A 144,179-nucleotide genomic window follows, 5' to 3' on the forward strand; every position below is an offset into this window, starting at 1 on the left:
ATTGCACCCGCGTGGAAAACTCGCCCGTGTGAAAGAGGCCTTACAAATACTGATGCAAAATACTGATGTTTGAAAGCGTTCCTAGAGCGATTTCACCTTCACTTCTCAGGAACCCCAGGCCTTCTTGTCTTTTTCCCCTTTTCTTTATGAAAGCCTTATATGCACTATACTACATCATGGATTCATTCCTCTCCTCTACTTAACATCAGTTAGACCCATTTAACAGGTTCTCACTATTGTACTGATGTAATTTCAAAGGATATGATGATTTTGATTATGAACATCATATTTGTACCCCATGGCTACTTCAGTGTTGGGCCTACCTGTACTGTACTGAATTGTGCTCTATATTCACTCTATTATTGCTGCCACCAAATACTTACTAGAAGTGCACAAATAGTCCCACAACATGGACAGTGACAAAACAGAGGGGGATCATTGACAAAAATTCCCACAAAAATATGTATTTTAATCAGGGGCCATTTTTATGCATCTTAAAGGGAAACTCTCAAAAATGAGCCCTGCTGAAGCCTAAGAATTTTTTTATTTCAGGCCATGAGAGTACCCATGGCCCCAAAAATTAGGCATTCACCTGACAGAAAATAGCTTTTGATTATGTGGCTGGAGGTACATTGTGCGGTCACTGGCTAAAAATTTTACTGTAGGCCAGTACAGGCCCCACAAATTAGGCATTCACCTGACAGAAAAGAACTTGTGATTATGTGGCTAGAGGTACATTAGGCGGTGACTGGGTAAAATTTTTACTGTAGGCTACTGGAGTGCAGACCCCAAAAATTTGGCATCCACCTGACAGAAAAGAACTTGTGATGATGTGGCTGTAGGTACATTAGGTGGTCACTGGATACAAATTTTACTGTAGGCCAGTATAGGCCCCAAAAATTAGGCATTCACCTGACAGAAAAGAACTTGTGATTATGTGGCTGGAGGTACTTTAGGCCGTCACTAGATACAAATTTTACTGTAGGCCAGTACAGGCCCCATAAATTAGGCATTCACCTGACAGAACAGGCCTTTTATGCCGCTGTATATTGTATATACATACTGTAAGACAAGGACCATTCTTTGTTCTGGGTGGTGGTGGATATGTGTGGGCTGGCATGAGGAAATTCAATTACACGTGGTCGTCACAGGTGTTGAGTTCCTCCGAGATCCATGCATCATTCATTTTTAGAAATGTGAGGTAGTGCACACTGTCGTGAGCTAGGCGAGTGCGCTTATCAGTCACGATCCCCCTGCTGCACGAAACTTTCGGACAGGATACTCGACGAGGGGCAAGCCAAGAGTTCCATGGCAAATTGTGCCAGCTCTGGCCACAGGTCAAGACTGCACACCCAGTAGTCCAGGGGTTCCTCGCTTCTCAGAGCGTCTACATCGGCCGTTAACCCGATGTAGTCGGACACCTGTTGGTCTAGGCGTTCCCTGAGGGTGGATCCGAAGGGCGGCTGTCGATGGGTTGGCTGCATGAATGATCTCATATCCGAAGTGATCAACACATCTTCAAACTGCCCTCTTCTTGCAGGCGCGATAGGATTGGTACCTGCACCTGTTTTGCTGTGGGTGGAAATTCCTCTGCCAGCGCCCGCAACAGCAGAATGCAGCATTTTCAGAGTGCTTCCGTGGGGTTTCGTCCCATACTTCCGTTCCACAAAGAGATAGAACATGTCCTATCTTTTTGCAGAATGGCCGGATTGCGGACCCATTAAAGTAAATGGGTGTTCATGCATTGCGGCCCGCAGCACGGCCACGGGGCACACACGTTCGTGTGCAAGAGGCCTTACTCATAACCTAGTCAGGTGTTCATCACCAGGAGTATAAACAGGCCCCACCCTCTGATTAGGAGGGTGGGTGAGGGGATCACAGCCCCTCCTACGGACGGGCAGCTCACCGAATACACCTGTAATACAAAATCACCATATATTGTCAGAAATTGCCTTAAAGGATAACTGTCACACTTAGACCCTAATTTCAATTTTCAGATATGTAGTTACTAATAACATGATATTCCAGAATCAGTTACTATTAGACTGACTTACCCCATATTTAATAAGATTCAGCCCTTAGCAACCAGTCTGCATAAAACTGCAATTTCACTATTCAGTTAAGATGGCCGCCACTGCCCTCCCCCTGAAGCTAATCCCGCCTGCCCTCACTAGCCAGTAACAGTAGCCCCCCAAAAGTGTCAGTAACCAGAGCCCTTCCCCCTAAAGGGTTAATCTCCTGCTGCACAAAGGGGTCCTCTTACCACATGTTGCTTTCATTTATACACTGAGCAGATGGCAGATCTCCCTTCCCTGGTCTGCGCTGCTTCAACTCTGCATTGGCCCAGTCTGCTGAGTGAGGGAGCGTCTGCCAAGCGCAGGGACAGGGAGAAGTGCACACAGCCCAGGCACTGTTATCAGCTGCTGGGGAGGACCTGGCTCTAATAATTTACTTACAGTCCCTGGCTGTCAGGAATGTGACCTTGCACTGCGTGCTTCGGACCTGCATAGCAACCTGATTTTAAGCACAGGTAAAAATAGGCAGTACAGGGAACAAAACTGTGGAATTAAGGGGTAATTGAATACACAGTGAAAAGTTGAAATAGGGCCACCAAGGAGATATTAATCACCACAATCCAATACTCCAAAAAAAAAAAAAAAAGATGACAGTTATACTTTAAATTATATAAACACCTTCTCTTGTCTAGGATCCATTAATATTACATATATCCACATAAACAAAAACTCTTTGACAAGAGACAGATTGGTAAAACCAAAGGAAGAGGGGGAAGAAGAAAACCTGTACCTTTAATTATAGATTTAATTGCAAATTCCTCATGAAATCAGACACAAAACACATAATGTGAATGAACCAAAAATAACTACACGAGAACACAGAGATTCGGGTTCCTATCTTGTAATAGAGAAACCATCTGTCCTCTAATCCCAGTGACTAAAAATGGCTTGTACCATAGATGACAATCCAGTCCAATACTTTGTGTGTTTCAAAAACTATAATCTGGAATATCATATGTCAACAGTAGTACATTCACAACTATTTACAGAGAAAAACACCCTTAGTGGTAGTAGTACATAAACTCTTTCCTCAGATTGAGTCCCATCGGGTATTCAATCTGAAAATCCAGAAGGCTTCCGGCAATAGAATTTTATTTATTCTATATTACCTCCCCTAGGGGAAGGAGTGACCTGCTCAATAGCATATGCACAAAAACTATCCACATTCCTATTGTGTTGTTTAATAAAGTGATTGGCCACACTTGAGGCAATTTCTGTCAATATATGGTGATTTTGTATTACAGGTGTATTCAGTGAGCTGCCCGTCCATAGGAGGGGCTGTGATCCCCTCACCCACCCTTCTAATCAGAGGGTGGGGCCTTTTTATACTCCTGGGGGTGGACACCTCACTTGATTATGAGTAAGAACTGATGAAAGTTCGAAACATGTTAACCTGCTACGGTAGTGGGTGGATGTAATTGTCATTTGAAACTGAAATAGAGCAACCTTTTGGATTACCAGATGCTGGAACTCCTTTCTTGTTTCACAGAATGCAGCATCTCTGCAGCAAGGCCTGGAAATGCTGCATTCTGCCAGCCCTTTGTGATGCTGGTAACATGTCCGCCATTTTGTGTTTGTATCGGGGGTCTAAGTACGTTGCCACCCAGTACTGGTCCTTGCCCTTTTTGCTTTTTATAGGGGGGTCCCTCTTCAAACACTGGAGCATGAAGGCCCCCATTTGCCCTAAATTGGAAGCGGTGGAGCGCCCTGGGTCCTGCTCATCGCCTAGGAGAATGTCGTCCTCGGTCTCCTCCCCCCAGCCACGGACAACACCAGGGATCCCCGAAAAGTTTAAAGTCCCCCTCAAAGCCTTCTCTTCATGCTCCTCCTCCTCCCCCCAGTCACAATCCTCCTCTGACTCCTCTTCAGACTCCTGCTGACTTGTCTCAGATGTAGTAGCCCCCCTGGGAATTCATTCAGCATTGCGACTTCCTCATCTTCCTGCTCCTCCACGGCTTGATCAATGACACAATGCAACGCACGTTCCAGAAAGAAGGCGTAAGGTATGATGTCACTGATGGCGCCCTGGCTGTGATGGTTTGGTGATCTCATCAAATGGCCGCAGAAGTCTGCATGCGTCGCACATGAGCAGCCACTGGCACGGTGAAAAGAAACCAAGCTCCCCAGAACCTGTCCTGCTGCCGAGTTCATACAGGTAGTCGTTAACGGCACATTGCTGCTGGAGCAGCCTATCAAGCATATAAGGTGGAGTTCCAGCGCGTCGTGCAGTCACGAATCATATGTCTAGCGGGCAAGTGGTGTCGCCGCTGAACGTCAGCAAGGCTGTGTAAGATCTTCTAAAATGGCCAGAGATTTTTCTGGCCTGCCGCAAGACGTCCTGGACCCCGGGGTATTTAGCAACGAATCGTTGCACAACTAAGTTCGGGACGTGTGTCATTTTTCCCTGTTTCAGCACTGTCACCACCAGACATCTGAGAAGCTCTGACAGACCTTCTACAGAACCTCCTGCTTGAGGTTCCTTTTGTTTTCCTTTCGTTTTCTCATCTCGTTAGCCTCTCTCAGCTGTCATGTAGTTGCACAGATTGCATCCCTTTAAATCCCTTCCCATACTGCATCACTTTGCGGTTTATACAACTTCCTGGAGTGTGTGCATGCTGGATGCTACTACTGAGTCTTCTACAGATAAGTTTGTTCATTCATTTGTGTTTTCCTGTTTGCTGGATCCTAGGTGACCCTGACTCCCTCCGTATTAAGTGTAGGGAGCCGGTGGTCGTGTCCCCTCACTATTATAGGGTGTTCAGGTGTCATACAGTCGAGGAACGAGGATATGCAATCATCTACCATAGAGATTTTTGCATAGGCTGAGCAGTAAGGGAGAGAGCCAGGTCTGTTACAGGGCTTACCCTCTGGTTCCTTAGTTTTGGATCCAGTCAGCCGGATCTTCATTTTGTGTCTTCTAGTTTCTGTACACCTTCCGTGACAAGCACGCTCAGCAGATTGGCACAGTTGTCGCACACCACTTTACCGACTGTCAAATTGAGCAGGGTTAGCCACTGATCGGATAGTGACTGCAGAGCTGAAAGCAGTGCAGGACCGGTGTGGTTCTTAGCTTCCAGGCACAACAGCCGCAGCACAGCATGGCAATGTCTCACCTGGGACGTCGAATAGGTTCTGGGGATCTTGGGGGACGCAGTGGAAGAAGCGGTAGCAGTGGAAAAGGAGGAGTCAGCTGAGGAGGAGACAGAGGATGGAGTAAGAAAAGAAAAGGCAGGTCTGCATGCAATCCTTGGAAGTAACACCAAATCCACATGGGAGCCACGGGTTACAATGCTTGACGGCCGTCAGAAGGTTCACCCAGTGGGTAGTAAAAGTTATGTACCTTCCCTGCCCGTGTTTGCTAGACCACGTGTCTGTGGTCAGCTGTATCTTGGCACCGACACTGTGTGCCAGAGATTTATTCATTTGCCGCTGAATGTGGCCATATAGCTCTGGGATGCCCTTCTGGGAGAAATATTTCCTTCCAGGGACCTTCCATTGCAGTGTACCAGTGGCCACAAATTTTCTAAAGGCCTCCGAATCCATTAGTTTATATGGCAGTAGTTGGCGGGCTAGCAGTTCCGACAAGCCAGCGGTCAGCCATTGGGCAAGAGGGTTTTCCGGCGTCATTAACTTTTTACACTCAAACATTTGGGCCATGGAAGCCTGCCGACAGATGAATTCAAAGACGGCACAGTGGAAGGTGGAGTGGAGGACAAATGGGAGGGGAGAGGAGAAGAAGAGGCAGGATGTGGAGCATCGGGAGTGTGGCTTTGTGGGTTCTGACGGTGTTGCTCCCACTGGGCTTGGTGATGGGAGGCCAGGTGCCTTCTTAAGGCGGTCGCTTACCGCAACTTATGCGTTGACAGCACAGGCTGCAGATGGCAACACTATTGTCAGCAGCTGACACGTTAAAAAAAGCCCACACTGCTGAGCCATGTGTCTTGGGAGCGCCAGAAGTGACCGTGCATGGTGCATGGCTCACTCCAGATTCATTTGCAGTCTGCTTTTTGCCTCCTGTGCCCTGCGAGCTCTGCCTGCTTCTCCTCCTTCTCCTCCTCTCTGCTGCTCCGTCTCTCCCTCTGAACACCCCTCCTATTCCTCTCTTGTGGGCACCCACTTGACGTCCATCGACACATCATCATCGTCACCTTCACCACCACTGACATTTGAGATCTTGGAGTAGGCAGCAATAGCCGGGACCGCCATCCTTGGCCTGATCTGGGTACTGTGGTCAGACCGCTGGGTGGCAGCCATTGCTACCTCCTCTTCCTCATCCGATGTCAAGAATGGCTGCGCATCAGTAAGGTCTGGGAATGGATGGGAAAATAATTCCTCTGACTCGAGTGGAGGGGCTATGGTGGTGGTGGTGTCTTTGGGGGTGCACACAGCAGTGAGTGAGGTGGGTGCAGATGCAGAGGATGAGGAGGGTGTAGAAGCGGAAGGGTGAGTGAGCCACTCAACCAACTCTGGTGCACCTTTTGAAGTAATTGCACACACCTTCTCCAACTTCCCACTTAGGCTCCGGCCTGGTGCACCTGCTCGACCCCTACCACGCCTGCGGAACGGCCTGCCTCTTCCTCTGCCTGTCATTTTCAAAATGACCCTGTGCCTAAGTCCCTAGAGAAGAGCAGTATTTGTGGAAGCAGGCATATAACAGCCCTCAATCAGTATTTTGTTTTATGCAGGTATATCAAACCCCCTAATCAGTATTTTGTGGAAGCAAGTATATTGCAGACCTCAATCAATATTTGGTGGAAACAGGTATATCGAACCCCTTAATCTGTATTTTGTGGAAGCAGGTATATCGCAGGCCTCAATCAATATTTGGTGGAAACAGGTATATCAAACCACTTAATCAGTATTTTGTGGAAGCAGGTATATCAAACCCCTTAATCAGTATTTTGTTGAAGCAGGTATATCGCAGCCCTCAATCAGTATTTTGTGGAAGCAGGTATATCAAACCCCTTAATCAGTATTTTGTGGAAGCGGGTATATCGCAGCCCTCAATCAGTATTTTGTGTAAGCAGGTATATCAAACCCCTTAATCAGTATTTTGTGGAAGCAGGTATATTGCAGGCCTCAATCAATATTTGGTGGAAACAGGTATATTGATCCCCTTAATCAGTATTTTGTGAAAACAGGTGTATCGCATCCCTCAATCAATATCTGGTGGAAGCAGGTATATCGAAACCCTTAATCAGTATAGTGTGTAAGCAGGTATATCACACCCCTTAATTATTTTTTTTGCCACAACAGTTATATCACACCACCCTGTTTATTTGGGGCAACAGGTATATCGCAGCCCTCAATCAGTATTTTGTGGAAGAAGGTATGTTAGAAAGTATATTATATAAGCTATCGATAGCTCACCTATATCAGTCCTTAAAAGGACTTTTGTGGCCCTATTAGCTAGCATTTGGTGTCCCTAACAGCCTGTCCCTGCTCCATAAAGCAACCTCTCCCTACACTGGCAAAACACAGAATGTAAAATGGCTGCCAGATCGGGTTCTTTGATAGGGTGGGGATGTGTCCATGTGCTGAAACGTCTCAATTGGCTGTCCTGTCCCATCTGATGATTGTGTCATGGGTCAAAGTTCGGCGCAATGCAAAAGAATATGTCACCGGCGGACATCCCCATATGTTCGCATGTTCGGCAAATCGCGAACACGTAAAGTTCGACCGCCGGGCGAACCGCAAGGCCATCTCTAATAGTTACTGGTGTCGCAATGCAACATACTGTGATGTGATGGTCGAAAAAAAAAAAAAATCCAAGTTGAATTTTTGGGCAGTAGCAGTATGTCGCATTGCAACACCATTGACTATCATTACAAAAAATGTCGTACGATATTACCGCGACACATGTCGCCATGTAGTTGTTGCCTTTTTTGTAATGTAGCCGGACCCTAAGTGTCACTCTATGGACTTGTATTTCAAATATATATTATAATTGATAGTGTGTGATTACTATCATTTATTTACTTCCAATTTTACCAAAGTGTAAAACTAAATTATACTATATGGTTATAAACTGCTTTCAATTACATTTAAAACTAGAAATAATCTACACATACTATATCTATCTATCTATCTATCTGTAACTGAGTACCATTATTCCCTGCTGTACAGAGGCGGTCATGTGATCCGCACATGCGCACTCAGCTCTCAGCTGCCATCAGCACAGGAATAACAAAGGCAGGAGCAGCTGTGCCCGTGACAGCCAGAGACCACCATCATCTGAGAGAGTCAGCTATGTATTTGCAGGAACCATAGCCCTGTGAGAGAGACCACCATCACCTGAAAAACACGAGACAAACAAAGCTGCTCCTAAAGAGGCGTCCATCCATCAGCCGAGAGACATCCAAAGACATTCTTTGACAGCTGCCACCTGAGACAGGATTTCTGAGACGGCCATCAGCTGATAGCGACAGCTTGAGACATCCAAATATAGCCGCCTCTTAAGACAATTCATTTTACTAAGGCAATCATCTCTAATCTATAGCACCTGCCTGCCCTTCCCAAGCTCTGTCCCTGTCTCCCACACACCGTGACAGCAGCATCTTAAGTCCCTCAGTGATTCCCCCACCCTCAAACCTCCTATCCCCCACCCTCATTCCTCCTGTTCCCCTTTCATATCTGCTCATTCCCAGTCACCCTCCTCCCCCATTTGTGTTTGTGATTGGACCTGCTCCTTTTGTCTGACGACCCGTTTTATATTTGTCTGCAACCAGTCATCACAACAACCTGCATTTACATATAATCAAGAAGGAATATCTATCTATCTATCTATCTATCTGTCTATCTATCTGTCTATCTATCTGTCTATCTCTTCATCTCAGTCTGTTAAGCTATCTAAGAATCTCTCATATTGATATTTTCCTTAAAATCATCATATACATGCACATATTACAGTAGTGATTCAGGATCACAAAGACCTCCTTTGGGTCAAACATCATACACATACCTTCAGGCCATAATTTCTGTCTCATTGTGACAGTCTGCATTGCACACGGCCAGAAGATGTGAGTATACAAAAGATCCTGTATTCCTGACTTTTGTGTTTGAGTGTTGTATGTATACCTGCCTTTCTAATTGAGGATATCAGTTTTATATACATATTGCAAAAGGTTTACATGGGCAGATATCTAAATATAATTATGTAATAATGTGATACCATTTCTTGTAAGACCTATAACAATGTATAGGGTACATGAATTCATCCATTGTTTTCTATTGGATGGGCGTCCCTTACCTGTGAGCTTATTGTACTCTCAGTTCCAGTCATTGACAGGTATTATATAGTGTGTTATCCCTTTTTGATTCATTGATATGCCAGTGTCTTGTACTTGGGAACTACATATCTGCCTATGCTAAGTACATACCTACAGTGAGCCCCTACCTACATTTTACATAGTCAATATAAATCAGACAAGCGCCATGTGGTAGACCATTATGCCTATTGCCCTTTCTTAAGGTTGCTTACTCTTTTGTTGCCTTTTTTTACTCCCTTTTTCTTGAGGCCTAGTTTTCTGGCTGATTTCTCTTTTACCTACTTGTTTAGAAGTTTCATCAAATGTATAAGCTCTTTCTCGACAGGAAGCAGTAAACTTCATGCTGTGCCATCCCAGCATGCCAGTGCATGTGATGACAGCTCTGCTGCTACCGGGGGCATCGGACCCCCAACCCTGAGGCAGTGGCTAGGTGATATACCTCCTCATCAACACAAATGGTAAGAATAATAACAGGTTTTTATGTCATTTTGGATGAGATGATCTTTTATGTTTGTATCTCTTCAAGATAATACATAAAAAAAAAAAAGAAAAATTCTGTGTAATGTAATTATGGACTTGTTTGCAGAGGTGAAAAGAGGCTCCTGAGACCCCAGACAATGCTAAATCTGTTACGGGGTCCTCAGTCTATCAAGCGCAATTTATAGCATTAGGTTTTTCTGACTGAAAAAGTAGGAATTATGATCACAAGCTCCGCACCCCTTACATTTACAGATCCTGGTGATTAAAGGGGTTGTCCGGGTTCAGAGCTGAACCCGGACATACCCTTATTTTCACCCCGTTAGCATCCCTGAGCCTAGCATCGGAGCAGCTCATGCTCCAATGCGCTCCCGTACCCTGCGCTAAATCGCGCAGGGCACGGGCTCTTTTGTTTTCAATAACTTCCGCCCAGCAGTTTGTTCGGTGACGTCACCGGCTCTGAGGGGCGGGCTTTAGCTCTGCCCTAGCCGTTTTACTGGCTAAATCCCGCCCATCAGTGCTGGTGATGTCACCGGGGTTCCTGTCAGCCCCATAGAGAGCCCCGATACGTCACCGGAACTCCTAAAAATGTATTTGCCCTGTGCAATTTAGCGCAGGGCAAAGGAGAGCATCGGAGCATGAACTGCTCCGATGCTCATGTCAGGGGGGCTGCCGGGGTGAAAATGGAGGGATGTCTGGGTTCAGCTCTGAACCCGGACAACCTCTTTAAGTTAGGTAAAATGACGTTCAAGCCCTTGGTCCTGGTAAAGCTCCAGGCTCTCTGGACCAGTGATGGCCAGTTCGCCGTGTTCGCCCACGAACACATGCGAGCTGCCATCTTAACTCACAAGTCTGGCGATGCACATGTAAGTCCTTACCTGTGCCTGTGTGCGCGAGCCGGTCTGAAATGAAATGCGGTCACCGGGAGCAGGCAGTTCTGAGAACAGCCTCCGGGGGCCTTCATCGGGCTGTTCTCGGAACTGCCTGCACCCGGAGACCGCATTTCATTTCAGACCGGCTCGCGCACAGGCACAGGTAAGGACTTTCATGTGCATCGCTGGACTTATGAGTTAAGATGGCAGCTTGCATGTGTTCGCGGGCGAACACGGCGAACTGGCCATCACTGCTCTGGACCTTCTACTCTTAATCTCTTTACCATCCTTGTAAATCTCTTATACTCAATAAACTCTCCACTTAAAACTTTGCTGCCTGTGAGACAAGAGATTTTTGTCTATATAAATGCTGATTTCCTTATCATTATAGTCTTGAAGGGGTTTTCCAGGAGCACAATATTGATGGCCTGTCCTCAGGATCTCATGATATCTGATCGGTGGGGGTCCTACTCCTGGCACCTCTGCCGATCAGCTGCTTGAAGAAGCCACGGCAGTCCAGTGAGCGCAGCGGCCTCTTCCTTGGCCAAAAAACAATCTGCAAAAAAAGAAATAAAGAGCGGGGGAGAATTTAAAATATTAAAAATAACTGTATAGTCCCAAGTTAGAAAAAAATATCTATACTTTTTAAATATATCTATACATGTTAAAAAGGTAGCATATTCAAAAAGCCCCCCCCCACTACACTCACATGTACAAGGGTTCTCAATGGTATATAGCTATTCCCAAGCACTATATGCCAAATAAATGCCAAGTAAAGGATAGACTAAATATGGAACCAAAATCCTGCAACACTTCCTGCTGACCCTTAAGCCCCTTTCACACGAGCGAGAATTCCGTGTTGGTGCAATGCGTGATGCGAACGCATTGCGCCCGCACGGAATCCGGACCCATTAATTTAAATGGGTCTGTGTACATGAGTAGCGGTTTTTACGCATCACTTTTGCGTTGCATGAAAATCGCAGCATGTTCTATATTCTGCGATTTTCACACAACGTTGGCCTCATAGAAGTGAATGGGGCTGCAAGAAAATTGCATTGCATCCTCACTTGCTTGCATATGCGATGCGATTTTCACAGATGGTTGCTAAGAGATGTTTGTAAACATTCAGTTTTTTATCACACTCGTGCAAAACGCAGTAAATCGCATTGCACCTGCACGATAAAAACGGAACAACTGAATGCGATCGCAAACTAAACTGAATGGCTTTGTTTGCGAAATAGCGCAGTTTTCACTGAACGCATCTGCAACGCATCCGGACACACTCGTCTGCAAGGGGCCTTAAGGTATTTCCTGTAAAATACCAACCAAGGTGGGAGTCATGCCCCAACACACATTTTGCTGTGGAAAAATCTGCATTGGAGCAGATTTTCCCTCCCTTGTCAGTATAGAAAATCTCCTAGGCCAGTGACGTCATGTTCATCCATCACATGGCCTATGTGCAGATCAGTAAAATTCAAGTGAATGGGTCTGAGCTGCAATATCAAGCACAGCCACAATTTACAGCGCTGTGGTTAGTATGCTGTGAGGAGGCCACAGTGCTCGAACTGTCACATCACAGTAGGGGCGTGTCCCATTTTGCATTGTGACACCATTGACTCATCATTACAAAAAATGTTGCACAACTTTTTGGCAACAAGAACTTGTGTGACACATGTTGCTGTGTAGCTGGACCGTAACAGAGGTATTAACTTCAAAACAATGTGGCCTTTGTCCATTGTGAGTGGATGAGTTGTCAGCCGCATTGTGTCCACCTGTCACGGGCGTTCCCGTGGCAGGTACCAGGTACCAGGAGGTCGGAGAGACTGGCAACTCGTGGGTTAAATTGACAAGTTCCCCTTTGGATCTTATTGTGTCTGTGTTTTGATGAATGCCATACCCCTTGCTTCAGGTGTTGCTTTTTGGTAATTTACTTTTCCCATAAGTAGCCGCTTCTCACTCTTGGAGGTGCGGTTTATAGATTTTCTTTCTGCCTTCTAACTAGCTGGTCAGTTGTACTCTGTGGTGCTTCTGGAGTTGCCAGTTTTCTACTTTCAGATAAGTCTTGTATTTTCTTATTGTTTTTTGTTTGTTATATTCCCTGTTGTTTGCAGCTGGGCCTGAGACAGAGACTTCCATTCGTCCATCTGGGGAGAAATGGGTTGTCTCTGGTCCTAACCCTTATTCCAGGGCCTTATAGGGATATAAGGGCCTAGGTATCCAGCATATGATTATTCCTACCTTCAATGTCTATTCATATTGATAGGTAGTAAGGACTGGATTAGGGTTGTTTAGGAGGTGACCTGTTCCTTCCCTAGTTTGTGCATGCATTACTTTTTTGCAGTGCGGATCGCGGACCCTATTCAAGTGAATAAGTCCGCGATCTGCATGTGGCTGCTCCCTGGTCATGCCCGTGCATTGCGGACCGCAATTTGCAGTCCGCAGCACAGGCACTGAGTGCTTATGCTCATGGGTATGAGCCCTAAGAGGAAGTTATAGGGCAGCACTGAGCATGTGCATCCATCTTAGCAAGCTAGACAGCGAAATAAAATAAAAAACAGCAGGTGGTGCTATACAGGGACATTTTATTGAATAACTCACTGGCTATACAAAATTTTTAATTACATGTAGTTTCAAAAGTGTTCAGATCCAGGTGCTGGTTTGAAAACTGTAGAATATTTTTTGTGCGATAACCCCTTTAATCATCCAGTTTAATCAAACACATGGCTTTATTTTGATATATTCCAACTTTGGGGGGGTTTTATGACATGTTTGGTGAATCTGAAGTAAGAGAGAATGTAACCTAAAACTTCAGTGTTTAGTCAGTGATTTCCATCAGTGATTTGTGAGCCAAAACCAGGTGCAACTCTAAACACAGAACAGGAGCAGATCTTTCCCTTCTACCTCATGTCTGTGGAGGCTCCACTTCTGGTTTTGGCTCACAAATCACTGATGGAAATCACTGACCAAACACTGAAGTGTGAACGAGGCCTTAAAGCGACCCTTCAGACCTCCAATTACTTAGATAAATGTTGGCTGAACCCACCAAATTCAGTGGGACTGGCTGACTTTCTCGAAGGACTGGGCAGTTGGATTTTCTTTTGTGTCCTTATTTTATGTGTCTGGCAACCATTTCCTCCCCTCTCCATATTCAGGACACATGCATCCTTGGCCGAGAATGCAAATGTATGGGGAGCTTTTTGTCAGACAGCTAGCTAGTATATATGGCCAGTCTAAAAGGCTCAGTTGTCTCAGTACATATGTCGATTAACTGCTCATTTTATCACTAGTTTTTTTATTTATAATATGTGCTTTATACTATTCTGCCCAGCTTTCCATACACTTGCTATAGAATTGTGCCTATACAAACAGTGTGATGCGGCAGAAGATGTGTCTCACTACTTGGTAGTGCAATCGTCCATGATTATTTATTCTCAGGATGACTGGTTTTGTTGTCGCTCTTTTCTGTTCTTCCTCACCCTTACTACAACGAGGGTTATCATTATTCTTACTTTTATGCTAAGGATAACCTGCTTTTTCAATATATTCACTAAATACTAGATGCTAGACCCTCAATATCTTGATACATCTGTATCTTCATCTTTACCTGCACCTGTTTATTGCTTGAAAAAAACTATAAGAATGTATAGTGCAACAAAAAACTAAGATCTCACACTACAGCACTTGCTGTCTCTAGAAATGACAAACTTGTCTATTTGAGTATTGTACTACAGTGCGCTTGTTAAAGGGGTCGTCCCACAAAAAATATTTTACAGTTTTCAAACCAGCACCTTGATCTAAATACTTTTGTAATTGAAAGTAATTAAAAAAATTTGCATAGCCACTGAGTTATTCAATACAATGTATCTGTATAGCGCCACCTGCTCTTTGTGCTTTTCCTTATTTCTATGTCCGGCTCAATGAGATGGCCGCACATGCTCAGTTTCATCCTTTAACTGCCTCCTGAGCTGTGATAGGTAGAGCATGGACACGCCCCCTGAGCTGCAGCAGAAAAGACACTCACCTTGAGCTTTCAGCTTGATATGAATCTAGCAGAGCAATGAATGGGGAGATTTCATGTGAGGCAGTTGCATACATAGAGAAGTAAGGGCCCCATAACAAGGATCAAACCAGGCCCCCACACAGGACAGAAGGGTTTCTGCCTAAACCCCTTTCAATGACCTGTGGGCCATTTTTTCCAATGCATCATTTGCTAAAAGTTGTTCCTTTAGAGGGTGGAGTCCTGACCACGTTTTCAATCCCAGTAGAAGAGGGGATAATCCTAACTGGGCCCCCTCCTGCTCTGGGCCCCATAGCAGTCGCATGGTCTGCCACTATGGTAGTTACGCCCCTGATGTGAGGTACAGGGCTGATTGTAGCTTTGTTTTAAAGTTATTGTCATGTACTATATGATCTCTGACTTTCATCTTTTACGTTAGTCATAAGCCCCTTTAAATTCTGAAATGAAGTAGTGCATATACTGTAGATGGTGAGTACTATATCTGTCTCCCAAACTTCCTGTAGTCACAGATCACTCTGCCCTTTTGTAGCTAAGCTAAAAAGCAGACAAGCAGCAAGGGGATGTAGACTCCTCTACTTAAGAAGGCCACATCTAAAGCTGGCCATACACATTAGATAGAAGTTGGTTGATGGTTGAACAGCAGTTGAGCAAACAATCACCTGGTGAATGTTCATTTCACAGACACGACCATACATGTTTTAGTCCATATTGGCCATTACAGTTGTATAAAACTGCCCATACGTGTTCAATGAAATCGAGCGATGGGCAAAAGATCTTTCTGTGAATCTTCTTCAAAAGACAGCTCTTTTGTTGAATGAATGATATGTTTATGAGCGAAAGGTCTTTCTTCTGATTATTGGACAAAAATATAAAACGTGGCTGATTTCCTTTCAGATGATGATGTTCTCTTATCGGTTGGCTAAAATTATCATTCATTGTTCAAGGGAATCTGTCACCAGTTTTATGGTATCCTAACCAGGGGCGTTGCTAGGGCCTCAAAACATCCGGGGCCCAAGCCCCAGTGAATATGATCCAGTTCTCTAAGTCCTCCCCCAGACACCGCATTTTGCTGTACTTGCTGTACAGCAGCACATACCTATCAAATCCAGGGCCTCCAGGTAACATCTCCTCCAATGTAGATATTCTCTGTCATCTTCTCCATTCGGTCCGTACAACTCCTCTCAGCCACCTCGTCTCTGCAGAATGTAACACACACATCTTAGATTTTTCACATTTCTATCATCATCCCCTAACCTGGAGTTCCAACAGTGTAATCCTGCTGCTCGTTGTGCCCCCCAATACCCCCAGATACTATCCTGAAGAAAAATTAGTGCCCCCATAGTAATACTGCCCCCTACAGTGCCCCAACTGTGATAATGCTCCCCAAGAGTGCCCCCATTAGTAGAAGAGCCCTCCAGTATTAATACCCTCACAGAGCCCCCAGTATAAATAAGGCCCACTATTGTTCCCCCAGTGGTAATAAAGCTCTCTACAAACCCCTCAGTAGTAATAAGGCCCCTCCATAGTACTCTATAAGTCCCTCCTATAGAGCCCTCAGTAGTAATAAGAACGCCTATAATGTCCCCTGGATTTACAGTGCCCCCTGTTGTTATATTCCCGCCTCCACCATACAGTCCCATGTAAATAACATCACAACATCTCTCCTGCCCCCTCCAAAATACAGTCATATGTAAATAACATCACTCCCCTCCTTTCACCCCTCCAACATACAGTCCCATGTAAAAAACACAGTTTCCCTCCCTCCGCCATACAGTCCCATGTAAATAACATCACACCATTTCTCCAGCCCCCTCCAATATACAGTTCCATGTAAATAACATCCTTCTCTATCTACAGCCCCCTCCAAAATACAGTCCCATGTAAATAACATCACCTCCTCCCCAGCCGCCTTCAACATACAGTCCCAAGTAAATAATATCACCCCCTCCTCAGATGTCTCCAACATGCATTCCCATGTAAACATCACCCCCTCAACATTCAGTCCAATGTAAATAACATCATCCCCCCCACCAGCCACCTTCAACATACAGTCCCACGTTAATAACATCGTCCCCTGAACATTCAGTCCCATGTAAATAACATCACTCCCTCCCTTAGACCCCTGTAACATTCAGTCCTATGTAAATAACATCACTCCCTCCCACAGCCGCCATCAACATACAGTCCCAGGTAAATAAGATCACTGCCTCCCCCAGCCCCCTTCGACATACAGTCCCATGTAAATAACATCACTCCCTCCTACAGCAGCCCCCAACATACAGTCCCATGTAAATAATATCCCCCTGCCCCAGCCCCCTCTAACATACAGTCCCATGTAAATAACATAATCCCCTACCACAGCCGCCTTCAACATACAGTCCCATGTAAATAACATCACCCTGCCCCATCCCCCTCCAACATACAGTCCTATGTAAAAACCATCACTCCCTCCTACAGCCACTATCAACATACAGTCCCATGTAAATAACATGACCCCCTCCCCAGCCACCTCCAACACACAGTTCCATGTAAATAACATCCCTCCCTTCAGCCCTAACATACAGTCCCAGTAAAATAACCACAACTTCCAGCATTGCTCTGCCTTCGATTTTCTCTCCTGATGTAGCAGACATCACCTCAGCTTCTTCCCCCTCTTCATTGCCGCCCTCTCCTGCACTGGTCATATGATGGTGACATCATAGCAGGTCCTTCTCCACCACTAACTGTTTTACTGGTCACATGACCAGTGATGTCACCACAGGTCCTTCAGCTCTTCCACCGCATTAGATTCAATTGTATTGCCATCCTGTGGATGGCAATACAGTTGTATCTAGCAGGCAGGACATTCGGGGCCTGGGACAAAACATCTGGGACCCAGGCCCCGAATGTTTTAACCTAGCAACGTACCCTGGTCCTAACCAAGGGCAAAATAAAGTGACAGATACCCTTAGCAAAATGCTGGGTCAATTTCTTTGACCCAGCCATTTTGCTAAAATCTTGTATTGAATAGCTCCAGTGCATAATTGTATGCTGAATATTCATGAGCTCCTGTCTCTCTCGCCCACCTGCTGCTGATTCAGCTGGATAAAAACTGTCAATCAGAGGCAGGCGGGTGGAGAGAGCTGTGAGCTCATGAATATCAGGACTCATTGGCATGTGCTAGAGAGGTTAGAACCTAGCAGCAGAAAACTGCTGACAGATTCCCTTTAAATTTCAACTGATGAACATTAATTTTGGTTGAAATTGTCAATTAGACTGTGTATGTCCCGCTTCTCTAGTCATACTTGAAGTCAAGGGGGCAGCGGCCTCCTTGCTTCAAGTCAAGATAACCATGCGACTAACAGTCGGCAGTTTGGCTGGTTTTGCCAAAATCTCTGCATAAGCGCTGTCAGTCATAGCGAAGGGGGCGTGGTTTTCTTGACTTGAAGCAAGGAGGCCGCTGCCCCCTTGACTTCAAGCATGACTAAAGAGGCGCACCGGCAGGGTATAAAATAACGTTTTCTGAGCTTTAGCCACATCGGCCTTCAGGAAGAAAGTTATCGCCGAAAACACGCTGCTGGCGGCTTGCGATGGTTTTTGGAGGTGACAGGTTCCCTTAAGGCTACTTTCACACTAGCGTTCAGAGCGGATCCGTTCTGAACGGATCCGCTCATATAATGCAGACGGTGGCTCCGTTCAGAACGGATCCGTCTGCATTATATTGTATAAAATTTTCTAAGTGTGAAAGTAGCCTGAGCGGATCCGTCCAGACTTTTACATTGAAAGTCAATGGTGGATGGATCCGTTTGAAGATTGAGCCATAGTGTGTCATCTTCAAACGGATCCGTCCCCATTGACTTACATTGTAAGTCTGGACGGATCCGCACGCCTCCGCACGGCCAGGCGGACACCCGAACGCTGCAAGCAGCGTTCAGGTGTCCGCCTGCTGAGCGGAGCGGAGGCTGAACGCCGCCAGACTGATGCATTCTGAGCGGATCCGCGTCCACTCAGAATGCATTAGGGCTGGACGGAAGCGTTCGGGTCCGCTTGTGAGCCCCTTCAAACGGAGCTCACAAGCGGACAGCCGAACGCTAGTGTGAAAGTAGCCTTAAAGGGGTTGTCCAGGTTCAGAGCTAAACCTGGACATACCTCCATTTTCACCTAGGCAGCCCCTCTGACATGAGCATCGGAGCAGTTCATGCTCCGATGCTCTCCTTTGCCCTGCGCTAAATTGCACAGGGCAAAGGCATTTTTCTGAGTTCCGGTGACGTACCGGGGCTCTCTATGGGGCTGACAGGAAGCCCGGTGACGTCACCGGCACTGATGGGCGGGATTTGGCTCTGCCCTAGCCAGTAAAACGGCTAGGGCAGAGCTAAAGCCCGCCCCTCAGAGCCGGTGACGTCACCGAACACACCGCTGGGCGGAAGTTACCGCCCGGCAGTGTGTTATTGAAAACACAAGAGCCTGTGCCCTGCACGATCTAGCGCAGGGCACGGGAGCGCATCGGAGCATGAGACGCTCCGATGCTAGGCTCAGGGGGGCTGCCGGGGTGAAAATAAGGGTATGTCCGGGTTCAGCTCTGAACCCGGACAACCCCTTTAAAAGGATTGTCCAGTGTATAAAAAAACATTTTTATATACCCTATTAGTAAACTGTAAGTTATTGGGGCGAGGGTCCGTTGTTGGGGTTCCCTGTTTTTGTGCAGCAGGAATTGCATAGTACCTTGTTAGCCAGAAAAAAACTATGTGATGCTGAATACTTTCAGTCTTTCATTTGTTATCTTGCCTGACAGAGAACAGGCACAATGTTTAGAGGATATTACAAAATGACATGTACATGGGAAGATGAGATGTCCACTTATAACAAAACCACTGTTCATTGATCTGTCGTATCTTAATTATGTATCTCCCCATACCTTGTAACATCATCAAAATTTTGCTCTTGTTGTCTCAGTCTTACCGCAGATTTCAGTTGATCACGGGGTGTCCCAGCAAGGGTACACTTCATGATTAGTGTACTATCAAAAAAATCTTCTAACAAGTAGCGATCATCCAAATCAGACAACCGTTTTAAAGGCCCCTGTATATATTAGCATATTCTCAGTCGAACCGGCCAGGGATAGCAGGATCGCCCAACATGCTAATGTACAAGGGGAGCTCCTAACTGTCCCAACAAATGATGCCAGGGGAGAGAGAAAGATTGGGTGCAGAAATATTCAGTTTTATTCTCCCTGGAGATAAGCTGCCATTAGAGGTGTCTAGCAGCAGCTTTCTTCTCTGTCTCCACTGACAAAACCTATACGCTTGGCTGAGCTGAGATAGCGGTTTGGCCGACAGCTATGGAATGTGTATGGCCAACACTGTCACCTCGATTTTATAGATATGCAAATTAACCTTAGATGAGTCCAGTCTCCTCCATGCTTGAGACATGAGCCCAGCCAATCCCACTGTGAAGGAGCCCAGCAACGCCCCACATACTCCGGATTTCCTCCTTGCTCCCCGACATCACAAAGCTAGAGCGTCATAATCTCACGGTGCGCGAGCTAGCGCATGCACAGTGTTGACATAGTGTTCCTTCCCTGTGCAGGCATCAGCCTCAAAGAACGAACAGCGCACGCGCTAGCTCACGCATCGCGAAATTACAGCGCTCTAGATTTGTGACGTCAGGGAGCAAGGAGGAGATTCGGAGTATGCGAGGCGGTCCTGGGCTCCTTCACAGTGGGTGTGGCTGGGCTCCGGAAACGCTAGTAGCCTCATTTACATACATATAAAATCGTTTTTTTAACACAATAAAAGCACACAAAGCTATGGGGAATGGATATTGCAGATGTGCTAGCGGCGATCTGACAGCCCATGTCCTCAGCTCTATACACAAAATCCAGGTGACAGGTTACCTTTAATGGGTTGCTAGATCGCCGCTAGCACATCCTTAATACCCAGTCCCTATAGCTTTGTGTGCTTTTATTGTGTAAAAAAAACCGATTTTATACATATGCAAATTAACCTGAGCTGAGTCAAAGCTTGAAAATATGACTCTTCTCTGGTCACACAAGTAAGATATGACTCTTTTATGTTAATTTGCATATGTAGCAAATCGGTTTTTTTTACACAATAAAAGCACACAGAGCTATGGGGACTGGGTATTGCGGATGTGCTAGTGGCCATCTAGCAACCCATGTCCTCAGCTCTATACACAAAATCCTGATGACAGGTTCCCTTTAAGTCATGTATGGCTTTAAAATGTTTCTTTGCTCTTGCAAGGCAGGGCTTTGTGGTAAAACATAGCACTATCTGTATTTATATGTTATTTTCTCTTCAGCAGGCATGTAGGTGCCTGTTGTAGTTGTATTTGAATATTTCCAAAAAGCATTACTGTTATTATGACTAGATCTGAGAGGTGACTATGGATAGTACTGCACTTTTGTGTGACCAAAGTTCTTTTCTCCACAGGACATCAAGGGGCACAACTGGGCTGAGGAAGAATCTGATGGGGAAAATGAATGTGGGGAGTTCCTCTACGGAGTTCAGGTAACCGACCAAGCATCACAGTTTGTACACAGATAAAGAAAATGGTGTTTATATAGTTTGAGCAGTAAGATTAGTGTTATTGAAGACGGCGCATTACCACAAAATGCAATGTAATCTGCTTGCAGCATTTTATAGAGCAGAATGAGCTGAGCAGATTGATATATAGTTTTATAGGAAAAGATTCAGTAAAACTTGTAATTTATATCTCTCCTTTTTCTGATCCACCCACCCACACGATGTACAGCTATCTCTGTATACGTACTTACACCAAGAATGCTATCAATTACTGATAAAACCTCCCTGTGTACAGCTATCAGTGATTGACAGCTATCCCTGTATACACACTTACACAGAGAATGGTATAAATCACTGATAACACCTCCCCTGTGTACAACTATCAGTGACTGACAGCTATCCCTGTATACACACTTACACAGAGAATGCTGTCAATCACTGATAACACCTCCCCTGTGTACAGCTCTCAGTGGCTGACAGCTATCTCTGTATACATAGTTACACATAGAATGCTATCTGTGATGGATACCACACCTCATTCCCGCTTGACGTCACCTACGTTGAGCTCACGAGGTGCGGTATGGTCCCCGGTTACCAAGGTGTGACGTTACGCCCTCCAGAGGAGCAGGTAAGATCAGCTCAGTACAGTTTACACAGACACCTCCTGTGCACGCGGGCACAGAGAAGCAACAAGCTGAGAGAGCCTTTTCACTGCCCCCGTGAAACAGCGCCTTCTAAGCCCGGGTAATCTGCCACCAGCTTCTCGTTTGATATAAGCCCGGTCCGCTAACGGGATTATATAGGGTGAGAAACCAACCCGCGGTAGCTTGTAACTAGGCCAAAACACGGACGTGGGGATTCGTGATCGAGATACAAGACAGCACAAGATAAAATTATATATTTAATCGCCTTAAGGGCACACTAAATGACACAATATACACAGGGTATATATACAGCGGTCTGAGGTTACAGATACAGGTGATATAGGTACAACAGGGTTAAAGGGAACCTGTCACAGGGATTTTGGGTATAGAGCTGAGGACATGGGTTGCTAGATGGCCGCTAGCACATCCGCAATCCCCAGTCCCCATAGCTCTTAGTGCTTTTATTGTGTAAAAAAAACCAATTTGATACATATGCAAATTAACCTGAGATGAGTCAGAGCTTGAAAATATGACTCTTCTCTGGTCACACAAGTAAGATATGACTCTTTTATGTTAATTTGCATATGTATCAAATCGTTTTCTTTTACACAATAAAAGCACACAGAGCTATGGGGACTGGGTATTGCGGATGTGCTAGCGGCTATCTAGCAACCCATGTCCTCAGCTCTATACACAAAATCCCAGTGACAGGTTCCCTTTAAACAGAGCAAAAGTCAGTTACTGGGTAGATGAAAGTTCCTTGGGGTTATGATGGTGGAATAGTCCTTGGCTGCAGTCACGTGGGGGTGGTGATGTCCGCGGTTTCCAGGTCTCTCCAAACACATTTGCACTATGTGACCACCTTTCAGAAAAAGACCCGCCCGCTCACTGGCACAAGCCTTTTAACCTGTAGCCAGTTCCTTCCCTCCCGGCCTTTGGGAGAGGTCCACCCTCCTCTCTGCTGGGCTGGCAGCTACTGACCCACAAAACCCTTTAGGGTTCATAGCTCCAGGTCACAGGAAGATGGTCCCAGGACCAATGGATCCGCCTGGGTTCTGGCTACAGGTAGAGTCCAAACATGGTACCGTTATTTGGTTTCTGTGGGGAGATATGTATACCTCCTTTCCCTGGCATCCTAGCATCAAGCCAGGACCACGTGGATGTTTGGCTTTGCCCCAGGATCACAAAAAGATAACCGAATTATGCCTGGGATGGACAGACGATTCATAATTTCTTATGAAATGTCGGTGCCAACATGTCTGTGGGAAAGTGATAGCTCTTGCCCAGGGCTGAGACCTCTTGCTGGGCGTTTTCCTGCTACATCTTCCTGGTGCCTGTCAGCTGGAAGAGGTATGACTCTATCCCCCTGGGGCCACCTTGAAGTCTGGACCCCGGGGGGGTTTCTCCCTTGCCATCTGACAGCAGATTGCTGGGGGTGAGAACATATTTTGCATGTACATTGACTGTGTACATGCAAAAGGTGAATTAAATGAAAATCAGGGCTACCAGTAAATGATAATCCATATTCCTCACACTATCATTTACTGATAACAACTCCTCTTTGTACACCTATCAGTGACTGACAGCTATCTATATACGCACACTTATACACAGAATGCTATTAATCACTGATAACACCTCACCCATGTACAGCTATCAGTGATTGACAGCTATCTCTGTATACACACTTACACAGAGAAAGATACCAATCACTGATAACACCTTTTCTGTGTACAGCTATCAGTGACTGACACCTATCTCTATATACAAACTTACACAGAGAATGCAATCAATCACTGATAACACCTCCCCAATGTACAACTATCATTAACTAACAGCTATCTCTGTATACACACTTAGAGAATGCAATCAATCACTGATAGCACGTCCCCTGTGTACAGCTATTAGTAACTGACAGCTATGTCTGTATACACACTTACACAGAGAATGCTATCAATCACTGATAACACCTCCCCATGTACAGCTATCAGTGACTGACAGCTATTGCTGTATACACACTTACACCAAGAATACTATCAATTACTGATAACACCTTCCTTGTGTACAGTTTGACCGATGTGATAAATCAGGGTCTGTGATTCTCAATGAAAATGTATAGAGAAATGGCCAGCTTACGATGGTGTAGCATTCATGTTGCACAGCACGGATGTCTGTACGCTTGACGTGAAAAATTTGTAAAGGAAACAGGAAGTGTACAGCGTGCATAAAAGTCTGCCTTTATGAAATGGTTAAAACATTCTCCTGAGATGAACGCAGCATCGTACCAACATGTTTCCACCAACATGGTCTTACTCATGGCTCATGTTGGCCTCATGCTGCGTTCATCTCAGGAGAATGTTTTAACCATGATTTCATAAAGGCAGACTTTTATGCACACTGGATACTTCCCTTCTACAATATTTCTCAGTCTCTATGTCAGTTTTAACTGCTACTACTAGAATTGTTACCTAGTTTTATCAGAAGGGTCTACTCTTGTTTTTACAAGTTCATACAGGATGACATTCATATGAGAACAGTTATCTCGCACAGACTGAATTATTCGCCAACTTTATTTCAGTACGGAGAGGGTGATATGCTGCTTGTGGCTCAGCCAAATATGCATGTGTTGTGAATAGGATAGGGAAGAAAGCTGCAGCGGCGTGCCCAACCCTTCTCTCCCCTGACAACTGCCATAGGAGAGAGTAGTGAGGTCCCCATACACATTAGATGGTATTCCAATCCAGCCAAAATTATACATCTGATGTATTTGGCCAGTTTAAGTTTTCATCCATATCACTGATAATGGCAGGTTTGGTCGATATTTATCTAATAAGTGTAGCCAGCTTTATAGAGGTGAATTAAGATCCCTAAAGGCTCCATTGACTCGAAAGGGCACAATATATTTCTGATGGAGAATAGCAAAGCTGTGAAAATGTTTCGTTACAATTGCAGAATAATGTGATGAGATTGGTTATTTTTATACTAGCTCTCATGTTAAACAATTGAACATAATGCATATTCTTTGCGTGCAACAGCCCAAGATCTTCAATATAAGGCCTCTTGCACACGACCATATGGCTTTTTCAGTATTTTGCGGTCTGCAAAAAACGGATCAGCAAAAAATACGGATGACGTCTGTGTGCATTCTGTTTTTTAGGGAACAGCTGGCCCCTGATAGAACAGTACTATCCTTGTCCGTTATACAGACAATAATAGGACATGTTCTATCTTAAAATGGAACAGAAAAACGGAAATCCGGAAACGGAAGGCAAATGGAGTACCTTCCGTTTTATTTGTGGAACCATTGAATTGAATGGTTTCGTATACGGAACGCAAAAAACGGAACGGAAATTGAAAAAAAAAAACTTTCATGTGCATGAGGCCTAAGGGTCCATTCACACATCCGTGTGTGTTTTGCGGATCCGTGGATCCGCAAAACACGGAGACCGGCAATGTGCATTCCGCATTTTGCGGACCGCACATCGCCAGCACTTAATAGAAAATGCCTATTCTTGTCTGCAATTGCGAACAAGAATAGGACATGTTCAATTTTTTTCGGGATCGGAATTGCGGACCCGGAAGTGCGGGACCGCATTTCCGGATCTGGACTAGACAACGTGAGGCCCCATAGAAATGAATGGGTCCGCAATTCCGTTCCGTAAAATGTGGAACGGAATTGCGGACGTGTGAATGGAGCCTAAGGCCTCATGCACATGACCGTTGTTGTGTCCCGTGTCCGTTGTTCCGTTTTCCGTGATTTTCTGCAGACTTCAGCATTGACTTTTAATGGGTCCGTGGAAAACTCGGCTAATGCACCGTTTGTCATCCGCGTCCGTGATCCGTGTTTCCAGTCCATGAAAAAAATATGACCTGTCCTATTTTTTTCACGGACAATGGTTCGCGGACCCATTCAAGTCAATGGGTTCGTGAAAAAACACGGATGCACACAAGATTGTCCGCGTCCGTTTTTTTCCAATCATTTGCATGGCAAACTAAACTTAGATTTTTTTTACTTTCCTTCATGTTTGGAGATCCTCCAAAAATAAAGGAAGACACACGGAAACAAAAACGGACACAGATCACGGAACCCCTCTTTGCGGACCGCAAAAAAATACTGTCATGTGCATGAGGCCTAAGTCTGCGCTACAATAATTATCACACATCTGTACCGTGACCCATTTTAAATGGAATCTCTCACCAGGTGTATGCTGCCCTATATGAAGACAGCATAGAGGAGCAACAGACTCCCTGACTTGCTTTTATGCTGCCCTATATGAAGACAGCATAGAGGAGCAACAGACTCCCTGACTTGCTTTTATCATGCTGTAGTGTTTTTTTTTTTTCAATCACTGTTAAGCAGCCACGGCAGGACACCAGTGCTGTGGTCCTACTATTTCAGCTCATTTATCATGTAGAGAAAGTTAATACAAGGCACTTACTAATTTATTGTTATTCTCCATATCGCTTCCTTTGCTGGCTTGGTTCATTTTTCCATCAGATTATACACTGCTTGTTTCCATGGTCACGACCACCCTGCAGTCCATCAGTGGTGGTCGTGCTTGCACACTATAGGAAAAAAGCGCTGGCCTGTCTGGTGACTGGGACTGTGGGACTGCACATAGGCTGGTGCTTTTTTCTATAGTCTGAAAGCACAGCCACCGCTGGTGGACTGCAGGGTGGTCGTAACTATGGAAACGAGCAGTGTATAATGTGATGGAAAAATGAATCCAGCCAGAAAAGAAAGCAATATGGATAATACCAAAACATTAGTAAGTACCTTGAATTAACTTCCTCTACATGATAAATGCCATTTGCTGAAGTGACACAACAACTTTAACCTCAGCTCTCGTGCCCCTTTGCAGCTGATAAAGCCTCTTTCACACTGCGGTGTGCGCACCGTTGCCGTATTGCGGACCACATTTGCGGATCCGCAATACACGGGTGCCGTTCCGTGGGCATTCCGCATCACGGATGCGGACCCATTCACTTGAATGGGTCCGCAAATCTGGAGATGCGGAATGGTGCGGAACGGAACCACAGATTGGAACCCTACGGGAGCACTACGGAGTGCTTCCGTGGGGTTTCGTCCCGTACTACGGCAACGAGCCACACACACCAGTGTGAAAGAGGCCTAAGGCCCCTTTCACACGAGCGAGTATTCCGCGCGGGTGCGATGCGTGAGTTGAACGCATTGCACCCGCACTGAATCCTGACCCATTCATTTCTATGGGGCTGTTCACATGAGCGGTGATTTTCACGCATCACTTATGCGTTGCGTGAAAATCGCAGCATGCTCCTCTTTGTGCGTTGCGGTGCGATAATCCACGCAACGCAGGCCCCATAGAAGTGAATGGGGTTGCGTGAAAATCGCAAGCATCCGCAAGCAAGTGCAGATGTGGTTCGATTTTCACGCATGGGTTCTAGGTGACAGTCTATTCACTGTATTATTTTCCCTTATTTGCCCTATCTGAGACCCTGAATCAAATGCAGGGTCACTTTTTTTTTTCAGGTTTAATAAAATCACTGTTAGGCCTCTTTCACACGGGCGTCATGTTTTTTGCCCGGATAAGAGGCGGGTGCGTTGCGGGAAAATGCACGATTTTTCAGCTCGAGTGCAAAACATTGTCATGCGTTTTGCACTCGCGTGAGAAAAATCGCGCATGTTTGGTACCCAAACCCGAACTTCTTCACAGAAGTTCGGGCTTGGGATTGATGTTCTGAAGATTGTATTATTTTCCCTTATAACATGGTTATAAGGGAAAATAATAGCATTCTGACTACAGAATGCATAGTATAATAGTGCTGGAAGGGTTAAAAAAATAAAAAAGTTAACTCACCTTATCCTCTTGTTCGTGTAGTTCCCGGTCTGTTCTTTGCTAGCTGTGGGCTTGGGCTAAAGGACCTGTGGTGATGTCAGATCACATGCTCCATCACCATGGTGATGGACCATGTGATTGGAGCATGTGATCTGACGTCTCCACAGGTCATTCAGCCCAAGCCCACAGCTAGCAAAGAACAGACCGGGAACTACGCGAACAAGAGGATAAGGTGAGTTAACTTTTTTATTTTTTTAACCCTTCCAGCACTATTATACTATGCATTCTGTAGTCAGAATGCTATTATTTTCCCTTATAACCATGTTATAAGGGAAAATAATACAATCTTCAGAACATCAATCCCAAGCCCGAACTTCTGTGAAGAAGTTCGGGTTTGGGTACCAAACATGCGCGATTTTTCTCACGCGAGTGCAAAACGCATGACAATGTTTTGCACTCGCGCTGAAAAATCGTGCATTTTCCCGCAACGCACCCGCCTCTTATCCGGGCAAAAAACATGACGCCCGTGTGAAAGAGGCCTAACAGTGATTTTATTAAACCTGAAAAAAAAAAGTGACCCTGCATTTGATTCAGGGTCTCAGATAGGGCAGCAAAAGTCTGGTGACAGATTACCTTTACAGCATATATGTCATCAGAATATGTTGTCCTGTGTAAGAATAACATAGTATGAGGACAGGCCAGCTCTCCTATTAGCCAGAATATCAAGAAATGAATATGTTAATACGCCAGGCACAGTTATGAGTTATGAGTTATATCCTCACGGGGGGGGGGCTCTCCCCGCTCCTGGCACCACTGATGGATATCTGTTGTGTATCTGCACATACACCAGACTCATAACTATGTATCCGATGTATTCTTTGATCGTTATTATTAGTTAAGCTATTTTTGTTTGTGCCATTTTGGCTAATAGGAGGACAAACCTTTCCCCATAATATGCTGCCCTTAAACAGGACTGTATAGTCTGATGACAGATCTGCTTTAAAAAATCCTGGTCAAATCCCAATATTATCTAAAGAAGAACCTATATATCATGCTGTCATAACCTTACAATCAGTTTGTGTCCCAACGTTATATTGTTATAATTTAACAAGTTAACGTTATAATGAAAGTGTCGTCAAATAAAACCTCATGGTCTCTACAAACTCTTCAGAAGATGCATGTCGGCCATAAAACATCCAATTTAATTGGTCCATCCTTTCTTGCATATGCTCTAGTTAAAAAGGTGTTTTCCAGGACTCTTCAGGATAGGTCATCAATATCTGATCTGTCTGACTTCCAGCCCCCCGCCGATCAGCTATATGAAGAGGCCGCAATGCTCCAGTAAGTGCTGCAACCTTTTCCTAGGCCAGTGACAAGACATGGCCTAGGACGGTGCTACTCAGTCCTATTCAAGTGAAAGGGGCTGAGCTGCAATATCAAGCACAGCCATTATTCAAAGGACAGCGCTATGCTTGGTTACCTACTAGGAGGCTGCAGTGATCACTAGAGTGCCCTGGCCTCTTCAAACTGTTGATCTGCGGGGGCGCCAGGTGTTAGACCCCCCACTGATCAGATATTGATGACCCATCCTGAACACCCATCAATATCAAACACCCGGAAAATCTTTTTATAAGCTTCTCAAAGGTATTATGCCCAGTAACACACTTTGCACTTTGATACAGGTTTTGTATGCAGTTATTTTAAACCAAAATGGGTCCTAAAAAAAGCTTTCACCTTCACAGTCTGCCATTTGGCTAGAAAAAAAAAAGCATCAAACCTGTGGTATAGCGTACTGTGGGATTGCCTCAATGCAAATATAATTTGGTCTGAGATGTACGCCCTTATTTGTGCTCTTATATGGGTTTCACTTCTCATGGACCTATTAGCAGCTCTTCTGAGTAGACCGTTCTGAACATTTCCAAATATAACAGGAAATTAGGATAAACCGGTATGTTTTCTTGCTGCTGACATAACAATTACTTGCTCATGGTGTACCCCATGTTGCTTATGGCACCTACTGATTCCTCATGGTAAATGATTGATTGTCTCTGCATTCTTAAAGACACCATGGGCAAATTTGACAAAATATGGGGGCCCTGGAAATCTTACTTTAAAGGGCACCTGTAAGCATATTTGTACTGGCTGACCTGTTGCATTTGGCAGCTGAAGACATCTGTGTTGGTCCCATTTTAATGTATGTACATGAGCCTATGGAAGCAACAAGGGGCGTTGTTATTACATCTAGAGGCTCTGCTTTCTCTGCTGCCCCATCTGCAGTTTGACTGCCAGGACCAGGCAGCGTAAACATCATCACCAGTGTTGGCCAGTTCGCCCAAGAACACATGCGGGCTGCCATCTTAACTCAGAAGTCCAGCGATGCACAGGTAAACGCTTACCTGTGCCTGCGCCGCGAGCCGGTCTGAAACAAATGCGGGCACCGGGAGCAAGCAGTTCTGAGAACAGCCGCCAGGGGCCTTCATCGGGCTGATCTCGGAACTGCCTGCTCCCGGTGACCGCATTTGTTTCAGATCGGCTCGCGGCGAACTGGGCAAACTTGCCATCACTGATCATCACACCTAGCGCTATCAATCAAAGTGGAGAGGGAGCGACAGTTGCTGAGAGAGCAGAGCCTCTAGGAGTAACATCAACTTCCCCATTGCTCCTAGAGGCTAATTTGCATATATTCAAACTTCATTCTTCTCAGCAATTTGGGCACATATGAATATGGGACCAACACAGATGCCTTCAGCTGCCAAGTGCACAGGTAACAGGTCAGCCAGTTTCATAGATACAAGTCTGCTGACAGATGCTCTTTAATGTTCACTGAGAATTGGTGGCAGAAGGGGGTACCCAGAGAGATGTGGTTCAACTTCAGTTATTTATATTTTACCCCCTCTTACCTATTTTCTTAATCCCCATTTCCTCACATATTTCCTTTGTGTGGGACGTGTACCCCTGTTTGCTATATGTCAGTTCTCATTAGTGTCCTGATCTAAGTACTGGCTTCATTTGGAACAATCTTACTACAGGTTTATGTCCATTAATAGGACACTATAAGCAGTCGATTTATATTGTTGTTTATTCTGTAAACTAGGTCCTTTTTTGTATTTTGCACTATAAAAATTATAAAAATCAGAACAGACCTGTAAAATCTAAACTGGGCTTTAAATCAGCCGAACACATGGGGCTACAGACAGAAGCACTCTCTCCCGACTCAGATCAGAGGTGTGTACATGTTCATTTCATTAGGGAGTGGGGGATCTCTCTTCTGTCTCCCAACAACTGATGTTGGTGGACTGTCAATATTCCCCCATACCCTTAGGCCTCTTGCACACAAAGTTTTTTTTCCCCGTTTACGTTCTGGTTTTTTTGCGTTCCGTATACGGAACCATTCATTTCAATGGATCCGCAAAAAAAATGGAAGGTACTCCGTATGCCTTCCGTTTCCGTATTTCCATTTTTCCATTCCGTTCAAAGATAGAACATGTCCTATTATTGTCCGCATTACGGACAAGGATAGTACTGTTCTATCAGGGGCCAGCTGTTCCGTTCCGCAAAAAAACTGAATGCACACGGACGTTATCCGTATTTTTTGCGGACCGCAAAATACTGAAAAAGCCATACGGTCATGTGCAAGAGGCCTTAGTCAGCTGATCCCATCAAAATCTGCAGGTTTGGACAGCATTTATCTAGTTTGTATGGCTAGCTTTAGTCCACACTTTCAAACCATTTATGTCTTATCACAGCTACATAAGCCCAGCAGTCCATAGGGACAGACCCCTTTAATTTAGACCATCTAACAGTTCCTATAAGAACCATAAAGTGTAATAGATGCTACTTTCGTTTGTAAGGTACCATTGGTGCAGCCAGGCGGCTTCTCTTGGCTAATTCACATACAGGGCAGGCTTTTCAGTGGCACACAACTGGGATGTCAGGAGGGCATGCACAGGAGCACCCTTTAGGAAATCTAAGGGACTGAATTTCCCCCTAAAATAGTAATGATCGTGTTTTTTGATTAATGTACCATAGAACAGTGTGTGCTCCATTGTTCTTACTATTTCAAATTTCTTTCCTTATTGACAGGGCACGTGCTGTGTTGATCTGTACAGACACCCACAGCTTGATGCAGACATAGAGGCTGTTAAAGAAATATATAGTGAAAGTGCTGTATCTGTAAGGTAAGCATATCTTTTCCAATGTGTTCTAGTAGTCAGAGTTTAACACCAAGTAACATTTAATAGAGGAAATACAAACAAACTATTAGGGCTCATTTAGACAACTGTATTTGTGTCCGCATCCATTCTGCAATTTTGTGGAACGTATGTGGACCCATGAATTTCAATGGGACCGCAAAAGATGTGGACAGCACATAAACTTCCATTCTGTAGCCCTGCAAAAAAGATAGATCATGTCCTTTTCTTGTCTGCAATTGCGGACAAGAATAGGCATTTCTATCATAAGGCTGGTCGCAAAATGTGCAAAGCACATGGCTGGTATCCGTGTTTTGCAGGTACCAGGAGATCGGAGAGACTGGAAACTCGTGGGTTAAATTGACACGTTCCCTGTGGATCTTATTGTGTCTGTGTTTTGGTGAATGCCACACCCCTTGCTTCAGGTGTTGCTTGTTGGTAATTTACCTTTCCTATAAGTAGCCGCTTCTCACTCTTGGAGGTGCGGTTTATAGATTTTCTTCCTCTCTTCTAACTACCGGATGAAGTAGAGTTAGCACTCCTGTTTTCTGAGATTTCTGAGTTGTGTTATCTAATCTAAGCAAGCACCTTCAATTGCTTTTCAATGGCTTTTGTCTCAAGATAACACGATGAGTTAAGAAATTTGAGTTAAGAGCTGGAGTGCTAACCCTGCTACATCTGTAGCTGGTGGGTTGTACTCTGTGGTGTTTTTGGAGATGCCAGTTTTCTACTTTCAGCTAAGTTTTGTCTTTTTTTTATTGTATTGTGTTTGTTATATTTCCTGTTGTTTGTATCTGGGCCTGAGACAGAGACTTCCATTCGTCCATCTGGGGAGGAATGCGTTGTCTCTGGTCCTAACCTAATTCCAGGGCCTTATAGGGATATAAGGGCCTAGGTATCCAGCTTATGAATATTCCTACCTTTAAGGTCTATTCATATTGATAGGTAGTTAGGGCCCGGATTAGGGTCGTTTAAGAGGTGACCTGTTCCTTCCCTAGTTTCCAGGCCCAGTTACTGTTCCCCTTCCCTCCTGTGTTCAGTGTGGAGTTTTCCCCCCACACTGATCGTGACATTATAAACCGCCGAATAACCGTCATTTTGTTGTCTGTATCAGTTCAACCATGGATGTTATCGCTGCACTAACTGGACATCTACAGGGGTAGAGACCAATGTTGGCTGATCCTAATAGTGGTTACCTGACCTGTCCTGAACCTAAAGTTGCTCTCCTGGATAGATTCTCGGGGGGGAGTGATAATTTTATTCGGTTCAGGGAAGCGTGCAAATGGTACTTTAAGCTGCATCCACACTCATCAGGGGAAGAGAACCAGAGAGTGGGTGTGAATATTTTGTTGCTTAAAGGGGACGCCCAGTCTTGGGCTTTTTCTCTGCCGACCGGATCACGTTCTCTCCAATTAGTAGATGCATTTTTCGGAGCTTTAGGTCTCATCTATGATGACCCGGACCGAACCTCCCTGGCCGAGTATAAATTACGCGGCCTGCGTCAGGGAGAGCGTTCGGCGGAGATCTATTGTTCCGAATTTAGGAGGTGGGCTACAGATACTGAGTGGAACGATCCAGCTCTCCGTAGACCGTTTTGTCAGGGATTATTTGAGAGGCTAAAGGACGCTTTGGCCTTTCATGAGAATCCTGAGTCTTTGAAAGCCACTATGTCTTTGGTTGTATGTATTTATAGAAGTCTGAGAGAGAGATCTAAAGGCCCGCTCTCTCAGGACGTTCTATTACATTACGTACCGTATTCCTTTGATTCTTTGGGTGAAGAGACTCCTGAGCTTATACCTGGGGATGAACCCATGCAATTAGGGGGAGAGACTCCTGGATCTGCTTGCAAAAGTAGAACTCGCAAGCAGGGAGTATGTTTTTTTTTTTCTGCGGTCAAAGGGGGCATTTTGTGAATATATGTCCAAGCATTCAGCGGCAAAAAGAGAAACAAAAAGGGGCGTCTAAATCCCATCTGACTATCGGAGGTGTGAGTGGGGAGTCAGAAAATGTGCATTTGTCCTTTGCTGGTAGTACCCGATTTCTCCTGACTGCCAAGGTGGTGCTAGAGTCAAAAACGGTGGGAATTGAAGTACTTATCGACAGCGGGGACTGGGTGAATCTGATTGATGTTCAGTTTGTCCGCATGCACGGGTTATCACCAAGTACATAAAAAAAAAAGACATTCCTGTATTTGCTATTGATTCTGCCCCTCTTACTCAGAGGTGCTTGTCGCAAGTTTTGCATGATATCATATTAAGAGTGGGTGACTTTCATTAGGAAGTTATCTTGTGTTTTGTCTGGGAAGGTCTCCCTGCACCTATGCTTCTGGGTTTACCGTGGCTTACCAAGCATAATCCAACTATCAATTGGCAAGCTAGGCAGATTCTGGATTGGGAGGACTATTGCATTGATAATTGTCCCAATACATCCTTTTCTGTGGTTACTACTAAGGCTGTACCCTCTTTTATATCCGAGTTTGCCAATGTGTTTTCTGAGAGTGGATGTCAGGATTTACCTTCCCATCGGGAATATGATTGCCCTGTCAATCTTATTCCCGAAGCTAAATTGCCTAAATCTAGGTTGTATAATCTTTCTCAACCTGAAAGACAGGCCATGAGAGAATATATTGCCGTGAGTTTGAAGAAATGGCACATAAGACCTTCCAAGTCTCCAGTGGCTGCAGGGTTCTGTTTTGTAAAAATGTCTAGATTTTCGTGAACTCAATCATATTACTATCCGTGATCCTTACCCTTTTCCTTTGATTTCCGATTTGTTTAACCAGATTATTGGTGCCAAGGTGTTCTCCAAGTTGGACTTAAGGGGGGCATATAATCTGGTTAGGATCAAGGAAAGGGATTAATGGAAAACGGCTTTTAATATTCCTGAGGGGCACTTTGAGAACCTGGTCATGCCTTTCGGGTTGACCGGTTGACCAATGCCCCGGTGGTCTTCCAACATTTTGTGAATGACGTCTTTCATCACCTGGTGGGGAGGTTTGTGATCGTGTATTTGGATGACATTCTTATTTATTCTCCTGACATGGAAACACATCAGAATCATGTGAGACAGGTGTTACAGATCCTAAGGGATAGGATAATAAATTGTTTGCAAAATTAGAGAAGTGTGTTTTTGCGGTACACGAGGTGCAGTTCTTGGGCTACCTGCTGTCATCTTCGGGTTTTCGAATGGATCCTGAGAAAGTCCGTGCTGTATTGGACTCTGGGATCAACCCAAAAATCTGAAGGCTCTTATGCGGTTTTTAGGATTCACCAACTTTTACAGAAAATTTATTAAGAATTATTTGACAATAGTAAACCCATAACTGACATGACTAAGAAAGGGAAGGATGTCTCTGTATGGTCTGATTTGGCGTTGCAAGCCTTTTCTGCGATTAAGGAATGCTTCTCATCTGCTCCCATATTGGTGCAGCCAGATGTGTCACAACCGTTTATTGTGGAAGTGGATGCATCCGAGGTGGGGGTAGGAGCAGTTTTGTCACAGGGCCCATCACCTGGTAAATGGCGACCATGTGCTTTTTTCTCGAAAAAACTATCCCCCGCTGAGAAAAATTATGATGTGGGCAACAGAGAGTTGCTGCCCATTAAATTGGCTTTTGAGGAATGGCGTCATTGGTTGAAAGGGGGGATTCACTGATCACAAAAATCTGGCTTATCTGGAGTCGGCGAAACGACTGAACCCAAGACAAGCCAGATGGGCCCTGTTTTTCACCAGATTCAATTTCACTGTCACCTATCGTCCTGGGATTAAGAATGTCAAGGCGGACGCCTTGTCACGTAGTATCCCTGGAGGTGGTGATTTTGAAAACCCGAGTCCCATACGGTCTAAAGGGGTGGTGATATCCGCTCTGCACCCTGACCTTGAGATGAAGGTGTTAGAGGCTCAGGGACACACACCAGACTCGTGTCCCTCTGGTAAACTATTTGTGCCACCGGAATTGCGTCACAAGGTGTTGGAGGAACATCATTGTACGGTTCTTACAGGACATCCTGTGAGTAGGTCCACTGCCAACCTCATATCTCGTAGATTCTGGTGGCGTAAGTGTGTGAAGGACTATGTATCAGCCTGTACTACCTGTGCACGTGCCAAGGTGACACATACTCGACCGTCTGGATCTTTACTTCCGTTACCCATTCCGTCAAGACCATGGACTCATGTATCCATGGACTTTATCACGGATCTACCTAATTCTTCAGAAAAGAGTTATTCTGGAGGTAGTTGATCGCTTTAGTAAAATGGTATATTTTATTGCATTACCATGCCTACCTTATGCTGAAACCCTTGCACATTGTGAAACTCCATGGCATTTGCTCTGACGTGATCTCGGATCACGGCACTCAGTTTGTTTCCAGGTTCTGGAAGGCGTTCTGTACTCGTCTGGGAATTCAACTATCCTTTTCTTCGACTTTTCATTCTCAGTCGAATCGACAACTCGGAGCACACTAATCAGAGTCTGGAGACTTGAAATGTTTTGTATCTGAGAACCAGGAGGAGTGGTCTTTCTTTTTGTCTTTGGCAGAGTTTGCCATAAACAATCGTAGTCAGGAGTCCACTGGTGAGTCGCCGTTTTTTGGGGCGTATGGGTTTCACCCGCAGTTCGGCACATTTTCCGGTTTTAATACTTCTGGTATCCCTGAGGAAGAACATTTTTCGTCATCATTGTCATCGATATGGCAAAAAATTCAAAATAACTTTAAAAATATGGGCAACAAATATAAACGTGTGGCTGACAGGAAACGTATTAATGGTCCGGACCTAAGTGTGGGTGATTCTGTGTGGCTGTTCACAAGAAACATTAAGTTGAAGGTACCTTCCTGGAAGTTGGGTCCAAGGTTTATTGGCCCATATAAGATCACGGCCATTATTAATCCTGTAGCTTTTCGTCTTGAGCTTCCTCAGGCACTGAAAATTCATAATGTGTTCCATAGGTCTTTGTTGAAAAAATATGTGGAACCTTTACAGCCATCTTCCTTGCCACCCACTCCGATCATGGTGGATGTTAAATTGGAATTCGAGATTGCGAAAATAGTTGACTCGAGTTCTCCGTGGATCCCTTCAATATCTTGTTCACTGGAGAGGTTATGGACCAGAGGAGAGGATGTGGGTGCCGGCATCCGACGTTAATGCCAATCGTTTGGTGAATGCCTTTCATAGATCTCACCCGGATAAGGTCGGTCCCACCGTCCTGGGTGCCCAGAGGTCACCCGTAGAAGGGGGGGTACCTGTCACGGATGTTCCTGTGGCAGGTACCAGGAGATCGGCAAGACTGGCAACTCGTGGGTTTACAGTGGGATGCGAAAGTTTGGGCAACCTTGTTAATCGTCATGATTTTCCTGTATAAATCTTTGGTTGTTACGATAAAAAAATGTCAGTTAAATATATCATATAGGAGACACACACAGTGATATTTGAGAAGTGAAATTAAGTTTATTGGATTTACAGAAAGTGTGCTATAATTGTTTAAACAAAATTAGTCAGGTGCATAAATTTGGGCACTGTTGTCATTTTATTGATTCCAAAACCTTTAGAACTAATTAGTGGAACTCAAATTGGCTTGGTAAGCTCAGTGACCCCTGACCTACATACACAGGTGAATCAAATTATGAGAAAAGGTCAATTGTAAGTTTTCCTCCTCTTTTAATTTTCTCTGAAGAGTAGCAACATGGGGGTCTCAAAACAACTCTCAAATGACCTGAAGACAAATATTGTTCACCATCATGGTTTAGGGGAAGGATACAGAAAGCTGTCTCAGAGATTTCAGCTGTCTGTTTCCACAGTTAGGAACATATTGAGGAAATGGAAGACCACAGGCTCAGTTCAAGTTAAGGCTCGAAGTGGCAGACCAAGAAAAATCTCGGATAGACAGAAGCGACAAATGGTGAGAACAGTCAGAGTCAACCCACAGACCAGAACCAAAGACCTACAACATCATCTTGCTGCAGATGGAGTCATTGTGCATCGTTCAACCATTCGGCGCATTTTACACAAGGAGATGCTGTATGCGAGAGTGATGCAGAGGAAGCCTTTTCTCTGCCCACAGCGCAAAAAGTGCCGCTTGAGGTGAGCTAAAGCACATTTGGACAAGCCAGCTTCATTTTGGAATAAGGTGCTGTGGACTGATGAAACTAAAATTGAGTTATCTGGCCATAACAAGGGGCGTTATGCATAGAGGAAAAAGAACACAGCATTCCAAGAAAAACACCTGCTACCTACAATAAAATATGGTGGTGGTTCCATCATGCTGTGGGGCTATGTGGCCAGTGCAGGGACTGGGAATCTTTTCAAAGTTGAGGGACCAGCAGATTCTGGAGACCAATGTCCAGGAATCAGTGACAAAGCTGAAGCTGCGCCGTGGCTGGATCTTTCAATAAGACTACGACCCTAAACACTGCTCAAAATCCACTAAGGCATTTATGGAACAAGTACAACGTTCTGGAATGGCCACCTCAGTCCCCAGACCTGAATATAATTGAAAATCTGTGGTGTGACTTAAAGAGAGCTGTCCATGCTCGGAAGCCATCAAATCTGAATAAACTTAAGATGTTTTGTAAAGAGGAATGGTCTAGAATACCTTCAACCAGAATTCAGACTCTCATTGGAACCTACAGAAAGCATTTAGAGGCTGCAATTTCTGCAAAAGGAGGATCTACTAAATATTGATTTCATTTATTTTTTGTGGTGCCCAAATTTATGCACCTGCCTAATTTTGTTTAAACAATTATAGCACACTTTCTGTTAATCCAATAAACTTTATTTCACTTCTCAAATATCACTGTGTGTGTCTCCTATATGATATATTTAACTGACATTTTTTATCGTAACAACCAACGATTTATACAGGAAAATCATGACGATTAACAAGGTTGCCCAAACTTTCGCATCCCACTGTAATTGACAAGTTACCTGTGGATCTTATTGTGTCTGTGTTTTGTTAAATGCCACACCCCTTGCTTCAGGTGTTGCTTGTTAGTAATTTACCTTTCCCATAAGTAGCCGTTTCTCACTCGTGGAGGTGCGGTTTATAGATTTTTTTCCTGTCTTCTAAGTAGCTGGTGGGTTGTACTCTGTGGTGTTTCTGGAGTTGCCAGTTTTCTACTTTCAGCTGTCTTGTCTTTTCTTATTGTATTGTGTTTGATATATTCCCTGTTTGTATCTGGGCCTGAGACAGAGACTTCCATTCGTCCATCTGGGGAGGAATGGGTTGTCTCTGGTCCTAACCTCATTCCAGGGCCTTATAGGGATATAAGGACCTAGGTATACAGCTTATGAATATTCCTACCTTCAAGGTCTATTCATATTGATAGGTAGTTAGGGCCAGGATTAGAGTTGTTTAGGAGGTGACCTGTTCCTTACCTAGTTTCCAGGCCCAGTTACTGTTCCCCTTCCCTCCTGTGTTCAATGTGGAGTTTTCCCCCCACACTGATCGTGACATCACCCAAGCCCTTCTCATGGCTGCTGGCTGGATACCAAATAATCTGATGCTCTTAACATTAATGCTCAGAGAATTCTGTACTTATGCTCCTTGCCAACAGCCTCAGGTGCCCTCTTTAACTTAACTGTATCACCGTCCTCAGGACAGTGATACAGTTGAATACTGTGGCATGGGAAACAGTATTTTGTGCTGAACTGTGGTATTTTGTTCTTCTGAAGCAGTATTTTGTGTTGCATTGTAATATTTGGTTCTGCTGGGGTGGTATTTTGTGGTATGCGATGGTATTGCAGGCACCGTCGACTTCTGTTGCCCCCGATACCTGTGATGCCCTGTCTTCTGTCAATTTGGACTTTCCTACAACATGGGCCCACCTATAGTTTTTTTTCTAGGGCCACTTTAAGTTCCCAGTCCTCCCCAGCCTGTATGGAGACTCACTGGAGGCACTCTATGGTATGGAGACCTCTTTGCATATTCGTTTCCCATACAGGGCTGACTCTTTAAGGACATTCAGCACCGTGCCTAAATCAGTATGAGGGTAAAGGTCAGAGAGAAGGGCACAAGGCAGCAGCTGAAGAACCCAGAGGGTCATACTGAGGTTAGATGTGTTCAGCCTCCAAGGTATTGTAAAGTCATATTCTAAACATAGTGGTAAAGAACACTTGCAAGACCTCGTGGTGCTCCACCAAGTGTTAACTTGCTAATTTTAGGAGCCATGGTCCACTGTCCAAACAAGGGGGCATCTACTAGAAACCTGTGCATACAATGGTGTATACAGTAACTGCAAAACATACTTCCCACACCAATAATTCCCAATAAAATTTAAAAATCTACCCATTCAAGTGTTGTAGCACAGACAGTACAGTGGCATATGGAGACTGAATACATGTAGTGCAGAAGTAATGCTTGAAGGAGAGAAGACCTCTGAAATACAAGTGGTGTACGTGAGCCCTTCGGATACAGAGGACATTGACGGGGTTGTCTCATGAAGATGACCCCAGTTCATGTCTCCTTTCTATTAAGGACATATGCACCCTCTGCTTTAGTTCCCAATCCACAGTTTTTGTGTCCTAGAGGAATAGTTTAACAATTCAGGTACCCATTATAAAGCTCCTTGTATGTTATGAACCTCACCTTTACATTTCCAATCATGCACCAATTTCTCCTTCACAGAGAATATGGGACCATAGATGATGCTGATATTGACTTACACATAAACATTGGATTCCTGGATGTAAGTCTGCTCACTCCATTATTCCAGTTCTTTAGGTTATCTAACATTTATGCATTTATTTGTATTTAATTCTTTCTTTAATTCATCCTCTGTTTCCAATTATTTATCATCATAGCTAAAAAAGAAAGTTTCTCAGTGTAGAAAAAACTTACCTTCATTCACCTACCATCTTCTTATTCCATTTTTTTTTCCACATTCAAGCAGTCATATCAATAACCGTTCCCTCTTTATTTTTTCAGGAAGAGGTAGCCACTGCCTGGAAAGTAATCCGAACAGAGCCCATAGTCCTGCGCCTACGCTTTTCCCTCTCTCAGTACTTGGATGGCCCTGGTCAGTGATCCTTTGTCTTTGTAAAATGTTTTTACAATATTTACATTTTTAGGCTTTCCATTTTATTAAAGGGGTTATCTCATGATTAATGTAAAACATGAGAATCACACATCATATAGTACATAGAACCAGTCCTGTACCTCACATGGATCCAGAGATCTCCTCATTCATTGCTCCAGCTGCTCTAATTTATTTTAAGCTGGCAGATGACAGGGCGTGTCCTTTCTACTGCCGCTCAGGGGATGAGTCCTTTCTACTGCAGCTCAGGGGATGAGTCTTTTCTGCTGCAGCTCTCACCGTATCTCAGCAAAGGAGACAGTGGAAGGATGGCACTGAGCATGTGCATTTAATTTAGCAAGGTGGACAGAGAAATAAGAAAAAGAACAAACAGCAGGTGGCACTTTACAGACACATTTTTATTTAATAACTCAGTGGCTATACTAAGCTTTTATTTAGAGTACTTTCACACTGGCGTTTATTCTTTTCTGGCATAGAGTTCCGTCCTAGGGGCTCAATACCGGAAAAGAGTTGACTTTTCAGGATGGAGATACCGTTTTATCTCCGTCCAAAATTCCGAAACACTTGCCTTGCATTAAAAATACTGCAATACCGGAGCCGTCCTTCTGGTCTGCGCATGCGCAGACCTATAAAAATTTGGGAAAAAAATAGAAACTGATCTGTTTGTCCGTATGACAAACGGACAGATGGATCCGTTCTTGGAATGCATTTGTGAGATGGATCCGCATCCGGATCCGTCTACAAATGCTGTCAGTTTGCATTCAGATTGCCTGATCTGGCAGGCAGTTCCGGCGACTGAACTGCTTGCCGGATCACTCTGCCGTGATGCATACAATGGGGGACATGTGAGGCAACAATAAAATATCACTTCATTTGTTCAAGTCGTCTGGATATTACTGCAATACTCTAGAGGCCCTGATTCATCGTTTCTATGTTACTATGTCAACAGTAAATCATACAAAGTTACTTAATTAAGGACATGATAGATGGACATAGTCACCTAATATCCAGTTCAGAGCAACTCCAAAGCATGTTCCCTTGGAGATCTTCCCAATTCATTCTTCTGTTTTGTCACTTTTTTGTATATTGTTTCTACCTATCAGTTTGAAAGGATAAGATGATAAGATGATTCTTTTTTATTGTAAATGGAAGAGTTTTAAAATTTTCTTTTATTTAAAGGAATATATTGTTCCCAGTACATTTGAAATCACATTTTGGTATAATGAAGTCAGGGGCTATGCACATGACTATATTTTTCTTATGTATGTTAGCGTTTTTACAGTCGATATAGTAATGCCTTACGGAGCTAAATTGCAGTGTAAAGCAGGACAATGTGTCTCTACATCAGTGTATGAAGCTGACACAGAGACACTTACTGTACCTGAGTGCACGGAACAGGTCATGGCGGCATTACATTGTGTTGGTGACTGAGAGGGGGAAGATTCAGGTTCATCTGCAGAGCTGAGAGAGCAGAACTCTACATCAGAACTGGGGGCTCAGTACTGGAAATGAAGGGTTCACTTCACACCCAAAACACATATGACTGACAGTACAGTCACTTCTCACCTAAAGTCATGATTTCTGCAGAAGCCACACTCATCATCCTCTACAAGTTTCTTGTAGAGGAATTAAATACTGATTCCCGTGACACAGGGCACTAAAGTTTCTCTGCTGGGCGCTAGGCAAGCCAATCAGCAGCAGGCTCTGCAGGTGTAATTAGGAGGCGCGGACCTTTTGTCCAAGACCGGGCCCCCTTCCTCCAGGGGCCCTATAGCAGTTGCATTGTCTGCCTCCGTTGGAGGTACACCACTGACTGTACCTCTTAATTTATTTTTTTCCGTAGAATCTGTATATGGCCCCATGCACACAATCATATCCATTTTGTGGTCTGCAAATCACGGAGCCGCCAAAAATATGGTTGTGGTTGCATCCAGATTGTATTTTTTGTGGACCCGTTGACTTCAATGGGTATGTGGTCCGGAGATAGTTTGTATCAATACAAAACTTTCCCCTATCCACAGAATCTGGGACCAAAACTGATCATGAGAACTGGATCCTGTGTCCCAGTGGCGTAACTAGAGTTCTATGGGCCCCAGGCCAAACTAAGAATTGGGGCCCCTCACCCCATTAACCTGCAACCCCATTACCCCGTCCCCTCCCATCGTCACTCGCTCTGTGTGTATATCATTTGGCCCCCACCCAGACTATATATATTTCACTTGGCCCCCACCCAGACTGTATATATTTCACTTGGCTCTCAGACTGTATATATTTCATTTTGACCCCTGTATATAATTAAATGACTGGATTCCCCTGCCCCCCTCTCACTCTGTATAGATTTTATTTATTTGTGGCCCCCTCTTATATGGCTGGTGCAGGCCCCCCTTTCTAAATTCAGTTCATAGGGCCACAACCAGGTGCCCCCGCCAGGCTGCCACACTCTCTGTATAGATTTTATTTTCTTTTTGTATAGATATTTTCTTTCATAGTGTCGGGTGCCTAAAAAAAAAAAAAAAATACTTACCTCTGCTCTGCTCTGTTTTGCTCTGCTCCTTGTTCGGTCCTCCCGTCTCACTGGCAGCATCATCACGTCTTCCCGCGAGACCCATGACCTCTAGCGCCGGGTCTCGCTGACATTGATAGGCAAGGCAAAGCAAAGCGGAGACGGACTGGGATGGCTAAAAGCACTTGCGTGCCCCCGCTGCCGGGCCCGGTCGCACCCTCTGCGACCACGATCGTTACGCCCCTGCTGTGTCCCTTTATTAATGAAGTGGCAGGTTGAGCAGGCACATAGCTACTCTGTTCACTCTCTATGGAACTACTGGAGATAGCCGAGTACAATGCTCAGCTATTTCCAGAAGTCCCATAGACATTGAATCAAGCAGAAGGGAACATGGTTGAACTATCATTCCATTTCTTTGGTGAATATCATGATCATGGGGGACCCAGCAGTCCCCACCGATCAGATACTTATCCCCTATCCTGTAGGTAGGGGATAAAAATAAATAAACTGAGCTCTAAAACCAAGAAAGGCCATCACTATCTGATCAGCAAGGGTCCGACACCCTGCACCCCCTATCCTGTTTATTATGAAGATTCATAAAAAGGCTCAGACACACCACTATTTAATATACACTGACTACTTTATTAATTGCAAGGTATCAAATGTACAGTAGAACTTCTCATTAGAAGACAGGGCACTGGTCTTAAATGTGGCCCTGTTAATGATGGGCCTTCCACTCATGAAGAGTCGGGCATTCAGCACTCAGGAGAGGAAAAAACCCCAGTGGAGGAAACCTCTAGGCAAATATGGCTAAAAGGACTGCCCTTCCCCTAGGCAATAGAAGAACAACAATGGCACGTGACAAGGAAGGTAGATTTTTCCTTGAATCAATGGTGAATGTCAAGTGCATTGACGTCTGCAGAGACCAAGCCTGGAATCTGCCTTTTGATGCAGCAGGAAATTCACTTCTTTGGTGAATACATCTGACTGCGGAAAGCCCGGTGAATGACAAGTGCAGTGGTGATTGCAGAGCCCGAGCCCGGAATCTGCCTCTTAATGCAGTAGGAAACTTACATCCTTGGTGAATACATCTGTCTGCGGAAAGTCAGGTGAATGTCAAGTCCAGTGGTTATTGCAGAGACCAAGCCTGGACCTCCTATACACAATGCAGCTAAGCTGCAGTGACTGATCATAAAGCACAATGAACTTTACAAGTCAATGGTGTTATTCACACATCTTTTTTTTCCCATCTGTGTGCCCAATCAGAGAAACAGAAATATAGCTTGTGAAGTATCTAAACTAACTCCTTCCCTTTTTCTTTTCTCTCTGCTTATCATGTGCATGTTTTTTCTTCCTACACAGGCAGATATGCTGGCCAGTAAACAAGTGCCACTCAACAATATTGATTGGTGATTGTAAACTTGCATTCACAATATCATATAATATGGGGATGAACAATTGGTTATATGATCATTTAAGGGGTTCTCTGAGAATGGTTTAAAATGCATGTGTTGCCCAAAAACCGTAGGGAAAACGCATTAAAAACGCAATGATGAAAAGATAGATTCCAGTCCAGGCTTTTGAGAGGACCTATGATGATATAAAGGGCATGACGTTTTAGCAGGAATATGGCCACTGAGGAAGGGGAGTGAAGTCCCCAAAACGCGTCTGGCGTCCATATCCCTGCTTTGACAAAGGATCTGGACACGATTGGGAGAATCTAAACAAGTTTAAATTTGGAGCACTCCAATTTTTCTCATTGTGAGTATACCTCACCGAAATGCCGGAACAGAACCACGAAACCTCACGATATCTCTAAAGGGATCACGTGACACATACCAGAGAAGCGAGGATGCCGGGAAACAGCTACAACCGTGCGGTGAAGGTAGGAGAGCAGGATAACGCGATTGCCGGGCATCGATACATACCGGTAAGTGACATCCCCCCTAACACCGAGCACTACGTGATATTGCTGTTATTATTAGATCCTTGAAAGAGGCGCTCTGCTCCACAAGGAACAGACCGCAAACAGACGGACATTTGGGAACCCTGAGTGTCCGGATGGACAGTATGAAAAGAAAAAAAGATTTAAAGGCCCAAGTGTCCAAATGTTAAGATGAACTGTGCCGAGCATTGAAGTTAGAGAAGCGGTATGTGGACAACACAATAAAATCTAACTGAAAGGATCTTCAGGTGTCAGGCAACTCTGACACAGAGGACCCTACCCCATACATAGGACTTTACTACCAGTGGATTGCCTATTTTACCCATATTCATATGGGACATTTTATGTTTGAGCCCTTAATCCGGATATTGTGAAGTTTTATTAGAGTGAATTTTATAGTGTGATTTATACATTTTTTACAGTGTGATTGGCATTGAATTCTTGCTGTTGAAATCTGACTGTACTATTTTTTTTTAGATTAAATGCTGTTGATGTGACCTACATAGCGAGTGCCAGTCGTATATCTATTCAATGTTTTAAAATGGCCACCCAGCAGTCTGTCCTAAAATGTGAGCAGGGCTGGTCGCCTCCACTTGCAGAGCTGTCGAGGGGGTTGAGTGGGCAAGAACCCACTACTACACATTATGCTCTGGCACTTGCATATACTACACATTGGTGAGAGTTCCTGTCAGGCTCCTCAGCCATGATGGCTTATCATAGGCAGGATCACATCATTACCATTAGAGCAGTGCAGGGAGGCCTCCCTCTCCCCACTAGGCAGCTCTGCAAGTGGTAGCAATCAGTGCTGCTCACATGGCCGGTACAGTCAATAACTAATCAGTCTGCGCTCAAGACATCAGGCTTCACATAAAATATTAGATACACCAATGGTGGATGATATTCCATAAACCTGTTTAAGAAAGATACAAACAAACATATTATAAAAATAAAAAACGCAATACAAATTGAGCTCCACTGATAATCTCTACACCTGTTATAGAAATTTCAATTGCAGATGAAATATGACCCTCTATTGTCCCGTTCACTCCTTTAAAAAAGTGATCCTAAATAATACTTAAAGGTAACGTTAATGCAGGACAAAAGGGTTCTACATGTTGTTAACCCCTTCCCGACCACAATCTGCATATATACATGATAGCTGCACATGCTGTCACGGAAGGTGTACAGGAAACAAGACAATACAAAATGAACATATGACTCACTGGATCCAAAACTAAGGAACAAAAAGGGAGACCCCTGCATAAGACCTGGCACTCTCCCTGACTGCTCAGCCTATGCGAACATCCCAATGGTAGATGATCGCATATCCTCGTACCTCGACTGTATAACACCTGAACACCCTATAATAGTGAGGGGACACGACCACCGGCTCCCTTCACTAGACACGGAGGGAGTCAGGGTCACCTGGGATCCAGCAAACATAAAATCACAAATGAATGTACAACACTTATCTTGTAGAAGACTGGGAAATAGGATCAGCATGCACACACACTCCAGGAAGTTGTATAAACCGCACACTAATGCATTATGGGGAGGAATTTAAAGGGATGCAATCAGTCCAACTACCAGACAGCTGAGAGAGGCTAACGAGATGAGGAACTGAAAACCAAAACAAAGAAAGCTCAAGGAGGAGGTTCTGAAAGGCATCTGTCAGAGCTTCTCAGATGTCTGGTTGTGACACATGCCCCGTGCAGCAATCACGTCTATAAACGTCAAACCAGCTCTTTAATCCAAGCGCTGCAAAGCGCTTGGATTAAAGCTTCTGCCCCTGCCCTGGTGCTGTCACGGACAGCATACAGAGCAGTTATGCCGGCAAGGGACCAATCAGAGTGGTCCCTTGCCGGCAATCGATCCGATTGGTTAGTCTAACCAATCGGATCGCGGCAGTGAAAAAAATGCCGGTTTTAGGCTCTGATCTGCGCTCTGCAGGTAGTGTCTCTGTGCCCTCCCAATCTGTGCCCCCCCCCGATCTTGCGCCTCCAACACCCCCCTGTCCGCGCCTGCCCCTGATGCAGTGCAGTTCCCCCGCCCCATCCATATTCAAGTAGTCTGCCCGGGCTTCCCCTGATGCAGTCCGTCCCATTCATTCTCCCCGCCCCTCCTGCCCCAGCCTCCCTCAATGTTGCTGCCAGATCGGCCGTACATCCCCCCCCCTTTCCAGTGCTGCCCCCGGTCCCCGGCTGTGTGTGATGGCGGCGGCTCCATTCCTGAGCCGCCTCCATCAGCAGAGAGTGTCAGCTCTATGCTGACACTCTGCTGTAACCCCATAGATGCCGCGGCATCCATGGGGTTAAAAGATGCCGCTGCGTTGCGATGGCAGCACCCGATGGTTGCCATGGCAACCGGACGCTTTGCAAAAGCGTCAGCTGTTGCCACCTACAGGGCATCTAATAGTATTATACTTTGCAATGCAAGAGCATTGCAAAGTATAGTACAGCCATCAGCCCCACTGGATCTTCATGATCCTAGAGGGACTTGATAAAAAAAAGAAAGTGAAAATAAGACAAATGAAAAATAAAAAAATAAATAAAAATGGAAATTAAAAAAAGAAATTGCCTTTTCCTATAAAAAATTAAAAATAAAATAAAATACACATATTAGGTGTCACCGCGTCCGTAACAACCGTCTCTATAAATATATCACATGATACACCCCGTCTGATAAACACCATAAAAAAAAACTTCCAAAAAGCTATTTTTGTCACCTTACATCACAAAAAGTGCAACACCAAGCGATCAAAAAGGCTTATGACCCCCAACATAGTACCCATCAAACCGTCACCTCATACCGCAAAAAATTATACCCTATTTAAGACAATCGCCCAAAAAATAAAAAAGCTATGGCTTTCAGACTATGGAGAAACTAAAACATCATTTTTTTGGTTTCAGAAATGCTATTATTGTGTAAAACTTAAATAAATAAGAAAAAGTATACATATTAGGTATTTCCACGTCCGTAACGATCTTCTCTATAAAACTATCACATGACCTAACTCCTCAGATGAACACTGTAAAAATAAATAAATGAAAACTGTTCCAAAACAGCCAATTTTTTGGTCACCTTGCCCCATAAAGTGTAATAATGAATGATCAAAAAATCCTATGTACCCAAAAATGGTACCAATAAAAACCTTAACACTTTCTGCAAAAAATGAGCCCCTGCACAAGACGATCGGCAGAAAAATAAAAAACATATGGCGTTCAGAAAACCAATCCAGCAAAATATGCCTTCCAAAAACCATATGGCATTCCTTTCCTCTGCGCCCTGTCGTGTGCCCATACAGCAGTTTACGACCACATGTGGGGTGTTTCTGTAAACTGCGGAATCAGGGTAATAAATATTGAGTTTTGTTTGGCTGTTAACCCTCAATGTGTAAAAGAAAAAAATGTTCATCTCCATTTTCCTTTAATTCTTGTGGAACACCTAATGGGTTAACAAAGTTAGTAAAATCAGTTTTGAGTAACTTGAGGGGTGTAGTTTCTACAATGGGGTCAGATATGGGGGTATCCACTATGTAGGCCCCACAAAGTGGTTTTGGCAATTTTCTTAAAAATTTTAAGAATTGCTTCTAAACTTCTAAGCCTTCTAACGTCCTAAAAAAATAAAATGACATTTCAAAAATGATGCCAACATAAAGTAGACATATGGGGAATGTTAAGTAGTAAATATTTTATTAGGTATCACTTTCTGTTTTAGAAGCAGATAAATTGGTACATTTTTGATTTTTTTCATAAATAAAGGTGAAATATATTGACTCAAATATATGACTATCATGAAGTACAATGTGTCACGAGAAAACAATCTCAGAATGGCTTGGATAAGTAAAAGTGTTCCAAAGCTATTACCACATAAAATGACGCATGTCAGATTTGTAAATTTTGACCTGGACACTGGGGCATCAATGACCCTTGGTCATGAAAGGCTTAATAACTGTTGGTATCCTGTATGCTGTGTTAGTCACAGCAACTTATTGTGTAGTAGATATGGATAATAAAATATCGGTAGTAAAATGTCCCATATAAAAACAGCAATATAGCCCACACAAATACAGATCATGTGCCGCTTTGTATAAATGTTGCTCCATTTTGATTTGTAAATGTAGAGCTGAGCTGTTCCAGTTTTCAAGTTAAGGGGTCATGCACACATTCTTTTATATATATTTTCACATGGCCAGTGATGTCAGTGTTAAGTATTGCTGGGCTCTCTTGTTCCACATAAAAACAATCTGTTGTGGACCTATTGAAGATTGCAGTAGATGCTCAGCAATGGGTCAAAGTCCTAGACATGTTTTAGGGATCCTGACGAAATGTTATAGGAAAGGTAGGAAAGGCAGCCATTTTAAATCATTCCCGGCAATCCCCTTTAATCTGCATAGCATTTCATTTGTAGGAAACACATCCCCCGTTGACATGGTGACATGTGCTGCCCAAAAATGAGCATTTTAACGGCACATAAAAGATGCGTTTACCCGACATACACGCATTTGCTGGTTTGTCGCATGATCAGCAACATGTTCAGATGGAGCACTGATTAGGGCCTTAGCTACACTGTTGTTTGACATGGGTCTACAAATCACCATTTTGCTGTTACTGTCCCTGATAAGCAGAGCAATTTAAGCGCTCATTCAGACGACTGTATACAGTCAGGTCTATAAATATTGGGACATCAACACAATGCTAACATTTTTGGCTCTATACACCACCACAATTGATTTGAAATGAACAAGATGTGCTTTAACTGCAGACTGTCAGCTTTAATTTGAGGGTATTTACATCCAAATCAGGTGAACGGTGTAGGAATTACAACAGTTTGCATATGTGCCTCCCACTTGTTAAGGAACCAAAAGTAATGGGACAGAATATTAATCATAAATCAAACTTTCACTTTTTAATACTTGGTTGCAAATCCTTTGCAGTCATTTACAGCCTGACGTCTGGAACGCATAGACATCACCAGACGCTGGGTTTCATCCCTGCTGATGCTCTGCCAGGCCTCTACTGCAACTGTCTTCAGTTCCTGCTTGTTCTTGGGGCATTTTCCCTTTAGTTTTGTTTTCAGCAAGTGAAATGCATGCTCAATCGGATTCAGGTCAGATGATTGACTTGGCTATTGCATAACATTCCACTTCTTTCCCTTAAAAAACTCTTTGGTTGCTTTTGCAGTATGCTTTGGGTCATTGTCCATCTGTACTGTGAAGCGCGGTCCAATGAGTTCTGAAGCATTTGGCTGAATATGAGCAGATAATATTGCCTGAAACACTTCAGAATTCATCCTGCTGCTTTTGTCAGCAGTCACATCATCAAAAAAATACAAGAGAACCAGTTCCATTGGCAGCCATACATGCCCACGCCATGACGCTACCACCACCATGCTTAACTGATGAGGTGGTATGCTTAGGATCATTAGCAGTTCCTTTCCTTCTCCATACTCTTCTCTTCCCATCACTATGGTACAAGTTGATCTTGGTCTCATCTGTCCATAGGATGTTGTTCCGGAACTGTTAAGTATTTTTTTAGATGTCGTTTGGCAAACTTTAATCTGGCCTTCCTGTTTTTGAGGCTCACCAATGGTTTACATCTTGTGGTGAACCCTCTTTATTCACTCTGGTGAAGTCTTCTCTTGATTGTTGACTTTAACACACATACACCTACCTCCTGGAGAGTGTTCTTGATCTGGCCAACTGTTGTGAAGGGTGTTTTCTTCACCAGGGAAAGAATTCTTCTGTCATCCACCACCGTTGTTTTCCGTGGTCTTCCGGGTCTTTTGGTGTTGCTGAGCTCACCGGTGCATTCCTTCTTTTTAAGAATGTTCCAAGCAGTTGTTTTGGCCACGCCTAATGTTTTTGCTATCTCTATTTTTTTTCAGCCTAATGATGGCTTGCTTCACTGCTAGTGACAGCTCTTTGGATCCCATCTTGAGAGTTGACAGCAACAGATTCCAAATGCAAATAGCACACTTGAAATGAACTCTGGACCTTTTATCTGCTCATTGTAATTGGGATAATGAGGGAATAAGACACACCTGACCATGGAACAGCTCAGAAGCCAATTGTCCCATTACTTTTGGTCCCTTAACTAGTGGGAGGCACATATGCAAACTGTTTTAATTCCTACACCGTTCACCTGATTTGGATGTAAATACCCTCAAATTAAAGCTGACAGTCTGCAGTTCGTTCATCTTGTTTGTTTCCTTTCAAATCCATTGTGGTGGTGTATAGAGCCAAAAATGTTAGAATTGTGTCGATGTCCCAATATTTATGGACCTGACTGTATTTTTGTCCACATCAGTTCCGCAATTTTGCAGAACGTATGCGGACCCATTCACTCCAATGGGGCCACAAAAGATGCCGCATCCATACTTCCATTCCATGACCCCGAAAAAAAGATAGAACATGCCCTATTCTTGTCTGCAAGGCATTTCTATCATAGGGATGGCCGTTCCATTCTGTAAAATGCGGAAGGCACTCGGCCGGTATCCGTGTTTTGCGGATCTGCAATTTGTGGACCACAAAACAGATACAGTCATCTGAATGAGCCCCAAAAAGATATTAAGAAAATAACATAGCATTCAAATTTTTCGAAAATCCAGTGTTCCAATAGACACAACCCAAATACTTATTCTTTATTTACCAAGGTAAGGATACAGTCCTTCCTTTTGTCCTCGGAAGCTGTCATCTTTCTCTCAAGATATATAAGATATTTCTCTCTGTATATAAAACTGTATAAATAACATGGCCATCAGATCGCCCAGTGTACATGTTGTTTTTCCATAGGTCACCAGAATATGTACAGTCGTGGCCAAAAGTTTTGAGAATTGCATAAATATTGGAAATTGGAAAATTTGCTGCTTAAGTTTTTATAATAGCTATTTGCATATACTCCAGAATGTTATGAAGAGTGATCAGATGAATTGCATAGTCCTTCTTTGCCATGAAAATTAACTTAATCCCCCCAAAAAACTTTCCACTGCATTTCATTGCTGTCATTAAAGGAGCTGCTGAGATCATTTCAGTAATTGTCTTGTTAACTCAGGTGAGAATGTTGACGAGCACAAGGCTGGAGATCATTATGTCAGGCTGATCGGGTTAAAATGGCAGACTTGACCTGTTAAAAGGAGGATGATGCTTGAAATCATTGTTCTTCCATTGTTAACCATGGTGACCTGCAAAGAAACTCGTGCAGCCATCATTATGTTGCATAAAAATGGCTTCACAGGCAAGGATATTGTGGCTACTAAGATTGCACCTCAATCAACAATTTATAGGATCATCAAGAACTTCAAGGAAAGAGGTTCAATTCTTGTTAAGAAGGCTTCATGGCGTCCAAGAAAGTCCAGCAAGCGCCAGGATTGTCTCCTAAAGAGGATTCAGCTGCGGGATCGGAGTGCCACCAGTGCAGAGCTTGCTCAGGAATGGCAGCAGGCAGGTGTGAGCGCATCTGCATGCACAGTGAGGCGAAGACTTTTGGAAGATGGCTTGGTGTCAAGAAGGGGAGCAAAGAAGCCACTTCTCTCAAAAGAAAAACATCAGGGACAGATTGATCTTCTGCAGAAAATATGGTGAATGGACTGCTGAGGACTGGGGCAAAGTCATATTCTCAGATGAAGCCTCTTTCCGATTGTTTGGGGCATCAGGAAAAAGGCTTGTCCGGAGAAGAAAAGGTGAGCGCTACCATCAGTCCTGTGTCATGCCAACAGTAAAGCATCCTGAGACCATTCATGTGTGGGGTTGCTTCTCATCCAAGGGAGTGGGCTCACTCACAATTTTGCCCCAAAACACAGCCATGAATAAAGAATGGTACCAAAACACCCTCCAACAGCAACTTCTTCCAACAATCCAACAACAATTTGGTGAAAAACAATGCATTTTCCAGCACGATGGAGCACCGTGCCATAAGGCAAAAGTGATAACTAAGTGGCTCGGTGACCAAAACGTTGACATTTTGGGTCCATGGCCTGGAAACTCCCCAGATCTTAATCCTATTGAGAACTTGTGGTCAATCCTCAAGAGGCGGGTGGACAAACAAAACTCCACTAATTCTGACAAACTCCAAGAAGTGATTATGAAAGAATGGGTTGCTATCAGTCAGGAATTGGCCCAGAAGTTGATTGAGAGCATGCCCAGTCGAATTGCAGAGGTCCTGAAAAAGAAGGGCCAACACTGCAAATACTGCCTCTTTGCGTAAATGTCATGTAATTGTCGATAAAAGCCTTTGAAACGTATGAAGTGCGTGTAATTATATTTCACATCACAGAAACAACTGAAACAAAGATCTAAAAGCAGTTTAGCAGCAAACTTTGTGAAAACTAATATTTGTGTCATTCTCAAAACTTTTGGCCACGACTGTACAGTTTGGAGCTGCTGATGTGCAGCATGCATTATAAAGTATTGATGCATGATGGCACATAGTAGAAATATTAAGCATATTTATAGCGGGTATATTTTACACATGGTTCGGTGTAGACATTCATATTCTCCTCAACTCTGTTGACATTGCTCTCTGTATCTTACCTTCCTTTAGAGCCTACTATTGATGTATTTCAACCATCAAACCGAGAGGACTTTGGACTAGGGATTCAGTTAAAGAAGTAAGTATGAAGAAGTAAAGATTTAAAAATAAATGTATTTCATCCTTTATCCCATATCAGTAATTTTAAGCCCATTGATTGATTTTTGCAAAACTTCACTTTCCAGCCTTTTCTGTAACTTAATCCTCGATTCTTCTACCTCAGTTATTGTACTTCTCATCTTTGATTCCAGGATCTTGTCCCTCTTCTCGTCTCATCAATGGCGGTATCTCAGTAATGAAGTTTTACGTTCACAGCAGGAAAGAAGGCTGCGGTGGCTTAGAGTCAGTGGTAGCATTAAGAGATTTCGGGCTGGACTAAGCATCTTCTCTCCAGTACCCAAGTAACTACCTATATTGAACACTAGAAACTATTATTTTATCTCACATCAGTGCCCAATATGAATATTCTTTGTTGTCAGTTTATTTGTATAATGTCTAACTTCCTGCCATTAGGAAGTAACTCAGATACACTTGAAATCAGGACATGCAGGGGTCCAGACAGCTAGCATCCAGAGCCTGGATTTGGACCATGGTTCACCAGCTGAGTACCCCTGGCACAGAATATACTGATCAGTCACCATGGAAAAACAGCAAAACTGAGCGATAATTCACCTGTTACCAGCAAGTCACCAAACAATGGGCATAGAATGTGGTCCTGGGTAATATATGACTGGGTCAGATGACACAAGGTCACCAGGGCTACTAGAACAAATTAGTCACATGGTAATCCAAATTCTAACATTTACCTGAAATCCCTCAACAGCTCACATTTTTGTAATTTCTGTTTAGTGAATTACCCTTTTTGGTCATTGTTTTTGCTACATGCACACACCATATTGGCTGATGCTTTTTTTTCCTCTTACTTCTTGGGATATCTCTCAATTGTTTGACAACATTATTTTTTCTCATAATATGCAATGATCTATTTTCTGGTGATCAAGAATGTGGTAGACTGACTGTTTTGTTCCTCTGTCTCTCTGTGTTTTTTCAGCCTTAGGCCTCGTACACACGACTGTGTCCGTTTTGTGGTCCACAAACCGTAGATCCACCCAACACGGATGTGGTCCATGTGCTATCTGCATTTTTTGAGGACTTCAATGGTTCCATGGTCTGCATTTTCCAGATATAGTCTATTTTTTGCAGAACGGACATACGGATGTGGAAAGCACACAGATGATCCACGTGCTTTCTACATCCATATGTCTATGCCGTAAAAAGACAGAAAATGTCCTATACTTGGCTGCACAATGCAGACCATGGACCCATTGAAGCCAATAGGTCAGCAAAAAATATAGATCTAACACAGATGGTATCCGCAATTTGTGGACTTTAAAATACATACGGGCATGTGCATGGGGCCTTTTCCTTAGTGCCTATCTATTGCAGGTCTCCCAGTTTCCCTGGAGTCCAGGATTCCGCAGTCCGGAGTAGTTTAACAGGCTCAGACCTTAGAAGTGGTCTTGCGGGGGCAGATCTCCGTGTCCCCCGTATCATGAATAGATCAGTCTCCTGTACTTTACGAAATCCTAAATCAGAACTGTATGGGAGTCATACAACCACAACACAGGTAAGACTTTCAACAGTCTTTCTAAGGAAATCTACCCCGATATTCTGAAGTTTAACTATTAAGCCGACATAACATTTCTGTGTAGAAAATATATATAATTAGTCAACAAGGATTTTTTTATGATCAAAGACCTATACTATTGTATAACAATACAATTAACAGAAAACAAAGGTAGACAACATATAAGATAACAAAAGTGCCACACTGAATTAGTGTAATGGTAGGGTAATATACTTGATATCAATCATGCAATAACTACATGGAGATTGTGTGTTCTCAAGTTGGTGTGGCTTAAGACTTCTGGTTTCCTTCCATCAAATCCTTACAAGGTACATAACACTGGTAGAGATTTTAAATTCGTTATTGAGAGAAAATTTGTCAAATGGAGAGAAAGTTATGTAAGGATCTTCTGAGCACTCATGCACAGGTATTTAGGACAAAGAGACGGGGCACTATTATATTCTGATAAAGGTTAAAATATCGGGTAGTTAAAGCTCCCAGTCTATATAGTATAGATTCTGGTCTACAATATAACAGCAGCTGCCTTATAATGCATAATACATGGAGAAAAAGTATATTCTATGTTTAGTCTGGTCCCTTTTAAAAGATTGCAGTGCTCTATTTCGTATTACTTATTACAACCTCTTGGTGGTGGCTTGGGATTCTACACAGACATGTACAATTTGTTTCATATTAATCCAATCATTCCCTGCAGGTCAGCGGGCATTGTAAGACAGTTCCTACTCTGGAGTACGGATTTCTGGTGCAGGTGAGTTATCAGCAAATATTTTAAATTGTCCATGGAATTTAAATGCTCTATATTTTGCTGACCTGCATTCATTCATGACCAAGTTATGTTCTCATTCTCTTATCATTACTTTTTTTTTATACAATCTGATTTTATTTTCAATAAAAAAGTACACAATCGAAGGAAAGTAAAGCTCTTATGGGCACGCAGGCCGAATGAGAAAAATTAGGTTGTACACGCTATTGACAATACATAGCTGGTGTAGTCAGATTCCACATCATGTAATACTGAAAAGTAGAAAGAGGTCAGATTAAAAAATAAAACCTTCAATAATATCAAACAGCTAATGAACTCGGCTTATTAATCAAGACTATGATAATGGCTATCATGGATCAGAAAGCCAGCGAAATGCAATATAAAAATGTAAAATATAAAAATAAAAATAAAAAAATAAAAAAAGGAAGGAGGGGGGATGGAAGGAAGTCTATGAAGGGGAAAGGAAAAGGCTAGGGAAGGAATGAAGCAGTTATAAGGAACGAGCCCAACCAGCTCCCAAGTAAAGTACAAGGGAAAGGACCTATTCAGTTTGATTAAGTTTCCCTAAGCCAGGTGGGGAAGTCTGATCCGGCCTTAAATCTAGCCCAGGGGTCCCACAGGCACCTCACCCCCTCGGCCCTTTCTGTGTTCTCAGCAGTTAAGGTCTCCATTCTCTCCAAAATGTCCACCTCTATCAGCCATTCTTTAATAGACCGCCAATGTCTGGGGAGAACTGTGCGTGCAGCAGAGAGAAAATTACGCCGGATGTCTCGTTTGATAGCCGACACAGGACCCGATAGGAGAGAAGGGAGAGCAATCTGTGGAGTTGGTGTTAGTTGTTTGCCTGCTATTTGTTGGTAAACTTCAAAAATATGTCATCAGAAAGGTTGGATAAGAGGGCAGGACCACCAGATATGAATCATGTTTTCTACCTCTGAGTTGCAACGCCAGCAGACTTCTAAAACCTTGGGGTAGTGGGAGTGTAGAACGGATGGGCATCTATACCATCTGTTCAGAATCTTGTAGTTCTTCTCCTGGGCAGCGCAGGCTATAGACATTTTGTGGGAGAGCAAGAAAATCTTTGTCCAGTCTAATTCTGTGAGAGCCATGCCAAGTTGTGACTCCTAAACCACAACAAAGGTCAGTGTATCTCTTGACACCCTACGTAATAACATACCATATAGAAGAGCTATCAAGTGAACCGGTGGGGCAGCTTGTAAAGGAAGCCCTTCAAAATCAGAGACATTTAGGAACAAGCCCCTGTGGGAAGAGTGAATGTAAGTATTTGCGAAGTTGTACATATTCTAGCCAAGCCAGGGCTCTTCCGTGGCAGTTCCCCTGTATGGAGGAGAAAGAGGGAAGATGAAAGTTCTTTGTCATGATTTGGTAGCAACATGAGGAGGCAAAGGCAGACCATCCCAGAAAGGTGTCCCTACCTATAACCAGGCGAAAACTCTATTCATTACTTTTCAAATTTTTCAAATTTTGTGTCTCATGGTTGTTTCCCTTCTATAGATAATGAAGTATGCAGAACAGCGGCTACCCACTCTGAATGAGTATTGTGTAGTGTGTGATGAACAGCATGTCTTCCAGAATGCATCTATGCTCAAGGTTGGTCAATTTTGGTATGATAAATGTGATTAGTGGGTATCTTGCTGGATTTATAATTTTTCCCCTATTGATCTCTTTTCCATATTCGCCAACTTATATCCTACAGCCAGCGGTGTGTACAAGAGAGCTCTGCGTCTTCTCTTTTTACACTCTGGGAGTGATGTCAGGGGCTGCTGAAGAAGTGGCTACAGGAGCTGAGGTAAATCTAAAACCATAATACATAGTATAACTGCCTAGCGTGAAGGCCATAGGCCATGACCATCAGACAGGCCAGCAGTGAATAGCAAGGAAGGAAGACACTGGCTCCCTTGCATCTGTTGGGAGAACCTGATGGGCTTACCTGAAAATTGGTTCTGTGATTTGTGATTTTAACAGCGGTAGCTTGAGAACTAGGCAGGGCTATCCAAATCCCTCTCCTGTTTATGCTTGTATCACTGTAAAGGTCTTCACACACGCTGTTTTTTCATGTCTGGTTTTTCATGTAGGTTGTGGGTCTGCTGGTTGCAATGTGTCGAGCTGCCCTTGAGTCACCGAGGAAGAGTATAATATTTGAGCCATACCCTTCAGTAGTGGATCCTAATGATCCCAAAACACTGGCCTTTAACCCTAAGGTAAAAAAATATGTTTTATATCATATAACTTCTAAAGATAATATCTTCAAATTAGATTTTTCAAATGAAAAATGCCATGACCATCGCAGCTTGTTCTGTATTTGTCCAATTTTCCTGCTAGATTCATCCATTTAAATGATCTGTGGAACACCAGACTCGATCTGTTTTAAACTTTGTCCATGTTCACTGCCCAGAATTTGGATGAGTTTCCAATCATCTGTCTGACAGAGGTCTCTGGGTCCTTTTACAAAAGTTTTGATTGACAATATAGCATTTTTATGCCCCGATGCTCTCCCATGCCCTCTGCTGTATTGCGCAGGGCAAGGGCTTTTTCGTTTACTTTAGTACACTGATAGGCTGAGGTTTCCGCCCAGCATTGTTTCTGGTGATGTCACGGGCTCTGATGGGTGGGTTTTAGCTAAAGCCCGCCCATTAGTGCCAGTTACGTCACCGGGCTCACTTCTAGGTGAAACCCTCCGCCTAGCAGTCCCCATGGAGAGCATGGATCGTCACTGCATCTCCAAAAAAATGCCTTTGCCCTGCACAATTCAGCTCAGGGCAAAGGAGAGCATCGGAGCATTTCCAGGCAACCCCTTTAAGTTTGTATCATGTAATGAAATGACATGCACCAGGAGTTTTTTAGTACTTCATAATATCAAAAACAAAAGGATGTTTGAAAATTGAACTGCAATTAAAGAGGATTTATCAAATCCATGTCTGGATTTACATATTAACAACCTGTAGGCATATAGGCAAACAAGTCTTAAATCTTGTAGCAGCGAAATAATACACAAAAAATATCTAAAAAATTCATATTTGAAATAAAATAATAGGATTAATTTGCTACTATATAGTGTGGCTGGTCCATGGTTGTCTAATGCTATCTTAGGCTACTTTCACACCTGCGTTGGGTGGGGATGCGTCTGGTATCTTTACAGACGGATCCGCACCTATAATGCAAACGCTTGTATTTTTTATTTTTTTTGTTCATAATAATGCAAACGGATCTGTTTTGACATACACTGAAAGTCAATGGGAGGCGGATCCGTTTTCAATTGCACCATATTGTCAGTGAAAACGGATCCGTCCCCATTGACTTACATTGTAAGTCAGGACGGATCCGTTTGGCTCTGCATCGTCAGGCGGACATCAAAACGCTGCAAGCAGCGTTTTGGTGTCCGCCTCCAGAGTGGAATGGAGGCTGAACAGAGGCAAACTGATGCATTCTGAACGGATCCTTATCCATTCAGAATGCATTGGGGCTAAACTGATCCGTTTTGGGCCACTTGTGAGAGCCCTGAAACGGATCTCACAAGCGGACCCAGAAACGCCAGTGTGAAAGTAGCCTTACGCTGACACTTGTTCCAAATGACCCTTTCATTTGTAATTTATTGATCCAGCTATAGAGTGTGGTTTAACTAGGCTTCCTTAATCCAACAAAGCATCAAATTATTAAGAAATACGACACACCTCTGCTGACGAGCAGGCGATTGCCGGGAAGGAACGCCTTTCTGCACTGGTCTTGATATCACCTGCTCTGCCAGAGAATGCTCCTAATTTTTGATAAGGTGCATAGTGCAATTATATATATGTGCCTGGTAGTACCAGTATATTTATAGTGCCTCACCTGTAGGACCAGTATATAATGCTCCTCCATCTTCCCCTGTAGTGCTAGTATATAATGCTCCTCCTTCTGTAGTGCTAGTAAATATATAATGCCCCTGTAGTACCAGTATATAATACTACTCCATACACCCCTGTAGTGCCAGTATTTAATACCCCCAACCCTGCCATAGTGCCAGCATATTACGGTATATAACACCCCTGTAGTGCCAGTGTATAATGCTCCTCTGCCCTCCCCCAATGTGCCAGTGTATATATATAATGCTCCCTGTAGTGCCAGTATATAATGCTCCTCCATCCCCCCTAGTGCCAGTATATTATGCTCCCCCCTGTACAGCCAGTATGTAATGCCCCCTGTAGTGCCAGTATGTAAAGCTCCCTCATTCATGCATCATTCATTCCATGGCTCTGTACATATGAAAAGGGGTATATAAGCATGATCAACACGAGTTACAAACTGGTACAGAAAGTGAGAGGGCCCTGCCCACCAGGGCTTGCAATCTACAATTACCACCAGAAGTGCCATTGTTTAAAAAAAAACAACTCACTTTTGTTCCCTGCTGCCGTCCGTGCTGCAGGCTACAGACATCTTCTGATCTATGGCCTTAGTTGCCGCTTCCCGTCGCCGGCGGTCCCAATGACATCACAACTCCTGCATTGGGTCTCACGTGATGACGTGGCACAGGAGGTCACAGTGATATCCTTGAGACCTTTTGTGCCATTCTAGTGCCTCAGATGCAGCCCTGATTGTGCCCCCTTTATGAGTATTAAGATGGAGCAGGTGCCTACCCAGGTGCCTACCCATTTGACATGCCAGTCTTAGTAAAAATCTTGGTGAAAGGAAGATGCAACCAATTTATTAACCTCCCTGGCGGTATTCCCGAGCGTGAGTCGGGGTTAATTTTCACTGCCAGGAGCGGTAACCCCGAGTCACGCTCGGGGTAACATTGCAGAGCTGTCAGCGGAGACCCCTTACCTTCTCCTGGTGATCCAGCAATGTCATCCGCTGTGATCGCCGGCGAGAGCGCCGGCTGGCACCTGACTTCCTAGTTCCGTTCCCTGCGAGCAGCAGCGGTGCATGGGAGTGGAACTGGGCGGGAAATTCAAAAGTGTAAACATAAAAGTGACACGCACACATAAAAGAGGTGATACATTGTAATCTGAGAGGATTGCACTGTATCACCTCAGATCTGACAATTGATCACTGTACAGTGCCTCTTGCCTGCCATTTTACTGTCATTTGTGAACATAAAATATTTATAACATGGCATAAAAAAAACACCACTTTTGGTACAAAATTCCTGACATAATCATACCACCAGGGAGGTAAAGAAACACACACAAGTGGCGAGGCTGTCTGAAAAGGCTAAAAAAAAAAAGTCCAAATCATTCGCAGCAAATTTTTTGACTTTTATATTACCTGTAGAGCTATGATAAATGACCCCCACTATCTGTATGTAAGACTGGCCATTCCAAGATTTATTTTCACGCTGAATATAGAATGTTTAGAAAATAAAATAGTAGTTTTTCCATATACTGTACACCTTTCATACATTTTATATTAATATTTAACATATTCAGTGAGCTACTTGGAGGACATCACCTACATTAAACAGGATGGAGTAGTTCAGTGGTGTCCTTAATGACCATGAACATACAAATGATTGTAAATAACCACAGGAACCTAATCCCTATCCGAGAGCTGCTGACCTTTATCTCTGGGAAGTCTGCACTGCAGCAGATGGATTACAGCTACAGCAGCCCTTTAAATATCATTGTAATGACAACTGTGCTGGTTAATGTCAGAGTTCCTGACCTAGCCATTCCTAATTTAACCTTGAGCTATAAAGTGACCTTACTGTGTCTAATGTAATCACTACTGAAAAGTTACCCGTAAAGAACAGAAATCTTGTCATATTATTAGGCCTGTAAAAACTGCACAATTTTAGTTTTGTTTTTTAAATATAGTGACGTGGAAAATTTAAATAAACATTTAAAAAAAAATATGGATAGGTCATTAATATCCGGCTGTTTAAGAAGGCATCGGTGCTCACAGTAGCACCACAGCCTTCTCTCTGCTCATGAAGCACATATTGTAAAGCCCATTGTATTCAATGGGACTGAGCTGCGCCTAGGCCATGTGATCGATGAACGTGATGTCACATGGCCCAGGAAAAGCTGGAGAAGGCTGCAGCACTCCTGTGTGCGGTGGTGCCTTCTCAAACAGCTGATCAGCAGGGGTCCCGGGTACTGGACCCCCTCCACTCATAAACTACCCTCAGTATAACAGTAATAAAAACTCTCGGAAAGCCCCTTTAACATAAAAAGATAATTTAAACAAAAGGTAATTTTCGAATGACGAATTTCCTAGGTATAGAAAAAATAGGTCACCAGCTCACCGGTCTCATAGCTATGCGTCTTCCCCATGCACAGTTCATGTGAACAGTGTATCACAAACGATCCAGCACTTTGTAAAATCTATTTTTTGAGTGGTGTTGTTTATGGGCCAAAGCATATATATGAGTAAGGCCTCATGCACACGGCCGTTGTTTTGGTCCGCATCCGAGCCGCAGTTCTGGCGGCTCAGATGCGGACCCATTCACTTCAAAAGGGCTGCAAAAGATGTGGACAGCACTCCGTTGCTCCGTTCCGTGGTCTGAAAAAAAATATATAATCTGTCCTATTCTTGTCCACGCTTTGCGGACAAGAATAGGCAGTTAAATTAAAGGCTCTCCGTGCCGTTCCGCAAATTGCGCAACGCACACGGATACCATCCGTGTTTTGCGGATCTGCAATTTGCAGACCGCAAAACACACAACGGTCATGTGCATAAGGCCTAAGAGTAAGAATGTAGTGTTCAAAACTAGTAAGCGACACAATGTTATTTGGATATTATATATTAATCAAAATGAAATAAAGTTAAGAAGTTTGGTTTAACCAAGTGCTGGATCATTTCTTGATATGCTGTTCACATTCCCTAAGAGTCTAATGGTGTGGCCCATAAACAGCACCACCAAGTGAGGTTAAAAAGACCTGCTCTCATTGTTACTTGACTAAATAAGCAGTTTTGCAGATTTATACATGATTGTTATCAAAGTAACATGAACCATCATGATCCAGGGATGCAAGTAATACAATATATTGTGACTACAAAATAAATTTAAACAATGAACTGTATTATGTGTATCTTCACTGCAGAAAAAGAACTACGAACGTCTCCAGAAAGCCTTAGACAGTGTTATGTCAATCCGGGAGATGACCCAGGTAACATAAAAGGGAACATTTACATGTTCTAGGGGAAGTAGTGATGAAAAAAGATGCTAATATTTTGATGGGATTTTTTTTAGGGATCATACTTGGAAATCAAGAAACAGATGGACCGTCTTGATCCACTGGCCCACCCCCTTCTACAATGGTAATGATGTGCTTATGTTGCTTCAATTTATACTAATGCAGTTGTCTGCAGGGGCCTTGCAAGGGTCTGAAAAGATCTGAGGCCCAAGCCCCAAATTTTCAAATCAAACCCCCACCGTCCCCACATGCCCTTGCACTAAATACATATTTTACTTGCTGGATAGATATTACATCCCGCACTACCAAAGATACAGGACTATAGAGCACTACATACCTTTTACATCCAGTGCCTCACAGGTAACATCTTCTCTGATGTGGATATTCTCTTTCATCATCTTTTCCATCCAGCCCAGACAACACATGACAAATTCTTCCAGCGACATCTCGTCTCTGCAGAGTTTGCCACACAGACATCTTAGATTTCTCACATAATCCCTCCTCCCAACAGTATTATCCTGCTGTTACTAATACTGTGCTGCCCCCTGTGCTCCCCAATGCCACCAAATACTATACTTTAGAAATAATGGTACATACAGTTAATCCCCTCTAGTGATATAAAAGTTCCACCTATAGTAATAATTCTCTCCGAGTGCCCCCAATAGTAATAGTGCCCCCTACAGTGCCCCAAAAATGATAATTCCCAAGAGTGCTCCTCCATATTGTGTTCAATAATAATACCCCCATAGTGGCCCCAGATCAGACACCTATCCCCTATTTTGTGGACATGAGACAACCCATTTAAAGAGAGTTTGTCACCTAATTTTCACCAATATAACTAGTAACAGTATTGCCCCACAGAAGATTTCAAATGCATTCCAAACATACCTGGGTGTATTTTGTGTCTGATCCGACGATCAGCTGGTTGAAGAGATGGCTGCACTCCATGCGAGCGCAGTTTCAATGGGATGGCTCCTTCTTATTCAAGTGTATAAGAATGAGCCATTCAATTGAAGTGAATGGGACAACTTTTTGTAATTACACCTGCTCGCCACTGTGATGTCGACGGCGAGCAGATGTAGCTACAAGCCGTCCCATTCACTTCTATAGGACGGCTCATTCCTATACACTTAAATTGAATGGGACGGCTTGTAATTACACCTGCTCACTGCTGTGATGTCGACGGTGAGCAGGTACACAATGAAGGAAGGCTGCGACGCAATAAGCACGGCCTTCTCTCCATCCAGCTGATCGGTGGGAGTGCCGGGTGTCCTGAGGATAGGTCATCAATATTAAAATCCTGGAAAACCCTTTAAGTCTGGTTTGCTTTGGGCACTTGGAATACCAAAGCTGGTCACTTCGGAACCGTTTTTCTGCAGAATAAAAGCACTTTTTCTGGACATGGAATAAAGACAGAAAGTACGCACAGCTATGTTTGGATCTTCTGTGGGGCAATGCTGTTAGTTATATTGATGAAGAGGAGGTGACAGATTCCCTTTAACCTCTGTAAAATAGATAACCTTTATTTTTACCTATGTTGCTCCAAGACAGTTATTTTTCTTATTTCAGGATAATCTCCAGTAATAGATCCCACATTGTGAAATTGCCCCTGAGCAGGGTAAGTAATTGATTTCAATCTGCAGTCTATGTGAACAGATCTTATTGTGAGCTAATGGAAATGCATGATGTTCGCAAGGTGGTATAATTGTATCTTACCCCAACTTCCTTCTTCTTCGTAGTATGTTATATTCAAACTTCAAAAATCCTTGCACATGTCCATACACATTAGCCAAACTTGGCCAAACCCGCTAATTCCTTGCTCTGCCTTGCCGAGTGAGCATGCTTATGGGGGAGTTGGGAACAATTGAGCGTTTAGACTGTTGTTTTACATGTATAAAGCTCAGCAGTTTTTGGATTAATCTGACAGTCATATTTAACCATAGCGATAATTTCTGACTCGCTTACATTTTTGTCAGATCTACAGTACATAGTGTTATCAGCATATATGGTAATTAGATTGGAAACTATTAATCACAATAAGCAGTTACTTTGGGCAACAACAGGAAATACAGGCGTGTTTTATGAAGCAGTCAGGCATTGTGCAGTATGCTATACGGGGGCTTTTATGAAAAGAATGAGCATAAGCTAGAGGATGTGCCATACATGTTTATGTTCATAGATACTGTATGTTTCTTTTTCACTACTTCTTTGACATGTCCTGTTGGTATAGTAGTATTTTAGTAAAAATATATTACGATAGTATATATGTATAGTATATATTAGTAAATATATATTAGTTTATATGTATAGTATATTAGTAAATATACTGTATATTACGATAGTATATTTATTCATTTAACATTTTCTACACCTTTTTTAGGAGTAGAAAATGGTCTAAATGTAATTCAGCTAGAACTTGTGCTGGATGCGCTGCAGTTATGGAGAGGCCTGTGCCTCTTCATAATTGCGGCGGATCCACCACCAGCACTGGTCCTTTATTAAGACCGGCGTCTAAAACGCCAGTCTTAATAAATCTGCCCCAAAGACTTGTTTCTGCAGTGTGATGTCGTTTTGTGGAATTTACCCACGTCACTTCTGATCCCCGCATGGCCGCCGCTGCATCACCCTCACGGGTGACGCTAGGGAGGTTCGTCCACGTTGCGGCCGGCTATTGGCTGCACCTAGCCCGTGCGGGGATCAGAAGCGACGCAGGTGCCAGGGAGCGGAGTAAGTAAAAATCTTCATAAGTTTATTGTTCAAAAAAATCTATAAAATCCACAAAACGACATCACAGTCTGCAGAAACAATTCTTTGGGGCAGATTTATTAAGACTGGCGTTTTAGACGCCAGTCTTAATAAAGGCCCTGTGCTGGCGGTGGATCCACCACAATTATGAAGAGGCACAGGCCTCTCCATAACTGAAGCGCGTCCAGCACCAGTTCTAGCTGAATTACATTTAGACCATTTTCTACTCCTAAAACAGGCGTAGAAAATGCTGAATGAGATGTGCCGGCCCGTTCTCTTCCCCATGGCACTCCCACAATTTTAGACCTGGCGTGAGTGGGGCGAAGTCTAATTTAGGCATACTTCAGTATAGTAAATAACCCCCAATATGTTTCGGGCTAGCTGCAGCCCTTATTCATGACCTAAAGTTGCTTCAACTCAATCCCTCATTTAAAACACACAAATATGTTACATGACAATAACATTAATAGTCACATGACAATAACTAAAAAGCACACATCTGCTGCATACAAAATCAAACTGCATAGTCCAGGGTTGCCCAAACTGTGGCTCTCCAGCTGTTGCAAAACTACAACTTCCAGCATGCCCTGATAGCTGTAGGCTGCCCAGGCATGATGGAAGTTGTAGTTTTGCAACAGTTGGAGGGCCGCAGGTTGGGCATCGCTGGCATATTCTGTTCCATCCAACATCAGGATGGAGCTGGCGCTAACACGTTGGTCCAATGTGTTAGTTTTGGTGACTGACAGTCTATTGTGTATGGACTCTCCCAGCCATTCACTTATGACAGATGTTGAGGGAAAGGATTTGGCGTTTTAGACTTCAACATGCCTGATCCTTTGTTCCTCCAGGATATAGACTTAAAGGGGTATTACGGTAGGTAAAAGTTATGCCCTATCCACAGGATAGGAGATAACGATCAGATTGATGGGGTTTCTACTGCTGGGATCTCCACTGATCAGAGAAGGGAGGCCCTGTACCCCCTGCAGCCCACCTGCTGCTCCCCTGAAATGACCGGAGTGGCCGGTCGCACATGTGCTCTGCCACTCCATTAATTTCTATGACAGTTCCGGAGATAGCCGAGTACAGCGCTCACCTATCTCCGGAACTCACATAGAAATTAATGGAGCGGCCATGCACATTTCAGCGGAGCAGCAGGAGGCCTGCAGGGGGTACAGGGCCCCCGTTGTCTTGATCGGTGGGGGTCCCAGCGGTCGGACCCCCAACAATCTGATAGTTATCCCCTATTCTGGGGATATCTTTTACCTACTGTAATACTCCTTTAAGTCAGAGGAGTCTGAAAGCAGCTTACTTCCCTCTTTTCATTGAAAAAAGCATGCACACATGAGCCAGAGTTGGGTTGATTATTAAATATAGCTATTGCCTCTGAATGGCCAGCCTAAATGTGAATTATGTCCATTGTAGGGACTCAGTTTGTTTGTATGTACTTATGCACCTGCCTGTTTTTATCTTTTTCTTTTCGTATGTCTTCTCTACTCCATAATCACGTGGTAGCAGCTGAAGTTCATGCACACCTCACATCAGTTTTTGCTGCTCAGTAGCCCCCCAGCTAAGGAAGCTCGATTCCGAACTGCCAAGAAACTCTACGGAAGCACATTCGCCTTTCAGTAAGAAACAGTCAGATTGGATGCGAATAACGTAGCTAAGGATAAGCCTAAGGGATGGTTAGGTGATGGTTAGGTTGTCCAGTATTCCCTTTTCTTCTTTTTTCACTGAATTGTGCTTTATAAAAAAATAATTCAACTGAACAATGCATTTTTTTCAAATATTTTAATGTCTAAATGTCCTCCTGAACTGCTTGTGGTTACATATGTTACCTTGCTATGTACAGAGCACTGCACTCCAGTAACCTAATCATGCAAATGCATCCACCAAAATATTTGCTACAGTCATTACATCAGTAACCTAAAGGTTACATCAGTATTGCAACTTAATTTCATGTAGTGTAGGGGCTGGCCAAGTACAGGCTGACACACAAACTCAATATTAATTAGGTCGGTCACGATCCCGATAGGAAGAAAATCGTGGCACACATTATTCACTGAAAATGAACCCTACATGTTTGTTTTTTTTACTTTTGAACAAAAAACACATAGGGCCAGATTTATCATTAGCTCAAGTCAGAATAATGGAGTGAAAAAGTCCCAAAAAAGTCCCAAACGCTAAAAACTGCGCACAAATTTGCGACTTTTTTCTGCTCTGCACTATGCTCGCCAGTTTTCTGAAAGTGGGCGTGTTTTCTTATGTAAATGAATCTCTAGACAGATTTACTATTGGGACTATTTAAAAAGTCTCAAAAAAGTCACAAAAAAGTCGCAATTTCACTCCAGTGAGGACCATGCTTATCTTATAGAACATGCGACTTTTTCATAAAAACGTGCAACTTTTGTAAAGCTGCTTACTGACGGATAAACTTCTACCATCAAACCACATTTATTACAGTCTTAAAGGGCCGATCATAAATCTGACTTGGCTAAAACTGACTTTAGCCATATGTTAAAGTGGAGTGAGCTGTCAGTCATGATAAATCTGGCCCATAGGGTTGAAATGTAGCATTGACGGTGAATGACGTAGCACAGATTCTCCTGCAAAGATTGGATGTGTGCTGCTGTTTTCTTCTTATCTGGTGACTGTTGAGGCTTTTGGGCAAAAACCTGAAACTGCGGGCACCATCGAGTTTTATAATTTGGGAGTGAAAAGGAAATTTATGCACTTGTGTAAACCATGCTGCTGATTTCCAAAAAGTCAGGATTTATTAGAATCTGTTTAACAATGGGTCCAACATAGTTGTCATGGCTCGGTTATGAATGGAAGCCATGAGCTACTGTATCAGAACTTTAGATTGATATAAAGAGAGAAAGTGTTCACTAGAAAGAGTTCTTCTAGAATGGAAGCTTCCTGCACTGAGTGAAGGATGTGAAAAAGCCTGAGCTGAATTTTAGAGCATATTAAAAAAAGGCACATTAGCTGTCTGGGTGGATGATGCCTCTTTGTATTTTGTCCCCACGGCTTATTTTTTTGTCTTCCTCCCAATCAGCGGCTCTCATATTGAGAACTGGCACTCTATTCTGCGGAATGGGCTGGTCAATGCATCCTACACCAAACTGCAAGTAAGTTCAATTCTAGTTCACATAAATACTGTATATGAACATTTGGATTGCTGTAGACTAAGGGTACTTTCACACTTGCGTTTACATTTTCCAATATTGAGATCCACATTCATTGTCAAAGGAGACAAAACGTAACTGAACAGAACGGAATGCTCCAAAATGCATTTCATTCCGTTAGGTTGTGTTCTCATACCGGAGAGCAAACCACAGCGAGCTTCGGTTTTCTTTCCGTCATAGGATGTGGAGCAAAATGGATCCGTCATGACCCACAATGCAAGTTAATGGGGATGGATCTATTTTCTCAGACACAATAGAAAACTGATCTGTTCCCCATTGACTTTCAATGAAGTTAATGACGGATCTGTAATTGCCATGTTAAAGATAATACAACTGGATCCGTTCATAACGGATGAAGATGGTTGTATTGTCAGTGATGGAAGCGTTTTTGCTGATCCCTGCCGAATCCAGCAAGAACACTAGTGTAAAAGTAGCCTTAGAAGTCTTACAATGCCAAAGATGGAACATCTCAATAAATGAAAGGTTCTCTTCTCCTCCTCCCTCTCCTCTTTTTTTTCTTTCCTTTAACATTTTTGTCATAATTTTTTCCCAGGGTGGTGTATAGTCTGAATGTTCTGTGTTTGATGAGTAAATATAGATTTGAATATATGACTATATATAGTTTTGTAAGACTTTTTTGTATAATGCAAAACGTTAACACAAAGAAATGTGTTTCTGAAAAAAGATCCACTGTGTAGAAAAGCCTACCTTCAAACCCTTGGTGTGTTAAGTAGGAAGGAAGTCATTACCTAATTACTGATGCAAGAAGCGAAGTAAAAATTTAAACTAAACCCATAGCAACAAGCCATCAGTTATGGTTATCTGCATAGATTAAAGGGACACTGACAGGCCCAATAAGCATATTTAGGTATATATATGACAGTACAGGTCTTATCAAGTCTATTAAAATCATCTAAGTATCCCCCCTGTCCACCTTATAAATACCGAAAACTAAAGTTTTATAGCCTGCCTGTCTCGTCACCAATCTGCCCAAGGGGCGGCGTTTCATCTCAAAATGCACCCAGCCAGCCGCTCCCAACTGCCGTTCCGAAGCCCCGCCCAGCTCATCAATATTCACTTCGCTGGGCGGCAGCTACAACTCTCCCCGACTCAAGTGTCCGGCGCATGCGCATAAGGCCTCATGCACACGGACGTTTTTTTTCACGGTTCGCAAAACGGGGTTCCGTTGGTCCGTGATCCGTGACCGTTTTTCCGTCCGTGGGTCTTCCTTGATTTTTGGAGGATCCACGGACATGAAAAAAAAGTCATTTTGGTGTCCGCCTGGCCGTGCGGAGCCAAACGGATCCGTCCTGAATTACAATGCAAGTCAATGGGGACGGATCCGTTTGATGTTGACACAATATGGTGCCATTTCAAACGGATCCGTCCCCATTGACTTTCAATGTAAAGTCTGGAGTTCTGTTATACCATCGGATTGGATTTTTCTCCAATCCGATGGTATATTTTAACTTGTAGCGTCCCCATCACCATGGGAACGCCTCTATGTTAGAATATACAGTCGGATATGAGCTACATCGTGAAACTCATTTCCGACAGTATATTCTAACACAGAGGCGTTCCCAGGGTGATGGAGACGCTTCAGGTTAGAATATACAAAAAAACTGTGTACATGACTGTCCCCTGCTGCCTGGCAGGTGCTGCCAGGCAGCAGGGGGCAGACCCCCCCCCCTGTTTTTAACTCATTGGTGGCCAGTGGGCCCCCCCTCCCCTGTTGTTAACTCGTTGGTGGCCAGTGTGCGCACCCCCCTCCCTCCCTCCCTCTATTGTAATAATAGCATTGGGGCCAGTGTGCGCGCCCCCCCAACCCCCCCCCCCCCCACTCCCTCCCTCTATTGTAATAATAGCATTGGGGCCAGTGTGCCCCCCCCCCCCCCTCCCCGATCATCGGTGGCAGCGGAGTAGAAGATTCATACTTACCTGGCTGCTGGCTGCTGCGATCTCTGTGTCCGGCCGGGAGCTCCTCCTACTGGTAAGTGACAGGTCTGTGCGGCGCATTGCTGTCACTTACCAGTAGGAGGAGCTCCCGGCCGGACGCAGACATCGCAGCAGCCAGGTAAGTATGAAAATCTTCTACTCCGCTGCCACCGATGATCGGGGGGGGGGGGGGGGGGGGGGGTGTGCGCACACTGGCCCCAATGCTATTATTACAATAGAGGGAGGGAGGGGGGGGGGTTGGGGGGGTGCGCACACTGGCCCCAATGTATTAAAACAATAGAGGGAGGGAGGGGGGGGGTTGGGGGGGCGCGCGCACACTGGCCCCAATGTATTAAAACAATAGAGGGAGGGAGGGAGGGGGGTGCGCACACTGGCCACCAACGAGTTAACAACAGGGGAGGGGGGGGCCGCACAATGATATTCAAACTGGGGAGGGGGGGGGGTCTGCCCCCTGCTGCCTGGCAGCCCTGATCTCTTACAGGGGGATATGATAGTACAATTAACCCCTTCAGGTGCCGCACTATCATATCCCCCTGTAAGAGATCGGGTGCTGCCAGGCAGCAGGGGGCAGTCTTGTACACAGTTTGTAGTGTATTCTAACTAGAAGCGTCCCATCACCATGGGAACGCTTCTGTGTTAGAATATACTGTCGGATCTGAGTTTTCACGAAGTGAAAACTCAGCTCTAAAAAAGCTTTTATGCAGACGGATCTTCGGATCCGTCTGTATGAAACTAAAACCTACGGCCACGGATCACGGACACGGATGCCAATCTTGTGTGCATCCGTGTTCTTTCACTGACCCATTGACTTGAATGGGCCCGTGAACCGTTGGCCGTGAAAAAAATAGGACAGGTCATATTTTTTTCACGGCCAGGAAACACGGCTCACGGATGCGGCTGCCAAACGGTGCATTTTCCGATTTTTCCACGGACCCATTGAAAGTCAATGGGTCCGTGAAAAAAAACTGAAAACGGCACAACGGCCACGGATGCACACAACGGTCGTGTGCATGAGGCCTAAAGCAGAGACTGCAGCGGCCTCTAAGACGCAGACTGTCTGTACGCAGGCGCGATGTGATCCTGGCCGGGCGCATGCGCTGAAGATTAGACGGAGGACGTGCCCAGAGGATTGAATTGGCCATGCGCATGAGTCGGGGAGAGTTGTAGCCGCCGCCCAGCGAAGTGAATATTGATGAGCTGGGCGGGGCTTCAGAACGGCAGTTGGGAGCGGCTGGCTGGGTGCATTTTGAGATGAAACGCCGCCCCTTGGGCAGATTGGTGACGAGACAAGCAGGTTATAAAACTTTAGTTTTCGGTATTTATAAGGTGGACAGGGGGGATACTTAGATGATTTTAATACACTTGATAAGACCTGTACTGTCATATATACCTAAATATGCTTATTGGGCCTGTCAGTGTCCCTTTAAGTTACATAATGAGAGGAAATATTTGACAGTTATTGATTTAGCTGTTTGAAGCTTGCTGTATTCCTAGTTAGGCCTCATGCACACGACCGTTGTGTCCATCCGCGTCCATGCCGTTATTTTTCACAGTTTAGCGGAGGTCCCATTCATTTCTGAGGAGCTGTGAAAAAAACTGATAGTCCTCCGTTTTTTCTGCGTCCGTGATCCGTGATTCCAGTCCGTCCAAAAAATATAACCCGTCCTATTCTTGTCTGTGGAAAACGGAGGACTGACCCATTCAAGTCAATGGTTCCGTCAAAAAAAACGGATGCACAACTGGTATGTCATCCGTGTTCGCGTCCATTTTTTTCTACAAGACCTTGGTGCAATGAAATTACACTTTTCATTAACCTTCCTTTTTTCCCCCCTGTCAGACAAAAAAGGAAGACACAAGGAAACACAACTGAAGCAAAATCGGACACGGACCACTGAAGCCAAATCACTGACAGTGAAAAAACACTGTTGTGTGCATGAGGCCTAATAGTCCTAATTTTCTTAAAGTGGTTGTCTCGTTAGGGACAATAGGGGTATATCGCTAGGATATGCCCCCATTGTCTTATGGCCTCATGCGTTTTTTGTGATTTTCTGCGGACCCATTGACTTTCAATGGGTCCGTTGAAAACTCGGCTAATGCACCGTTTGTCATCCGTGTCCGTGATCCGTGGTTCCAGTCCGTCCAAAAAATATAACCTGTCCTATTATTTTCGCGGAAAACGGTTTGCGGACCTAATCAAGTCAATGGGACCGCTAAAAAACACGGAGGCACACAAGATTGTCATCCACATCCGCGTCCGTTTTGTTTCCTATGATTTGCATGGCAAACCTTTTTTAGATTTTTTTTTACTTTCCCTTATGTCTGGTGATCCTCCAAAAATAAAGGAAGACACGCGGAAACAAAAACGGAAATTGATCACGGAACAACAGAACTCCATTTTGCGGAACGGAACACAACAACGGTCGTGTGCATGAGGCCGATAGGTGCGGATCCCACCGCTGGGACCCACACCTATATCGAGAATGGAGTCCCGCAAGCGAAGGAAGGCGTACTGTGCATGCCCCACCCTCCATTCATTTTCTATGGGGCCGGCAAAAATAGCCGAGCATTTGCTCGGCTTTTTCCATCGGCCCCATAGAAATGAATGGGAGCGGGGGACGCGCATGCTCGGTACACTCCCATTCGCTTCTATGGGGAGCCGGCTTGTTGGTGGCCGGACCGGAGTCTTCCAGCCACCACCTTGTGGGGCTCCGTTCTCTATATCGGTGCAGGTCCCAGCAGTGGGACCCATACCTATAAGACAATGGGGGCATATCCTAGCGATATGCCCACATTGTCTATGATGAGACAACCCCTTTAATTGTCTCAATTATTCAAGAACGTATGACTGTGTCAGCTGATAGGTTACATAGTTTTCACTTAGCTTGCATTTGTTTAAAATATTGCTGACTTATTGTAATGTATTTACAGTTGCATGGAGCAGCATATGGGAAAGGGATATACCTTAGTCCCATCTCCAGTATTTCATTTGGATACTCAGGTAAGTATTGCAGCAGAGGGACACCAGGTATGTACCCAGAGTGGTTTAAACATATCTTAGACATAATATATACTGTAGTATATAAAAATAAAAAAAATTGAATTCACAATAAGCTGGGACTGTTTCTGTAATAGCTCCACATAAGTAGTAAAGTTGGCAGCAAGAGTTACGGTATATTTGTTATTTTATGCAGGTATGGGGAAGGGGCAACATCGGATGCCATCAAAGGATGAGCTGGTTCAGAGATATAATCGGATGAACACTATTCCTCAGGTAACATATGAAATTGTTATTTACTAAATGTACTGTAATACCTATCAGGATCTGATTCTGTCCAGCTGTTCAAGCAGTAATAACATAGCAAACATATTTGATTGTATGTCAGAAGAATTCTCCAGGGTGTGGTACCAATGGATGTTCTCAGGGTCTACGTGTGTGTATGTCGACTAGGCCCCCCATTCCCACGCAACCCAACTCCACCATCTGGTGGTGCCAGAGCTAGACTTTGAGCTCCAAACGATGCTTGGGTGGCACCATAGGCAATTGCCCAGAGTACTGATGGGTCTCACTAAGCTTTGGCCACTGGTCCTTAACCCTCCCAGTGCCTTCTGACTTCTTAACTTAGGGTCTTTCTTTTGGAGATAACTTGCAATAGACCACTTACTTGTGCATTTTTTGTGGCGCGTTGCACTTTTTTAATGACCAGCAGTGACAACATTTTAAATTAAGCTCCACATGAGGGAAATAAACAAGCCTGCGTTGCATGAAAAAAGCACAAAATAGAGCATGCTGCGATTTTCACCGCTCATGTGCACAGCCCCATAGAAATAAATGGGTCCGGATTCAGTGCGGGTGCAATGCGTTCACCTCACGCATTGCACCCGCGCGGAAATCTCGTTCGTATGAAAGAGTCCTTAGGCTTTCACACTGCCGTTTTGGTTTCTGTTTGTGAGATCTGTTTCAGGGTTCTCACAAGCGGTCTAAAACGGATCAGTTTTGCCTTAATGCATTCTGAATGGATAAGAATTCGCTCAGAATGCATCAGTTTGCCTCCATTCCGCCTCCATTCCACTTTGGTGTCCGTCTGACGAAACTGAGCCAAACTGATCCGTCCTGACACACAATGTAAGTCAATGGGGTCGGATCCGTTTTCACTGACACAATATGGCACAATAGAAAACGGATCCGTTCCCAATTGACTTTCAATGGTGTTCAAGACGGATCCGTTTTGGCTATGTTAAAGATAATACAAACTGATCTGATGCGGTTGTATTATCAGTGCAGATCCGTCTGTGCAGATCCATGACGGATCCGAACCAAACAGCAGTGTGAAAGTAGCCTTAGCCAACCAGAATCTTACTCTGTACTGACAAGGTGCAAGCACCCCCAAAACAGCTGTCTACGGATAGTTATTTGACTTCGCTATTTTCTCTGGTCATGTTCCCAGGCTTGTTAAAAAGTCAGACTTTGACTCATGGGGAGCCACTTCCTCAAGGTGGTGCTAGCGAGATGGTTCTTTGGGAGATACCTCTTTGCAAATTATTTAGCCCTGTATGACATAAGTGTGCCTTTAACCCCTTAAGGACACGGCCATATTTCACCTTAAGAACCAGGCCATTTTTTGCAAATCTGACCAGTGTCACTTTATGTGTGAATAACTTTAAAACGCTTTTACTTATCATTTTTATTTATAAAAGAAATACCAAATTTACCAAAAATTGGGAAAAATTTCCAAATTTCAATTTCTTTACTTTTATAATAGATTGTAATACCTCCAAAAATAGTTATTATTTTACATTCCCCATATGATTTTTGGATCATTTTGGGGATGCCATTTTATTTTTTGGGGATGTTACAAGGCTTAGAAGTTTTGAAGCAAATCTTGAAATTTTTCAGAAAATTTCTAAAACCCACTTTTTCAGGACCAGTTCAGGTCTGAAGTCACTTTGTGAGGCTTACATAATAGAAACCACCCAAAAATGACCCCATTTTACAAACTACACCCCTCAAGGTATTCAAAACGGATTTTTACAAACTTTGTTAACCCTTTAGGTGTTCCACAAGAATTAATGGAAAATAGAGATAACATTTAAAAATTTCACTTTTTTGGCAGATTTTCCATTTGAATCCAGTTTTTACAGTTACAAAGCAATGTTAACAGCCAAACAAAACTTAATATTTATGGCCCTGATTTAGTAGTTTACAGAAACAGCCCATATGTGGTCGTAAACTGCTGTACGGGCACATGGCAGGGCACAGAAGGAAAGGAATGCCATATGGTTTTTGGAAGGCAGATTTTGCTGGACTGGTTTTTTGACACCATGTCCCATTTGAAGCCCCCCTGATGCACCCCTAGAGTAGAAACTCCCAAAAAGTTACCCCATTTTGGAAACTACGGGATAGGGTGGCAGTTTTGTTGGTACTATTTTAGGGTACATATGATTTTTGGTTGCTCTATATTACACTTTTTGTGAGGCAAGGTAACAAGAAATAGCTGTTTTGGCACCGTTTTTATTTTTTGTTATTTACAACATTCATCTGACAGGTTAGATCAGGCATCCTCAAACTGTGGCCCTCCAGCTGTTGCAAAACTACAACTCCCAGCATGCCCGAACAGCCTACAGGTATCAGCCTACAGCAGGGCATTGTGGGAGTTGTAGTTGTACAACAGCTGGAGGGCCGCAGTTTGAAGATGCCTGGGTTAGATCATGTGGTATTTTTATAGAGCAGGTTGTCACAGATGCGCCAATACCAAATATGACTACTTTTTTTGTTGTTATTTGTTTCAGTTTTACATAAAAAAGCATTTAAAAAAAAAGGATTCTTTAGTGTCTCCACATTCTGAAAGCCATAGTTATATTTTTAATTTTTTGGGCGACTGTCTTGTGTAGGGGCTAATTTTTTTTCGGGATGAGATGACGGTTTGATTGGCACTATTTTGGGGTGCGTATGACTTTTTGATCGCTTGCTATTACACTTTTTGTGATGTAAGGTGACAACATTTTTTTTACGGTATTCACCTGAAGGATTAGGTCATGTGATATTTTTATAGAGCAGGTTAGTACGGACGCGGCAATACCTAATATTTATATATGTATACTTTTTTTATTTGCTTAAGTTTTACACAATACCAGCATTTTTTAAACAAAAAAAATGATGTTTTAGTGTCTCCATAATTTGAGCCATAGTTTTTATATTTTTTGGGCGATTGGCTTAGGTAGGGGCTCATTTTTTGCAGGATGAGGTGACGGTTAGATTGGTACTATTTTGGGGGGCAAACGCCTTTTTGATCACTTGGTGTTGCACTTTTTGTGATGTAAGGTGACAAAAATTGCTTTTTTTGTACACCGTTGTTAAAATTTTTTTAATGGTATTAATAGGACAGGGTAGATCATGTGATATCTTTATAGAGCCGGTCATTACGGACGTGGCGATACCTAATATGTGTGTTTTTTTTTCAGTTTTTTATTATAAAATAAGAAATAAGAGGAAAGGGGCATTTTTTTTTTCTTTTCCACTTTATAAATTTTATTACTTTATACATTTTATTAAAAACACTTTTTTTTCTTTACTTTATTTCTGATGTTCACTTTTGGGGGTCTGATCCCCTCTGCAATGCATTACAATACATTTGTATTGTAATGCATTGCCTGTTCGTGTACTACAGTGAGTAATACACAAACAGGTTGCCTAGGAGACCCAGCCTGAGGCTGGATCTCCTCGGCTCCCGTAGAAGGCAGTTCCTGATGCTGTGTAAGGCATTGGGCAACCTCTGCACGGCATCGGGCTGCCTTCTGAGACATCGAGTCCCTGCCACAGCAGTGCGGGGACTCTATGGCCTCCCTCAAACACAAACCCCTTCTATGCTGCGGTAGCGGCATAGAAGGGGTTAATCCGCAGCGATCGCCGATAGGGGGGGTCACAGGACCCCCCTCGGCATTGACCCAGGGTGCCTGCTGATTGATTTAAGCAGGCACCCAGTTCTCACTTCAAATTAGTTTAAAGGAAAGAAAGGAACTGACAGTCTCCTTTTAACCTGTTACGGACACAGGGCGTACAGGTACGCCCTTTGTCCTTAAGTATCGGGACATCAGGGCGTACCTGTACGCCCTGTGTCCGTAACAGGTTAAAAGGAGACTGTCAGTTCCTTTCTTCCCTTTAAACTAATTACAGCAGATAGTGCCAGAACAGCCTACAGGTATCAGCCTACAGCGGGACATTGTGGACTGTATATGGAGATTTGTGTACAGTTTTGGGAACCAGTTTCCAAGTAGGAAATAGCCAAGCTTGAGCAGGCAGGACCTTGCCAATTTCAGTTTTTTACTCCCTGCCATCCCGGAGCCATAACTTTTTTATTTTTCCGTTCACATAGCTGTATGAGGTCTTCTTACTCCCATCTCACTCTATTCCCCCAAGTCAGAGAAATCGACCTTTTAATAAATTGGAGCTGATATTGCACCTGGTTGCATGCAGAGGCTCGGCTCATTCTCTTCCAGGCTGCGCCCCCACTGCTTTGACTGACAGGGCCATGCAGTGAAGACATGCTGATACCTAGCCCTGAGGTCTGACGGCAGCACATTTGGCTGACGTGCAGTACATGGCTGGTGATTGCAGGTCAGATGGAATTCTGCCAGCAGCCCCCAGGGGTAGAGCTGGGAGAAGGGGAGTAGTAGTTGTGGCACTAATAGGAGTGGTAGTGGTTCATGTTGGCTTTCATCACTCCCACACTCCCTGGGGCCACGCAGTGGTGGGGGGGGGGGGGGGGCGCACTCTTTCTTTCTTCCCTCCAGGCACACCTTGGACTTTTTAGGGGCTTGAGCCTGGTGGTGTTTGGATTGCAATCTACCCAAATAACCATAGGCGTGCGATTTCGTTCTCATTAATTCTTTCTGCAATTCCTGGGTTGGTTGGAGAGTGCAGATCTTAGATCCAGATGGTCAGTTTGTCTCAAGGTTTGGTGGGTGCAAAGCAATATACCCTTTCCACTGCAGTAAAGTCTTATTGCTTACTATCTGAATCCAGCGAGGCCTTAAAAAGGTGGTTCTAAACCTTCTGTGAATGTCTGTTCTCTTTCTGTCTTCTCTCTTTCCTTTAGGGGAATTCTCACAGTTAAGATCTTCTCTCATGTACAGTACATGTGTCTGAGGACTAGACACTCACTAACCAGGGGACGGAACCACCCATCACCATGGAAACTAGTCTTAGATTGTTAACTAATTGGTGCCCATACATAACCATTTAGAATGTACATTGTGCATACGGAAATAAGCACTTTAACAAGAAATCATAACGTTTAACTTTTTTAGCATGAGGACAACTCTTAGCATTAAAGGGGTTGTCTCACTTCAGCAAATAGCATTTATTAAGTAGCTTATGTTAAAACAAGGCACTTACTAATGTATTGTGATTGTCCATATTGCTTCCTTTGCTGGCTGGATTCAATTTTCCATTACATTATACACTTCTTGTTTCTATGGTTACAACCACCCTGCAATCCATCAGCAGCGGTCGTGTTTGCACACTATAGAAAAAAGCAGGAGCCTATGTGCGCTCCCACAGTCCCAGCCAACAAATAGGCCAGCACTTTTCCTATAGTGTGCAAACATGACCACCGCTGATGGATTGCAGGGTGGTCATAACCATGGAAATGAGCAGTGTATAATATGATGGAAAAATGAATCCAGCCAGCAAAGGAGGAAATATGGACAATCACAATACATTAGTAAGTGCCTTGTATTAACATCCTCTACATGATAAGTGCTATTTGCTGAAGTGAGACAGCCCCTTTAAATTTATTTTTGCAGAGACCAATGCACTGCTGCAAGACTTCAGGGCTAGGCATGAGTACATCTTTATTGTCTGACCCTGTCAGTCAAAGCAGTAGGGGTGCAGCCTGGAAGAGCATGATCAGAACCTTTGGGTGCAACGGCAATACCCTGGTTGCAGCAAGGGGCCAATTTGCATATTATTAACAGGATGATTTCTCTGAATTGGGTGAACAGATCAAGATGGGATCAAGAGAATTAAAATGTGCGGACAAGTGAATATCTACCATGTGAGATGGATTTATATGAAGGTATGAGGTGCCAAATTACCATTAAAAACTTTTTTAACTTTTTCTTAAGTCCCCCTAGGGGACTTGAACATTCAATTGTCCGATCACTTCTCCCACAGACTGATATAAATTACCAGTCCAAAGGAGATCCATTATGTTCCTATCAAGCCCTGTTACAGGCAGGCATCATTCTGAAGGCCTGAGGATGCCAGAGCAACCAAACGGCTCCCTTGATCTGAGCATTAAGATGCCGTTCGTTCACAATTAACCACGGCATTTGAGGGGTTAACTGTCCGTGATAGGTGTTATTGTCGATCTTGGACTTTGCCCCTGGGTGTCTGCTGTGTAAAACAGCAGGACCCAGCTATGGCAGTGACTCAGCCTCTTAGCGGGCAAAATGTTTAAAGAACAGATTTTCATCATACATGTATGGTAGAAGTCTGGAAGGGGTTAAAGGAGGGCGACTAAAGTAGTAAATGAAATGGGAGGACTAAAGAAAGATTATCAAAACAAGAGATGTTTAGAAAAAAACAGCTGACGGGTAATCTGAAAACTATCTCTACCATGATCTTTTTTATAATTAAAGGGTTTTATTGGGTTTTATAAAAAAAATTTAACTGACAGAGCAAATAGAAGAAAAAGCGTTGGAAAGTTACAATGTCATCTGAAATTTCAATAAAACCAATTAGCTAACACTCCAAGAGCCTAAAAAGGCAACATAAATCGATACCATTGCTGATGTCAATTGCTTCAATTGGAGACAGAGCTCTGGATCATTGAAGCACTGATAGATAGCACATTTTGAAACATTATGAAATAAAATCTGGCAAACACAAAACAAAAAAAAACAAAAAAGGGGGGGTAAGGGATAAGGAACAGCAGGGGATGGGTGAGGTAGTGTAAAAGCAAGAAAAGGAAGGGCGAGAGAGATGTGGAGGAAGAAGAGAGGCCAGTGCACAGTAGTCCGTTTAAAGTGTCCTATACGTCCCTGAGGAACAGAAATCATCCTGTGTATACATCTGAGGGGTATGGGCTATTAACTCCTCCATTCTCTAATAAAGCATTACTTCCTCAAACCACTCCTCCAGGGATGGGGGGGTCGTTTTCCAGTGACGAGGGATCACTGCTTTCACTGCTTGAATGAGATATTTAAGAAGAGAGTTTTTGTAAGCTTTGATGGACAATTTAAAAACATATAAGAGCAGGGATTCTGGCGAGTTCGGCACCGGAACGCCCGAACTGAGTCCCAGAATTCCCATAGGGCAGAGCAATGCCACCAGAAACTCCAGCATCTGTCCGAAACTGAGGGGAACCATTTGTGCAGTAATGACGGGACCCTGTACCAGCAAGACATGATCTTGTAGCAGGTTTCCTGCGCTCTGGTGGATAGCAATGCTTTATGGGTAAAGAGATAACACCTATGCCATTGGACAGGGGACAATTTAATACCCATTTCGCGTTCCCACACCACACAAAACAGAGGAGGTGAGAAGGACCTGTGTTGGAGAAGTAATTTATACATAAAGGATATGTCTCTGAACACATCCGAAGGTGTCAGACAAGCCTGTTCAAAAACTGTCAGAGTTCTAGTAAGGTTCTGAGAGACAGCATGGAAGCATAGAAGTGTTGAAGTTGAAGGTATTCATAGGTGTATTGTTGTATGGGAATTGTTTCACCCACTATAGAGTATAGAGATTTCAGGGAGGTTCCTGAGATGACCTGGCAGAAGCGGAGAGGGGAGAGTTTCGTGCTTGTGAGAAAAGAGGCTGATGAGGAACCCGGGGGGAATAGGGGATGGTCAGTTATGGGGATGAGAGGCCCCAGAGGATCAATAAGAGAGAATTACGGGCTTATGACAGCTAATATTGCAAATGTGTGGTTAGCAGTAAAGGAGAGAGAGAGGGTTGGTGAGTTTGTAAACAGCTCCGCAGGGGAAGAGTGGTAAAAGCAGATTGCGAGGAACCCCTCGCTCTATTAACCCACGCTTTCTGACAAACAGGATGAAACATGTCCAGAAGCCGGGCATAAGCATTAGAATGGAGTAGAATGGTAATATAACTTACAATCCGGCAGACCAACCCCATCTGCGTCCTTGGGGCGAGTCAGCACTTTCCAACAGATGCGTGGGTGACCAGGGAACCAGACAAATTTCGTAAAACACCTACGCACTTGGGTCCAGAAAGAAAGGGGGACCCGAATGGGGATAGTCTGCAGGAGATAAAGCAATTTGGGCAGAAGATTAATTTTTAATATACTATTCCGTCCAAACCACAAAAAGACTTTATGGTGCCAAGAATCTAGATCTTTCTGGAAGCAGCAAAGAAGTGGAGCAAAATTAGAATTGGTAAGTCAGGGATTTATGAATCGCTATGGCAACTGCCTTAGACTTGTTGAGCGCATTGTTAGCATAATGCCAGGTTGTATAATGCCGATGCCAATTACCCGGGACAGACCCCTCCTTGAAATGGGTTTTCTAAAAACAAATAAGATGTACCTTTTGGCGATGGAAGTGGTGGAGAACTTAAGCCCATTTTTCAGGTGTATTGAGTCCCTTCGCGTTAAATTATGCAATTTTAAGAGACGTCATGGTAGGGAGTGTAAGGGAAGCATAAAAGTAGGAGAGAAAGAGCAGAAAAGAAAGGAGAGGAGGGAAGGAAAAAGAGAAAAAGGTGCTTAGTGCTATAAAATACACAAAAATTAAAAACAAAAACAATAAGAAAAAAAGGCAAAGTCGGAACTTTAGATGTTACAACACTAAATGGAGACCACTAGGTCAAAGGAGACGGTCACCAGGGAGAAAAGTACCCCCAAGGGAGTGTCTCAAACTACTTGTGGAAAGTGGCAGTCAAGAAGAAGAGAGCCGACCGACTGGCAAAACTTGTGATAAAATAGAAAAGCGTCACCTGCTATATGGGAGAAAAAAAACTACTGAGTGAAAAAAGGAGAAAAATTATGTTTGAAAAGAAAAAGGTAACTTAGGCAATAGCAGCATAGCGCCCTCAGGTCAAAGTGGACGACTGGGAGTTCTGTAGCAGGCTAGTAGATCTGCGACTACGTCCTCTGGAGGAGCGGGAAGGCATTCCAGGAGATCCTCTTGTGGAAACTTGAGAGAGTAGAAAAGGCTGCGAAGGCGGAGGATCAGGTGGTTTGATGGAGGGCCACACGTGTATCTTCATCGGCAGTAGGTCAAGGCTGCAGAGGAAACTGGAAGATCTGCGCTGCAGCATAGAGTGGCCATGTGACCTTTAGGGCCGGCTATTAGAGCAAAAGGGAATCTCTATGGTATGGAAGCCCTCTGTCCCAAAGGAGGTTTAGAATGGGTTTCAAAGTGGCTCGTTGAGCAAGAGTGTAGCAGGACAAGTCCTGGAGAATCATAATGGGGGTCCCTTCAGACAATAGAGATGGATGTTGGGGGGCCTTGAGGAGAATCTGCTCTTTCACAACATAGAAGTGGATCCGGCAGATAATGTCTCTAGGTCTAGAGCCCTTGGGCGCCGCGGGCGCAGCGCACGGTGTGCCCTCTCAATATCAATGGCTGTAGTGCTGGGGTGTTTCAGGATGCCATTGAATATCAATAAAAGGGTAGGAAGGAGGTCTGAATTGGAGACAGACTGGAAGGCCTTTGATACAGAGATTATTGCGGCGCCCGTGGTTTTCCAGATCATTCAAATGTTGTTGAAGGGTGAGAATTTATGATTCTTGAACACGAGTTTTAACGTGTAGAGTTTTCACATCTGCTGACACAACTGTTTGGCCCTGAACAATGGAGTCCACTCGGTCGGTAAGAGTAGATAAGTCTGTATGGAATTGCGCAAATTCCTGCTTGCATTCTTGTAGGGTATTAGCTGCAAAGCTAGATAGATCCTCTTTCGAGGGTAGAGAGCAAATAAGTGCCCGTAAATCCGCCATGGTGGGTGGTCTAGAGTCCTCATCAGGCACTACCAGAGATGATCGGGTCTCAATAGGGACCTGGCTCATATGGATCTGAGGAGGAGAGGTTGAGAGGAGGGGACCTAGGGTCCTGGAACTTGGCAGAGGAGCAGAACGGGAGCTGTCCCACAAAAACCCAGTGGACCAGTGATGGGACACTGCCAAAGAGAGACCAGGCGAGGCTAACGGTCATAGGGGTCCCTGCTTGTGTTGTCCTCGGGGGCCCAGGGACAGCGAGAGGTTATTCTGCTGGTGCGCGCAGCCAGTGCTTACTAATGCCAGGGGTTCAGGGCCTGGGTCCTTAGGCTGATAAAGACTTAGTGGAGAGTTTTAGGGGAGAGTAGGAGAGATAGCAGTTTTCTGTGGCCAAACCGGTCTCAAGGTGGAGTCTGATGGGTCAGGAGGGGTAGTGGGGGACAAGGAGGCAGGAAGAGATGTGGGTAAGGGGTATGAGGGTACTTGTGGTCCTGCCAGAGGAGGTACACAGTTATATTCAGTCAGTGGCACTTCTTCACCCCCTAGGTCATCAGGGGCTGCGGCTGCTAGATGGACATGCGGGAGCCAGGGCCGGCGGGCATTTTGCTGTTGTTGCTACAGAGGAGATGCCTGGCTCAATGCATTTCAAGCCTGAGCTCTGCCTCCTTCTCAGACAAGGCCAAGAGCGGTGCAGAGAGGGAGCGGCGGTCCCATAGACACGGGGATCAGGACTCCTCGGACATAACAGGTGACGCAGCGCGCCTCGAGGTAAGGGCGCCGCCACCAACTTGAGACACACTGGTCGGTGGCGCCTCGACTGTAAGGCCAGCCGGCTTGGAGAAATATGCGCTGAGGTCTGCTTGCGATGCGGTCAGGGGAGCAGGTGGACGAGCTAAACCCTTCTTTGTGGCTTTCCCCATCATAGGAGCAGGTAAGAGCTGAAGTTTAGACTGGGGTGCAGCGGAGCTCACACAGAGTTTGGCTTCACTCCTCCATCACTGGCCACGCCCTCTGCGTATGGTATCTACCATGATGTGATGGTGAATTCACTAAAAGAGTTCAAGAGTTCCCAGCATGCCCAGACAGCCTACAGCTATCAGCCTACAGCAGGGAATGGTGGGAATTGTAGTTTTACAACAGCTGGAGAGCCACAGGTTGGCCAGCCCTGTATTAGTATAATAATTGTACAGGTTATAGATACTAGATTTGTGGAGAAGGGTCATTGATCCAGGAAGTTATACTAATTGCTAGATTTGGATTTGGGAATGGATAGACTTTTTAAGCCTTACAAACTACAGGTCACATTTATTAAGCCCAGTGTTTTAGATGCTGGTCTTAATAAAGCCCCATAGCTGGTGGTGGATCTGCCGAAGTTATGAAGGTGGATCTGACAAAGTTTGGCAGATCTTCCACCAGTTCTAAATGTAAGCCAGCTTCTGAACTGTCTTAACATTTGGACCATTTTCTACGCCTAAAACAGGTGTAGAAAATAATGAATCAGACGGGTCTACTGTCCAGCCTCCTTTCCGACCCACGCCCACAATTTTAGACCTGGTGTGAGCAGGACAAAGTAGCGGATAGCGCCGCAATTAACCGTTGCACCACCATCTGCGTCTAAAATACATCTAATTTAGGCCTATTTCAGATTAGTGGTTGACCCACCACGTTACTTCTCTGCATAAAAAGTATACTGTGTATTGTTGTAGTGACCATATGTCATGGGGATGTCCAGATTTAAACTCGTAGAGTAATGAAGACCCCCGCACCTCCCATTTTTGGTTCCATCATTCCGTAATTAACATTGTTTTAACCTTCTCCTACCTTACTTATTTTCTTGATCCACTGACACAATTTTAGGTTATGTATAAAATAATTTTACATAAAAAGTAACTTTGTAAAATGGTTTACTTACATTTTATTGTTTCTAAATTGCATACTGTATTCCCATAAGTATCCATAGACTAAAGGGTGGCCCATAGCAAAAATAACATGTAGCACATTCATGTATGCAATCCCACTGCTCTGTCCCAGAATGTGTTGCCTCCATTCCATTCCTTATAGGAAAGAATGACAGCATGAACTTCAGAAGTGATTGTGGTGATGGGAATCCCTGTGCAGGCTCACATAACCCATAACAAAGGGATCTGATCTGTGCCCTGTCATGAGACCCTTAACAGCCACATGCCTTCTTTGTATGAATGCCCTTGAGTGAATTTTGCAGTCTTCACTCAGCATTCCTTATTGGTTCAATATCTGTCCAGTAGAATTTATAGGAGCAGTATGACATGTCTGTCAACAAGCATGTCTACAGTTTCCAGTAACAACAAGTAGAACTCTGAATTCAGCTCCTAACTTTCATACGTTCTAAAACTCAAGATCCATGTTAGACCAGTAAAGCAAAGTATTATGAATATTTTGTATTAAAAGATTTACTCAACTGTTTATGTAAATTATATCAAGATAAAAGCTATAAAATTAAGTTCAAGGGTGATCATACTCTAACTTTTCCAAACTACTACTGTTCTATCAGTCATTTTCTTTCTTTCCTCCTTTTCTATTAGACTCGATGTCTCCAGTCTCGTTTCTTGCAGAGTCGGAATCTCAATTGTATTGCACTGTGTGAAGGTAATCATTTAGCAATCATATGTTGTAATCTTATCTCGGAAAGAGATAAGCAATGCTTTTACTAGCGTTAAATATGTTTCACCGTTTACAACATACCAGTATATGTTCTAGTTCTCTACTACATAAAAAAACATTTATCCTCACCAATAACGCATTCATCTTATCTGGCCTTTTCTATGCTACATGTCTGTGTAGATTCATAGATACATATGTAATATAATATTAGTTATTTAAAGTGAAACCTCAAATTCAGGAGCTTGTAGGCACAGAATGTCAGGTGCCATAATGGTGTAGACACCCCAATGCTGCAAGCGATTGTCGGGACAAAAGCATTCCCTCCCGGCGGTCACCAGATAGCAGAGGGCACTGCTGCCATTACATGCAGCTATGTCTTCTGCAGCATGGGAGGAGCAATCGCTATGCCATCGCTTGTCCCTATGCAGGACAGCGGTGTGCCGGCGGGCGGCAGATCCTGATTCGACAGCATGCTGAAAGATCTAAATTGTCCGATTTATTGGACAATCGGAGGCAGTATAAGACTGCCAGATGATCGCTAATGAGCATTCATAGGAACTCTTGTTAGCAATTATCTGGCAGAAAATATGCCTGTTTAACATACCCTTTAGATCCTGCCCAGACATCATATGGTACATGACAATAGCTTTCTAACAAAGCTAGAACCATCCCTGTACCTCACATGGGTTACAAGCTCCAGTTGTTCAGCTAGATATATTTGAGCCTTGCAGCTCAGGGGTGTGTCCTTTCTGCTGAAGCTCTCTCCCTATAACTGCCACAGTATTTAACAGAACATATAGCTGGTGGCAGTTGAAGAGCACATTCAACTAGCTCAGTGAGATGGACCAAAAAATAAGGAAAACAACAAACCGCAAGTGGGGCTATATTAGATACATTTTTTGAATAGTTCAGTGGCTGTACAAAATTTTTAATTACATGCAATTACAAATGTATTCAGATCTAGATGCTGGTTTGCAAAATGTAGAATATGTTTCATGACACAATCCCTTTAGGTTTGCCATATATAAAAATTGCATGCTTCTGCAGTATTTATTTTTATCCCTATTTACCCTCCTTGAACCACCAGTCTAGGACTAGCCCCATCTCCTTTTAGGCACTTCTGCAGCTGCTGACAGTAGTAGAGGAATATTATCTGTCAGTCTTCCCTTGTCTTGCCGTTATGTCCTCTTTTCAGTTCCGCATTGCTGCAGCGCCACCTGTGCGACCCCAGACCCTTTAAAATTAAATGAAAATAATTAGAGACTACAATTTCATATGATGCCTCCATATGGCATTGTATTACAGAGGTACAGTATGGGCCATCGGACGTCTATTGCCAATATATTTAGCTCATGTGGCACCTAAATGTGCATCTGACTGTGTACACCATATTTTAGCTAAGTCAGAAATTATGTGCTGATTAATTTCTCAGTATAACTTTACAGAAGTGGGGCGCTGTTTTTCTTATTCAGAGCTCTACATCCTCTACATAAGGCCTCCTGCACACGAACGTGCGGGCCGCAATGCACGAACACCGACCGTGGGGCAGCCACAGTGGATCGTGGACCCATTCACTTTAATGGTTCCGCGTTCCGGCTGTTCCGCAAAAAGATAGGACATATTCTATCTTTTTGCAGAACGGAAGTACGGGCCGAAACCCCACGGAAGTACTCCGTAGTGCTCCCGTAGGGTTCCGTTCCGTGCTTCCGTTCCGCATCTCCGGATTTGCGGACCCATTGAAGTGAATGGGTCCGCATCCGTTATGCGGAATGCACACGGAACGGTGCCCGTGTATTGCGGATCCGCAATATGGCAACGGGACACCTATGGTAGTGTGCAGGAGGCCTAACAATATCATTAAATTAATTTTAATAGTTTGTATGAAAATCCTTTAAAGGGGTTGTCTGAGATTTTGATCCTCAGGACAGGTCATTAGTATCTGATTGGTCCAATTCCCAGCACCCCCACCGATCACCTGTTTGAAATGGCTTCAACACTCCAGTGACATCACGCCACTTCCTAGTCCGGTGATGACACATTTTTCAGTCACATGGCCTAGGTTCAGCTCAGTCCCATTTAAGTTAATGGGCCTGAGCTGCAAAACCAAGCACAGCCACTATATAATGTACAGTGCTAAAGCTTGATAAGCTGTGAGGAGGCCACAGCACTAAAGCCTCTTCAAACAGCTGATCAGTGGAGGTTCTGAGAGTTGGAACCCCACCAGTCAGATAATGATGACCTACCCTAAGGATAGGCCATCAACATCAAAATCCTAGAAAAACACTTTAACATTTTATGAAGGTCGCTGTAATTTTGTAATGAATTTCTGTTACCTTTATTGCTCCTATCTTCCATTCTGGGCTGTGGGCACATGACCATGTCCATGTCCATGCAGCTCTTTCTTATTTCTTGTGATATTATCTCCATGGGTGTGTCAAATCAGTAAAAGGGGCAGTGATAGATGAATGTCCATGGAACTAGTTGAGTGTTAGGCAGTGCTTGAGATGTGGCAAAGAAAGAAGAGGTGCATCATGGGTTTGGTTGGATACAGCAATAGAAAGTGCTAAATACAGAATGTAACAAACTGGAATTATTTGTGTACATAGTAAAATGTATCAGGATAGTCTAAATTAAAAATAAAAAAAAAGCATGGGGAAGATGTACATGAGGTAAGCAACTACATGAGCATATCTGTTTAAAATCATAGCAATGCCAGAAAACCCCTTTAAACTGTGCATTTTATTGTACTAACCATAACTGATTTGTTCCTCTACTTAGTAATAACATCAAAGGATCTACAGAAGCATGGAAATATTTGGGTGTGCCCAGTGTCTGATCACGTCTGCACACGCTTCTTTTTCGTGTAAGTAGTGATTTCTCTATATCTGATTTATGAATATTTATATATATTTTTTTCTCTTAAGTTTCAATGGAAAATAAAACGGACAGAAATGGCGCTACAACAGCTTCAAGTTCTCAAGTTTCAGGTTGCATTGGTCAGATGATGGTGCATAGATTGCTATTTTTTTTACCTGCCCATCGGTCCAGGGAAAATATGGCAGTTAGCATCACCACAACTAAGTAACTCTGTCAGCAGGATCAACCCTATGCAACCAGGCGTATAGCCTGGTAGGGTTGATGAAGGTGATTCAAATGATACGAGCGTTGTGGACAAATTTGAACTTTTATTAATATGCAAATGAGCTACTGGAGCACCAGGAGGTGGGCTTATGCAGTTTGAGCACCGCTTCAGCAATGCCCCTGGTGCTCCATACTAATGCCCCTCTCCTTTAAAACATGCCCTCCTCCCTTTAGATTGACAGCGCTATACTTCTGGTCTAGCTATGAGATCTCACACATGGCGCTTGTGCACAACATTTTTGGCTTCATGCAGATGAGCAAAGATGCATACTGTGCACGCGCTGTTCATGTTACTGAGCCCTGAAGCAGTGGCACGAGACAGCTTTGGCTGAAGCAAAGGAGCTTGGTTGCAGGGAGGATGAAAGGGAGAGTATTCTTACCTCCCTCCCCGCCCTGTCTCTTCCCACTGAACCTCCACTGCCACCAATGATAACAGGGAGCATTAAAAAACTTTAGCATAGTACAGTAGCAACATCATGCATTAGGATGGCAATGCATGATATTGCCTTTGCAGATTGCCACCAATGATATAGGTAGCAAAATACAGTAGCAACATCATCCATTAGGATTGCAATGCATGATATTGCTATTGCACACTGCCAACAATGATATTACAATGGACAGTAGTAGCATCAAGTTCGAGAGAGCGAGTGCGCAGGCGTGAGATCTCATCACTAGACCAGAAGCCTAGCGCTGTCAATCTAAAGGGAGGGGGTGTTTTGAAGGAGAAGGGCATCAGTATGGTGCTCCAATAGCTCATTTGCATATTGATACAAGTTAAAATTTCTCCACAATGCTGGTACCTACAGAGAAAAGAAAGGTAGTATTGTTTCAATCAACTTCATCAACTCTACCAGGCTATATGCCCAGTTTATAGGGTTGGCCCTGGTGACAGAGCCGCTAAAGTTTTTGTCTGTGCATATTTTATGATTTATTTTGGTGCAGTCCTAGTTTTTAGTGCATGTTTTGGCCAAAAGCTATATCAGCTGTAAAGTGTTATAAAAAGTGGTGTATTATTCTGATAGTATAAAGCCCTATGGCATGTTGTGTTGCAAATAGGGATTTTTGTGGCACATGATGTTAAATCTTCCCTTTTAAAACATCACAGATTTATACATGTTTACCAATCCAGATCATACATTTAACACAAAATAAAAATTGCACAGGCACAATATTCAGGCACAAAAAAGCATTTCTTAATATATCTGCCCCTGTATGTTTTCCTCCATTTCACTGGTAATGCATTTTGGAGGCTTTTTCTTTTGAACTTTTATATGCAAAGACAAGGGGCACATTTATTAAGGCTGGCGGTTAGGGTGTTTCATTTTTCCAAAGATGTGATTTTCATATGACTTTGCTTACGCCCCGAGTCTCAGTGATGTAGAAGATATATATGCCAAATTTCAAGGGGTTGCACACATTGATCACTTTTATTACTACTCTCACTCCTGTACCTAGGAGGTTGGTCTAAAAATGACTTCAGTTTCAAGATCCCAGGGGCTCTGCATCAAGCAAGGTGGATGGCAAAGACAATATATGCACTTAAAATTGTTCTCTTCACTAAACAGTTGAATATTCCTCAACGAGAATTGAAAGGAATGAAACGGGTTGAACATTTTGTGAGCCTCATATATGTTTGCTTTTTTGGCAACTGTACATTGATGGGCTCCAAAGAATGATTTGGATATGCTACAGCTTCTGAGCACTTACCCAGATGCAGATGTCAAAAAAAGTGCTCACAGTTGCTAAGAGACACCTTTGGTATCTGTCAGAAACAAACGTAGGATTGGCTTTTTTGGATGAACGTATTACTCAGGCTGTTAAGGAAAATATGAAAAAAATTAATAAAAAAAACAACATTTTTTGAAACCAGACCTGCAAAGAAAAAGGAAATGAAACGATTAGAGGGTAAAAACCTAGTTTAAGGAAAAGACCTGAGCCATTTAGTTACTAATAAAACAAAGAAGTTTTTTTAATTGTTTGGGATCCACAACATGAATACTACAGTGATTTTCTAAGAAGCCATGTGATCAAAGTGTGCAACCTCTAAATATTATCCAATCTTCTTGAAATTTAGCATATATATCTGTTACATCACTGAGACTCGGGGAGTAAGCAAAGTCTGCAAAAATGTAACATTTTATTTTTTTCCATTACAAAATGAAACACCCTACTGGAGGTGGATCGCCAAAGTTATGTAGAGGCGTTGGCCTCTACATAACTTCAGCGGATCCACCGCCAGTCTGAATGTAAGGCTACTTTTACATCTGCGCTTTCCCTTTCCACTATTGAAATCTGTCATAGGATCTCAATAGCGGCGGAAAACGCTTCTGTTTTGTCCCCATTCATTGTCAACCAGGATAAAACTGAACTGAACGAAACAGAATGCACCAGAATGCTTTCTGTTCCATTTGGTTGCGTCCCCATCGCGGAAAGAATAACTCTGCAAGCAGCGTTTTTCTGTCCTCGATGTGGTGCGGAGCAAGATGGGTCTGTCATGACTCACAATATAAGTCAATGGGGACAGATCCGTTTTCTCTGACACAATAGAAAACGGATCCGATCCCCATTGACTTACAATGGTTTTAGAGACGGATCCGTCATGGCTATTTTAAAGATAATAAAGTTTCTGAGCTGTCTTACATTTAGACCATTTTCTACACCTAAACCAGGCATAGAAAATAGTAAATGAAACGAGCCTGCCAGCCCTTCCCCGCTCACGCCACGCAGATTCTGCTGCACCATGGCATGTGACAAAATCTGCGCCATGAAGACATTTTATCCCATAAAATGTCTGATCAGCAGGGGTCCCACTGAATATGAAAATGGGGGCCCATTCATCCGTTTGACTGGAGTGGCCGTAGATAACTAAGCACCTGTGAGTGGAAAGAGGGGAAGGGAATTAATTCTCTTGCAAAAAATTCACCCAACATGGGTTTTTAACCCTAATCCCTCTTTATGAGAATTGTGCGGGACCCACTGACACCAAGGTAGACCTCCAACATTTAGAGGTACACCTAAACAAATAAATAGGTGTATAAGTAATTGCTTCTGATACTACACCATTGGTTGAAAGCAGTTTCTAATATTTTGAATCCATTGCAGAAGAAAAGTGATAAAACTTACCAAAATTTGAAAAAATGCCTCAAGTTTCCTTCTTTAAGAAAAGAGACCTCAACTCAATCCAATTTAAGTAGAAAGGACAATTTATCCAGAAATTGCTTAAATAGGGGAGCTCGGTTGTGGATCCATACCTGCAGAATAGACTTGATACCAGTGGCTGCCAGAAAATGTAACAGCTTACAAGCTCTCAGGGGATAAATATCTTTATATTTTATATTTTAATAGTTTAATAGAACAGGTGTTTTCGGACGCAGCGATGCCCATGATATTTCTTTTTTTACTGATTTTTTTTTTTTATTCTAGGGAAAGCGGGGGGGGGGGGTGATTTTTAGATATTTATTATATTTTTTTTTTTAAAATTTAAGTCACCCTAGGTGACTATAACTTGCAATCATTAGATCACCATTTGTATTCTGTAATAGATTTCTTGTACAAGCTCAGGCCTATTGCTACTATGGAATGCCTTCCCTGCTTAACAGGGACATCTGAGTGCTTAAATGCCTGCGGTTTGCCTTGGTTCTCTGCTGTTTTAAACAGACCATTGGCAGTTAAAGCCATCTTTAGAGATTGGACCTCCACTATGTAAAGCAGAAGTCCAGAAGGGGTCAAAGCATAATTTAGATCAGAAGCTATACATTGTCTATTTTTGCTGATACTGCATGCAGAAATGTTGCTTTTTGTTATAATTTAAAAAAAGTAATGGATAGGATAAAGGTAGAGGGGTCAATATCATAAATACACTGCATGTGTGTAGTAATGGTTATTAAGGGCTTTTCTTTATTTATTTAGCTATTACTACATCTGTCCTCATAATCCTTACCAATATTCTGTGTTGATTTTTGTTTGAGGATCAAGTCTATTTTTTCTTTTATATACGTTAAAAAAAAATCAGTTTATACAGTTCTTTGTCTTCTGAATTGTGAATTTATTATTACATGCCATGTGTCAAAATCTAAACTATCAAAGGTATGAAGATGGCCAAGTCGGGGATGCCAACATCAACACTCAGGACCCCAAAATCCAAAAGGAGATCATGCGAGTGATTGGGACACAAGTGTACAGTGGATGAGGGATAATATCCTCAGGATTACAATCAAAACAGAGAGGAGCGGTCTGTACTCTCTGGGACCAAGAACATGGGGCAATCTATGACCTGCTTCGCATATGGAAGATTAAGGGTCCTTTCTGTGACTGAACAGACCCTTTCTAATGTGGAGATAAGGGTCTTGCACTGATCAGGCTCTCCAGGCAAAAGTAAGATATCATTCTATGTGGAGATATCGAAGCCCTGGGACAATTCCTGACATATATTGACTTTATCCTGTGTCAGCACTACCCAATTTCCATACTTAAGCCCCCTACTCTGAAAACTTCTCATTTACAACTCTTTGTTTAACAAAAAAGAAAATGTTAAAAAATAATAAATCTGAACGTTTTATTTCAGTTTCGTTGTTTTTATTATTTAATTATAAATATTATTTGTGGCATTTAAACATGTTTAGCTAGTACACATTAAAGTCAGCTTAGCCATGATTTTGATATTGATCGCCTAGCCTTAGGGTAGGCCATCAATATATGATCGGTGGGGGTCTACCACTGTGTAGTGGATGGAGCTGGTAACTGCATTGCTGCACCATTTACTTCAATGGGAGCAACACTGCAGTTACCAGCTCTGTCCACTACATAATGGACAGAGCTGTATAGTTTTGATGCCTACTTTGGGCACTGGCACTACAATAAACGGCTGACTGGTGGGAATGTGGGTTGTTGAACCCCCAACAATATGATACTGCTGGCCTAACCCGACATTAGGGCATCAAAATCCTGAACAATCCTATTAAAACTGTCTACTATTTTTGGTATATGTTGCATCTGTAAGGATTCAAGTGACTGTCAACATACCTGACATACCTGACCCCCTTTTTAGCCAACTTAGTCAAATAAAAAGTCGGGCTTAAAATTATGACAAATTATGAAATATTATACCTTCCAGGGGGCATTGTTATCAATTGTTAAATTCTGGAGAAAAACTTTAAGGAGAAAAACATGAAAAATTTAAAACAATCAAGTTCAAGGGTTCTAAAAAAGCTTACAGAAGGCTTACAAAGAACTCAATAGGAAATGTAAACAGGATATTAAGGTGGATAAATTAGCCACAGAAAAACTAATTGCAGCCGACATTAAAATAAATCCCCAAAAATGTTATTAATATATCAATGCAGGAGCAGGAGCTCCGTACAGTATTAGAAGGTATTGGCTCCAATGAGCTGAAGTTATTGTTTTTCGAAAGTCTCGAGACTTCGCACAATAGCTTCATAAATTAATTTGTACTGTAAAAAAACATTTTCCGAAGGTTCGGTTCTCATCGGAGCCAATACATTCTAATACTGTACAAAGCTCCTGCTCCGTACAGTATTAGAACAAAGTTTTATGCAAATTGACTTTGGATGTTTCATCCGAAGTCGATTCGCTCATCCTTACTTGCCACACCTTATTTTCCCAGGTGTGGCTATTATGGTCATTTAACCTTCTCTATTTATTGTTGTTTCTCCCACTATGCTTTGCGGTTTATAGCTTCTGTTGGAGTTGTGAATAGCTGGTGTGTATTTTGTTTAGGTTATTTTTGTGTGTTGCATTTCCCTATCATGTATTTAGATCTGAGGGAGACTCCTGTTCGTCCTTCCTTTTTTCAGTCCTGACATTAGAGTGAGTTAGGACACTAGCTATTCCGGCGTATGAACTCACCTAACTCTTGGGTCTGTTCATACTGGTAGTGAGTCAGGACTTTGATTAGGGTTTTACTAGGAGATGTCCATCTCCTTTCCCTAGTTTCCAGGCCTTATTCCCTCACCCCTTTCCCTCCTATCTTCCCAAATCCGAATGTGACAGCCACATCTTGAATATGGGATTCAGTTCTGGCTTGAAAAGGGTTCAGAGGCAAGTGACTAGATTATTAAATAGGATGGAAGGTTTGTCTTATAATGAGAGACTTAAAAATTGGTCTTGATCAGCTCGAAAAAAAGATGCCTTAGAGGTGATCTATATACTAGTATAAATACACATGTGATCAATACAAAGAAACTACCACATGATTTATTAATTCCAAGGACTTTACAAAGGACCAGGGGACATTCTTTGCATGTGGCGGAAATGTGATTTACACATCAATACAGGAAACAATTGTTTACAGTAAGATTAGTCATACTGTGGAGTGCCCTAAACTAAGAGGTAGGAATGGCAGATACTATGTCAGCATTTAACCCCTTCCAAACCCTGCCATTTTCACCTTCCTGACCCTGACTAATTTTGCAAATCTGACATGTCACTTTATGTGGTAATAACTTTGGAATACTTTTATCCAACCAATTCTGAGTTTTTTAGTGACAAATTGTAGTTTGTGTTAGTGGTAAATTTGTGTTGCTATGTTTTACCTTTATTTATAAAAACTTCTAAAATTTACTAGGAGAGAAAGCACCCCAAATTTTGTTACATATTTTTCCTGAGTATAACAGTTCCCCCTATGTGGTCATAAACTGCTGTTTGGGTCCACTGTAGTATTTAGAAAAGAGAGAGCACCAGGTGCATATGAGTCCTAGCTTGGTGATTTATGCAGTACTGGCCAACAACTGCAGAGGCTCTGAGGTGAAGTAAAAAAAAGAAACTCTGGTGCTGCGTTTGCTGCATGAGGTAGTGGTCTGCATCACAGTTACTGCATGTCACGAACCAGCGGGTGTGAACCCACTGTGCCACGTGTCCTACCTCCTCTAAGGGCGTTGTCTAAGTGAACCCCTCGATCTTCACAGTACCCCTGATGGTGGGGATAGACTTTCCCGAGGGGAACACCGGGTCGCTACCCCTTGAGGAGGATAGGCACACGAGGCAGCTGGTCCAGGCAGACCAGGAGGTACCTGAGAAAGGTACCAGAAGTACAGGCGTTGTCAGCAGGCTGAGTCGTAACCAGGAGCAACAGTGCAGGACCGAAGGATGAGGCAGAGGCGAAATCAGACAGGCAAAAGGTCAGGGAAGGCGGCACAGGTAGAGGTCAGGCAATCTGGGTCGGCAACGGGAGAGTCAAGACAAGCAGGCAGGGATCAAATGGGTAGCAGAATCCAGGAACACAAGTACGAGTCAGGAACACATGAACACAAGCAGATATCAGGAACCTTAGCAGGACACAAGGACCTTGACACTGAGGCATCTGGGAAGGGGGCTGAGCCACTTATATATGTGCAGAAGGGCTAGGATTGGTCAACAAGGTCATATGACCTAACCCATAAAGCCCAGAGAGTGACGCGTGCAGGCCCTTAAGAAAGTGCTGCAGGAAACAAGCAGCAAGCATTCTGTGGCCAGGGCAGAAACTATGGAGCAGATCCTAGAACAACATTACCTACACAGACAATGCCCAGAAATTCAGCGGTGAATGGGAAGCACTGGCCGCAGATCACCACTGAACACATCGCCCGGGACCGCGGCGGTAAGCAGGGGAAAAGCGGCGCACAGCAGCCGCTATTACACTGCACATTTTTATTGGACTGTATCTTATTGACTATTTGAAAAAAATTAATAAACAACAACGTTAAATAAAGCAATTCAGTTGATCACATACTAGTGTACTTAACGTCTCAGTGTGTGTCACAGTTTCCAATCGTATATTGTAGGAGATTCTGTCCAATTGATCTTTTAAAAAGAAATATTTCAAAGTGTATTAGTGTAAGTCAGTTGATCAGAGACTAGTGTGCCTGAGGAATTGTTCTGTGTCCCAGTTATATTCAACAATATAGTGCACTTTTAGCGAATAGACTGTGTGACATCTGATTGCTTTTCTTCATAAGCTTTGAATTAAAACTAAAGTCTAATAAAAGGTGGAGTGGCAATTTACGGGGCAATGTAAGAGAAAACACCTGTGCCACGTCATCTGCCAGTGAAAATGTGTGTGGCTATTAGATCAAATAGCAGCAGCAAAGACGGCACTGGCCTTCTGGCCAATAGTAGAGTGCCACAGTTGTCCTTTTGCCTCTGGTAGACATGCTGAGTCTGACACCATGCCTTTGAGAGAGAAGAAGCAAAAAACAAAAAAGAGGTTTAGGATACACAATATTATGGGTGGGTGTACAATCCTGAGAAAGAGAAAATAGAAGTACCCCAAGGGTCGGGCGCCAAGAGGGTGGATAAAGAATCTATAGGTCTACGTGGTTTAGGATCCAAACGGGCGGGGAAGGCTGCACAAGTGGTACGAGTGTACAATAGCTAGCACCCTGGTAAGCGTATATGAAAAAAGATTACAAGTTCAATCCGCGGGATGGGTCACCCCGCGTCTGAGCCGTAACAAAAACCACACCAATAGGCGCCAATCCCTGTACCTATGAGTAATCCTGGTTATAAGTGATAGAATTCCCAGACAATATTAAGTATAAACATACAGAAGGCAGTTTAGTTTGTGATCATTTGGCCCATAGCTATATAGAGAGAATAAAAGATGTCTCCAATATCAAGTATTCTACTCACTTCACAGGGGGGATGTCCGTTGGATAAAGCTCAAGACACCTTCGGACAGAGCCCCCCTCCCCGCCAGGTCCACTTTTCGTATGATGGAAAAAGATGGCAGCCGGGTCTCCAGCGTCTTAACAATTCCCTTTTATTGGACAATATACGGCACTCAACACGTTTTGGGGGTCGCATGCCTCCTTCTTCAGGAGTAATACAACAATCATAAAAAAAGCTGATAGTCCTAACAATCCTACCTTATGGTCACCCTTTTATACATGAGCATTAAAATGAGAACTTTAAGTGTCGTCCCACTTCCGGTTTCGGCATGGGACGCATGTATTTTCTAGTCAGGCGGTATATAATGATATATAAATGCATATATTGTGCTGCCCGAATTACCTCTGCAAGAGGTGGGGATTCTTACTCATTAGTTTTTCTCTTTGTCCGGGTCTTCAGGATCGTAGTGGGTCCGTGCGCTCCACCGTGGAACGCACGGCCACGTCCTTCCGGTTCCTGTTTAACTAAAATCCCGCCTAACTTCCAGCGTGCACTCCACCGTGGAGCGCAAAGCCGGAAGTCCGCCGTCTCTCTTCCTGGTGATTGCGCTCACAGGAGGCGTGGCTGTGCATGCAACCCTGAAGCGCAAAGCCGGAGGTTACGCAAACCCAATAGAAGTTATTCATACCCATGGAGGGCGTAGCATTTTGCTGGCTAGGGTGGCCAGATAGGAACCTCACAAAAAGGGGATAAGGAGGGAAAAGGGGGGATTTGAAAAAAGGGGAGACCATAAAGGCACAGAATTGGACATTAAGATATCTAAACATGTAAACAAATAAATAGTTAAGATCATATTTCAATGAATATAATGAAATGTAATAAAGAGGACAATATATTAATGTATATTCAAATATCATAAAAAATCTCCTTACTAAATCTAAAATAATTAGATATAGTAGATTATAAACAATATATAAAGAAGTGAATAGACATATATAAAAAGGTAAAAAATATATATATATATATATATATATATATATATATATATATATATATATATATATATATATATATATATATATTATATACAGTACAGACCAAAAGTTTGGACACACCTCATTCAAAGAGTTTTCTTTATTTTCATGACTATGAAAATGGTAGATTCACACTGAAGGCATCAAAACTATGAATTAACACATGTGGAATTATATACATAACAAAAAAGTGTGAAACAACAGAAAATATGTCATATTCTAGGTTCTTCAAAGTAGCCACCTTTTGCTTTGATTACTGCTTTGCACACTCTTGGCATTCTCTTGATGAGCTTCAAGAGGTAGTCACCTGAAATGGTCTTCCAACAGTCTTGAAGAAGTTACCAGAGATGCTTAGCACTTGTTGGCCCTTTTGCCTTCACTCTGCGGTCCAGCTCACCCCAAACCATCTCGATTGGGTTCAGGTTCGGTGACTGTGGAGGCCAGGTCACCTGGAGCAGCACCCCATCACTCTCCTTCATAGTCAAATAGCCCTTACACAGCCTGCAGGTGTGTTTGGGGTCATTGTCCTGTTGAAAAATAAATGATGGTCCAACTAAACGCAAACCGGATGGAATAGCATGCCGCTGCAAGATGCTGTGGTAGCCATGCTGGTTCAGTATGCCTTCAATTTTGAATAAATCCCCAACAGTGTCACCAACAAAGCACCCCCACACCATCACACCTCCTCCTCCATGCTTCACGGTGGGAACCAGGCATGTAGAGTCCATCCGTTCACCTTTTCTGCGTCGCACAAAGACACGGTGGTTGGAACCAAAGATCTCAAATTTGGACTCATCAGACCAAAGCACAGATTTCCACTGGTCTAATGTCCATTCCTTGTGTTCTTTAGCCCAAACAAGTCTCTTCTGCTTGTTGCCTGTCCTTAGCAGTGGTTTCCTAGCAGATATTCTACCATGAAGGCCTGATTCACACAGTCTCCTCTTAACAGTTGTTCTAGAGATGTGTCTGCTGCTAGAACTCTGTGTGGCATTGACCTGGTCTCTAATCTGAGCTGCTGTTAACCTGCGATTTCTGAGGCTGGTGACTCAGATGAACTTATCCTCCGCAGCAGAGGTGACTCTTGGTCTTCCTTTCCTCGGGCGGTCCGCATGTGAGCCAGTTTCTTTGTAGCGCTTGATGGTTTTTGTGACTGCACTTGGGGACACTTTCAAAGTTTTCCCAATTTTTCGGACTGACTGACCTTCATTTCTTAAAGTAATGATGGCCACTTGTTTTTCTTTACTTAGCTGCTTTTTTCTTGCCATAATACAAATTCTAACAGTCTATTCAGTAGGACTATCAGCTGTGTATCCACCTGACTTCTCCACAACGCAACTGATGGTCCCAACCCCATTTATAAGGCAAGAAATCCCACTTATTAAACCTGACAGGGCACACCTGTGAAGTAAAAACCATCTTAGGTGACTACCTCTTGAAGCTCATCAAGAGAATGCCAAGAGTGTGCAAAGCAGTAATCAAAGCAAAAGGTGGCTACTTTGAAGAACCTAGAATATGACATATTTTCAGTTGTTTCACACGTTTTTGTTATGTATATAATTCCACATGTGTTAATTCATAGTTTTGATGCCTTCAGTGTGAATCTACAATTTTCATAGTCAGGAAAATAAAGAAAACTCTTTGAATGAGAAGGTGTGTCCAAACTTTTGGTCTGTACTGTATATATATATATATATATATATATATATCTCTATAATACCAAACTATATATACAGTATGTGGAGATGATCCCTACGTATTATTTTTCTTTTCTCCTTTCTTGAAGCTCTTAGTATTTCAGAATTGATTCATGAGCACGGTAACTGGAGGATCGAACCATGTTCAGAACCTACCTATCCCCACCCGTACCATGGGTTTTGGTGCTCAATTAAACTTCCTAATGAAAAATGTACCTTATGGACGGTTTTTGGAAATTTTATGTATTCAATTTGGGTGTTATGTACCCACTGCCTCGTCCCCTATGACCTCATTGTTGGTACTTTATTTTCCTTTTTCTTTTTTGTCGTTTTTCAACCATGCCTTTGAGCCAGTGTTCAGCGCATTACTTCTGTTACTCCTCCATAACAACTAATTTGTGGATCAATAGAAGCATTTATTTTCAATCATCTCTGTCTGCACTGACCCCTCCTAGTGGGTACTTAAGGAAATGGGGTACCTAAGGAAAATATTCCAGATAGTAGTGTTCCTGTTGATGACTTGTATGAGGATAGTCAGCATATGGACTGCTATGAAATGAAGATTCAGGCGGAGCTGGAGGACTTGATGACTAAAATGCATAGCTGTGTTGGCGGTGGTAGTATGGCAGTTGCAGCCATAGTGGTTGTAGTGGTACGGGCCCTGCTAGCGGTGGTAGTGACACATTTTCCATTTTTATAGTCCTCACTCTGATATGATAATATCTGAGACACTTAGCCAATATATTTTGATCAAAACACATCTGAGCCCGCCTACCAAGCACCAAGGTGGTCTCAGGTCAGGCGGGTCCTACGCTAAACCTACCTAAGCCATTGGGCTTCTATGTTCAGGAGCGCAGACGCCGCACATATGGTGTGCTGCTCCTAGTCACCTCCATGTGCATCAAGCAACCAATGGGAGGAGGAGCAAGCACACCCATATGTACCACCTAATCAAGGCGCTCTATTGGATAGGAAGGGCAAAAGTGCAGAGGAATGCTACTCCCAAGATGAAATAGGTGCGCATTCACACTTGAAAGTGCCACTCCCTTAAGCAAATACTGCATAGACAAAAAAAAATCACAGAAAAAAACTAAGATAAAAACATTCTGCACAATATGATATACAAATGTGCGAATGTCCCTGGCCATATTATTGAAGAAAATCACAGAAATAAGATAATAATGCACTTAGTAAAGTAGATGCAAGCATTATATATGGACAAAGTCCTCACTCTGATATCATAATATCTGAGACACTTAGCCAATATATTTTGATCAAAACACATCTGAGCCCGCCTACCAAGCGCCAAGGTGGTCTCAGGTCAGGCGGGTCCTACGCTAAACCTACCTAGCCTTTCTTCTGCCTGAGGCGAAAACTGAAACAGCGCCCCCAAATGCCAATTTCTTACCCTAACCCCTTTGCCATAATGAAAGCACTCATTGCCCATGGCCCTTCCGCTGCCCCCCTCTTGCCCCTACCTGGTGGCGAAAGGTGAAAAAATATAGTCAGGGGTGCACCACTAATGAGGGTGGTGCACCCCTGACTATATTTTTTTACAGGGCCACTGAATGGAACAACGGATGCGGACAGCACACAGTGTGCTGTCCGCATCTTTTGCGGCCCCTTTGAAATGAATGGGTCAGCACCCGTTCCGCAATTTTGCAGACATACGGTCAAGTGAATGGACCCGTACTCTGCTTTTTACTCCAAATCACATAAAACTATATATGACAGAGCTCAGCTTCTCTCCATCATGGCCTGCTCTCAGAGAGGGAAGCAGAAATCACCTGACAGGTTCTCTTTACTAAACAGGTTCCTTTCCATGTGTTTGAAGGGTTGTACGTATTTCTTGTTTACTGTGATGAAATGCTGACCTCTAGTGGCTGACTGTGTTATTTGACAGTATGAATGTTAAGAGAAACCTTCACAGGTCACTGACATCTCCCAGTGTACAGAACAATCAACATGCTACACCAGTGGTGGTCATCTGAAAATATGTGGGTGTCTAAAATGCAGTCCATCGTGCTGGTCCAAGAGGTAGGCACACACGTGTCTTATATGTTCACACAGCTGTATTTAGAATTTGGTCGATCACGCCATACATCTATATAACTTCAGCCAATGGCCAGTCACATTTCTGACAGACAGACGTCCGCCGACGGCTATTGAGAATGATAATTCATACCATTTTGGTTGACTTTCTCCTCATGTGTATGGCCAGTTTTGCATGAAAAGCAAGAGGCAGTTGTATGACTCTCTACACAGTGGAGGCAAAAGCTCTGGACTTGATCTGAATGTATGCATATTACTAGTGTTAAGGGTGTTATGTTCGCCCTTGCCTTGTATTTACAAAATGTCAAGATCTTAATTAAAAAAAGAACAAGCGATATAACACAATGTTCAGAGATACAAAATGACAAAAACACTTGAACTAGAAAATCTACATCCAGTGGCATACCTTGCATGGAGACATACCCCCTCCCCCACATAGTAAAGAGAACTCCATGCAGCCACCCTTAGGAGGCGCTTACTGCATAGGGGATCTCACTCCATAGAGACTTATACAACTTCTATTGAGTTCTATCGTAGCTGGATAAATTGTACTGAGCTCTCCCTAGTGGTAAGACCTTCTTCATTCACAATGGGATATTGATTAATAAGTGTGTTTATAGAAGATTTGTAGCATAAATAGCATCATCTTCATTTCAGATGAACACTATACTTTGGTGCATTTTGGGGTCAGTGGTGTTTTCCAAAATGCAGCATGCTTTAGGTGTTGCTAAAAAAAAACAATGCACAAAGGAAGCTTTAGAAAAAGGTCTAACTATGCCCCATCTTCCACTTGTGAATGCGGTTAATTTTGTATTTAATTCCCTGCAGTCTATACCTTTTACAGGATGTACCTATCTTTGTGCCTGCTAGCTAAGATTTTCCAGAGGGTCCTTGGTAAGGCTACATTCACACTTGCGCTTGATCGGATCCGTTCTGAACGGATCCGATCATATTAATGCAGACGGAGGCTCCGTTCAGTACGGATCCGTCTGCATTAATAACTTAGAAAAATTTCTAAGTCTGAAAGTAGCCTGAGCGGATCCGTTCAGACTTTCAATGTAAAGTCAATGGGGGACGGATCCGCTTGAAGATTGAGCCATATGGTGTCATCTTCAAGCGGATCCGTTCCCATTGACTTACAATGTAAGTCTGAACGGATCCGCTCGCCTCCGCACGGCCAGGCGGTTCAGCTGTCCGCCTGGACCGTGCGGAGGCGAGCGGAGGCTGAACGCCGCCATTCAGACTGCATCAGGGCTGGACGGAGGCGTTCGGGTCCGCTCGTGAGCTCCTTCAAACGGAGCTCACGAGCGGACCGACGAACGCAAGTGTGAAAGTAGCCTAAGATCTGCATGCTGTATATATCATCTTGCATAATCTTGCAACCGGTACCTTGGACAAACTCGAGTTGGGAAAATGCTTTTTTTACAGTAGAAATTGATTTATGAAGTTATTATGCGAAGTCTCTCTAGAGTTTGCGAAGTAATAACTTCGGCTCATAGGAGCCAACACATTGTAATACTGTATGGAGTGCTCAGTCCGTACAGTATTCAAACAAAGTATTATGAATTGCGAATATGAAACATCCGAAGTTGATTCGCTCATCCCTAATGACTATCTATGTTCCTCAGAGTAGATAGCATCTGTTTGTCTGTTGTTAAATAGTTTGATTCTTAAAGGGAACCTGTCACCCAAAAATCGCCTATTAAGCTGTTTACAGTACCTTATAGTGCTGTATAGTCGTTTCCTGATGCACTTTTTGTTAGTGTTGCAGCATGTATGCTCAGTCAGAAATCGATGTTATATTCAGCTGCTGCCCCGTGCTTCAAGTCAGGCTTGAAGTCACGGGGGCAGCGGCCTCGGCGTCTTACATGGCCCTCTCCCCGCCCCCTGCCTCTGTGACTGACAGCCGAAATCCGATTCCGGGACCGCGCTCAACGGCCGCATGCGCAGTAAAGGGCGGCAGGAGCGCGGTCCCGGCTGCCGCGCGTACTACGCGCCGTCTTACAGGATGTCGGGGCGCATGCGCAGTGCGGCGAAAGTAAGACGGCGCGTAGTACGCGCGGCAGCCGGGACCGCGCTCCTGCCGCCCTTTACTGCGCATGCGGCCGTTGAGCGCGGTCCCGGAATCGGATTTCGGCTGTCAGTCACAGAGGCAGGGGGCGGGGAGAGGGCCATGTAAGACGCCGAGGCCGCTGCCCCCGTGACTTCAAGCCTGACTTGAAGCACGGGGCAGCAGCTGAATATAACATCGATTTCTGACTGAGCATACATGCTGCAAAACTAACAAAAAGTGCATCAGGAAACGACTATACAGCACTATAAGGTACTGTAAACAGCTTAATAGGCGATTTTTGGGTGACAGGTTCCCTTTAAGGCTGTATTGGAGAGTCTGATTTAACAGGCGATTGTCAGTAAAGAAGGGTTCCTTCACTGCAATCACCTGCTCACTAGCGGAGGAGACCACTGCTATTACATGCAGCGATCTCCTCCTCAGTATGGGGAGGAACGATCATTATACCATTGCTCTTCCCTATACAGAATCATTGTTTGACGGCAGCAGATCAAGATTAGAAACCACGACCTGCCGGTAGGCTCTTCCTGCTCTTGCGTTGTGATCAGCTTATTAATTATCTTAACCCCTTCAACCCTGGGATAGTTTTTGCCATCCATCCCAGGCCATTTTTTGCAAATCTGACATGTGTCACTTTTTGTGGTAATAACTTTGGAATACTTTTACTTATCCAAGCCATTCTGAGATTGTTTTCGTGTGACACATTGTACTTCATGATGGTCATAAACATCAATATCTTTCACCTTTATTTAAAAAAAAATCCCAAATTTACACAAAAAAAATTAAATTAGAAATTTTCTAAATTTCTATTTCTCTACTTTTAAAACAAAAAAGTGCTGAAATATTTATTACTTAACATTCGCAATATGTCTACTTTATCTTGCCATCATTTTAAAAAGGTAATTTTATTTTTTAGGACGTTAGAAGGCTTAGAATTTTGGAAGCAATGCTTAAAATTTTTAAGAAAATTTCCAAAATCCACTTTTTAAGGACCAGTTCAGTTATGAAGTCACTTTGTGGGGCTTACATAGTAGAAACCACCCATAAATGACCACATTTTAGAAAATACACCCTTCAAGTTATTCAAAACTGATTTTACAAACTTTGTTAACCCTTTAGGCCTCTTTCACACAAACGATACGGATTGGCTCAGGATGCGTTTAGGGTGCATTCAGTGAAACTCTCACCATTTTGCAAGCAAGTTCAGTCAGTTTTGTCTGCGATTGCATTCAGTGTTTCAGTTTTTTCCACGCGGGTGCAATAAGTTTTGACTATGCGTGAAAAAAAAACATCTCCTAGCAACCATCAGTGAAAAACGCATTGCACCCGGACTACATCCGGATTACATCCAGATGGAATGCATTTTTTACTGAAGCCCCATTCACTTCTATGGGGCCAGGGCTGTGTGAACATGCTGCGATTCTCACGCAACGCACAACTGATGCGTGAAAAAAATGCTCATATGCACAGACCCATTAAAATGAATGGGTCAGGATTCAGTGCGGGTGCTATACGTTCACTTCACGCATCGCATAAGCACGGAAACTCGCTTGTGTGAAAGGGACCTTAGGTATTCCACAAGAATTAAAGTAAAATGGAGATTAAATTTATTAAATTTAACTTTTTCGGCAGATTTCCCATTTTAATCAATTTTTTTCTGTAACACCATCAAGGGTTAACAGCCAAACAAAACTCAATATCTATTACCCTGATTCTGCAGTTTACAGAAACACCCCACATGTGGTGGTAAACTGCTGTAAGGGCACACGGCAGGACGTATGATTTTTGGAAGGCAGATTTTGCTGGACTGGTCTTTAGACACTATGTCCCATTTGAAGCCCCCCTGATGCACCCTACAGTAGAAACTTCCAAAAAGTGACCCCATTTTGGAAACTACGGAATAAGTTGACAGTTTTATTGATGCTATTTTGGAGTACATATGATTTTTGATCATTCTATATTATGCTTTTTGTTAGGCAAGGTAACCAAAAAATGGCTGTTCTGGCACAGTTTTTATTCTTTGTTTATTTACAATGTTCATCTGACAGGTTAGATCATGTGCTATTTTAATAGAGCAGGTTGTTAAGAATGCGACAATATCAAATATGTCTACTTTTTTTGTTTGTTCCAGTTTTACAGAATAAAGCATTTTCTGAAAGCCATATTTTTTCTATTATTCTTTTGCTGGGGCTCTTTTTTAGAGCTGACATTTTTTTTGTTCCATTTTTGGGTACATATGATGTTTTGATCATTCAATATTACACTTTATGGGGCAAGGTGACCAAAAATTGTTTGTTTTGGCACAGGTTTTTTACGGCGTTTAGCTAAGGGGGTAGATCATGTGATATGTTTATAGATCAGGTCATTACAGATGTGGCAAGACCTAATATATACTTTAATTTATTTATGTTTTACACAATAAAAGCATTTTTAAAACAAAACAAGCTCTGAGGCAGTCCTCCCAACATAATCTATGGCTATAAGCATAATGTGTCTGACAACGTACATAGTCATAGCACCTATGAAGGTCTTGCCTGACAAAAAGGGGTGTATCAGGAATATAAAGGCAGAACACTACAATGAAAAGAAAAAGAATAAATGCAAAAAAGACGTAAGGTTCACATACCAGTACCATGTCCCAAGAGCGCCATCCCTCTCTCATATTATAGCTGAGCACCAACCTATGAAGCATCCATCCTTATAATCTCAAGTTGTCAGCAGAACAGAGAGAACCGAGAGTGCCTGGGTTCCAGTTTTGAGTGTTCCCTGAAGGCTGTCCATGCACTCCAGATTTCCAGAAAGTTATCATGTTTCCTCTCTGTCCAGCTGGCAGGTTCCTCAAAGTTTGGTCAACCTTAGTGCACCACTCTTCTAGAGATGGAGGTAGTGATTGTAACCAATAGAGAGGCACCAACGCCTTTGCTGCTGCCAGCAGGTGTGTAATAAGATTTGTCTTGGAGGGGCGGCATCTTCAACAACCATCTGCACTAGAAATATTGTGTAAAAATAGAAATTCAGGCGTTTTGTACCAAAGACTTAACAACTTATAGTGGCTTTCCTGCAGACATACACATCTGGAGAAACCCTGTGAGTGTGCCAATACAAAACGAGACTCACTGTCTGAAAAAGTTATACCTAACTCCATCTCCCACGTGCTCAGAAAAACTGTGAGATCCCTCTTAGGGGCGAATAGAGCTAAAAACTTGGAGCATATATGTTTAAAGTGAGCATAATAAAAGGACAAGGTCATATTAGGTATACTTGCAGGGAGATGTCCACCAAAGTCCTCCATAGAGGGGATGACCTTATTAATTAAGTCTTTTCCACATTTCAACCCCTTCCCCATCTGTCACGAATGTAGTAGGGGAGAACACCAAAAGACAACAAGAAGGAAAGGAAAAGACACTAGGCCTCACCGCTAGGGAAGGAAAATGGTCACCTCCTATAAAACCCTGCTCCTGGCCCTAACTCCTATCCGTATGGGCACCTCCCGATGGTAGAGATGCCCATACACAGTAACCTAGAAAACCCTGGTGGCCCTCGGATGCCCTAATTATAATGACAGGGCAGATACAACCTGCTCCTTCCCTGGTGAAGGAACCAGCGTCTCGCTGAGGCCTAGCAAACAACAAAGGTGGGGGGAATACAAAATACAACAAGAGGAACACTTAACTTCTGAGGCTGATGGACGAAAAGGACTAGAACCACACTCCAGCTCTTCCAAAAACCAAATGAAGCTATCCATAGCAAGGAGTGATGGGTAAAGTCAGACTAAATAGGGGGAGGTAAAGGTCACATGATCCACACCTGAACTGGAGGAGTGGACATACAAGCAACACACAGACAAAGTGAAACCAAAAGAGGCTGTCAGATCACTAATGTGCAGATAATCTTTCAGACCTTCTAAAACCTGTCACCGGTGTGACACCATCACTCATAGAAACCCTGCTAATCTCATAAACATCTGTTGTGTGTCCTCTCTCCCCTCTTTCAACTATGCGCTCTGGAGTCCACAGTTGGTGTGTAACAAGCTCCCACACGGTCAAAATCTTTTTTCTAATTCTGTTAACCTGCTGGCCCTCACCGAAAAAAAATGGATTTAGCATTCTGAATCTACTTCTCCGGCTGCTGCTCACTTACAGTAGCCTATATTTTTTCACATACTCCCAGACCTAATAACAGACATGGTGCTGGAGTAGGTGTACTTCTTTCCCCACAATGCACTTTCCAGGTCATTCCACCAGTACCATCACTCTCATTCCCATCTTTTGTGGTCCACACCCTCATACTCTTTCATCCCCTCTCCCTCAGAGTCACGGTTGTATACCGACCTCCTGGCTCACCCACTCAGTTGCTGGATCACTTTGCTGCCTGGCTGCCACACTTGTCCTCAGAACTACCAACTCTCATTCTGGGAGACTTTAACATCCCCACTGACAGCCCTATCTCCCCATCTGCCTCCTAGCTTCTGTCTCTAACGTCTTATTTTGGACTTTCACAACTTTCAAACTCTGACGCATAAAGATAATAACACACTTGACCTGGTCTTTTTACAGCTCTTCTCCATTTCTAACTTTACTAGCTCTCCTCTAATGATCTCTGACCACAATCTTCTTTCCTTCACTGTCACAAGTCCTCATCCATCTCAGCACATTCATCAGAAATATACAAGCAATTGACACTAAGAAACTTATAGACTCTCTACAGTCATCACTGTCCTCAATCTTCTCCGTCTCCTGTGCAGAACTGGCTGCAAAAGACACCCTCTGAAGCAGCCTGGATGAAGTAGCGCCTCCTACATTTAGAACCTCCAGCAGAGGTTCGAACAGAGACATAAGCAACCCTGGCTTACATCTCAAACTCGCTTCTTCCAGCGATGCTCACTTCTTGCCAAACAGACCTACTTTACCACCCTGATCTCTATACTATGTAATAATTCAAAAAAACTCTTTGGCACTTTTCATTCTTCCTTCGTCCAAAGGTGCAGGCGCCTAGTACAGACTTCCGTGCTGGAGATCTGGCCACTTACTTCAAAGAGAAAATTGAAAATATTCAGCAGGAAATTAGTTCCCAGTTGATCCCTTTCCCACACGCATCTACTCTGGCTCACTCTCCACATTTGACCCAGTATAGAAGAAATCTCCAGGCTCCTCTCTTCTTCTCATCCTACTATACAGTATACACTACTGACCCTTTTCCCCCACACCTCCTCCAGTCTCTCTCCCTGGCTGTCACCACCCACTTAACCAAAATCTTCAATTTCTCACTCTTTTCTGGTATTTTTCCCTCTTCTTTCAAATATTCTGTCATAACCCCATTATTTAAAAAAAAAAAAAAAAAAAAAAAAAAAAAAAAACTCACAATCCATCCTGCGAAGCTAACTACAGACCTGTTTCTAATCTCCCCTTCATCGCTAAACTCCTGGAGCATCTAGTCTACTCTTGCCTCATCCACTATCTCCCCAGTAACTCTCTTGATTCATTACAATCTGGTTTTCACACCCTACATTCTACAGAAACTGCCCTCACCAAAGTGATCAATGACCTCTTGACAGCTAAAACAGTGACTACTCTGTAATAATGCTCCATTGATCTCTCAGCAGCATTCAAAATGGTAGACCACCATCTACTCATTACCATGCTCTAACCTATCAGCCATAAGGACACCATTCTCTCTTGGTTTTATTTCTATCTTTCTGACCACTCTTGTATCATTCACTGGCTCTACCTTCCCTCCCCTGCCTCTTGCTGTTGGGGTTCCTCAAGGTTCAGTCCGTGGTCCTCTACTCTTTTCTCCCTACACAGCCCCCTATTGGACAGACTATCAGCAGACTTGGTTTCCAGTATCATCTCTATGCTGATGACGCCCAACTACTTCATCCCATGATATCACCCATGTTGTACTACAGTGACTGTCTGCTGTCTCTAACATCATGTCCACGCTATCTGAAACTGAATCTTTCAAAAACTGAACTACTGGTGTTTTCTCCTTCCACTAATCTACCTAAATCTGATATCTCTGTCAGAAACTTAACTGTCTGGGCTCCAGTGGCACAATCCTCAGCCTTGTTGCGGCCGTGCTGCTGAGCCACGACCCTGGTGATGCGACAACATCATTAGCAACAGGATGCAATGCTCTGTTTCTCCCTGCAGCGGGCATGTGCTGGGGGAGATTAGCTGTGGGATGAGTGCTCAGCTGCTCTATTACTGTGTGCTATTATTTCCGACTAATGGAGCACCAAGCCATGACCTATCAGGTTTTGATCCTCTATTTGAACCCATTCTTGGCCATATACCAGTGGCAGTCATAGTCTTTGACTCACTAGCTTTGTTTCTGGTTCCTTGTTCCTGTGCTTATTGGATTGCTTGTTGCTCTGACCCTGGCTTGTCTTCTGACACCTCTCTGTCTGTCATACTGAGTTATCCATCTGGTTCTGATCTCTACTTGTCTTCTGACCACTCTTTAGCTCTTGTTTGGTACTGCATAGTTTGTCTTGTTCTGACCTATTTATGTACGACTCTGGTATTGAGTTTGTCTGTATTTTCAGTTGAGACCTCATGAAAGGGATTTTTCATAATCTTACTTTTGATACATCACAGATTAGACATAGATTATACAAGCCTCATCTCTTGTAGAATAGGTCTAACCCAAAAGTTCTATCTATGTGTGTGTACAGCTTGCATACCTGATATTTTGTGTTTTTTCTTACTTTTCTTTCTTCTCTCTCTTTTCACTTTGCAGGAGATTTTTTCCTACTGTGCGCCAAATTACACAGAAGTTTTTTTTATCTCCTTCATAGTCTTTAGTGTCTTCATGTGTCACACACACACACATATATATATATACACATATATATATATATATATATATATATATATATATATATATATATACACACACACACACACACACACACACACACACACACACGAAACCTTAGATGGAGGAAAACATACAGTGATCCCGTTGTTATAATATATATATATATATATATATATATATATATATATATATATATATATATATATATATATAGATATTTTTTTATATGGGATCAATGGTTGGGTTGAAAGGGATTTTTCATAATCTTACTTTTGATACATCACAGATTAGACATAGATTATACACAAGCCTCATCTCTTGTGGAATACAGTACCCCGAATTAGCACATCTCACACCCTTTGCCAGTTGCTGGACACAATAGCAGCCTCCCTTAACAAAAGGCTATTTAACATCACACCTCACATACAATGACAGCAAACTATGATAAGTCATTCAACTTATTAGCATGTAGAGTAAACCTGTTCAATATGTAAAATAACCCTTTTCATGTATTGTATATAGCAGATACCAGTATTATTTAACAAAGTTTCAGCTGTATCTTGACAAAAAGGTCCCCCAAGGCCTCCTAAGAATACCAGGATTGTTCCAATTGGATCATGAGAGACAATATGCTCCCACCCTCAAAAAGCCCTATAAGTATTGCTGGGAAATAAAGATTTCAGATATTTAACAACCTAAGTTAAGTCTGGGCTGATATTTATCTCCTGATCAGAGCAAATCGGATATTTGTTGTACAGGGAAATATTCACGGGTTGGAGGTCTGATGCCTCATCATATAACCATCATAAACCTGCCTTAGAAAAAACGCTAACACCTCACTCCTCGGGGACTGAGGTATAGAGTGTTGCTATCATCATGTCTCAAGGTATCATCGTGTTGCAAGGTGACCCCTAGGAGTGGGCATTTGCACTTCTGCCTAATCCTCCCGAGTGTTATTCTATAGAGTTTTTTTTTTCTGCCTGTAAATCCCTCTTGACAAGGGAGAGATCTGTTTCTGGTTAGCTTTTGTGGATTCAGGGGCTGCAGTTATTTTTTTTTATTTTGATTTTGTGATTGCTTTGGGTCTCAAACTGGTTCTAGGGCCACAGGATTTACTGAGTATTGGACTGCAGATTTGCTAATTAAGGTGGGTTACATTTATTCTGAGAGGTGTGCCTTATATGTCATGAAAATTTTTCTGTTTATATAACACTGCCGCTTCCGCAGCAGGTAGTCCATGTACAAAACATGTGTTGAAAAGATATCAGAAAATGGCTGTATACATAAGATGGTGGTTCAACTGTTCAATCTTGTCATTCAACATAAAATGGTGGATATATTTCTCTCTTCAGTATCTGTACTGTAACTTTAAGTGATTTAAGCACTTTATGATTTCTCTGAGAGGTATATCTGAGATTTAACAGTTCTACTGGCTAAACTGGGTTTGCAGTTTGCAGTAACTATTTTCAGATTGGTTGAGTATGATCTGGTATGGTTGTATGCAATTTGGATTGCAATATGGAATTTTAATGGTTGCAATTGGTATTTGTAGTTTGCAATTTGATGCAATTTGCAATTATAGGCTAGCAATTTGTATGGTTGCAATTGTATTAGCAATTACAAACTACAAATACCAATTGCAACCATTCAAATTCCATATTGAAAACCAACATTCAGGCCTCTTGAAGCATGATCTGCTGGATTATGCTTTGTGTCAATGTGATGCCAATGTTCTGGATTTGTTATTTCCTGAATTTTTTCAACTCTGTTGGCGACAAAGATATGGAATTTTCGAGCTTCGTTGTTTATTTATCCTAGGACAACTTGTGAGTCTGTCCAAAAATATTCTTCATCTATCTTCTAATTCCAATTCTTCTCTCAAACTTGCTTACTGATGCTGAAACAACAGCTGCTGTAAGTTCAAGTCTTGGTATTGTCTGAATACTGGTAGGTCAGTGTATTTTTTCTTCTCCTATTACTTTGATGTAGGAGCACTGACCATAACCATAATTACTGGCATCTGAAAAATTATGAAGTTCTATTTTCTTGTACTTTCCGAAATCATGAAGTACAAAACATCTGGGTATCCGAACTTCTCTCAAGTTTTGCAAGTCTCTTATCCAACTCTTCCACCTTGGCCTCAAATTTTCAAGTATGGGCTCGGCCCATCCCAACTTCTGTCTGCATAATTATTGTAGTATTTATTTTGCTCTAAGGATTAATGGGACCAAGAATCCCAATGGATCAAATATAGAAGCCACTGTGGAAAGAATGGTTCGTCTAGTTGCAACTATCTCTTCAATAGACACTTTAAGAAGAACTTGTCGTTCTCTACATTCCATCCCAATCCAAATACGTTCTGAACTGGAAGATGATCATAATTGAGATCTACATTCTTCATTGTTGCTGCACGTTCAGAGTCACTGATGGATTCCAGTACTTCTCTGTTGTTTGAGATGAATTTGTGAAGGCGCAGGTTTTCTCTTGCGCATAACCTTTGGCTTTCTTTCACTAGCTTGATTGCAGATTCTGTAGACTCTAGACTTATAAGACCATCAGCTACATAAAAGTTGGATTCAAGGATCTTGATTACTTTTATTGGACTTACAGTTGGTAACTCTTGGACAGATATTCGATGATACAATCTTGTCACCTGTCTTGAGTTTGAGATCTGCTGTTTTCCTCCAACAACACCCCATCCTAGATCAGTTTGAACAGCGTAGGGTTCAACCTTTCCACCTGTGATTACCTTTCGTGGTACCAAGGCTTCGGGACAATCGTAGCCTATCAACAGTCCAACACCAAACTCCTTCAGCGGGGACATTTCATGAGATATGACAGATAGGTGCTCCCATTCATTGGCTGTTTCACAGGTAGGCATGCAATCTCGATCTAGAGGTATATCATCTTTTGTATAAGCTGGAGGTAGATCTAATGTGCAGTTTGAATGAAGTCCTCTAACTCTGTCCTTTGGCCCTTTGTTCACTAATGTGTCTCTCCCCGTCATTGTGGTGAGTTTGAGCGTCACTGGTTCTGTAGCCACTTGTAATTTCTTGATCAATGAAGGTGACATCACTCTGGGCATTCAGTAGCACATAGGCGTAGACCGTTTCTGCATTTAGGAATTAATATGCACACTGGTACAACCATTGATGTGCCATTGCTTTCTCCTTCCTGGTACCACCTAAGAACCTAGCATAGTCTCTCATAAAAAGCTCATTCATTCTACTTCTTTAACTTCATCATAGTTTTCTGCAGATGATAGTTCTCTCATGAGCTTTACCAAATCTTTAGTGACAGCAGTACATGTGTCCATGTTCCTTACAATATCCTGGGAAGGTGTCGTGATCGACCGCAGGTTGACATATGCTGCCATAAGCTCTGATTCAGATTCTTCTACCGTCTCTAACATAATCACTCAAGTTCCCTTTTATACTTTGTTGCTTTAGCTTTTTACGAATGTCTTTAATATATAATTTCCATTTATCATTCTGGCAAACTTTTATCCTTTCAGTGCTACCACTTGCTCTAAATTTTCCAGTATCTTTGGGGTTTGCTTTTCTGGCAAGTGATCTGTTTGGGCTATATTTGTTTGAGGCAAGACTAATGCTGCATCAGACTCTTCTACTTCAGACAGGTTTCCTTGCTCTTCCCCCTCTATTCTATCTATCTTTGTATCCTCTAACAGTGGCATGGTAATATTAGGTTCAGTCCTTTCACTTTAAATGCAATATTGCCAAATGCAGAAATAAATGACTGTCACTTTAAATACAACAGCGATAAATGCAGTCAATAAATTACTACACTTTAAATGCAATAGAGTCAGTGTAATACAAACTGTTCTTTGTTTTACTTTAAAGTCTTTATCTGAACACAAAAATGTCTATGCCAAAGCCTATATGCAATAATAAGTAATAAAAGGAAAACTCTTACCTTATTCTGAAGAGGAGGATACTGCGATCTGAAGGTTTCTGGAACAAATGTCTGTCTTAAAGGAGACTTGTCTTTTCTTGATGTGATATGATTCTCTGCGCTGCCTTGCAATGCTCTGTGCAGACTTGCGATGCTCTATGATGACTTGCGATGCTCTGCACTCAGTTGCAATGCTCTGTGAAGACTTGCGATGCTTTGTGATGACTTGCGATGCGCTGGCTTGGATGCGCTGCTGCAAGCTTTGGGCCTAGTGGCGGGAAACTAGCTGACTGCAGTACGTGGTCTCTCCGTGGATAGCGGTGCAGGCACTCTAGCTCTGGACTTTGGCCTCCCACCACACATCTCTTTCTCTCTCTAGGGATCGCAGGAGGGTCGGCACTCTTTCTCTGACTATTTTGCCTTTGCCGTTCTGCCACTTTAAAAGTTGGCTGCAGTTTGACTAATGCACATGTTCTATGGCCTTTATGGTAGCTCCGCTGAGGTGTCTTTGCTTGCTACTCAGGGAACAGTTGCTGCACGGCGGTATATGCTGGCGCTCCGCTGCTCTAATGTGCTCTTTACTGTGCAAGTTGAGGGCTATAGTTCCACTGTGGCAGGCGCAGCACTATGAAGTGCCTTTTGCACTGAGTCATTTGAAGCATTTGGTGTGCTCTTTAAACCTACTGTTTCCATAGAACGGCGCTAGAGGAATCACAGAGTAATAGACAGTCTGGTTAGACTAAAAGTCAGAGATACCAAAATTCTTCTAATGCCACAGTGCAAAAAGCACTTCATAGTGCTGCGCCTGCCACATTAGAACTACATTGGCCTCTTGTTCCCATAAAACTCAGCTCTCAGTGGAGTAAATGTTTCTTCAGCTCCTGTCTCTGGTGAATGGTTCTAGTAGCAGGAGCTGGGGTAATTCACAGACAGGCTGTGTGTGAGGCTGGTTGTGATTGGTGAAAACTCTTGCTGTGTGAGAAGCTGGCTGTGATTGGCCTAGACTTCTGCTCAGCAACAACAGATTAACACTATACTTTCTGTTGTTTCTGCTGTGTCACTGAGCTTACCTTACATTACCAAATTAATCTTAAAGGCATATTATCTGTTTTTGCTTCTGTGAACACAAAATATAACAGTTATATGACATCCAAAGCATGATGTCACAGTAAATAACTCTGCTTTTGTCTGTAACACATAAACATAGGAACTGTATTAAGGCTATTGGCAGGTCTAGCTGTATACAGCAACCTAGGACAGATCTTAGCTGGCCAGCCACACCCAGTGCCAGTATATAATGCTTTCCCCATTAGTGCCAGTATATAATGCTCCCTCCCCTTAGTGCCAATACATAATGCTTCCCACCCTTAGTGCCAGTACATAATTATCCCCCCTTAGTGCCAGTACATAATGCTCCTCCCATTAGTGCCAGCACATAATGCTCCTTTGTGCCCCCTTAGTGCCAGTTCATAATGCTTACCCCCTTAGTGCTAGTATATAATGCTCCTTCCCCCAATAGTGACAGTACATAATGCTCCCCCCTTAGTGCCAGTACATAATGCTCCTCCTCTTAGTGCCATTACATAATGCTCCTTTGTGCCCCCGTAGTGCCAGTACATAATGCCCCCTTAGTACCAGTATATAATGACCCACCCTTAGTGCCAGTACATAATGCTTCCCCCACCCCCTTAGCACCAGTACATAATTCTCTGTGTTGCCAGGTCCAGGAGCGGGCAGTACACATGACATCCCTGCTCCTGCTCTGGCCAATATGGCCTGACCATTGTATAAAACAAGCACTTTTTACCTTTTGTGTCACCCCTATCTCCTTATAATTTTAAGCTCTTGCGAGCAGGACTCTCATTTTAATTTTACCTGTTTGCTGTGATATTTATGACTCTGTTTGTACTTGTACCCCCGATTGTAAAGTGCTGCGGAATATGTTGGCACTTTATAAATAAAGATTATTATTTGGTGACAGCTCCCTGGAATGACCAGTTTGACCATACTGTTCCTCGTTGGTGGATTTTGCTAATTTTTTCTTTTTGTGGTGTCAGAGTGCTTATGCAATGCCCCAGGGGTGCATTACCACCTTTGCACCTCACTACTGTCTCCTACGGTTAACTTAATGTAATTCTATGTATTAATTTCCAGATCCTGCAAAATGTGTATCTGTAGTAATGTTATGTAACTGTTCAAGTGTAATGTGCCTGGTTCACCAGCAGGTGGCACCAAGCATGGCAGAGCTACCTTACATAGAATGGAACCCTTCTTTCCATTCTAGCTCTTTTTAACCACTTCAGCCCCGCTAGGTGAAACCCCCTTCATGACCAGAGCACTTTTTACACTTCGGCACTACACTCCTTTCACCGTTTATCGCTCGGTCATGCAACTTACCACCCAAATGAATTTTACCTCCTTTTCTTCTCACTAATGGAGCTTTCATTTGGTGGTATTTCATTGCTGCTGACATTTTTACTTTTTTTGTTATTAATCAAAATGTAACGATTTTTTTGCAAAAAAAAAATGACATTTTTCACTTTCAGCTGTAAAATTTTGCAAAAAAAACGACATCCATATATAAATTTTTCACCAAATTTATTGTTCTACATGTCTTTGATAAAAAAAAAATGGTTTGGGTAAAAGTTATAGCATTTGCAAACTATGGTACAAAAATGTGAATTTCCGCTTTTTGAAACAGCTCTGACTTTCTGAGCACCTGTCATGATTCCTGAGGTTCTACAATGCCCAAACAGTAGAAAACCCCCACAAATGACCCCATTTCGGAAAGTAGACACCCTAAGGTATTCGCTGATGGGCATAGTGAGTTCATAGAACTTTTTATTTTTTGTCACAAGTTAGCGGAAAATGATGATGATTTTATTTTTATTTTTTTTTCTTACAAAGTCTCATATTCCACTAACTTGCGACAAAAAATAAAAAATTCTAGGAACTCGCCATGCCCCTTACGGAATACCTTGGGGTGTCTTCTTTCCAAAATGGGGTCACTTGTGGCGTAGTTATACTGCCCTGGCAATTTAGGGGCCCAAATGTGTGAGAAGAACTTTGCAATCAAAATGTGTAAAAAATGACCGGTGAAATCCAAAAGGTGCACTTTGGAATATGTGCCCCTTTGCCCACCTTGGCAGCAAAAAAGTGTCACACATCTGGTATCGCCGTACTCAGGAGAAGTTGGGGAATGTGTTTTGGGGTGTCATTTTACATATACCCATGCTGGGTGAGAAAAATATCTTGGCAAAAGACAACTTTTCCTATTTTTTTTATACAAAGTTGGCATTTGACCAAGATATTTTTATCACCCAGCATGGGTATATGTAAAATGACACCCCAAAACACATTCCCCAACTTCTCCTGAGTACGGCGATACCAGATGTGTGACACTTTTTTGCAGCCTAGATGCGCAAAGCGGCCCAAATTCCTTTTAGGAGGGCATTTTTAGACATTTGGATCCCAGACTTCTTCTCACACTTTCGGGCCCCTAAAAAGCCAGGGCAGTATAAATACCCCACATGTGACCCCACTTTGGAAAGAAGACACCTCAAGGTATTCAATGAGGGGCCTGGCAAGTTCCTAGAAATTTTTTATTTTTTGCATAAGTTAGCGGAAATTGATTTTTTTGGTTTTTTTCTCACAAAGTCTCACTTTCCGCTAACTTAGGACAAAAATTTCAATCTTTCATGGACTCAATATGCCCCTCAGCGAATACCTTGGGGTGTCTTCTTTCCGAAATGGGGTCACATGTGGGGTATTTATACTGCCCTGGCTTTTTAGGGGCCCTAAAGCGTGAGAAGAAGTCTGGAATATAAATGTCTAAAAATGTTTACGCATTTGGATTCCGTGAGGGGTATGGTGCGTCCATGTGAGATTTTATTTTTTGACACAAGTTAGTAGAATATGAGACTTAGTAAGAAAAAACAAAAACAAAAAATTTCCGCTAACTTGTGCCAAAAAAAAATGTCTGAATGGAGCCTTACAGGGGGGGGGGGGGGTGATCAATGACAGGGGGGGTGATCAATGACAGGGGGGTAATCACCCATATAGACTCCCGGATCACCCCCCTGTCACTGATCACCCCCCCTGTAAGGCTCCATTCAGACATCCGCATGATTTTTTACGGATCCATGGATACATGGATCGGATCCACAAAACACATGCGGACGTCTGAATGGAGCCTTACAGGGGGGTTATCAATGACAGGGGGTGATCAGGGTGATCACCCCCCTGTCACTGATCACCCCCCCTGTAAGGATCCATTCAGACATCCGCATGATTTTTTACGGATCCATGGATCGGATCCACAAAACACATGCGGACGTCTGAATGGAGCCTTACAGGGGGGTTATCAATGACAGGGGGTGATCAGGGAGTGTATATGGGTGATCACCCGCCTGTCATTGATCACCCCCCTGTAAGGCTCCATTTAGACGTCCGTATGCGTTTTGCGGATCCGATCCATGTATCCGTGGATCCGTAAAAATCATACGGACGTCTGAACGGAGCCTGACAGGGGGGTGATCAATGACAGGGCGGTGATCAATGACAGGGGGGTGATCAGGGAGTTTATATGGGGTGATCATGGGTGATCAGGGGTTTATAAGGGGTTAATAAGTGACGGGGGGGTGTAGTGTAGTGTGGTGTTTGGTGCGACTGTACTGACCTACCTGAGTCCTCTGGTGGTCGTTCCTAACAAAAGGGACCACCAGAGGACCAGGTAGGAGGTATATTAGACGCTGTTATGAAAACAGCGTCTAATATACCTGTTAGGGGTTAAAAAATTCGGATCTCCAGCCTGCCAGCGAGCGATCGCCGCTGGCAGGCTGGAGATCCACTCGCTTACCTTCCGTTCCTGTGAGCGCGCGCGCCTGTGTGCGCGCGTTCACAGGAAATCTCGCGTCTCGCGAGATGACGCATATATGCGTGACTGTGCGCAGGGCTGCCACCTCCGGACCGCACATCTGCGTTAGTGATCAAAAAAAAATTTTTTTTTTGTCACTGCGGTGGGGCGGGTGTGGGCGAACACACGTGTGGGCGACCGATCAGGCCTGATCGGGCAAACACTGCGTTTTGGGTGGAGGGCGAACTAAAGTGACACTAGTACTATTATAGATCTGACCGTGATCAGTTTTGATCACTTCCAGATACTATAAAAGTACAAATGCTGATTAGCGATACGCTAATCAGCGAATAACGGACTGCGGTGCGGTGGGCTGGGCGCTAACTGATCGCTAACTACCTAACCAAGGGACCTAAACTATACCTAAAACCTAACGGTCAATAACAGTGAAAAAAAAAAAGTGACAGTTTGCACTGATCACTTTTCTTTTCACTTGTGATTGACAGGGGTGATCAAAGGGTTAATTGGGGTTCAGGGGGGGGTGATCAGGGGCTATAGTGTGGTGTTTGGTGTACTCACTGTGAAGCCTGCTCCTCTGCTGGATCCAACCGACGAAAAGAACCAGCAGAGGAGCAGGCAGCCATATAACAGATCATATTTACTAATATGATCTGCTATCTGGCACTTTGATTGGATTTTTTAAAAATCAGCAACCTGCCAGCCGCGATCATTGGCTGGCAGGTTGCTGACGAAATACCTCTGTGCGAAATGCCGGCGCGAACTGCGCATGTGCGCGCGCATAGTCGCGTCATCTCGCGTCTCGCTGTTGGACGAGCCCTGCTTAGACCAGCTAGAGCACCTTCAGCTCAGCTGCATCTGGAGGGCAGAGCCTGAAGCCTCTGAAGCCAGGAGTAAAGTTCCCTGGACAAAGCTAGAGACAGACCAGACCACAGAAAGTTAAGTACAGCAGAAAGGAAAGGAAAAGATTCCTATTTAAGCCTGTTAGCACAGCAGAGCCAGAGAGCAACTGATATAGCACAGAAGAGTTTGCCTGCCACCGTTTCATGCCAATGCCTCCTGGCAACCAAGACAAAGTTGAAAGATTGTTTCTGATGAACGTTTACCAAAGTTAAGCTATTATCAACTTCATCACAAGGTATGGACTCCATTTATTTCATGATCCTCTTCATCAACTATCTCTTTTTCTGCTTCGCACGATGATGCCTGGGGTTCCAGCATATCCAGGTAGGAGCACCGTGACACGTGCAACACCATTAAGGGACATTTAGGCCAGCCTACATCACTCTGGCATTCCTACACCTGGCTACCACCATATTACTAAAAGGGGCCCTGTGCCCTTCTTGCTTCACTGCAACTGGCGTCGCAACAAAACAAGAAACTCTTTTTCCCTCTTAAAGGGACCCCTAGAGGCGGCGTCTGTGCGCTGCACTTATCATGTATATACCAGCTTTTATTACAGTGTTGTAATGCTGACAATACTGCATTTTTTCAGAGATGAGAGATGTAGAAGAAGGTTTTGAATGTGTGTGTTCTCTTAAACGGCATGCCTCAGGCAAAGAAGAATTTTATCTAATCTTGTTTGTCTTACTGCCCGACAGATGTTCATTGCACCCAGAGGTACCTGAGATGATCTAGAGATGTGAAAAGGAGTTCCATGTTACAGTTTTGTTGGGCTTGCTTCAGCATTAAGCAAATACTTTTCATCTTTTACTCATACTCAAAGAAACAGATTCCGAATGCTTCCCAGATTACCTTGCTTTCTCTTATTCCAGGTACATTAGCACAAGTCAAAAAATAAATTATAAGACATTACAGCGGCTAGGAATGTTGCCCATAGCACTGGAGGACTCTTTTGTGGACCGTATACGGAACGATTCATTTCAATGGGTCTGCAAAAAAAACGGAAGTTACTCCATGTGCATTCAGTTTCTGTATTTCCGTTCAGCAAAAAAATTGAATATCTCCTATTATTGTCCGCATTACGGACAAGGATAGTACTGTTCTATTAGGGGCCAGCTGTTCCGTTCCACAAAATACGGAATGCACACGGATGTCATCTGTATTTTTTGCAAAATACACACGGTCGTTTGCAAGAGGCATCACACAAACGTATTTTGTTTCCGCGTCCGTTCCATTTTTTTGGCAGATAGGATGCAGACCCATTCATTTTAATAGGTCCGCAAAAAATGTGGACAGCATACCGTTGCGGACAAGGTTAGGCATTGTTACAAAAAAACGGATGCCATACGGAACGTCATCCTTTTTTTTTGCAGATCCACAATTTGTGGACCGCAAAACGCATACGGTCGTGTGAATGTAGCCTTAGGGCTCATGCACACGAAAGTATTTTCTTTCCGCTTTATTGTGGACTGTATGCGGAACCATTCTCTTCAACAGGTCCGCAAAAACAACAGAAGGTACTCCATGTGCATTCCGGTCCGCAAAAAAAAGGAATCCACACGAACCACATCCGTATGTCATCCGTATTTTGCGGATCCATACTGTAGAAATGCTATTCCCAGCCCATATTGTTCATGTGTTTGGTGATTAATAAGTTACTGTTTCCGATCCGCAAATAACGGATCGCATACGGAAACCATATGGATATGTTTTGTGGAATAACGGAACAGAATAGGACTTAAATCAGAAGAAAAAAAAATGGTACAGAACAGATTTGTGAAAAACGGACCACAAAACAACGGTCGTGTGCATGAGCCCTTAATCTATAAAGTCTTGCAATCTGTATTCATTCAATCCTGGCTTGCAGGAAACAGGCTTCCTCTTTTAAGTTGGGCTGATCAACCCTGGCTCACCCAGTATGTTATACACTTCCGGCCGGAAAAAAAAGTCACCACCAAAAATAATCCCTTAGCTTTGATTACGGCACGCATTCGCTGTGGCATTGTTCCGATAAGCTTCTGCAATGTCACAAGATTTATTTCCATCCAGTGTTGCATACATTTTTCACCAAGATCTTGCATTGATGAAGGTAGAGTCTGACTGCTGCACAAAGCCTTCTCCAGCACATCCCAAAGATTCCCAATGGGGTTAAGGTCTGGACTCTGTGGTGGCCACTTCATGAGTGAAAAAGATGTCTCATGCTCCCTGAACCACTCTTTCACAATTTGAGCCCGATGAATCCTGGTATTGTCATCTTGGAATATGCCCGTGCCATCAGGGAAGAAAAAAATCCATTGATGGAATAACCTGGTCATTCAGTAGGTTCAGGTAGTCAGCTGACCTCATTCTTGGAGCACATACTGTTGCTGAACCTAGACCTGACCAACTGCAGCAACCCCAGATCATAGCACTGCCCCCACAGTGTTGTACAGTAGGCACTAGGCAAGATGGGTGCATCACTTCATCTGCCTCTCTTCTTACCCTGATGCGCCCATCACTCTGGAACAGGGTAAATCTGGACTCATCAGACCACATGACCTTCTTCCATTGCTCCAGAGTCCAATCTTTATGCTCCCTAGCAAATTGAAGTCTTTTTTTCTGGTTTGCCTCACTGATTAGTGATTTTCTTACGGCTACACAGCTGTTCAGTCCCAATCCCTTGAGTTCCCTTCGCATTGTGCGTGTGGAAATGCTCTTACTTTCACTATTAAACATAGCCCTGAGTTCTACTGTTGTTTTTCTTCTATTTGATTTTACCAAACGTTTAAGTGATTGCCGATTACAATCATTCAGGATTTTTTCCCCGCCACATTTCTTCCTCAAATACGATGGCTCCCCACTATCCTTCCAGTTTTTAATAATGTGCAAGACAGTTCTTAACCCCATTTTAGTAGTTTCTGCAATCTCCTTAGATGTTTTCTCTGCTTGATGCATGCCAATGATTTGACCCTTCTCAAACAGACTAACATCTTTTCCACGACCATGAGATGTGTCTTTCGACATGGTTGTTTAAGAAATGAGAAGCACCTCATTGCACCAGTTGGGGTTAAATAACTTGTTGCCAGCTAAGAGGTAATCGCCCATGCAGTAATTATCTAATAGGAGGCTCATAACTATTTGCTTAGTTAAATCCAGGTGGCGACTTTTTTTTTGGACAGGCAGTGTATTAATGTCAGATGATGAACTCTTTCTGCAATCTTTACCCTTCTTGAGTACGCTACTCTTGTTTTGTTCCCCTAATTTTTGGTTGAGATATTTAGCCCATTGTTACAGTGTATAAACCGATGTGACTGCAAGTTTGCGTGTTTGATTGTTTTCTTTATTAATGGCACCAGCATGTCTTATTATCATTGTAAAAATGTATTCATCAACCATCTCCTGCAGCTAGCCTGATTTCCATTCCTTTATCTTGTGGACAACCACTACAAGCTGAAAATATTGTAACTTTTGGCCATAACTAATTGGCAATATTGTGGCAGATTTACTAATATTGCCTCGGCAGCACAAATGCGGACATCCATGTGCTGTCTGCATTTTTGCTGCCCTAGAGAAATGAACGGATCCACATGCTTTCCAGAAAAAATGCTAATTGGATGCGGACCAAAAAAGGTTGTGTGAATGCACCCTAAAAATAAGACTGGGTAAACTTAAACTAGACAGTCCTAACCCTTTCAGCCCGGCAATTTTGCATTTTAGTTTTTCACTTCCTGCCTTCCTTGAGCCATAACTATTTGTTGGTTCACATATGCCCGGGCTTGTTTTTTTCCGGGACGGTTTTACTTTCTAATAGCACCATTTACTGTATGCAATGTAATGGGAAAATGGAAATTCCAAATTGCATGCTAATTAAAAGTGTTTTTCTCCACAACGATGCTAGCAAGGAACAAACGGTAAGCACCGTTTTATTAGGGGGGATGCCGTGGACATAACACTGTTATTAGGTTAATAGGGTGAATCTGCGTGAAAGACTCCCTTTAAGTCTACAGAGCTGTGAGAGGGCTTCTTTTTTGCAGGGCGATCTGTACTTTTTATTGATACAATTTTTAAGTGTTTTTGACCATACTTTTGTTTTTTGGAAGGTGAAGTGATGATAAAATGGTGAATTTGCCATTCACATTTTTTGCCGTTACGGCGTTCACCATAAGGGATAAATACATTTGTATTTTACTAGTACAGGCATTTTGGGATGCTGTAGTGCAAATGATCATTATTATTTTTTGTTTTTATTTTCATTGTGGGGGAAAGTGGAGTGAGTTCAGTTTTAATATTTTTGTATTCTTTTATACTTTTTAAAAATGTTGTTACTTTTTTTCCCCTAGAGAACTTTAACATGCAATCATTAGATTGCTTTTCCCATAGACTGCATTTATTTAAGAATGCAGCTTATGAGAGATTCATTATAATTCTATAGAGCACTGCCACTTGCAGGCCTCCATAGGAATATACTGTACTTCTGAGCAGACTCAAGGCTATCACCACCAACAAATGGCCTCCCCGATCTCACCATGGGGAAGCATTTTTGGCTTCTAGATCTCAGGGGGAAAGCTCTCTCAGCTGCCCTGGTCACATTTTTTGAAGATTGCAGACATTAGCCCAGGGTGTCTGCTGTTTAAAACAGCAGAAATCTGGTGGCTAAAGCGCCCGCTATGCTGTAAGAGTTAAACTGTGCCCGATTTATCACAGTGACTAGATTATAAATGTGTCATATCTTTAGGGCTCATCCATACGACCGTATTTTGCAGTCTGCAAAACACGGATCTGCAAAAATGACAGATGACGTCAGTATGCATTACTTATTTTGTGGAACGGAACAGCTGGCCCCTGATAGAACAGTCCTAATGCGAACAATAATAGGACATGTTCTATTCTTTTGCGGAACGGAAATACGGAGTAACTTCTGTTTTTTGCAGACCCATTGAAATGAACGGTTCCACATACAGTCCACAAAAAATACAGAATGGACACGGAAAGAATATACATAGTAACATAGTTTATAAGGCTGAAAAAAGGAATCTGTCCATATAGTTCGGCCTGTTATCCGGCAAGTTGATCCAGAGGAAGGCAAAAAAAATCCTGTGTAGAAGCCTTACTTTAGAGGAAAAAAATTCTTGACTCCAATCAGGTAATCAGAATGACTCCTTGGAATAACGACCCCTCTCTAGTAGCTATAGCCTGTAATATTATTACGCTCCAGAAATACATCCAGGCCCCTCTTGAATTCCTTTATTGTACTCACCATCACCACCTCCTCAGGCAGAGAGTTCCATAGTCTCACTGCTCTTACCGTAAAGAATCCTCTTCTATGTTTGTGTACAAACCTTCTTTCCTCCAGACGCAGAGGATGTCCCCTCGTCACAGTCCTGGGAATGAATAGATGATGGGATAGATCTCTGTACTGACCCCTGATCTATTTATACATAGTAATTAGATCTCCTCTCAGTCGTATTTTTTTCTAAAGTGGATAACCCTAATTTTGATAATCTTTCTGGGTCCTGTAGTCCACTTATTCCAGTTATTACTTTAGTTGCTTTCCTCTGGACCCTCTCCAGCTCTGCTATGTCTGCCTTGTTTACAGGAGCCCAGAACTGTGCACAGTACTCTATGTGTGGTCTGACTAGTGATTTGTAAAGTGGTAGGACTATGTTCTCATCACGGGTATCTATGCCCATTTTGATGCAACCCATTACCTTATTGACCTTGGCAGCAGCTGCCTGACACTGTTTCTAGAGCTTAGTTTGCTGTTCATTAAAATTCCTTTTCCATGTCAGTGTTACCCAGTGTTCGTGTGCATGAGCCCTTAGGGTCCATTGACACGTCCGCAAAAGGGTCTGCGCCCGTTCCGCCCATTCATTCTCTATGGGCCCGGACGTGAAGCGGAGAGCACACTATGTGCAGCTGCGGACAAGAATAGGCATTTCTATAGCGGGTGCCGGCCGGGTGTGTTGCGGATCCACAACACACCATGGACGTGTGAATGGACCCTTAGGCTGTATAGTCTAAGTTTACACCAGCAGATTTTAATTTCTGGTGCAGATAGCAGAAGATGCAACAAATGTATTCATTGGCTGGATCTTCCTCCAGCAGGGTTTTAGTAAGACTGGCATGTGTAAGTGACACCCATTATATTATTATATTCTTTGAATTTTTTATTTATTTTTTATTCATATGAAAACTGTAATGTAAAATCATACACTGCCTGAAGGTTGTGAACTCTGGTGGCATTTGAAACAGTAAAGCTTTCAGATTTCATAGTTAGCTTTTTGTTGCGTGACTGCTGAGTCAGTTGAATGGGTGGAGACCACATTTCATTCTTCTACTCTGCCAGTTCTACTGCATGCTCACATGCTCATGAACCACAAGCAAAAAAGTGAGGAAAAAAAGTAAACACTATAACAGATACCATTTATACAAGTATTGTACCTAAAACACCACATTTTTCAGCACACAATGTAAAAATCCAGATTGAATTTAGATACGGTAAAATTGGTCATTAATGTATTTACTCTGATTGTAAAGATGCAATATTGTTTTTCAGAAATTCGGAAAAAAACATTTATTCAAGAACTGGGTAAATATGTCCATTCCCACACTAATGGGGAGGTAATTTATCAAGCTCTGCAGTCCCTTTCTGGCTTCACAAAGTCACATAATAGAGCTTTGCAACATTTTGGGTTTATTCGGGCAAAGAAGTTGCAATCACAGCATTATTTGAGCGAAATGTTGCATCACGTTATTTGAAAAGTCGGTGGGAAAGTGGACGTGATTAGGCTACTTTCACACTAGCGTTTTTGCTGGATCCGGCAGGGTTCAGCAAAAACATTTTGGTTGCTGATAATACAACCATCGGCATCCGTTATAAACGGGTCTGGTTGTATTATCTTTAACATAGCCATGAACTCCATTGAAAGTCAATTGGGGACGGATCCAACAAAGCAGGCAGGCCCAATGGCCATATCATGTTAGTGCATGGTGGATAACCAACCCAACTGTATAAACCACAGTATAAGATAAGTAAGGCACAAGGCTAAACTCAAAAGTAATAAGTATAATAAGTGGAACAAACATAGAAACATGAAATGATACAGACCGCTGTATAGTGTGACCTCCAGCAACTCCCAAACGTACGTTTCGCCCGACTGCTTCTTCCGGGGGGCGAAGAACTTGCAGTCTGTATCATTTCATGTTTCTATGTTTGTTCCACTTATTATACTTATTACTTTTGAGTTCAGCCTTGTGCCTTACCTATCTTATATTGTGGTTTATACAGTTGGGTTGGTTATCCACCAAATCATCCTGACTTACAGGATTAGTGTACTGATGGAAATGGGCCCTTCTCTTTAGTGGACTTTTACAGGCGTTTTTTGATACGCATAGATCGCTATATGTTTTTATGTGTGACTTGCCACATGCTGCTATATGGGATCCATTTTTAACCGCTCTGTCATTGTATTATTATACTTTTTATTATATGGAATTCAATAAATATATTTATTTACATTTTTGTAGTGTGGCTTTTTGGATGTTTTCTGTTTTAGATGTGTGTGGCACACATGGTTTAGGATCATTGGTGTTTTATGGGAATGCAATAAACGGAACGGAATGTATTTTGGTGCATTCCGTTCAGTCCCCATTAACAATGAACGGGGACAAAACCAAAGCATTTTTTTCCAATATTGAGCCCCTATGACGGATCTCAATACTGGAAAACTAAAACGCAAGTGTGAAAGTAGCTGTAACCTGTTAGCTGATTTAAAGTGGTTGTCTCATCTCATCCCTAGGATATTCCCCCATTGTCTTATAGGTGGGGGTCCCACCACTGGGACCCACACCTATATTGGGAATTGAGCCTTGCAAAATTGTGTCTGGAGGACACCGGTCCGGCCACCACCAAGCACACTCCCCATAGAAGTGAATAGAAGCACACCATTCATGTCCGGCCACCGCTCCCATTCACTTCTATGGGCCTGAAGGAAATAGCCAAGCCTGCGCTCAACTATTTTCTGCAGCCCCATAGAAAATGAATGCAGGTCCCATCGGTGGACATTGGTCCCAGTGGTGGACATTGGGGGCATATCCTAGCGATATGCCCCCTTTGTCTGAGATGAGAATAACCCTTTAAGACTACCTGCAAACATTGCGGATTATGCACAAATTTTTCAGCACATATTTTCATGCATAAAAAATGCAGTGTAATGCGGTACCAGCAAATTTAATGAGATTAGACAAATCCCATGTACACTATTTAGAAATCTATATAATGTCAATTGTTTTTGTGAGGATTTTAACCTTTGTAAAGCTACTTTCACACTAGCGTTAAAGTTTTCCGGTATTGAGTTCCATCATAGGGGCTCAATACTGGAAGAAAACGCAGTTTTGTCCTAATGCATTCTGAATAGAAAGCAATTTGTTCAGTATGCATCAGGATGTCTTCCGTTCCGTCCCTTTTACGGTATTTGGCCGGAGAAAATACCGCAGCATGCTGTTTTTTTCTCCGGTCGAAATTCCGGAACACTTGCCAGATTGCTGGATCCGGCATTAATTTCCATTGAAATGTATTAATGCCAGATCCGGTACCAAGTGTTCAGGAAATTGCCACATTGACGCATCCGGTTTTCCGGTCTGTGCATGCGCAGACCTTTAAAATTTTGAAAAAGAACAAATACCGGATCCGTTATTCTGGATGACATTGGAGAGACGGTATTTCAATGCATTTGCCAGACGGATCCGCACCTGGAAACAAATGATATCCGTTTGCATACGGACTTCCGGATCGGCAGGCAGTTTTGGCAATGCAACTGCCTGCCGGATTCTTCTAATGCTAGTGTGAAAGTACCCTTATGCAGGTGAGATCTGCAGAAACAGAAATTTCCACAAAAATCCGTAGGGAATTTCTATTTTGAAATCTGCACTCATGTGTAGGTACCCTAAAACAGATTTATCAGCTAGTAAAGTAGTGGTATAGAAAGTAGAGTAATATCTCAAGATAGAATTGTTAGATTTGACTTGGGGCTACTCCTATGGGTATTGTCCTGGCATTCTCTTGGTATTCACTCTTTAAAGGGGTTATCCCATCTTAGACAATGGGGGCATATCGCAAGGCTATGCCCCCATTGTCTGATAGGTGCGGGTCTTACCTCTGGGACCCGCACCTAAAACGACAACGGAGCCGGGGAGAGTTGTGGCTGGAGGACCCCGGGTTTCCCAGGGTCCGACCACCACCAGGCACAGCTCCCTGCCTCTCCCATTGAAGTGAATGGGAGCGTACCGCACATGCGCGGCCAACGCTCCCATTCATTTCTATGGGGCCGACGGAAATAGCCGAGCCAGTGCTCGGCTATTTTCGGCGGCTCCATAGAAATGAACGGAGGGCGGCTGCGCATGCGCAGTGCGCCCTCCTCCACTTTCTCTGCTCCGTTCTCCTTGTAGGTGCGGGACCCACACCTATCAGACAATGGGGGCAAATCCTTGCGATATGCCCCCATTGTCTAAGATGGGATTACCCCTTTAACCATTGTACAGGGATCTGGTAATCTCTGTTTGGATTACAACTGACCCACAGGGGTCAAGAGACACCAGTGTAGAGCACCGATGGATCAGACAAAACCGCAGTCTGAGACAGGCTGATGTCAGAGTATGTGCAATCTGAGAAACAGTACGAGGTCAGGGCACGCAGCTCAGCGTCAGTACAGAAATCAGGCAGGAGTCAAGACAGGCATTGAAGGGCCAAATCTGGAAAACAGGCAGAAGTCGATATTAGAAGGCAGGTCCATGCAACCAGGACTCTGAAGATCGGGGCAGGTGAGCAGAACAGTGGCAGCTGCAGGCCACCGCTGTAACAGCAGGCTATACATTTCCATGGTAACAGATAACAAATTCATCGTAATTTACTCTGTTGCTTGGTTCTGGCTACTTTTGTCCACTATTGCATTCGCCAGTCTCCACAGTAAACAGGCGGGAGTCATATGTGCTGCTGCAGGCAATAAATGGGTCCCTGGGTCATATGCCACTTGAGGACATGTCACCACTGCAGTGAAAACAACTGTGGCTTGAAGGAGCTGGAGTTGAGCAACAGGGAGCAGGTAAGTCCGTTCACAAGTCTGGTGGGAGGGGAGGGGTAGCTAAAAAGAGTTAAAAAGCCGGAAAACCTCTTCAATCTATACCCAGCTGGCATCAGATGCATTCCTCTTAATAATTGTAGCGTATCTGTGGCAGCAAGTGAGCTTTTTCCTGGATAGAATAACACAGACTACCATGCTTTTCTGTCCAGGAAAACTGCTGCAAAGGAACAGAGAGGTCAAATGGAGTCCGAAGATGAATCATATGAGCTCTGTTTGACCCATTAAAGTCAATGTACCCATGACAGTATATGTTTCAAATACTTTGTTTCCATTTTTGAAAATCATTTGCAAATCATTAACATGTCTATCGATCTTGTTTATTTCCATGATTCCATGACTTTTCTTTCTTGGTGTTGCAATTTTAATGTTGAGGAGTGTATTCCAGGGATTCTTTTTGTGGAGCTTGAAAAAAATTGAAGCCCAATGAAATCAAATAATGCCCTATTTGTCACAAATAAAATATTAAGGATTAGCATGTGCTTAAAAAATTCCAAAATATGTCTGGTCATTGAGCCCCAGAATACTTGTAGTATCAAGGTTAAGGATGATTATTTTGCAGATGAAAGAATATTAGTATTATTGGCGGATTATAATAGAGGTGTTTGGGTCGGCAGCCCTGGGCCTGACATTTCTGTGGGGCCCAAAACACTGAAATGCACAAGCTTTGAATTCAGCAGCGCTGAGAGCTGCACTGTACCCCTAAGCTGTGCTGCAGTACAGCTTCTTTTGAATGCCTGCTCACAACTGCTGACAGTGCCCACCTCCTCCCACTTGCCACCGCTGCTGCGTCCTAGCTGCACAAGGAGCAGGTCAAAGAGCAGCGCGTCAAGAAGGAGGAGGGAACATCTGCTACATTATACTCTGAATACAAATAATGTAGTAGATGTTCCCTGCAGTCCTATGTAACACCCTAGATAACACAGATAGCGCTTTGAGTACAGATAATGTTGTAGATGGTACCTGCAGTCCTATGTAACACCACTGAATGTAATGTCACATGGCTTAGGAAGAGGCTGTAGCGCTCATGGAGCTCTCTAGCCTCTTTATATGGAAAACAAATAACTGTTGGGCAGCACACCGAAGGGTGGATGTCAGGGAAAAATGGAGGGAGGGGGTCCGAGTTGGGTAGACAGCTTAGGGATAATGGTGCATTTAAAGGGGTTGTCTGGGTTCAGGGCTGAACCCGGATATAAGCTCCCCTTCACACCTTTACCATGTACGAAATGAGCATCTGAGCACCCCTTGCCTTGCATCATGCACGGCAAGGTCTGTTTGTTGTGAGCTGGTGACATACTGGGCTTCACATTGGTATGCTAGGCAGAGACTTCCATCTAGCAGGGAGTCAGTGACGTCACCGGCACAAATGGGCGATGTATAGGGCTGTTCTGAGCCGTTTTAGAAGCTGGTATCACTAGTACCGCCTAGCATACTGATGAGAAGCCTGGTACGTCACCGGCGCACAACACACATACCTTGCCCTGTGCGATGCAACACAAGGCAAGTGAAGCATCAGAGCAAAGAAATGAGGGGAGCTTATATCTGGGTTCAGCCCTGAAGCCGGACAACCCCTTTAATCCACTCCTGAATAGTACACACACACTATTGCAATAGTTGGAAAATGTGTTCTATAGGTGTCTTACTTTAAACAATGAACTTTTTGGTACATGATTGAGGAATAGATCCCTAGCACACGTTCTGTCTGCTGAGGAAATTAATAAGAACAGACAGCCTGACAGAGCATGCTGAGGAAATGTGGGGGATAGTTTAAAGGATTGTTCATTGTCCTGGGAAATGAGTTGCTGCAGCTTGTGAAAGTTTTATTAGTGAAGGGAGAAGGGATTTTTATCCAGTACTGTGTGCATTTGTGTTTGGATTTTGAAGGGAAAGTATCACTGAAAATAACAATTGTTTAAATCAAGTTTACACATATATTTTTAGGAATCTTTGGTATTTTTTTTTTACATTTTCCATGTGGTTAGTATGAAATTTAGCAGCTTTTACGCTGAACACAACAATAGGCTAACACTAGCTGTTATAGGTCACTTTTTAGTTGTCATCTTATTATCATCACAGGCAGGAATACAATAAAAAGTAACACCTATAAATAGAAAACACCTTTCAAGATAAATGGTCACAGCTCACCGACCACCGCACCCTGTGGTGTAACCTCTATAAGTCATGTGCAGACTACAGGTTGCAACACCTCATGTGCCTGCTGTAAAGAATATATCTAAAAGTTCAAGCAAGAGCTGGCTGTCCTCATAATCATGAACAGAAAAAAGATGAAAGAAATCTACAATCAAAAACAGAATAGAAAAAAGAATAGGGTCAATTTAATTCTAATATTTAGACAGTGTAACCTTAGAAAAGGCAGTCTAAAGATTTGCCAAATTTATCACTTTTGTCTAACTTTACATTATTTAAGGCTGGTTTCACACTAGCGCTAAAATGTTCCAGTAGAAGAACAGCCTGCTGCAGATAATTACATCTGGCATAACTAGAAATTGCCAGAACACTGCTATGTCCCATTGACCCATTATAGTGGCATTAGTGCTGAGATTCAGCCGGGCAAATACCACTGCAAGCATATGCTAGACACCATCCACAGCAACCCCTCTGTCCTTGGCTGTGGAAGTGAAGTCTCAGTCCATGATCCAGACTGGAAAGCTGGTAAGGGACACAGTGTTTATCCCAGCCCTAACTCATATCTTCAACCTATCACAAACCTCTGGTGTGTTCCCCTCTGGTTTTAAACATGCTACCATTACACCCATCCTCAAAAAGCCTTCACTTGACCCATCTTCTTTGTCCAGTTATTCCATATGCCTCAAAGCTACTTGAGCAACATGTCCACTCTGAACTGTCCTCTCACCTCTCCTCCTGCTCCCTCTTTGACCGTCTACAATCTGGCTTCCAACCCCACCACTCGACTGAAACTGCCCTTACCAATGTCACCAATGACCTGCTAACAGCCCCCCCAAAAATTTTTTACTTTGTCCTTCTCCTTGACCTGTCCTCTGCCTTTGACATTGTTGACCACTCCCTTCTGTTACAAACACTCTCATCTCCTGGCCTCTTGGCATCACTGACTTGGCCCTCTCCTGGATCATATCATACCTCACAGACCGGACATTTAGCATCTCCCAATCTCACACCACCTCCTCATCTCATTCCCTCTCTGTTGGTGTCCCGCAAGGCTCTGTCCTAGGACCCCTGCTCTTCTCTATCTACACCGTCGGCCTGGGACAGCTCATAAAGTCCCATGGCTTTCAGTATCACTTTTATGCTGACGACACACAAATCTACCTCTCTGGTCCAGACATCTCCACCTTACTATCCAGAATCCTACAATGCCTATCTTCTTATATAAGCATATCCCCATTCTTCTCCTCTTGCCTTCTTAAACTTAATATGGATAAAACAGAATTCACCATCTTTCCCCCATCTTGCTTAACCTCCCCAACAGACCTATCTATCACGATCAATGACTCCACACTCTCCTTGGTAAACCAAGTCCGCTGCCTTGGAGTGACCTTGGATTCTGCCCTTTCCTTCTGACTGCACATCCAAGCCGTTTCCACCACCTGCCACCTCCAACTCCCAAAAATCTCCCGCATCCACGCTTTCCTCATCTGTGAGTCTGTGAAAATGCTTGTACATGCCCTCATCATCTCCCACCTAGACTACTGCGATATTCTCCTCTGTGGTCTTCCATCTAGCACTCTTGCACCCCTCCAATCTATCCTCAACTCTGCTGCCCAACTAATCCACCTCTCACACTGCTACTCCTCTGTCTCTCCCCTCTGCCAATCCCTTCACTGGCTTCCATTGCCCAGCGAATTCACTTCAAAGTACTAACAAATACATACAAGGCCGTCCATAACCTGTCCCCTCCATACATCTCTGAGCTACTTTCCTTATAAATTCCCACACGTAATCTCCAATCCTCACAAGACCTCCTTCTCTCCTCTTATCACCTCTTCCCACAATCGCCTCCAAGATTTCTCCCATGCATCCCCCATACTCTGGAATTCGCTGCCCCAACATATCAGACTCTCACCTACAGTCGAATCCTTCAAAAGAAACCTGAAAACCCACCTCTTCAGACAAGCCTACAACCAGTGACCCTGCTGCCTCTGTACCACCTTGACCAGCTTTACCCTCACCTACTGTGTCCTTCTCCCATACCATGTAGATTGTAAGCCTTCACAGGCAGGGCCCTCTCTCCTTCTGTACCAGTTTGTAGCTCGTCTTGTTTATGCTTAGTGCAATTGTCTGTATTATGTATGTATACCCCTTATCATATGTACAGTGCCATGGAATGAATGGAGCTTTAATAATAAATAATAATAATGTAGGATTTTCAAAAGAAGAGCATCTCATGACCAGGTTCCAGAAGGGCTGATCCACACAACTTAATGAAAAATTTTTTTTACTCCAGCAAGTAATGCAATATTTTTAATACAATTAAAGGATAGCTACAATATTTTTTTGCATACATCTGTAGTACAAGTCAATGTAAAAAAACTTTGTGATACATCTTAATAAGGAGAAGTAGCACCTCCCTCCAGACACCTCCTCAATCTAAATAAATCCCTATGTAACAGTCCTACAGGCTCACCTGTGTCAGAGGACCGCTGGCTGGAGGTAGGAGTGGAGCCCAGTGGCAAGGACCGCAGGCAGGTAGTAAGCGTGGTCAGACAATCCGGATGGCAACGGTGGTAGCAGTTCAGTAGGTAGGGATAAGGCAGAAGAGTAGTCGGTAGGCAGGCGGTGGGTCAGGGCAGGCGGCAGTAAGCGTGGTCAGACAATCCGGATGGCAACGGTGGTAGCAGTTCAGTAGGTAGGGATAAGGCAGAAGAGTAGTCGGTAGGCAATTCCTGGTCAGCAGTGGACTTCCAGCAGTAGCAAGAGCAACAGATGAGGAGAAGCTTGATCAAGGCTCAGGAGCTCAATAATCAGCAAGCTAGAGTGCAAGGGGCTGGACTTATATAGGGAAGTACCAGGTGTGGGGAATCAAGGGTGATGAGCAAGGCTTGGCAAGACTGAGGTTAACTAATAGGTTTCAGGGAGGAATGTCCAGAGAGGATGGTAGCCTAGTAAGCAGGGCTACTGCCTGGGATGTGGCTGGTCACGGGTTCGAATCCTGACACCCTAACCCTTAACCCTTTCAGCCACAGAGTGTTTTTGTTTTGTTTTTTTTTTGCATTTTTGTTTTTTACTCTCTGCCTTTTCAGGCCATAACTTTTTTTTTCCCCGTTCACATAGCCAGATGAGGGCTTGTTTTTTGTGGGGCAAGTTGCCTTTTCCAATTCTACAATTTAATATTGCATACGATTTAGTGGGGAGCTGGAAAAAAGATTCCAAATGGGGTGAAATTAGGGGGAAAAAATGCAATGCAACACTTTTTGGGGTTTTGTTTTTACGGCATTCCATATACCGTAAAACTGACCTTTTAATTTCATTCTCCAGGTCAGTATGATTACGGCGATACCACACGTGATTTAATACTGAAAAAAAAAAAATACCATTCTTGGGACAAAAATGTTTTCTTTTCGTTGTCATTTTAACAGTACGGGCTTTTTCTCACGCAGAGATGGCCATGATTATTTTTATATTGTATTTTCATTTTAGGGAAGGGGGGGATATGACAAATACACTTTGTTCCTATGGAGCCCTGCCACAGGGTTCCATAGGTACTAATGTGCGTCAGCGTCTTGTCATGCACACTGCATCTGGCTCCCCTAATCCTTGCTGGGGGAGCTAGAGCACAACCGAAAATGTGTGCTTCTGTTTTTTTTTTACGAGCCCAAATTCCATGGTCACGTTTGACCACGTCATCTCAAGGGTTAAAAGTCAACAATCGGCATTACCGCTGGTCGTGGACACTAGGCCTGGGTGACCAGTTTTAAATAACCAAAACTCTGTTCTCTAACCTAAGTGCAGCTTGAAAAAGGTTTTGGACTGCCAACAGTAGGTTACAACACTAATGAATGGAAAAAATATATTCAATTAACTTCTCAGTTGTGTCATTTTCATACTTCAGTACGCAGCATTACCGTAATTGCAATCTGCTCAGCTACAATCTTTTATTGCCAAGCTCTAAACCTAGTCAAATTAAGAAAATAGTGCAGTGAGTTAATGCTGTTACTTGTTACCTCTTGCTAGCATATTCTGATTCCCATTCTAGATTTTATAAAGTCTTTGTATAGTGCAAAATATTCAATACCAAATACAAGGGGAAAATATTAATCTGATTGTATCAATTATATAGGGTGTGCACATATAAGCAAACTACCTAACAACATTTCCACATTGAAAAAGCCCCCATACACACTATTGTTGGCCAAATCAACCTTTTTTGGTGGAACTGGTCGACAATCTAACTTGTATGATGAGGAACTCCTGACTCCTGACTCTCTCATAACAGATGATGTGGGGGGGAGAAAGATTGGGTGTGCTGAATTCCAACACTTTATTATTTTTGTTCTCCTGGGAAATAATGGGTTAAAGGGGTTGTCCCATCTTGGACATTGGGGCATATCGCTAGGATATGCCCCCAATGTCTGAGAGATGCATGTTCCTCCTCTAGTACCTGCATCTATTCTTCAAACGGAGCCCGCAAAGTGACAGAGGGTGTACAGTGCATGGGAGGCGCCCTCCATTCAAATCTATGGGAGTGCCGAAAATAGCTGAGCGCTGACTTGGCTGTTTCCGTAAGACCCATAAAAGTGAAATGAGTAGTTGCTGCGCTTGCGCAGTGCGCTTCCCATTCATTTTAATAGGACTTTGGAAAATAGTCGACATGCACCTATCAGAAATTGGGGGCATATCTTAGTGATATGCCCCTCATGTCCAAAATGAGACAACCCCTTTCACCCAGCCTGGCCACTACACAGTGGAGGGAGCCGTGCTTCCAGTTCCATTCTCTGTGTTAGTAAAGGGACCAGCAGCTATTACAAACCGCTGATCAGTTGGGGTGTCAGGTGTCATACTCCCACCAAACTGATATGGATGACCTATCCTAAGCATAGGTCATTATTATCTATACGCCAGAAAGCTCATTTAAACAGCTATACCCTATAAGAACTAGCTTCATACAAATAATGGCAAAAACCAAATCCATTTTAATGAGAAATGCAGGTGCTGCCATTAGAATTCAGGGAAATAAATTAGAATTCATTCTTCCTAATTTCTCTACAAGCAGACTATGGATACCTTTCCATAGTTTTGTTTATTTATGATTTAGTTGCATGTATTGTGCTTTGACTTATGTAGTGTGTAATATATATATTTATAACTGTAGAAATTCACGGCACACCTCTGTATATGGTGGAAAAAAAATGTGTCTTTATTTACACACGTCACAGTAGCTAAACCCAGAATCAAGGGTTGAACTCTGGCACCCAGATTATTGTTAGGAGACGTACTGCCCTATCTTCTGAAATGATATATATATCTATTTATATATATATATATATATATTAGCAAGGCGCAAGGGGCCGTCATTGATGGAAGGTATGTGTCACCGAGATTCCTGGCCTCGATGAGGTAAGAGCCGGTAGTTTTAAGTGTCAACGGCAGCTAGTGCCCACTGACACTGTTGTTAGTATGGCTGTAAAGCCGATCCGGGACGGCTCGTACTGGGAGTAGCCAAAATGCTGAGTGGGTGGCTACTCCCCACGCTCCAGGCCGGGTCTTTTTGGTCTATATAAAACCCAACCAGCAATCTCAGCAGAGTGTGGTTTATCCTCCATCTGACAGAGAAGCTGGGGAGTATCTGTGTTTTGGGACCTGTGAATTTGTGCTGTACTAAAGGGCTGAGAGCCTCATGCCGGGAAACAGGCCCCTAAAGCCTGCTGTGGACTGCGGGTGGAAAACTGCTAACCAGGTGAACATTTTGTTCTATGGAGATTGCATGGTGTGAACAAACACCAAGACTGTGAACGGTCATTTTGTTTTTCCTTATGTGTGAATAAACACCGAACTGTTTAAGTTAAAGACTTTGTCATTGCCTCTATACTGCGTCCGCTAGCCTGAATACCAGAGCGTCTGATGCCTCGTTCTTCAGTTTCTGTCTGACATCTTGTGAACCATCTACAACCACAATTCCCAAAAAGTTGGGATGCTGTGTCAGATGTAAATAAAAACAGAATACAATGATTTGCAAATTTCATAGACCCATATTTAATTCATAATAGATCTTAGATGTTGAAAGTCAGACAGTCTACCATTTCATGAAAAAAATTAACTAATTTAGAACTTGATGGACTTGATCTAAAAAATGTTGGGGCAGGGCCATGTCTACCATTGTGTAGCATCCCTCAACAGTCTGTAAAGTGCTGGGAAGTGAGCAGACCAACTACTGGAGTTTTGGAAGAAGAAAATTGTCCCATTCTTGTCTGATGTAGGATTCTAGCTACTGAACGGTCCTGGTATTCTGTCGGATTTTTGGCTTCATGATGTGCCAAATGTTTTCTATTAGTGAAAGGTCTTGGGCTGCATGCAGGCCAGTTCAGCACCCAGATTCTTCTTCGGCACAGCCATGCTGTATGATAGATGTAGTATGTCATTTAGCATTGTCTTGCTGAATAAGCATTGTCTTTCCTGAAAGAGATGTCTGGATGGGAGCATATTGTTAAAGACAATGGTTGTGGCACCACTGTGCAAACTAACCGTTTTGACATTGGGCTAGTCCTAAGGACATTATCCTGGAAGTCCCCAGGTTTTCACCCTTTAACCTCTATACAGGGATCTGGTCTTTGCTGCAGGAGTGCCACCAGGCCACTACCACTTGGAATAGCCCCGGTATAGTAGGCAGCTGACACACACATGTCAGAGACTCCAGTGCAAAGCACAAAAGTCACAGGCAAGACACAAAAACAGGACCAGGCAGAGAACAGACTGTCAGAGTACATGCAAATCCATGGCAAACACAGACTGAACCAGACAAGGTCAGGCAAACAGAGTACATACTAATCATACATAATAATCCATTGAACAGATTTAGGGTAATGACAGACAGAAATAAGTCATAATTCAAACACTGACAGGACCTGTACAGACATGGGAAAGGCAGACAGAACTAGGTCAGAATATAGGCAATTTTTTTTAGAATACAGGCAAAGGCAGAACCTGAACAAATCCAAATCCAATCTGGAGAAACCAAAAAGATATCAGCTCCAAAACTGAACAAGCAGACAGAATCTGAATAGATCCAAACAGAACTTGGAGAAACCAGGCAGACAGAACTTGCTACACAACCAGGGGCAGGGCACACAACTCAGAAAATACATAGCAGGAAAAACTCATTAGACAAACAGGCACACACAACCCTAGCAGTACTGAACTGAGGAGAGATACAAAGCACAATTGCCCCAATTCAAACCCAAAAGAAGCCGGTGCCAGGACACATAGAACAGTGGCAACAAGTGAACAGCCACTGTAACAGTATCACCATCCTTACGCCACCTCTTCGTTGATCAGATACAACATAACAAAAACAGGAGTACAGGAACAAGGCCCACAGGGTATACGGTACAGGTAACACTCCTGAGGTCACCTACAGACAATAGTAACGCACAGGGTATGGGGTATAGGTAAAATGCTTGGGGTCCCTTACTGACAAAGGTAACCCACAGGGTATAGACTAAACCCCTGGAACCACTTATGTACAAAAGCAGCCCACAGGGTATAGCTTAATACCCTGAGGCAACTTACCTACAAGCAGAAGCTCCCAACCAACACCCCAAGAAACCTGCTCCCCACAGCCTACAGACAAAAAACTCTTGGAAAGGAACCACTGTGCCAGTTTGACTTTGGCCTAGTCCTGATGGTGGTTCCCTAGTTTTCACCCTTTAACACCTATACAGGGATCTGGTCTTCGCTGCAGGGGAGCCACCAGGCCACTACCTCTTGGAATAGTCCCAGTATAGCTGACAGGGTCAGGCAAAAAGAGTACATACTAATTGTACATAATAATCTATAGAACAAACACATGCTGTGGCGTACCTGCTATGGGGTCCATGATGAGGGGGGCCCACACGGAACTTGCTCTTCTTTTCCCAGTGTGAAAACACTGCATTTTTCACACAGCCACCACTAGGGGGATACATAGAGGATATTACAGCTTTCATGGTAGTTGTATTAATTCCTATTTACTGAGCTCTCCCTAGTGGTGGCTGCAAGCAGCCAGCTTTGTAATAGAAGAAAAGCAGGAGATTTATAAATGTATTTATACCCAGTATAATACAGGTATATCTAGTTTTATGATTCACATACACTGAGCAATATGCTGTTCAGAATAATCACCATATATGTGAAGCACCTATTCCACTTTTTCCAACATAAAAGTCAGATAAAGTGGGTGAGGCCAAAGGCAACTTTTTTTGATTAGTTACAGTTTGTAGTTAATTAAAATTTCTTTCACTTGAATAAAACAAAAAAACTAAAACGTAAACTTCTCAGAAATCTGGGGCGTTGGTCATGTTCTGCATTGCCTGGGATTGATTGATGCACATACACTGGGAAACTAGGTGCAGTGGGCTCATACTAAATTTTCCTATGGGGCCCTATGAGATCTGTGTACACCCCTGTACACACGGTAATGAGAGACAGAACTAGGTCAGAATTCAGACACATACAAAACCTGAACAGACACAGGAGAAAGACAAACAGAAGTCAGAATACAGACATAGAACCTGAACAGATAAAAAAAAACAATCGGGAGAAACCAGGTGGAGCACGGAACATTCACAACAAGAACCAATATTGTAACACATATGTTGTTTTAAAACCTCCATATACAGTTGTGAGAAAAAGTATGCACAATTTGGTCATAAAATGTGATCTGATCTTCAGCTAAGTCACAACAATAGACAATCACAGTCTGCTTAAACTAATAACACACAAAGAATTAAATGTTACCATGTTTTTATTGAACACACCATGTAAACATTCACAGTGCAGGTGGAAAAAGTATGTGAACCCCTAGACTAATGACATCTCCAAGAGCTAACTAGAGTGAGGTGTCAGCCAACTGGAGTCCAATCAATGAGATGAGATTGGAGGTGTTGGTTACAGCTGTCCTGCCCTATAAAAAAACACGCACCAGTTCTGGGTTTACTTTTTACAAGAAGCATTGTCTGATGTGAATGATGCCTCATACAAAAGAGCTCTCAGAAGACCTACGATTAAGAATTGTTGACTTGCATAAAGCTGGAAAGGGTTATAAAAGTATCTCCAAAAGCCTTGCTGTTCATCAGTCCACGGTAAGACAAATTGTCTATAAATGGAGAAAGTTCAGCACTGCTGCTACTCTCCCTAGGAGTGGCCGTCCTGTAAAGATGACTGCAAGAGCACAGACTCGCTCTCCTGTATCCAGCTGAGCGCCCAGTGCTCAGCTCGGCTCTCAGACTCAGCCCTGTTACCTAGAGAGCGGCGGACACCAGCCACGCTGGAAAGATGTGCGTGGCCGGGTCCTCCCCACCCCTTGTTATTCTGGAGATGAGGATGCAGCGTGTGTCCTTGTTCCGATCTACCTGCAGGGCGCCGGCGACGCTGATGAGAAGGAGCGCCTCGTCGGCGCCCTGTGACAGTACCCCCCCTTTTACGAGGGGCCACCGGACCCAAATTCACCAGAGATAGTTTCTCTGGATGAGCAAGAGGGAATTTTTTTATCAACCTGGTAGCATGCATCCTACTCACTGACACCCAGGACCTCTCCTCTGGTCCATAACCTTTCCAATGGACAAGTTATTGAAATGAATTTCGAACTTTCCTGACATCCAATGTCTTAGATATGATATAATCATTTTGTCCGTCCACCTCTACCGGAGAAGGGAATCTCTGTGAAGGAACTATAAACTAAATATATTTCTTAAAGGGGTTGTCCGGGTTCAGAGCTTAACCCAGACATACCCTTATTTTCACCCAGGCAGCCCCCCTGAGGCTAGCATCGGAGGATCTCATGCTACGATGCGCTCCCTTGCCCTGCGCTAAATCGTGCAGGGCAAGGTCTCTTTTGTTTTCAATA

General features: G+C 43.3%; 1 protein-coding gene across 3 annotated transcripts; it reads left to right on the top strand.

Annotated features, from left to right (window-relative positions):
• Nucleotides 1–8,261: 8,261 nt before the first annotated feature.
• Nucleotides 8,262–94,595, top strand: PARP6 (poly(ADP-ribose) polymerase family member 6). Of its 3 annotated transcripts, none has more exons than XM_044279831.1 (23): nucleotides 8,262–9,094; nucleotides 9,669–9,801; nucleotides 21,139–21,216; nucleotides 31,775–31,869; nucleotides 40,502–40,562; nucleotides 40,802–40,892; nucleotides 53,899–53,965; nucleotides 54,138–54,287; nucleotides 55,333–55,513; nucleotides 56,229–56,282; nucleotides 57,813–57,908; nucleotides 58,015–58,107; nucleotides 58,394–58,519; nucleotides 63,341–63,406; nucleotides 63,490–63,557; nucleotides 65,003–65,051; nucleotides 67,691–67,803; nucleotides 69,234–69,306; nucleotides 74,248–74,317; nucleotides 74,511–74,590; nucleotides 86,840–86,903; nucleotides 89,697–89,781; nucleotides 94,149–94,595. In XM_044279831.1, exons 2-23 carry the CDS (start codon nucleotides 9,799–9,801, stop codon nucleotides 94,249–94,251), a joined length of 1,866 nt encoding a protein of 621 aa, XP_044135766.1. In that variant the 5' UTR covers nucleotides 8,262–9,094; nucleotides 9,669–9,798; the 3' UTR covers nucleotides 94,252–94,595. The 3 variants fall into 3 exon arrangements, with proteins under 3 accessions (XP_044135766.1, XP_044135768.1, XP_044135767.1); XM_044279833.1 differs by having other exon boundaries at nucleotides 67,694–67,803; XM_044279832.1 differs by lacking the exon at nucleotides 8,262–9,094 and having other exon boundaries at nucleotides 9,555–9,801.
• Nucleotides 94,596–144,179: the final 49,584 nt, after the last annotated feature.

Source organism: Bufo gargarizans, chromosome 2 (assembly GCF_014858855.1).
Source record: "Bufo gargarizans isolate SCDJY-AF-19 chromosome 2, ASM1485885v1, whole genome shotgun sequence".
NCBI lineage: Eukaryota > Metazoa > Chordata > Amphibia > Anura > Bufonidae > Bufo > Bufo gargarizans.

Bases quoted from the DNA above. Each gene is read 5' to 3' on its own strand.
- PARP6 (XM_044279831.1), top strand. The intron at 21,217-31,774 runs GTAACCGACCAA...CCTTATTGACAG, and splicing joins AGTTCCTCTACGGAGTTCAG to GGCACGTGCTGTGTTGATCT. The intron at 74,591-86,839 runs GTAACATATGAA...CTTTTCTATTAG, and splicing joins GGATGAACACTATTCCTCAG to ACTCGATGTCTCCAGTCTCG.